Source organism: Canis lupus, chromosome X, assembly GCF_011100685.1.
Source record: "Canis lupus familiaris isolate Mischka breed German Shepherd chromosome X, alternate assembly UU_Cfam_GSD_1.0, whole genome shotgun sequence".
In the NCBI taxonomy this organism is placed as follows: Eukaryota; Metazoa; Chordata; class Mammalia; order Carnivora; family Canidae; genus Canis; species Canis lupus.
The window spans coordinates 67265566-67409744 of record NC_049260.1 but is presented as its reverse complement, the minus strand read 5'-3'; the positions used below and the strand labels follow the sequence as shown (position 1 = coordinate 67409744).

The window sequence follows — 144179 nt, the reverse complement described above, 5'->3', positions numbered from 1 at the left end:
CTTAACTTATAAAGGAAAACCCATAAGGCTGCTCAGAGATTTCTCAACAGTAACTTGGAAAGACAGAAGGGAAGGGCATGATACATTCAAAGTGCTGAAAGGAAAAATATGCAACCAAGAATACTCTATCCAGCAACACTATCATTCAGAATAGAAGGTGATATAAAAAGTTTCCCAGACAAACAAAAACTAAACGAGTTCATGACCACTAAAACAGCCCTACAAAAAATATTAAAGGATACTCTTTGGGTAGAAAAGAGACAACTAAATTGACAAAGACAAAAAAGGATCAAAGAAAGTCTCCAGAAAAAATGACAAAATAAGTTATAAAATGGCGATAAATACATATCCATCAGTAATTACTTTTAATGTAAATGAACTAAATGCTCCAATCAAAAAATACAGGGTGTCAGAATAGACAAAAAAAAAAACAACACCGGGATCCCTGGGTGGCGCAGCGGTTTGGCGCCTGCCTTTGGCCCAGGGCACGATCCTGGAGACCCAGGATCGAATCCCATGTCGGGCTCCCGGTGCATGGAGCCTGCTTCTCCCTCTGCCTGTGTCTCTGCCTCTCTCTCTCTCTCTCTCTCTGTGTGACTATCATAAATAAATTAAAAAAAAAACCCATCTATATTCTGCTGAGGAGACTCATTTCAGACCTAAAGACACCTGCAGATAGAAAGTGAGGAGATCAAGAAATTTTTATCCTGCAAATGAATGTCAAAAGAAAGCCAGAGTAGCAATACATACATGAGACAAACTAGACTTTATTTTTTTAAGATTTTTATTTATTTGTTTGACAGAGAGAGAGGAAGAAGCAGGATCCCTGCTTAGCAAGGAGCCTGATGTAGGGCTTGATCCCAGGACTCTGGCATCATGACCTAAGCTGAAGGCAGGCCCTTAACCAACTGAGCTACCCAGGTACCCCCAAACTAGACTTTATTTTTATTTTTATTTTTTTTTAATATTTTATTTATTATTTATTTAAGTCACAGACAGAGAGAGAGAGAGGCAGAGACACAGGCAGAGAGAGAAGCAGGCTCCATGCACCAGGAGCCCGATGTGGGATTCGATCCCGGGTCTCCAGGATCGTGCCCTGGGCCAAAGGCAGGCGCCAAACCGCTGCGCCACCCAGGGATCCCCAAACTAGACTTTAAAACAAAGAATGTAACAAGAAATAAAGAAGGGCACTATATCATAACAAAGGGAACCATCAAACAAAGAGATTTAAAATTGTAAATATTTATGCCCACAATATGGGAATATCCAATTATATAAAACAATAACAAACATTAGGGAACTAATTGAGGATAACACAATAATAGTAGGAGAGTTTAACACCCCAGTTACATCAATGGACACATCATCTAAACAAAAAAATAAAAAAGGAAACAATGGCTTTGAATGATATACTGAACCAGATGGACCTAACAGATACATTCAGAACACTCCATCCTAAAACAGCAGAATACACATTCTTTTCAAGTGCACATAGGACATTCTCCAGAATATATCAAATGTGAGGTCACAAATTAGGCCTCAACAAATAGAAAAAGACTGAATACAAGGTGCCTGGGTGGCTCAGCAGTTAAGCATCTGCGTTCGGCTCAGGGCATGATCCTGGAATTCCAGGATCAGGTCCCACGTCAAGCTCCCCACGGGGAGTCAGATTCTCCCTCTGCCTATGTTTCTGCCTCTTTCTGTGTGTCTCTTATGAATAAATAAATAAATCTTTAAAAAAAGAAAAAGACTGAATACATACCATGCAACTTTTCTAACCACAATGTGAATGGCTCAACCAGGAAATCAAAGAAGAAATTAAAAAATACATGGACACAACTTAAAATAAAAACACAATACCCTGCTCCGCAGTGTCGGGTATATTTGGACCCATGCTGGAGCTTGTAAATAAACCCTCGTGTGAAAAAAAAAAAAAAAAAAAAAAAAAAAAAAAAAAAAAAAAAAAAAACCACAATGGCCCCAAATCTTTGAGATATTACAAAAAAGGGTCCTATAAGGGAAGTACAGAGAAATAAAGGCGTACCTCAAGATGCAATAAAAATCTCAAATGAATATCCTCATATTATATCCAAAGGGACTATAAAAAGAAACACAAAAGCAATGGAAGGAAATAAAAAAGCCCAAAGCAGAAATAAGGGAAATAGAAACTAAAAACAAAACAAAACAAAACAATAGAACACGTCAAAGAAACATGAAGCTGGTATGATAAAAAATTAATAAAATTGATAAATTTCTCACTAGAATTATCAAAAAGAAAATAGAAAGGAACTAAATAAATAAAATCACAATTAGGAGGAGAAATAACAACCAAAACCACAAAAATGAAATTATAAGGAACTATTATGAAAAACCATATGCCAGCAAATTGGACAACATGGAACAAATGGATAAATTCCTAGAAACATATAAACTACCAAAATTGAAACAAGAAGAAATAGGAAGTTTGAATAGACTGATAACCAGCAAATAAATTGAGCCAATAATAAAAAAACTCCCAACAAACAAAAGTCACAGGCCAGATGGCTTAAAGGAGAATTCTACCAATCATTTAAATAAGTTAATAATTATTCTCCTGAAAATGATCCAAAAAATAGAAATGTAGGTAAAACTTCCAAATTCATTCTATGATGTCAGAATTACCCTGATACTAAAACCAGATAAAGTCTCTATCAAAAAAGAGGACTACAAGCCAATATCCCTGATGAACATGGATGAAAATATTCTCAACAAAATATCATCAAACTTAAGCCAACAACAAATTAAAATAATCATTCACCATGATGAAGTGGGATGAATTTCTGGGGTCCAAGAGTAGTTAAATATTTGCAAATCAATCAATGTGACACATCACATTAATGAAAGAAAAGATAAGAATTTATTGATTCTTTCAATAAATACAGAAAAAGCATTTGACAAAGTACAACATCCATTCATGATAAAAACCCTCACACAAAATAGGAATAGAGGGAACATACCTCAACATCATAAAGGCCATCTATGAAAAACCCACAGCTAATCTTATCCCCAATGGTGAAAATACAAGAGTTTTACTTATAGGGTCAGGAACAAAACATGGATGTCCATTCTCACCACTGTTGTTAAACATAGTACTAGAAGTCCTAGCCACAGCAATCAGACAATAAAAAATAAATACCATCCGAATCTCCAGGGAAAAAGTAAAACATTCACTATTTGCAGATCACATGATATCCTATATAGAAAACACAAAAGACTCCTCAAGAAACTGCTAAAAATGATGAATAAATTCAGTAAAATCATGGGATATGATTTTACATATCAAAATGCAGAAATCATTTGCATTTCTATACACCAATAACAAAATAGCAGAATGAAAATTAAGGAATCAATTTATAATAGCACAAAAAAACAATAAGATACCTAGGAATAAACCTAACTAAATAGATGAAAGAACTGAACTCTGACAACTATAAAACATTAATGAGATAAATTGAAGATGAAACCAAGAAATAGGAAAATATTCCATGATCATGGATTGAAAGAACCAATATTGTTAAAATATCTATACTATGCAAAGCAATCTACACGTGTAATGCAATCCCTATCCAAATACCACCATGTTTTTCACAGAGCTACTTCACAAACGATCTTAAAATTTAAATGGAACTATAAAATACCCCAAATCAGCCACAGCAGCCTTAAAAAAGAAAAGTGAAGTTGGAAGCACTGCATTTCCAATCTTCAAGTTACATTAAAAAGCTGTAATGAGGCGGGAGCGGGAGAGCAGCGGCCAGAGCGCCGGCTGGGCTGGGGAGACGCGCTGGCGGCACGGCGGGCTCCGCGCTGCAGCGCCGCACAACCGAGACCTGCTTTACTGCTTGCGCGGGCCTGACTTTCCCATGACGGAGTTGTCCGCGGAGGAGAAGACCTGTTCCGGGTGAGCCCAGGCCGCCCCAGAAATGCGATGGCCGAGGAGCGGGTACCAAGGACCAGGCTGAGAGGTTGGGTTTCGAGCCAAGACCCTGGATTCTCCTAGTTAACATTAAAGAGCTCTGAGGGTGTACCCGTGAAAATGGCGTGATCTGCATTGGCCTCCCACAATTTGAAGGCATGGCAGTTAAGGAACACACATGGACTCGTGGCACATGGAAATGTGTGCACAGAAAAAGGAAATCTATGATTTTCTAAAAGTAGGAAGGCATTCTTCCTCACCAAAATGGATACATTCTGCTCAGTTATCAAGTTTGAAAATCTCCAAGAACTAAAGAGACTGTGTCACTGGGGTCCCATCATAGCCCTCGGTGTTATAGCAGTATGTTCCACAATGGCCATGATTGACTCTGTGTTGTGGTATTGGCCTTTACATACAACTGGAGGAAGCGTGAATTTCATTATGTTGATAAACTGGACTGTCATGATTCTTTATAACTACTTCAATGCCATGTTTATTGGTCCTGGCTTTGTCCCTTTGGGGTGGAAACCGGAAAATTCTCAGGATAGAGAGGATGTACCTCTCTGGAGGATGTACCTCCAGTATTGTAAAGTCTGCCAAGCATACAAGGCACCACGGTCACATCACTGCATAAAGTGTAACAGATGTGTGATGAAGATGGACCATCACTGTCCTTGGATCAGCAACTCTTGTGGTTACCAAAATCATGCTTCCTTCACACTGTTTCTCCTTTTAGCACCACTGGGTTGTATTCATTCTGCCTTCATTTTTGTTATGACTATGTATACACAGCTTCATAATCGGCTCTCCTTTGGGTGGAACACGGTAAAGATTGATATGAGTGCATCCCGGAGAGATCCCCTTCCAATTATTCCCTTTGGATTAGCAGCATTTGCGGCCACCTTGTTTGCCTTGGGATTAGCTTTAGGAACAACCATAGCTGTTGGGATGTTGTTTTTTATCCAGATGAAAATAATTCTCAGAAACAATATAAGCTTAAATTTTATTACCTGTCTTTTAATATTGCAAATTTTTGTCAAATCAAATAAAGATCAATGGATGTTCTATATAAAAAAAAAAGCTGTAATGATTAAAACTGTATGATATTGGCACAAGAATAGACACATATTTCAATGCAATAGAATAGAAAATCCAGAAATAAACCCATGACTTTATGATCAATTAATCTTTAACAAAGAAATAAAGAATGTCCAATGAGAAAACAGTCTCTTCAACAAATGGTGTTGGGATAACTGGACAACAATATGCAAAAGAATGAAACTAGATCACTTTGTTACATGATACACAAAAATAAATTCAAAATGGATGAAAGATCTAAATGCAAGAACAAAAGCATAAAAATCCAAGAGGAAAACATTGGTCATAACTGCTTTCACATAGGCCATAGAAACATTTTTCTAGAAATGTCTCTGAAGGCAAGTGAAACAAAAGCATAATAATCTATTGAGAGTTCATCAAAATAGCAAGATTCTGCACTGTGAAGGAAAAAAAATCAGCTGAACTCTGAGGCAGTCTATAAATAGGAGAATATATTTGCAAATGACATATCTGATAAAAGGTTATTATCCAAAATATATAAAGAACTTATAAAACTCAACACCCTAAAAATAAATTATCCAGCTAATAAATGGGCAGAAGACATGAATAGACATTGTTCTAAAAAAAGATATCCAGATGTCCAAGAGAAATAAAAAACAATGCTCAAATTCACTTATGATCAAGGAAATAGAAGTCAAAACTATAATGAAAGGGAGGGGCAATATGGCGGAAGAGTAGGGGTCCTAAACTCACCTGGCACCACAAACTTACCTAGATAACTTTCAAAACATCCTGAACACCTATGAATTCAACCTGATATTTAAAGAGAGAACAGCTGGAATGCTACAGAGAGAAAAGTTTTCACTTCTAACAAGGGAGAAAGATGAAAAATTTTAAAAAGAATAAAGAATAAAGTGGGCTAGAGGAACCATGACTAACAGTGCTAAAGCAGAGCATCAAAAGCCTACAGGGCAGTAAAGCCCAGCCCTGGAGAAGTGGGAACTTTAAATATCCATGCCAGAATTTTCTCTGTTGGAAAAGTGCTTAGCAGGGAAATTGGACAGAATCAAAGGAGGGGCAATGAAGCCTCAAGATTCTTGGAGTCACTATAAGAGAAGGGGCACCCAGGGGAAGGTTCACCTCAAACCTGAGTCCGATATTGGTCTGGTATCCAAATGCCCCAGCCCTGTGGAGAAGCCAGTCAGTTAGGCGGGCCAGCTCCAGAGCTGCCTTTACCCTAGAGCCCAGCAAAGGATGGAGGTGGCTATACTTCATTCCCTTGAGGAAAAGTGGTCCCCAGGAGCGAGGGTCCAGTGGCACTGGGCCCCGGATACCAGGGCACCCAAGCAGACAAAGCCGGTGATCCTTCATTCCCTCTGGGACAGGTGGAAGTGGGGAGTGCACAGGAAAGTAAGAACTCTCCTGCCACTGGGTGCCCTGCAAGCTGTACAGATCAGTGTACACGCTCCTGGCCCAAGGAGCATCTAGGACAGTGTGGACTGGGAGACTGTGGTTAGTAACTCATGGGGAGCTCCACTCCAGAGCTAGAAATCTGGCAGCCACCATTGTTGTTTTTCCTCTTTGTTTCACCTTGTGCCTGGAAGAGGCGGGGCCTCTAGAGAACAAAGGCCTCATAGGATAAACAACTCATACTGAGCCTAGCACCCAGCAAGGGGCAGAGCAGCTCCACCCAGGCACAAACACCTGAGAATCAGCAGAGCAGACCCCTCCCCCATAAAAACTGCTGGAAGTCCAAGGGAAAAGCAAGATTAATGCACAAGCAGCACTGGAAAGCTCCAGGAATGAGGGAAAATAGGATATAGAACTAGAGGGTACTTTTTTTCCCCATTAAGATTCAATTTTATATCAGACTAAAAATTTCCAATATTTTTTGTCTTTTTCGACCTTAATTACTATATTTTACCAATTCTTCATTTTTAAGTTGTTTCCTTTTTTACTTCCATATTTCTACAAATACAAGTCTTAGATATAGTTTTCACTTCTGGATTCCTTTCAATGTATTCAATTGAATTTTGGTAGATATACGAGATATGGCTTTTTTTGTTTTTTTTATGCCTTGTTTTGGTTTATAATGGTGGAAGTTAGTACATTATAGAACAGGACCAACATACATCCAGAAACAAGTAGAATACCATGAATACCATGATGGTTCATTCTGTGAGATTATATTCTCTCTTCCTTCCCATTCTGCCCACTCTTTTACTTGTTTATATTTTTGTGGTCAATGTTGAGGCTTTATATAAGTATTGCTGGTGTACTTAAAGTTGGGATTCATCATCTTCTAATATACACAACAAAATACACTCAGAATCAAGAGGATCACCCTCTAGGACCCCTCAGGTAGACTACATTATCTCTCCACTACCAATTCTTCATCAAAACCATCCACTGCCCCTTTTTTTCCCTTTTCATTACTTTTTCTTCTTTTATCTTCTTCTTTGTTTTGGGTTTTTGGCTTTGTATTTTTATTACTTTGCTTTAAAATTTATTTTTCACTTTAGTGGTCCTTTTGTTTTATTTTGTTCTGTTCTTTTTCCCTTATTTTCTGGTCTCTGACCTCTTCAGAATCATCTAGGATGTATTTTACTCAGGTAGTGGTTGATATTTTTGTCTCAGCGCACTTACAAAGCCACTCTCCACTGGAGAAAATACTAGAAGGAAGAATTCACGCAAAAGAAAGAACCAGAGACAGTAATCTCTGCCACAGATTTACTGAATTTGGATTTTAAAATGATGTCAGAAATTCAGTTCAGAAGTACAATTATAAAGCTACTGGTGGCTCTGGGAAAAAGTGTAAAGGACTCTAGAGACTACAGTACTGCAAAATTTAGATTTAATCAGGCCATAATTAAAAATAGATTAAATGAGATGCAATCCAAACTGGATATTCCAACTGCTAGGATTAATGAGGTGAAAGAGACAGTGAGTGACATAGAAGACAAATTGATAGTAAGGAAGGCAGCTGGAGAAAAAAAGAGAAAAACAATTAAGAGCCCATGGAGAAAATCAAGGCAATCCTTGATTTCCTTGGAAAGTAAGAATATACGACTAATTGTGATTCCAGAAGAGGCTAAGAGAAAGAGAGGACCACAATGTACATTTGAACAAATCATAGCTGAAAACTACCCAAATCTGGGGAAGGAAAAAGTACTCAGATCCAAGAGATAGAGAGGACCCCTCCAAAAATCAAGAAAAACCATTCAACACCTCAACATTTAATAGTGAAACTTGCAAATTTCAAAGATAAAGAGAAAATTCTTAAAGCAGCATGAGACAGAGATTCTTAACTTATATGGGGAAAAATATAAGATTAACAGCTGACTGCTCCACAGAGACCTGTCAGGCCAGATAGGGTTGGCATGATATATACAGGATACTAAATGAGAAAAAACATGCAGCCAACAATACTTTATCCAGCAAAGCAGTCATTCAGAATAGAAGGAGAGATAAAGAGCTTCCAAGACAGACAGAAACTGAAAGAATATGTGACCTTAACTGGCTCTGCAGGAAATATTAAGGGGGAACCATTAAAAGAAAGAAGAATCCTAAAGAAAGAATCCATAAAATCAGGGACTGAATAGTTAATATGATGACACTAAATTCATATCTTTCAATAGTAACTCTGAACATGAATGGGCTAAATGATCCGGTCAAAAGATGGTGGTTATTGGACTGGATAAAAAAGCAAGAGCCATCTATACACTTTCTACAAGAGACTCATTTTAGACCTAAGGACACCTCCAACCTGAAAATGAAGGGTTAGAGAACAATTTACCATTTAAATGGTCCTCAAAAGAAGAGCTGGGGTAGCTATCCGCATATTAGATAAATTAAGTTTATCCCAAAGACTGTAGTAAGAAATGGAGAGGGACACTATATCATACTTTAAGGGTCTATCCAACAACAAGACCTAAGAATCATGAATATTTATGCCCCTAATGTGGGAGCCACCAAGGAAATCAATCAATTAATAACAAAAGTAAAGAGATACTTAGACAATAATACACTAATACTGGGAGACTTCATCAGGCACTCTCAGTGAATGACAGATATTCTAAGCTTCTAGAACATCACCAAAGAAACAAAAGGCCTTAAGTGATACACTGCACCAGATGGATTTCACAGATATATACAGAACTTTCCATCTGAATGCAATTGAATACACATTCTTCTCAAGTGCACATGGACTTTCTAGAAAATAGAAAACATACTGGGTCAAAAGTCAGGTCTCAACCAATACCAAATGATTGGGATTGTCCCCTACATATTTTCAGATCACAGTGCTTTGAAACTGGAACTCAATCACAAGAAGAAATTTGGAAGAAACTCAAACACGTGGATGTTACAAAGATCCTAGTAAAAGATGTATGCTTTCATCAGGAAATTAGAGAAGAATTAAAAAGATTCATGGATATATATATATATATATATATATATATATATATACATATATATAATTGGAGTTCTATAGTATAACACCCAGTGCTCATTCCATCAAGTGCCCGCCTCAGTGCCTGTAACCCAGTCACCCAACCTTGAAAACTAATAAAAATGAAGATACAGCCATTCAAAATCTTTGGGATACAGCAAAAGCAGTCCTAAGAGGGAAATACATCCCAATACAAGCCTCCCTAAAAAAAAATGGAAAAAGCTCAAATACACAAGCTAACCTCGCACCTAAAGTAATTGGAGAAAGAAAAGCAAGTAAAGCCTACACCAAGCAGAAGAAGACAGATAATAAAGATTAGAGTAGAACTCACTGAAATAGAGCCCAGAAGAACTGTAGAACAGATCAACAAAACCAGGAGTTAGTTCTTTGAAAGAATTAATAAGATAGATAAACCATTAGCCAGCCTTATTAAAAACAAAAGAGAAAAGACCCTAATTAATAAAATCATAAATGAAAGAGGAGAGATAACAACCAATACCAAGGACATACAAACGATTTTAAAAACATATTATGAGCAGGTATATATCAACAAATTAGGCAATCTAGAGGAAATGGATTCATTTCTGGAAACCCACAAATTACCAAAACTGGTACAGGAAGAAATAGAAATCCTGAACAGGCCAATAACCAGGGAGGAAATGGAAGCAGTCATCAAAAACTTCCCAAAACTCAAAAGTTCAGGGCCAGATGGCTTCCCATGGGAATTCTATCAAACGTTTAAAGAATAATATGTATTCTACTAAAGCTGTTTCGGAGCAGAGAAAGGGAGGGAATACTTCCTAGCTTATTTTATAAGGCTAGAATTACCTTGATTCCCAAACCAAAGACCCCACCAAAGAAAATTATAGACCACTATCCCTGAAGAACATGGATACAAAACTTCTCACCAAGATATTAACCAATACTATCTAACAGTCCATTAAGAGAATTTTTCACCGTGGCCAAGTGGGCTTTATCCCCAGGATGCAAAGGTGGTTCAACACTCATAAAGCAATCAACTTGATAGATCACATCAACAACACCAAAATAAGAACCATATGATCCTCTTAATAGATGTAGAGAAAGCACTTGGCAGAATACAGCATCCATTCCTGATTAAAACTCTTCAAAGTGCAGAAGATAGAGGGAACATTACTCAATATAATAAAAGGCATTTATGAAAAGCCCACAGCCAACATCATTCTCAATGGGGAAAAAGTTTGAGCCTTTCACCTAAAATCATGAACACGACAGGGATGTCCATTCTCACCACTGGTATTCAGCTTAGTACTAGAAGTCCTAGCCTCAGCAATCAGACAACAAAAAGAAATAAAAGGCATTCAAATTGGCAAAGAAGTCAAACACTTCCTCTTTGCAGATGACATTAAACTGGATATAGAAAACACAAAAGACTCTACCCCAAGATTGCTAGAACTCATACAGCAATTCAGCAATGTGGCAAGATACAAAATCAATGCCCAGAAATCAGTGGCATTTCTATACACTAACAATGAGACTGAAGAGAGAGAAATTAAGGAATCAATCCCATTTACAATTACACCCAAAAGCATAAGATACCTAGAAATAAACCTAACAAAAGAGGTAAAGGATCTATAGACTAAAAAGTACATAACACTTCTGAAAGAATTTGAGGAAGATGAAAAGAGATGGAAAAAACATTCCATGCTCATGGATTGGAAGAATAAATATTGTGAAATGTCTATGCTACCCAGGGAAATTTACATGTTCAATGCAATCCCCATCAAAATGCCATGGACTTGGATCTCTTGGTGGCTCAGCGGTTTGGTGCCCGCTTTCAGCCCAGAGTCTGATCCTGGAGACCCAAGATCGAGTCCCACATCAGGCTTCCCGCATGGAGCCTGCTTCTCCTTTTGCGGGTGTCTCTGCCTCTCTCTCTCTCTCTCTCTCTCTCTCTCTCTGTCTGTCTCTCATGAATAAAATCTTTTAAAAAAATGCCATGGACTTTCTTCACAGTTTTTAACAAATAATCTTAAAGTTGTATAGAATTATAAAAGACTCCAAATAGCCAGAGGAATATTGAAAAAGAAAACCAATGCTGGGGGCATCACAATGCTTGCTTTCAAGATGTATTACAAAGCTGTGATCATCAAGACAGTGTGGTACTGGCACAAAATCAGACACATAGATTAATGGAACAGAATATAGAACCCATAAATTGGCCCTCAACTCTATGGTCAACTAACATTCGACAAAGGAGGAAAGAATATACACTGGAAAAAGGACAGTCTCTTCAATAAATGGTGTTGGGAAAATTGGACAGCCACAAGCAGAAGGATGAAGCTAGGCAATTTTCATACACCACACACAAAGATAAACTCAAAATAGTTGAAACATCTAAATGTGAGACAAGAATCCATTAAAATCCTAGAAGAGGACACAGGCAACAATCTTTTTGAACTTGGCCACAGCACTTCTTGCAAGATATGTCTGTGTAGGTAAGGGAAACAAAAGCAAAAATGAATTATTTGGACGTAATCAAGATAAAATTCTTCTGCACAGCAAAAGAAACAGTCAACACAACTAAAAGACAAATTACAGAATGGGAGAAGATATTTGCAAATGACATATCAGATATAGGGCTAGTATTCAATATCTACAAAGAGCTTATTAAACTAAATACCCAAGAAACAAAAAAATCCAATCATGAAATGGGCAAAAGACATGAACAGAAACTTCACCAAAGAAGACATACACATGGCCAACACCATATTAGAAAATGCTCCGCATCACTTGCCATCAGGGAAATACAAATCAAAAACAGTGAGATGTCACTTCACACCAGTGAGAATGGCCAAAACTAACAAGACAGGAAACAACAAATGTTGGAGAGGTTGTGGAGAAGGGGGAACCTTCTTGAACTGTTGGTGGGAATGCAAACTGGTACAGCCACTCTGGAAAACTGTGTGGAAGTTCCTCAAGAATTTAAAAATAGAGCTACCCTACAACCCAGCAATTACACTACTGGGTGTTTACCCCAAAGATACAGATGCAGTGAAATTCCGGGACCCCTGCACCCCAATGTTCATAAAAGCATTGCCTGCAATAGCCAAACTGTGGAAGGAGCCACGATGTCCTTCGACAGATGAATGGATAAAGAAGATATTTAAAAAAAATATATATATATATATACACACACACACACACACAATGGAATATTACTCAGCCATCAGAATGGATGAATACCCACCATTTGCTTTGGTGTGGATGGAACTGAATGGTATTATGCTGAGTGAAATAAGCCAATCAGAGAAGGACAATCATCATATGGTTTCACTCATACATGGAATATAAGAAGTAGTAAAAGGGATTATAAGGGAAATGAGGGGAACTGAGTGGGACAAAATAGAGAAGGAGACAAACCATGAGAGACAACTAACTCTGCGAAACAAACAAAGGGTTGCAGAAAGGGAGGTTAGTGGGGTGATGGGATAACTGGGTCATGGGCACTGAGGAGGGCCCTTGGTGGGATGAGCACTGGGTGTTATATGTTGGCAAATTGAACTTAAATAAAAACAAATGAAAAAATAAGATTCAACAATGAGATATAACCTCATACCTGTAAGAATGGTCAAAATCAACAACAGAGGAAACAACCGGTGCCAAGGAGGATTGGGAGAAAGGGGAACCTTCTTTCACTGTTGATGGGAATGCAAACTTGCAGCCATTCTGGAAAATAGTATGAAAATTCTTCAAAAAGTTAAAAATGTATCTATACTATGGCCCAGCAATTGCACTATCGGGTATCTACCAAGGGTTAAAACGTACTGATTAGAAGGAACACATGCATCCTAATAATAGCATAATTATCAATAATAGCCAAATTATAGAAAGAGTCCAAATATGCCATCTCCTCTTTATTCATTCATCTATATATATAATGGAATGTTAATCAACCATAAAAATAAACAAAATTTTGCTATTTGCAATGACCTGGATAGAAGTACAGTATTATGCTAAGCGATAAAAGTCAATCAGAGAAAGGCAAATACCATATGAAAAATATCATATGATTTCATTTGTATATAGGATTTAAGGAACAAAACAAGCAAAAGTGAAAAAGAGAGGTGAAGAGAGAGGGAGACAGAGACAGAGACAGAGAAAGGCAATCCAAGAAACAAACTCTTAAGCATATATAGCAAACTGATGGTTACCAGAAGGAAGGTAGGCAGGGAGATATGTTAAAAAGGTGGTGAGGATTAAGGGGTGCACTTGTGATGGGTGTTTTATGGAAGGGTTGAATCACTATATTGTAAGCCTAAAACTAGTATTTCAGTGAATGTTAACTAATTGGAATTTAAACTGTAACATAAGAAAACATGGAAAAAATAAAGATACTCACTGGACTTCAGTAAAGGGTGGAGGACATCAGTGAGACCCTTGACAAAGAGATAAAAAATAACATATCAGAGATGGAGAACTCAATAAATGAAATTAAAATACAATAGGAGGAATAAATAATATGTGACAGGAAGCAGAGGAACATATTAATGATCTCGAAGTTAAAGTAATAGAAAATAATGAAGCCAAGCATGTGAGAGACAAATACTGCATGATGAGAATAATCTTTGACAATTGGTTCCTCCATCAAGCATAGCAATATTCATATTATAGGGATCCCAGAAGGAGGAGAGAGAAAGGTGGGTGGGAAATGTATTTGAAGAAAAAATAACTGAAGATTTCCCAAATCTGAGGAGGAAAACAGATCCAGGTCAGGGGGCAGGGAGATCATTTTAAAGATTGTAAGAGAAAAGAAGACAGTTACATACAAAAGAAACCCCATAATTATTTCAGCTGTTTCAGCAGAAGCTTTGCAAGTCAGAAGTGAGTTGCATGACATATTTGAAATGCTTAAATGAAAAACCTGCAGCCAAGAATACTCTATCTAATAAGGGTATCATTCAAAATTGAGGGATAGATAAAGAGTTTCTCAGATTAACAAACTTAAAAAGAACTCATGGTCACTAAACCAGCCCCACAAGAAATGTTAAGTGAGACTCTGCGAGTGGAAAACAAAAAATAATGAATAAGAGTAAGAATAATTGGAAGAACAAAATAAAATGATGTAAATGATACCAAATATCTGAACCACGAAAGGGATAAGACTAAAGAGTGAGTTAAAAAATAAGCAACCATGTACTTAATATAGACTTCTATATGCAGAAGATGTCATATGTAAGCCAATTGGTTACCACAAATAAAAAAAAAAACAGTAATACATCTTTCACAGGTAGTGCCAAGAGATGGGAATCTCTCAAGACAACTGGCACAAGCATCATAATACTGGGGGCAATAGAAAGCCCTACCACAAAAAGCGGATGTATAAGCAAGGATGCACCCCCTTGTCAACACTAAAATTTGCCCCTGCCACATTCATGCAGTCCACATTTGGGGAGACAACAAGAAGAACCAACCTTTGAGTCTGGATGAGGGGGAACTTCGTCTGGGGCTCTGACTGTTGTAAGTATAAAACAAAGATCATTGATGTTGTCTACAATGCATCCAACAAGGGACTCGTCCACACCCAAGACCCTGGTGAAGAACTGTGTCATGCTCATTGACAAAGCACTGTACCCACAATGGTATGAGTCCCAGTATGCACCGCCCCTAGGCCACAAAAAGGGGGCAAAGCTGATGCCAAAGGAGGAAGATATTTTAAACAAAAAAATCAAAAGGAATATAATGAAAGGAGGAAAATGCCAAAATCAGTAGTGTTCTGGAGAAGCAGTGCCAAAAAGGCAAGCTTCTTGCATGCATCACTTCAAGAATAGACCAGTGTGGCTGAGCAGATGGCTATGTTCTAGAAGGCAAGGAGGTAGAGTTAGAGTTCTATCTGAGGAAAAGAAAAGCTCAGAAAGGCAAACAAATCTTCCTAGCTCATATCTTTGGTCATGTAACAAAGGTATTTTTGTTCAAAGCAAAAGCAGTTATAGGTATACAAAAAATATAAAGAATAATAAACTAATATATATCACTTAAAAAACCCCAGTAAACCATGAGAGACAGAGAAGAAAGAAAAACAGAAAAACTACAAAAATGAAAACAAATCAAATAACAAAATGACAATAAATACATACCTGTGGGGGCACCTCGTTGGCTCAGTCAGTTAAGTGACCGACCAACTCATGATTTCAGTTCAGATCATGATCTCAGGGTTGTAAATTCAAACCCTGTGTCAGGCTCTGTGCTCAGGGTGGAATCTGATTGTCCCTCTCTATCTGCTCCTTCTCCTACTCACTCTCTCTCTCTCTCATTCATAAATAAATAAACAAAATCATAAAAAAAACTTTGAAAGTAAATAAACTAAAAGCTCCAATCAAAAGAAATAAGGTGACAGAATAGATTTTAAAAAACAAACTTATCTATTTTCTGCCTACAAGAGATGCATTTTAGACTAAAGATACCTACAGATTGAAAGTGAGGGGATGGAGAAATACTTATCATACAAGTGGATGTCAAAAGCAAGCCACAGTAGCAATACTTATATCACATACTCCAAAACAAAGTCTGTAATAAGAGACAAAGAGAGACACTACATATTAATACGAGAGACAATCTAACAAGAAGATACAACAATTTTAAATATTTATGCACCCAAAACGTGAGTACTCAAATACGAAAAACAATAACAAACATAAAGGAACTAATCAATGCTAATACAATTGTAGGAGCCTTTCAATCCCACTTACATTGGTGAATAGAACATATAAACAACAACAAAAAAGAAATAGTGGGTTTGAATGACACATTGGATCAGATGAATTTAACAGATATATGCAGATCATTCAATCCTAAAACAGCAGAACACACATTCTTTACAAGTGCACATGGAACATTCTCCAGAATATATCACACACTAGGTAACAAATTAGGCCTCAATGAGTACAAAACAACTAAGATTATACCATGTATATTTTTGACCACAACACTATGAAATTTGAAGTCAATCACAAGAAAAAAAATTGGTGAATACCACAAATACATGGAAGTTAAACGACATGCTACTAAACAATGAATGGGTCAAACATGAAATCAAGTAAAAAAATTAAAAATGCATGGAAACAAATGAAAATGGAAACACTACATTCTAGTATCTTTGATATGCAGCAAACACTGTCCTACGAGGGAAGTATATAGTAGCACAAGCCTATCTTAAGAAGTAATAAGAATCTCAAAACAACCTGACCCTACACCTAAAGGAAGTAGGAAAGGAACAACAAATTAAGACTAAAGTCAGTAGGAGGAAGTATATAATAAAGATTAGAAGAGAAATAAATGTCATAGAAAGGAAAAAAACAATAACAACAAAGAGAGAATAGATCAATGAAATCAGGAGCTGGCTCTTTGAAAGTATCTACAAAGTTGATAAATCTCTAGCCAGACTTACCAAAAAGAAAAAAAGAGAGAGAAAGGAATTAAATAAACAAAACAAATGAGCAAGAATAACCACCAACATCACAGAAATACAAACAAGTATAAGAGAATATTATGACATGCTATATGCCAACAAATTGGACAAACAAGAAGAAAGGGATAAATTCCTAGGATCATATATATTACCAAAACTGAAACAGGGAAAAAATAGAAAACTTGAACAGACCAATAACCAGCAAAGAAATTGAGTCAGTAATGAAAAAGCCCTCCACAAACAAAGGTCCAGACCAGATGGTTTCACAGGCAAATTGCACCAAATATTTAAGGAAGAGTTAACACCTGTTCTTCTCAAAATATTCCAAAAAAATAGAAAAGGAAGGAAAAATTTCAAATTCATTCTGTGAGGCAAGAATCATTCTGATACCAAAACTAGATAAAGACAACACAAAAAAGGAGAACTACAGGCCAATATCCCTGATGAATGTAGATGCAAAAATCCTCAACAAAATGCTAGCAAACTGAAATAAAAAATACGTTTAAAATATCATTCACCATCCCAGTTGAATCATTCCATTCAAGTAGGATTTACTCCAAGGATGCGAGGGTGTGCAATATTCATAAATCATTCAATGTGATAACCACAACAATAAAACAAATGATACAAACCATATGATCATCAGAATCAATATAGAGAAAACATTTGACAAAGTACAATATCCATTTATGATAAAAAGCCTCAACAAAGTGAACTTCCCTCTAAACCTTTATACTTCAACATAATAAAGACCCATATATGAAAGCCCATAATTATCATACTAAATGTTGTTAACTTTTCTCCCAAGGTCAGGAACAAGTCAAAGGCGTCTCACCACATTTATTCATAATTCTGGAAGTCACAGTAATCAACAACAAAAAGAAATAAAAGGCATCCAAATTGGTAAAAAAAAAAAAAAGTAAAATTGTCCCTATTTGCAGATGCCATAATACTATATATAGAAAACCGTAAAGACTCCAACAAAAAGCTACTAGCTACTAGAATTGATAAACGAATCCATAAAAATTGTAGGATACAAAATTAATGCATGGAATTCTGTTACATATCTACACACCAATAATGAGGTACTGGAAACAGAAATTAAGAAAACTGTCCTATTTACAGTTGCACCAAAAACAATAAGATACTTAGGAATAGATCTAACCAAAGAGGCCAAAGATTTGCACTCTTAAATATATAAATGATGATGAAAGAAAGTGAAGATGATACAAAGAAATGGAAAGACATTCCACGCTCATGGATTGGTAGAAAAATATTGTTAAAATATTTATACTATCCAAAGCAATCTACACATTTAACGCAATCCCTATCAAAATACCACTATCATTTTTCACAGAGCTAGAACAAACAATCCTAAAATTTATGTGGAACCACAAAAGACCCTTAAAAGCCAAAGCAACTTTGGTAAAAAAAAAAAAAAAAAAAAAAGGCAAAGCTGTAGGTATCACAATTCCATGCTTCAAGTTATATTACAAAGCTACAAAGCTGCCGTGATCAAGACAGTATGGTATAGGCACAAAAACAGACATATAGATCAATGGAACAGAAGAGAAAACCCAGAAATAAGCCCACAATTATATTGTTAATTAGTCTGATAAAGCAGGAAAGAATATCCAATGGGAAAAAGACAACCTCTTCAACAAATGGTGTTGGGAAAACTAGTTAGCTACATACAAAAGAATGAAACTAGACTACTTTCTATCTCCATAGACAAAAATAAATTTAAAATGGATTAAAGACCTAAATGTGAGACCTGAAACCATAGAAATCCTAGAAAAGAGCAGAGGCAGTGAGTTTCCTGACATTGGCCATGGCAGTATTTTTCTAGATATGTCTCTTGAGGCAAAAGAAAAAAGCAAAAATAAACTATTGGAATTACAACAAAATAAAAAGCTTCTGCACAGCAAAAGAAACAACCAATAAAACTAAAAGGCAACCCATGGAATTGGAGAAGATATTTGCAAGTGGTGCATCCAATGAAGGATTAGTATTCAAAATATATAAAGTGTTTATAAAACTCAACACCAAAAAATGAATAATTCAATTAAAAAATGGGCAGAATACATAAAGAGACATTTCTCCAACGAAGACACCCAGATGGCCAACAGACACATGAAAAGATGCTCAATATCTCTCATCATCAGAAAAATGCAAATCAAAACTACAGTGAGATATCACCTCACACCTGTTAGAATTGCTAAAATTAACAACACAAGAAACAAAAGGTGTTGGTGGATGTAGAGAAAAAGGAACCATTGTGCATTGTTATTGGGAATGGAAACTGGTATATCCATTGTGGAAAATTATATAGAGGTTCCACACAAAGTTAAAATTAGAACTACCCTATGATCTACTAATCACACTACTGAATATTTGCCCAAAAAATATAAAAACACTAATTTACAGGTATTGTCCACCCTTATGTTTATAGCAGCATTTTTACAATAGCCAAATTATGGAAACAGTCCACATTTCCATTTACTGATGAATGGATAAGAAAAAGTGGTGTATATGAACATTTTTAAAATATTTATGTATTTTAGGGAGAAAGAGAGATGAGGAGGAGAAGAGTGAGATGGAGAGAGAGAATCTTATGCAGACTCCCCACAGCATAGAGTCCAACATGGGGCTTGATCTCATGAAACTGAAATCATGACCTGAACAGAAATCAAGAGTTGGATGCTTAACTGACCCAGCCATCCAGGCATCCCTACACAATTTAATATTACTCAGCAATAAAAAAATAATCAAATCTTGCCATTTGCAAAGACATGGATGGAGATAGGCAGTATAATAAGTGAAATAAGTCCATCAGAGAAAGAAAAATATCATACAATTTTACTTATATGTAGAATTTAAGAAACAAAAAAAATGAACAGAAGGAAAAAGAGAGTCAAACCAAGAAGCCAACTCTTAGGCATAGAGAAGAAGCTAATGGTTAACAGAGGGGAAGTGGGTGGAGGATGAGTAAAATAGGTGATGTGGATTGAGGACTGTTGTGATGAGCACTGGTTGCATATGAAATTGTTGAATCACTGTATTGTATATCTGAAACTAAAAATAACACTGTATTTTAACTATAGTGGAATTAAAAAAAAACACCAAAGTATTCAATTTAGAGCAAGCTACTGGTGTAATCCTCTTATTTATTTATAGTTTAATCTGTTATTTTTCCTTCTTTTTTTATCCTTTATCTTATATGTGTTTTTATTTCAGTATTTTATTCAATTAAATGGAAAACCATCAATGTTGTTTTCTCTATGTGAATAAACAGGAACTCTTCAGTGACAATTCCAAGTTGACAGGACCCTACAATTTGTACAGAAATTTTTTGGCCAAGTCTCTGCCCATACTTTCTAAAATGATTGTCATTTTTCTAAGAAATTTTGACTCTGTATTATTTTTCCATAGGAAACTTATCCAGTAAATAAGAGACCAAGGCTTTCAAAGGGTGAATGTCAAAAGTAAATTAGACCTCTGGACATGAACTCAAAGGAAAATCAAATGAAATATTTCTTCTATGAATTTGTAATTGCATACCAGGAAGCAAAGAATAAGATAAACATTTTTCTGTTTGTTTTTCACTTTCACGGAAACTCCATTCTTATATGCTTTTAGATGGTCACATTTTGCTGACATTTACAAACATTTCATGTTGATCTTACATGGGTCACATCAATCACCTATAGTTTCAATGACACTTTGTTAAATAAACTGTCATGAAAGATTTATAGAGAATTTGATAAAAGTAAAGAAGATGTAGTTTAGCTTTTAAAGATGCATTACCCCTTTTCTGAGGTGTAATATCACATCTAAAACACCATTACGGTTTTCTAGCAATAAAAAGAAAAAAGAAAACTTTCTCTCACAATTTCACTTGCATAACATTCTTCTTCCAAACACTGGATGTGGAAGTGGGAAGGAGAACCTCACCTCCAATTTAATACTCCTTAGATGTAATGGTTGTGTATTGATCCCATGTTAAGAAACATGTGTAAGTTAACAATATTTGGAATTTATTCACTAAAGAACAATTAAATAAATGAGTCCTTGATCCATTTCATGAAAATAAGTGCTTCCCTCAAACACTTGAATAATTGTATTCTGAATTGGAATGTATATAGATGACAAAAATGGCGCAATTAATTCCTCACACATTATTAAGGTATTCAAGTGGAGGAGGGTTACTAAAAAGCTATGCCAGAATTCAGTTTTTAAAATAAGCATAATTACAATTCAAAACCATTTAATTCAATTTTATGTTAGCAGTTACCTTAGACATTTGGGTTGTTTTGTTTGTTTACTTTTTTCATGAAATTAAAAATCCGTGTTCATTAGACCTAGATTTGTAAGGTATCACTAAAACTCTAGCAATTTGTGCAAGGCATGAAATAATATGTTATACCATTGTGTTTGCAATTATATATCTCATTGTGATAGGAGAACAGGTAATAAAAATTTTAACATAACAGATCTCTTTTTTTTTCATTTTACATGTGAATTTGTTGGAATGTGCTAATTTAGAATATAATTCCAAATTGTGGCATTGTTCTAGTCCCCCTTGTAAGTTTCCTTGTTTAATTCTCTACTTACTGACAGATCTGGGTTATTTCCCTTGTTATCAGTTCTCAGGAAAAATTTAAAACTTTTTAGATCACTGAGTTTTGTTGCCTGTAAAAAAAGGGTACAGTCTGGTAATGAATAATTAATAATTTTAAAATCTTAGACCTTTATGTTTAAAAGAGAAACCTATATATGCTTAAACCTCAAAACTTAAGTGCTTAGTACAGTATCTTGCATGTTAAGTGCATATGATTTATGCAGCATTAATGTATGCATTGGTTATGTTTTTAAAGGTGAGATTTGACCTGTTATATAATCAAATATGTGCTTTAAAAAATAAGCTCAACTTTAACAGAATTCAACATTACAAATGGTTAGAGTACACAAACCTTTCTTCAAGTTTCTTGAGTTTCTTTAAGAATCTCAAAACAGTACTCCTATCATGATTTATTCCAATGATAGGAGGCTGAGGTTTTTAGTTTTTTATTCTAGTTAAACAGTGAGTACTGAGGAAATCAATAATATAATACACAGACAGCTTCTTATTATACGTCTATTAAAAATTCAAGATCCCGTAATGGTATTTTCATTTTATCAAGGCGAATTTGAGTAAAGAATTTAACTTTAGAAATAGAAATGCTAAGCACTCGACTTGATAGCACCAGGTCTGCACACTTACTAACACATCAGAGCTGTTTTTATTACAAAACTATTGCCATTCTAATCATTACATCGATCTGGTAAATTGAAATTGGGAGCCTCTGATCCACTAAGTGAAACTAAACATCTCAGAAAGCAGAGATGACAAAGAATAACCAGGACATTTAAATTATTTTTAGTATTTACAAGTTAAGTTTGCCAAGCTAAAGGTCAGAAAAATATATTTGCATCCTACATTGTTACACAAACTTAGAGGTTAGTAAAATACATTTAAATCCTCATGAATTCCAATAAGCAAACACATAAAGCCTACAGCATGGTGCCAGGTACATAGTGAGTGCTCCAAGAATTGTTTTAAATGACTAAAAGAATTTTCTCAGAATGCATTTTAAAGTAACAAAGTTCTTGCAAAACTGCAATTAACTCTTTAAAAATTCTTTGAGTAGCATCTAGATGCCTTCTAGTAGTATTTAATATTTCAATACAGCTTCTATAAATATTTTTTCTGATCTACAACATAAGCTTCATATGAAAACAAGTTTTGCATGGGTAAACATGTTATAAAATAATTGAAGAACAAAATAGCATGTTATTTTCATGTTTGAGGTGAAAAAATTAATTTTGGGATGCTTTCATGATTTGAAATCAATTGCTTATTTAAAAACATCCCTCTTAAGGAAGGCACTTGTGATGAGCACTGTGTGTTGTATATAAGTGGAAAATCACTAAATTCTATGCCTGAAATTAATATAACACTGTATATTAACTAACTGGAATTTAAATAAAAACTTGAAAAAATAAAATAAAAACATACCTCTTATTGCTTTTATTTTAAAATATTTTCTATTGTTAAAATGCCAATACTACCAAAAGAATCTGCAGATTTAATGCAATCTCTATCAAAATGCCAACAACATTTTTCACAGAACTAGAACAAATAATACTCAAAAGAGCCAGAGCAATCTTGAAAAAGAAAAATAAAGCTGAAGGTATTACAACTCCAGATTTCAAGATATATTAAAAAGCTGTGCTATTCAAAATTGTATGGTACTAGCACAAAAATAGACACACAGATCAATGGAACAGAATAGAGAGCTCAGAAATACACCCATGATTATATGGTCAATTAATATTAGACAAAGGAGACAAGAATATGCAATTGGAAAAAGCGTCTTCAACAAAAGATGTTGGGAGAACTGGATAGCTACATGCCAAAGAATTAAACTGGATTACTTTCTTTTACCATACCCAAAAATAAGCTCAAAATGGATTAAGGACACAAATGGGAGAACTGAAACTATCAAAATACTAAAAGACAGCTCAGACAGTAATTTTTCTGACATCAGTTGTAGCAACATCTTTGTAGAAATGTCTCCTCAGGCAAGAAAAAAAAAAGCAAAAATCAACTATTGGAATCACATCAAAATAAAAACATTCCCCACAGCAAAGGAAACAATAAAAAAACTAAAACACAATCTACTAAATGGGAGAAAATATTTGCAAGCTGCATATCTGATAAATAGTGTCCCAAATATATAAGGAACTTAAACAATTCAACTCCAAAGAAAACAAATAACTCAATTTAAAAATGGGCAGGGGACTCCTGGGTGTCTCAGCAGTTTAGTACCTGCCTTCAGCCCAGGGCGTGATCCTGGAGACCTGGGATGGAGTCTCACATCAGGCTCCCAGCAAGGAGCCTGCTTCTCCCTCTGCCTGTGTCTCTGCCTCTCTCTTTCTCTGTGTCTCTCATGAATAAATAAATAAAATCTTTAAAAATATAAATAAATAAACCAACAACCAAATAAATAAAGCTTAGTTTTAAAAAAATTAAAAAGGGGCAGAAGACACAGACATTTTTCCAAAAAAGACATCAAAATGGCTAACAGACACATGAAAAGATATTCAACATCACTCATCATGAGGCACATGGAAATCAAAACCATAATGAGATATTATTTCATACTTGTCAGAATGGCTAAAATGAAAAACACAAGAAGCAAATGTTGACACGGATGTGGAGAAAAAGGAACCTTCTTGCAATATTGGGATTGCAAACTGGTGCAGCTATTGTGGAAAACAATTCACAGGTTCATCAAAAATTAAAAATAGAATTACAATATGATCCAGTAATTCCACTACTAGGCATTTATTTACCCAAAGAATATGAAAACACTAATTTGAAAAGATATATGCACCCTTATGTCTATTGCAGTATTATTTATTTATAATAGCCAACTTTTGGAAGCATCCCAAGTGTCCATCAGTAGATTAATGGATAAAGAATATCTAATTATATATAGAAAATGGAATATTACTCAGTCATAAAAAAGAATGAAATCTTGCTGTTTGTAACAACATGAATGAATGTAAAGGGTAAAATGCTAAATGAAATAGGCCACTCAGAGAAAGAAAAATACTATATAATTTCAATCATATGTGGGATTTAGGTAACAACCAATAAAAAAGAGACAAACAAAAAAATAGACTCTTAACTATAGAGAACAAATTGATGGTTACCAGAGGAAATACAGGTGAAATAAGTGAAGGGGATTAAAAGTACACTTATCTTGAAGAGCACTGAGTAATGTATAGAATTGTTCAATTACTACAGTAACTGATTATAATTTATTATTATACACCTGAAACTGATAGAACACTGTACACCTGAAGCTGATATAAACTGATAGAAAATATATACACCTGAAACTGATATAACACTGTATATAACTATACTAGAATTAAAATTATATATTAATATATAACATATATAAATACATATATAATAAAGAACTACAATTCCTATCATGATTTTCAAATTGAAGAATCTTTTTTGACTTTGAGCTTTCCCCAGTGTTTAGTTTTTTATGAAAACTTAATTATGTAAAATATGATGCAAAACTATAAAAGATCTTTAAAAGTAAACAGAGGAGATTGGATGTTTCAGTCATAAGCTTAGACTCTGAGACAGTGAAAAGAGCAATGTGTAAGAAAGAGAATTTTAAAAAGCAAAAAATTTTTCTTTCATATAATTTGCCAATCAAATATCCCAGAACAATCAACTAAATAATTACTAAATGAAGAGAGGTGTTTTATTGAAACTCAACCACTGTGTTCTTTCATATTTCATAGATGTATTGTTAAGTATTGCCAGGGACAATCCACTTTTGGACCTGCCACCCCCTGAACAAATACCAACAGATACAAAATTTCACCCTTCTTTCACCAGATGAGGCCTTAAAATGTTAGTTTCAGAACTTTTGCACCTTTTCTCTCTTCCCATAAAATTCCTGCCCAATATGTATGTTGCATGCTTATTCATTTTATTCAGGCTCAAATGCCTCTTTCTCAAAATAGCCTTTCCTGACAATATTAATTGAAAGAACATCCCAAAGTCATTTTCATTTTGTTTCTCTCCTTCATTTTTCCTCATAACATTTATATCATATGACTTGCAATTTATTTGTTTAATTGTTGATTATCTGCCTCAACTATAATGGAGGTGTCATTTTGTTTTGTTTATTACTGCATTTCTGTGTCTAGAACAAAACCTAGCAAATGTGACCAATAAATATTTTCAATTAATAAATAAATAAACTTGAATGTAATTAATAAATAAATAAACAAATTTAGGAGCCTGTATTTAGATACACATTACATATATATTACCCAACTGTATAAGTTAAATTGATTGATGAGATTCTTGCATATGACTGACCTTGCCCCTGGATGCCTAGCTGCTCTCAACCAGTCATAAACATAGTTAATACCTGTAAAAGGCCATGCCTCATGATCCTTTCTCTCTGGATCATAGTTAACACATATAAAAGGCCATGTAGTATTCTGGCTCTTACCATTGTTGTTATTCACAGAACTGCTATTTGTCTTCATGAATTAGAATTCCTTGAGTACCACACTCTGTTAATTTATTCATTTCATTCTCCCCTCCTTTTGCCACCAGCTTAAGGTTGCATTCTAACTAAATTATTGAGATAATTCTTGAATCCTCACCTTCATATTCTATTGCTAGGTAGGGAAGGGGACATCTCTATTATAACTACATTATCTATGCCTAGCCATATCGTATACAAACTGCAGATAATAAAAAATAAAAAAAAATATTGCTAGAATTCAGATTTAAAAACACTTTCCCTCTAGAAAAGCAGATAATAGGGTTAAGTTTAACTTCTCAGAAACCATTCAAGCAAGAAGGGGGTGTTTTGAGAGAGAAAAAAAACACCAATGTAGAATTCTATATTCTTTAAAATTATCCTTCAAAGGTGAAGATAAAATGGACTTTCTCAGAGAGAGAAAGAGAGAGAATCTGTTGCCAGTAGATCTGCCTTACCAAAAAAAAAAAAAAAAAAGTCAAAGTAAGTTATTCAGTGAGAAGGAAAAATAAATAGGTCAGAAATTCAGTCTACATAAAGCATGAAAATTAGAGAAGGAATAAAAGAAGTTAAAATAAAAACCTTAAATTTTCTTATTCTTAACAGATGATTGTTCAAAAGAATAATAGCATATTCAACGGTTATGGCTTATATATAAGTGAAATGAATGATAGCACTGATACAAGTTACAAGAGGGAGGAATCAGAAATATTTTATTATAAGGCAGTTGCAATGATTGAGGAGTAGTATAATGTTATTTGAAAGTAGATTCAGGTTCGTTTTATATGCATATTATATACATTAGGGCAACTACATAAAAGGTTTTAAAAAGAATTATAATTAATATGCTAAGAAATAAGAGAAAATGGAATGATATAAAATGCTCATTTAAAACCAGAGAGGAAAAATAAATAAATAAAAATACAATAAAATAAAACCAGAGAGGGCAGGGTCACATGAGTGGCTCCATGGTTGGGTGTCTGCCTGCAGCTCAGGGCGTGATCTTGGGTCCAGGGATCAAGTCCCGCATCCGGCTCCCTGCTGGGAGCCTGCTTCTCCTTCTGCCTATGTCTCTGCCTCTTTCTATGTGTCTCTTATGAATAAATAAATAAATAAATATCTTTTAAAAAATTAAAAATAAAACCAGAAAGAGCAGAAGAAGGGTAGAAGACAAAAATAGGAAAAAATAACAAGGACAACAAACAGAAAAGAGTAACAAATATGGTAGATAGCAATCCAACTATATAAATTATCATTTTTAATGTCAGTAGTCTAAAATATACCAATAAAAGATAGAGATTATCAGAATGGATCAAAAAACAAGATCCAAATAGATGTCTACAAGAAAGCCACTTTAAATATAAAGATGTGTAGATTAAAAGTAAATGAATGGAGAAATATATACCATGATAACACTAATCAAAAGAAAGCTGTATTAGCTATATTACCTTCAGACAGAGCAGACATTGGAGCAAGGAAATTATTTGGGTTAAATAGGGTCATTACATAATGATAAATGAGTCAATTATCCAAGAATACACAGCAATCCTTAATGAGTATGTTCTAAACAACAGAGTATCAAAATATGCAAGGCAAAAACTGATAGAATTGCAAGGAGAAATAAAGGAATCCACTATTATAGTCATAAGCTTCAACAGATCCAGCAGGCAGAAAATCACTAAGGACATAGTTGAACTCAATAGTATCATCAATCAACTGGATATAATTGGCATGCATAGACTGCTTCAACAAAAAAAAAAAGCAGGATATGCATTTTTTTCTCAAGCTCACATGTAACATTCACCAAGACAGATCACATCCGGAACCACAAAATACACCTCAGCAAATTTAAAATAAGAGAAATTGTACAATGTCAGCTCTCAGACCATAATGCATTTAAAGTAGAAATAAAAAACAAAAATAGCTGGAAAATCCCAAATACTTGAAGATTAAACATTACACTTCCAAAAAACAAATGTAGCAACAAAAATCTCCCTAAAAACTTTTAAAATATTTTAAAAATATTTCAAACTAAGTGAAAATGAAAATACAACTTATTCAAAATTGTGAGATGCTGTGAATGAAGTATTCGGAGGGAAATGTAGAGCACTGGATGCATATATTTTAAAACAGTAAATATCTGAAATCAGTAATTTGAGCCTCTATTTTTTGACTAGAAAAAGAAGAGCAAATTAAATCTGAAGTAAGCAGGAAATAAGAAATAATAAGTGAAATTGAAATCAATGAAACTGAAACAGGAAATCAATAGAAAAAAATTTTAAAGGTTGATTCTTTGGAAAACTCAATCAAATCAGTAAGACTCTAGCCATGCAAACTATGAAAAAATAGAAAAGACACAAATGTTACTAATATCACAAAGTAAAGAGGGACATCACTACAGAACTCATGGTTATTATAGGATAACAATAGAATATTGTGAACAATTTTATGACCACAATTTGGTAACCTTTATGAAATGGGCCAATTTTTCTTTATTGGAGTTCAATTTGTCAACATATAGCATAACACCCAGTACTCATCCCGCCAAGTGGAAATGGGCAAATTCTTTTAAAAAACACAGTTGAAGAGAGGTAAGATGATGGAGTAGTCAGGAAGACCCTATGCTTGCCTCATCCTTTGAACACAGCAAGATAAATATCAAATCATTCTGACCACCCAGGAAATCAATGTGAGGACTAAGAGAAGAAACTGCACAACCAAAGGGAGAAAAACGGCCACATTGTAGAAGGTAAGAGATGCAGAGACATGATTTGGAGCAGAAAAGAATGGTATATGTTTCAGAGGGGAGGGAGCACTGATCACAGAAAGGGGAGAAAAAACCCAGTACTCACCAAGTCTATTGACCATAGAGTGCAGCAAAGCTTCAGCTTTAGTGGAAATTGGATCTGGCCACTTTTAACAAGCATTCCCAAGTGTACCTAGTTAAAATTCACCAAGTACTGGCCAAGGTCTAAACACTCTCCACTGCAGGCAAGTAGAAATGCTGCAGAGGTCTGACCTGAGGGAAAAAGCAGCCAAAACACAGCAGCAGAATGCACACAGCATATGCCAAAAACACTTCTTGAAGCACCAGGCCCTTCTTAACATAGCCATTCCTCTCAGGAGCAGGAAACATAATGGACTTTCAGACCACTGAGAAGAAAACTGAAAACTAAAAAAAGTGCCACAATCAGAAATTCATCCCAAAAGAAAGAATACTAGGTCATGGTTGGTGATCTAATCAAAACAGGTATAAAGAATATGCCTGATGTGGAATTTAAAGCAGCAATCATAAGGATACTATATGGGCATGACAAAGGCATAGATGACACAAAAGAGACCCTGACAACAGAGATAAAAAAAAAAACCTGAAAACTAGACAGGCTAGTTTAGACAGACTAGAAATAGAAAAATGCTATAACTGAGATACAAAACTGATGGGATGTACTTAACACAAAGATGGAAAACTAAGAGGAATTAATAAGTGATCTAGAAGACAAAATTATGGAAAATAATGAAGCTGAAAAGAAGAGGGAAAGAAAAATATTGGATCACGAATGTGGACTTACAGAACACATGACCTCATAAAGTGTAATTACATTCATATCATAGCAATTTCAGAAGAAGAGAGGAGAAAAGGGCCAGAAGGTTTATTTGAACAAATTATAGCTGAAAACTTCACTAATCTGTGGAAGGAAACAGATATCCACATCCAGAAGGCACAGAGAACTACCAAAATCAACAAAAGCAGGCTAATACCAACACATAACAGTACAATTTGCAAAATACAGAGATAAGGAAAAAAAATCCTAAAAGTAAGCAAGGGGAAGGAAATCCCTAACTTTCGAAAGAAGACAAATAAGGTTAGCAGCAGACCTATCCACAGAAACATGGCAGTCCAGAAGAAAGTAGCATAATATATACAACGTGCTCAATGGGAAAAATACGTAGCCCAGAATACTTTATCCAGCAAGGCTGTAATTCAAAATAAAAGGAGAGAGAAAGAGTTTCCCATACCAAAAAAACAAAAACAACAACAACAACAAAAAAAACTGAAGGAGTTCATGACCACTAAACTAGTCCTGCAAGAAAAATTAAAAGGGACAGTTTGGGAAAGAAAGATCAGAAATGACAAAGACTAGAAAGGAACAGAGAAAATCTCCAGAAATTACTTTACAGATAACATAATATCACTAAATTCATATCTATAAATAATTATTCTGAATGTAAATGAATTAAAAACTCCAATCAGAAGATACAGGATATCAGAATGGATGAAAAAACCAAGACTGATTTATATGCTGCATACAAGAGAATCATTTCAAACCTAAAGACACCTGCATATGGAAAGTGAGGAGATGAAGAAATATCTATCATGCAAATGGACACCAAAAGAAAGCTGGAGTAGCCATACTTATATCAGACAAACTAGATTTTAAACCAAAGACTGTAACAAGACATGAAGAAGGGCACTATATAATAATAAAGGGGTCTATCCAACAAGAAGATCTAATAATTATGCCCCCAACTTGAGAGCACTGAAATATATAAAACAATAACAAAAATAAACTCATTGATAATAATACAATAATATTAAGGGACTTTAACACTCACAGCAATGGAGAGATTAAGCAGAAAATCAACAAAGAAACAATGGCTTTGAATGCACACTGGACCAGCTGGACTAACAGTTATATTCAGAAAATTTCATCCTAAAGCACCAGAATATGTATTGGTTTTGAGTGCACATGGAACCTTCTCCAGATTAGATTGCATACTAGGTGACAAATCAGTTCTCAACAAATGCAAAAAGATTGCCATCATACCATGCATATTTTCTGACCACAATGCTATGAAACTTGAGGTATACCACAAGAAAAAAAATTGGAAAGACCAAAAATACATGGAGGGAAAATAACATTCTACTATGGAGTGAATGGGTTAACCAGGAAATTAAAGAAGAAATTAAAAAATGCATGGAAGCAAATAAAAGTGAAAACATGAGAGTCCAAAACCTTTGGGATGCAGCAAAAATGGTTGTAAGAGGGAAGTATATAAAAATACAAGCCTACCTTGAGAAACAAGAAAAGCCTCAAATTCATGACCTAACCTACACCTAAAGGAGCTAGAAAAGGAGCAACAAATTAAGCCTAAAGCTGGCAGAGAAGGAAAATAATAAAGAATAGAGCATAAATAAATGATATAGGGGGAAAAAACAGTAGAACAGATCAATGAAACTAGAAGTTGGTTCTTTAAAACAATAAGACTGACCAACCTCTAGCCAGACTTATCAAAAAGAAAAGAGAAAGGACTCAAATAAATAAAATCACAAATAAGAGAGAAGAGATCACAGCCAACACTAAAGAAATACAGTTATGAAAGATAATTATGAAAAATTAAATGCCAACAAATTAGGCAATCTAGATGTAATGAATACATTCCTAGAAACATATAAACTACCAAAAATGAAACAGGAAGAAATAGTAAATATGAACAGACCCATATCCAGCAAAGAAATTGAATAAAAAATCATCCAAGAAATAAAGTCCAGGGCCAGATGGCTATCTAAGAAATTCTACCAGACATTTAAAGAAGAGTAAATACCTATTCCTCTCCAATTGTTCCAAAAAATAGAAATGGAAGGAAAAATTTGAAACTCATTCTACAAGGCCAGTATTACCCTTGCTCCAAAACTAGACAAACATCCCACTAAAAAAGAGGTACAGGACAATATCACTGATGAAAATGAATGCAAAAATTATCAACAAGATACTAGCAAATTGAATCTAACAATACATTAAAAGAATAATTCACCACAATCAAGTGGAATTTATTCCTGGGCTGGAAAAACCCACAGTAAATATAATCTTCATCATGGAAAAAGTGAGAGCTTTTCCTCTTGAGTCAGAAACAAGACAGGGATGTCCACTCTCATCACTATTATTTAACATAATATTAGAAATCCTAGCCTCAGCAATCAGACAACAAAAAGAAGTAAAAGGCATCCAAATCATCAAGGAAGAAATCGGACTTTCACTATTTGTAGACAAGATACTCTATGTAGAAAACCTTAAAAACTCCACCAAAAAATTGCTAGAACTGACACATGAATTCAGTAAAGTTGTAGGATACAAAATCAACATACAGAAATCTGCTGCATTTCTGTACACCAATAACAAAGCAGAAGAAACAGAAATCAAAGAATCCATTGCATTTACAATTCTACCAAAAACTATAAAATACCTAGAAATAAACCTAACCAAAGTGGTGAAACATCTGTACTCTGAAAACTATAGAAGAGTTATGAAGGAAATTGAAGAAGACAGCAAAGAAATGGGAAGACATTCTATGCACATGCTTGGAATAACAAATACCATTAAAATGTCTATACTACCAAAAGCAATGTACTCATTGAATTCAATCTCAATCAAAATACCACCAGCATTTTTCATAGAGGTAGAACAAATACTTCTAAAAGTTGTATGGGACCAAAGGACCCTGAACAGCCAAAGCAACTCTGAAAAAGAAAAGTAAATCTGGAGGAATCATAATTCTGGACTCCAAGCTATACTACAAAGCTTTAATGATCAAGACAGTATGGTCCTGGCAGAAAAACAGAAAAAAAGATCAATGGAACAGAAGAGAAAATCCAGAAATGGACTCACAACTATATGGTCAACTAATTTTCAACAAAGCAGGAAAGAATATCTAATGGATAAAAGTCTCTTCAACAAATGGTGTTGGGAAATCTGCACAGCAACATGCAGAAAAATGAACTGGATCACACTCTTACACCATGAACAAAAATAAATTCAAAATGGGTGAAATAACCTGTATGTCAGACAGCAAACTGTCAAGATCCTAGAGGAGAACACAGGCAGTAACCTCTTTGACCTTGGCCATAGTAACTTCTTACTAGACCTGTCTCCAGAGGCAAGAGAAACCAAAGCAAAACTGAACTGTTGGGACTTCATCAAGATAAAAACTTCGGCACAGTGATGGAAAAGATCAACAAAACTAAAAGGCAGCCTACAGGATAGGAGAAGGTATTTTAAATGACATATCTGATAAAAGGTTAGAATCCATCGAAAGATGAATGGATAAAGTAGATGTGGTCTATGTATACAATGGAATATTACTCAGCCATTAGAGGTGACAAATACCCACCATTTGCTTCAACGTGGATGGAACTGGAGGGTATTATGCTGAGTGAAGTAAGTCAATAGGAGAAGGACACTTTATGGTCTCATTCATTTGGGGAATATAAAAAATAGTGAAAGGGAATAGAGGGAAAGGAGAAAAAATTAGTGGGAAATATCAGAAAGGGAGACAGAACATGAGAGGCTCCTAACTCTGGGAAACGAACTAGGGGTGGTAGAAGGGGAGGTGGGTGGGGGGTGGGGGTGACTGGGTGACAGGCACTGAGGGGCCACTTGATGGGATGAGCACTGGGTGTTATTCTATATGTTGGCAATTTGAACACCAATAAAAAATAAATTTATAAATAAAATAAAAAAAATAAAAATAAATTATTCAGAAAAAAAAAGTTAGAATCCAAAATCTATAAAGAACTTATCAAACTAGGGATGCCTGGGTGCCTCAGTGGTTAAGCGTCTGCCTTAGGATCAGAGCATGATCTTAGGGTCCTGGGATTGAGTCCTGCAGCAGGCTCCCTCTGCCTATGTCTCTGCCTGTCTCTTTGTGTTTGTCATGAATAAATAAATGAAATCTTTAAAAAAAAAAAAAACTTATCAGACTCAAGGCACCTGGGTAGCTCAGGTCTAGCCCAGGGTCAGGCTGGGATTGAGCCCTGTCTCAGTCCCCCCAGGCAGTGAGGGTCAGGGGGTGTTCTTGTCCCTCTCCATTTGCCCCTCCTTCTGCTCGTCCTGCCATTCTCAAATAAAAATAAATAAATAAATAAAATCTTTTTTAAAAAATTTAAAAATAACAAACTCAACAACAACAACAACAACAAAAAACCATGAACAAACGAAAAAACAAATAATGCAGTTAAGAAACGCACCCAAGAAGATGGGGTGCCTGGGTAACACAATCACTTAAGTGTCTCTTGTTTTTGCTGTGATCTCAGGATCATGAGATCAAGCCCTGTGTTGGACTCTGCACTTAGCATGGAATCTCCTTAAAAATCCCTCTCCTCCCTCTACCCCTATCCCTAGCTCTCACTCTCTCTCTCATTCTCTTTCTAATAAATAAATATTTTTAAAAAGGCAGAAGACAAAAATGGACATTTTTCTGAATAAGACATCCAGATGGTTAACAGACACATAAAAAGATGCTTAACGTCACTCATCATAAAGGAGATACAGTGGCACCTGCATGGTTTAGTTGGTTAAGTGGCTGCCTTCGGCTTGGGTCATGGTCACAGGGCCCTAGCATCAAGCCTCACATCAGGCTCCCTGCTCAGCGGGGAGCCTGCTTCTCCCTCTCCCTCTGCCTGCTACTCCCCCTGCTTGTGTTTGCTGTCAAATAAATAAATAAAATCTTTAAAAAATAAAATAAAGGAAATACAAATCAAAACCACAATGAGATACCACCTGACACCTATCAGAGTGGCAAAAATTAACTACACAGGAAATAACAGATATCGTCCAGGATGCAGAGAAAGGGGTATCCTCCTACATTCTTGGTGGAAATGCAAAATGGTGCAGCCGCTCTGGAAAACAGTATGGAGGTTTCTCAAAAAAGTTGAAAATAGAATACCCTACAATGCAGCAATTGCACTACTATCCTTTGTATCCAAAGGATACAAATTTGTGATTCAAAGGGGCACATACACCCCAATATTTATAGCAGCAATGTCCACAATAGCCAAAATATGGAAAGAGCCCAGATGTCCATTGACAGATAAATGGATAAAGAACAGATGGTATATATATATATTAAGTGAAATAAGTCAAAGAAAGACAAATATCATGATTTCACTTCTACGTGGAATTTAAGGAACAAAACAGATGAACATAGGGGAAGGGAAAAAAAGAGGGAGGCAAACCATAAAAAAGACTTTTAATGATAGAGAACAAACTGAGGTTTAATGGAGGGGGGGTGGACAGGAGGATGGGCTAAATGAGTGATAGGTATTAAGGAGGGCATTGTTGTGAAGACTGCTGGGTGCTATATGTAAGTGGTGAATCACTAAATTCTATTCCTGAAAGAATATTACACTATATATTAAATAGCTAGAATTTAGATAAAAACTTGAAACATTAAAAAATAAAAAAATAATATTAAAACAGAAATAATTTTTTTATTTTTTTAAACACAAATAATAAATATATTAAAAACATATCTGCCAATGCTCTTATAAGAAGAAATAGGCAATTTGAAAATATATTTCTATTAAAGAAATTGATCAGTAATTACTAAACTTTGAAAAAATACAGTACCAGGCCTGAGATGGGTTTACTAGTGGATCCTACCAAACCATTAAGGAAGAAGTTAAATCAATTCTCTAGTATACTTTCAGAAGATAGAAGCAAAGGAAATACTTCCTAACTCATTTGAAGAGGCTAGCCTACTAGACAAAAATTTTACAAGAAAACTACAGACTAAATCTCTCATGATACATCAACAAAATATTAGCAAATTAAACTCAACAATGTACAATAAGAATTTTACACCAAGACCAAGTGTGTTTTATACCAAGTATGGTTCAACTTTTGAAAATCAATTAATGTACTCCATCAAATGAAGTTAAAGAAGAGAACTACATGTGTTGCATCTGTATTTATGTTATTCCTCTAATAAAAAAAATTACTCAGAGGAAAATGCAACTGGTCTCAGTTCCATTTTGCCACAGGAATTTAGCCTTGAACAGGATGAAAACCAGAGTTAACTGCTTTTGAGAAAAAGTTGAACGCTACAGAAGGGTTGCACTTTTATCTTTAATTTAAAATAGTAGTTGATAAAAGTTTCCTTATGAATATGACATCTGAATTTTTAATGTTACCTTAACAGAAATATTACAGTTATGTTACATAGTCCAGTGGGAAATGGAAAATTCAAAGGACTGTTCACATTTCATAATACCCTGTGAACTAATTAAGTGTTGATTAGTGAACTATAGATCTCCCTTAGAGCAATTACAGAAGATATCATATCAAGTTATTCTGAAATATATTTACTAGTGTATCAAATTCATTTAAAAATCAAACAATATTCATAAATTATTATGGAATAATAACATTCATAAATGCAAAATGCCACAAATTTAGTGGAGACAGATTTCATTTCTTTGGAACACTAATCCCTTATTAACAAGGCATAACTCAGTGCCATCTTGTACATTCAGAGTTTCATTTATTTGTAGAAAGTGTAGCTAAGCCATTTTAAGAATGAGTTCATAATCTTGTTCTGCCATATCTGGCCAGTTTTCTGTAAGTAGAGTATACAAACTGACATTCTATTCAACGTAAACTCATTTATGTACACTGAGATAGGGTCATAGGCCTTTAGAAATAATATAAATTCAACCTTCTATTTTGGATTAGTTTTTTACCAGGTTTTTGAGAACTTAATATTGAACAGATAATAATATAGAGCCATCTTTTGTTCTTTCCTATCACAGTAAGTACCTGATAATATGCCACCATTGAGAAATTAAATGAAGGGTTAACTTCCTAGCCTGATTTTACAGAACAGTTTAACTTTCTAGCTATGTAATTCCAAAAAAGACATAAAAAGTGAACTTAAATTATGCATTTGTTACCACAATTGCACCTTGAATGATTCTTCCAGCCAAATCATCTATCAAAGCTACCAATAGCTTGAAAAATGGGGTTTCATCTCCTTTTATTTTTCTACCTATGTTCTAGTGAAAGTTCTAAGTCCCTAGAACACTACTTGGTATACAGAGGCATATGAAAAAATAAAATAGGAAAGGAAAACTAAAACTACTCTGGATAAATCTAAAACATCCAACAAATTTATTAAAGAAATGAAAATGTTATATATGAGCTTTACATATTTAACCATGTGGGCCTAAGCAGACAAGGTTTGTTTAGATACCTCTATAGGAAATAGCAACCTGTAATCTCATGGATTAGGGCTGAAATTATTTCTTCAACCAATTTTATGTATTTAACTGACACGTACATATACTCTTCCTGTGTACAAGGCATTGTCCTAAGGTCTTTACAGATAATAACTCATTTAGTTATTAAGACATCCTTAGAGGCAGGTCCTATTATTACCATCATCCTTGTTTTAAAGATTTAGAAACTAACAGACAGGGAGCCTCGGTGGCTCAGCGATTGAGTGTCTGCCTTTGGCTCAGGTCGTGATCCCGGAGTCCTGGGATCCAGTCCCACATCGGGTTCCTTGCATGGAGCCTGCTTCTTCCTCTGCCTATGTCTCTGCCTCTCTGTGTCTCTCATGAATATATAAATAAAATAAAATAAAATAAAATAAAATAAAATAAAATAAAATAAAATAAAATAAAATAAAATAAAGAAATTAAAAGACACACAGCTTGTCCAATTTGTCCATTTGCTATCACGATAGCAAATGATGAATCTAGAGTTAGTCTCCCCAGTCTGACTCCAGAGCCCATGTGTTCAACCACACACTATACTTCTTTTAAGAATAATCTTATTGATATTTTCTAGCTCTCCAATGACATAATTGTATCCTGTAGTCTTAACAGTTTTATTTTTATAATGTGATTCAAAATCGACAAGCACTTTTTTTTTCAGAGATTTCATTTATTTATTATTAATGAGAGACAGAGAGAGAGAGAGAGGCAGAGACAGGCAGAGAGAGAAGCAGGCTCCATGCAGGGAGCCCCACGTGGGACTTGATCCCTGGCCTCCAGGATCACGCCCCGGGCTGAAGGCGGCGCTAAACCGCTGAGCCACCAGGGCTGCCCTGTACTGACATTTCTTGAAGAGAATATGCATGATATCAACTTCAGTGGCTATTATGTCATCTTAAATTTTAAAGTATTATTTGGGACTTTATACAGCATGTTTACATTACATTTAAGCTATTGTCTTTTTGATTTTTAAATTATATAATATGGAAACTAAATAATAAACGAAATAAACTAAATAATAGAACTATTTCAACTTTCTTGCAACGTTTGCATCTTCTGAATTTAACAGTCTTACTGTAGTTTTGAAATAAATAGTATTCTAACTTTTAATAATGTACAAACTTCTGTTTAGGTGAATTGGGATTTGAAGAACACTCTAAATCTTTTCATTGCTTAACCTGAAAAGCTTTCAACATCCATTTCTGAAATTAAAGAAATACTGACACCACCTCAATCTTTTGCTTTCTAAAGTAAAATTCCAACCATTATCTTTCCTGGAAATAGAACAAGCATGTACATAAAAATTTCCCTTATATTGCCAATTAGGCCATTTGATTCAGATTTTTCTAGCCTTGGTTGTTTTTAATTTCCATTTTCTGAACCAAGTTTTAAAATATTTAATGGTTTTTTCTTCTTACAGATTATATATTTAAGACTTTTTTATTTCTATTTGAAGGATGCCTGGGTGGCTCAGTGGTTGAGCATCTGCTTTCAGCTTGAGGTGTGATCCTGGAGTCCTGGGATCAAGTCCCATGTCAGGCTCCCTGCATGGAGCCTGCTTATTCCCCTGTGTCTCTGCCTCTCTCTCTCTGTGTGTGTCTTTCATGAATAAATGAATAAAATCATTTTAGAAAAGATATACATTTATATTTGAAAGATTTATCATTATTTCATGACAACCATAGTTAGAATAACACTTCTTTTTATAAGAAAATTCTTCTTAGTGATCTAAAATCAACTTTAGTTTCAGGAAAGAAAAGTCTGATGTTTAGAACATTTCCAAGTAACAAGCCAGCTATAGTCTCTGAATCTGTGGAAATATTTATAAGACACTGCAGAAAGGCTGTTCCTACCAGTTATAGTCCCAAAATGGACTTTTTCCCACAATCCATCGCATATTGAAACCAAATTTATTTCATAGAAATAAATCACTGATAAGAAAAAGTAGCAAAACTCTTTCTCCAGAGTAGAAGAACTAATCCTCAACAATTTTCCATTGATTGAAACCTTACATCCTGAATTTATAGAAGATTTTACTCAATATCCAACATTATTTCCAGAAAAAAAACATCTAAACACTACATCTCTCCCTCAATGTAAAACAGTACTTTGTAAGCCAATTAAGAGGTATGATTCATGTATAAGATACAACCAACCCTAAACTTCAGTCCACAGCATAGCCTGTCTTTAAAGATAAAGAACAGATTCATTAAATTAAGAGTACATTGCTTTTGCAAGTTATTAAGTGTAACAAAAAGCTCCTATCATCTGGATTGAATTCTTTTGAATAATATAAGTGGAGTTTAAGAAGTTCTTTATAGATCTTGGAAACTAGCCCTTTATCTGATATGTCATTTGCAAATATCTTCTCCCATTCTGTAGGTTGTCTTTGAGTTTTGTTGACTGTATCCTTTGCTGTGCAAAAGCTTCTTATCTTGATGAAGTCCCAATAGTTCATTTTTGCTTTTGTTTCTTTTGCCTTCGTGGATGTATCTTGCAAGAAGTTACTATGGCCGAGTTCAAAAAGGGTGTTGCCTGTGTTCTTCTCTAGGATTTTGATGGAATCTTGTCTCACATTTAGATCTTTCATCCATTTTGAGTTTATCTTTGTGTATGGTGAAAGAGAGTGGTCTAGTTTCATTCTTCTGCATGTGGTTGTCCAATTTTCCCAGCACCATTTATTGAAGAGACTGTCTTTCTTCCAATGGATAGTCTTTCCTCCTTTATCGAATATTAGTTGCCCATAAAGTTCAGGGTCCACTTCTGGATTCTCTATTCTGTTCCACTGATCTATGTGTCTGTTTTTGTGCCAGTACCACACTGTCTTGATGACCACAGCTTTGTAGTACAACCTGAAATCTGGCATTCTGATGCCCCCAGATATGGTTTTCTTTTTTAAAATTCCCCTGGCTATTCGGGGTCTTTTCTGATTCCACACAAATCTTAAAATAATTTGTTCTACCTCTCTGAAGAAAGTCCATGGTATTTTGATAGGGATTGCATTAAACGTGTATATTGCCCTGGGTAACATTGACATTTTCACAATATTAATTCTGCCAATCCATGAGCATGGAATATTTTTCCATCTCTTTGTGTCTTCCTCAATTTCTTTCAGAAGTGTTCTATAGTTTTGAGGGTATAGATCCTTTACATCTTTGGTGAGGTTTATTCCTAGGTATCTTATGCTTTTGGGTGCAATTGTAAATGGGATTGACTCCTTAATTTCTCTTTCTTCAGTCTCATTGTTAGTGTATAGAAATGCCACTGACTTCTGGGCATTGATTTTGTATCCTGCCACGCTACCGAATTGCTGTATGAGTTCTAGCAATCTTGGGGTGGAGACTTTTGGGTTTTCTATGTAGAGTATCATGTCATCGGCGAAGAGGGAGAGTTTGCCTTCTTCTTTGCCAATTTGAATGCCTTTAATGTCTTTTTGTTGTCTGATTGCTGAGGCTAGGACTTCCAGTACTATGTTGAACAGCAGTGGTGAGAGTGGACATCCCTGTCTTGTTCCTGATCTTAGGGGAAAGGCTCCTAGTGCTTCCCCATTGAGAATGATATTTGCTGTGGGCTTTTCATAGATGGCTTTTAAGATGTCGAGGAAAGTTCCCTCTATCCCTACACTCTGAAGAGTTTTGATCAGGAATGGATGCTGTATTTTGTCAAATGCTTTCTCTGCATCCAATGAGAGGATCATATGGTTCTTGGTTTTTCTCTTGCTGATATGATGAATCACATTGATTGTTTTATGGGTGTTGAACCAGCCTTGTGTCCCAGGGATAAATCCTACTTGGTCATGGTGAATAATTTTCTTAATGTACTGTTGGATCCTATTGGCCAGTATCTTGTTGAGAATTTTTGCATCCATGTTCATCAGGGATATTGGTCTGTAATTCTCCTTTTTGGCGGGGTCTTTGTCTGGCTTTGGAATTAAGGTGATGCTGGCTTCATAGAACGAATTTGGAAGTACTCCATCTCTTTCTATCTTTCCAAACAGCTTTAGGAGAATAGGTATGGTTTCTTCTTTAAACGTTTGATAAAATTCCCCTGGGAAGCCATCTGGCCCTGGACTCTTGTGTCTTGGGAGGTTTTTGATGACTGCTTCAATTTCCTCCCTGGTTATTGGCCTGTTCAGGTTTTCTATTTCTTCCTGTTCCAGTTTTGGTAGTTTGTGGCTTTCCAGGAATGCGTCCATTTCTTCTAGATTGCCTAATTTATTGGCGTATAGCTGTTCATAATATGTTTTTAAAATCGTTTGTATTTCCTTGGTGTTGGTAGTGATCTCTCCTTTCTCATTCATGATTTTATTAATTTGAGTCTTGTCTCCTTTCTTTTTAATAAGGCTGGCTAATGGTTTATCTATCTTATTAATTCTTTCAAAGAACCAACTCCTGGTTCTGTTGATCTGTTCCACAGTTCTTCTGGTCTCAATTTCGTTGAGTTCTGCTCGAATCTTTATTAACTCCCTTCTTCTCTTGGGTGTAGGATCTATTTGCTGTTTTTTCTCCAGCTCCTTTATGTGTAAGGTTAGCTTTTGTATTTGAGTTCTTTCCAGTTTTTGAATGGATGCTTGTATTGCGATGTATTTCCCCCTTAGGACTGCTTTTGCTGCATCCCAAAGATTTTAAACGGTTGTATCTTCATTCTCATTAGTTTCCATGAATCTTTTTAATTCTTCCTTAATTTCCTGGTTGACCCTTTTATCTTTTAGCAGGATGGTCCTTAACCTCCACGTGTTTGAGGTCCTTCCAAACTTCTTGTTGTGATTTAGTTCTAATTTCAAGGCATTATGGTCCGAGAATATGCAGGGGACAATCCCAATCTTTTGGTATCGGTTCAGACCCGATTTGTGACCCAATATGTGGTCTATTCTGGAGAAAGTTCCATGTGCGCTTGAGAAGAATGTGTATTCAGTTGAGTTTGGATGTAAAGTTCTGTAGATATCTGTGAAATCCATCTGGTCCAGTGTATCATTTAAAGCTCTCGTTTCTTTGGAGATGTTGTGCTTAGAAGACCTATCGAGTATAGAAAGAGCTAGATTGAAGTCACCAAGTATAAGTGTATTATTATCTAAGTATTTCTTCACTTTGGTTAATAATTGATTTATATATTTGGCAGCTCCCACATTCGGAGCATATATATTGAGGATTGTTAAGTCATCTTGTTGAATAGATCCTTTAAGTATGATATAGTGTCCCTCTTCATCTCTCACTACAGTCTTTGGGGTAAATTTTAGTTTATCTGATATAAGGATGGCTACCCCTGCTTTCTTTTGAGGACCATTCGAATGGTAAATGGTTCTCCAACCTTTTATTTTCAGGCTGTAGGTGTCCTTCTGTCTAAAATGAATCTCTTGTAGACAGCAAATAGATGGGTTCTGCTTTTTTATCCAGTCTGAAACCCTGCGCCTTTTGATGGGGTCATTAAGCCCGTTCACATTCAGAGTTACTATTGAGAGATATGAGTTTAGTGTCATCATGATATCTATTCACTCTTTGTTTTTGTGGACTGTTCCACTGAACTTCTTCTTAAAGGGGAATTTTAAGAGTCCCCCTTAAAATTTCTTGCAGAGCTGGTTTGGAGGTCACATATTCTTTTAGTTGCTGCCTGTCTTGGAAGCTCTTTATCTCTCCTTCCATTTTGAATGAGAGCCTTGCTGGATAAAGTATTCTTGGTTGCATGTTCTTCTCATTTAGGACCCTGAATATATCCTGCCAGCCCTTTCTGGCCTGCCAGGTCTCTGTGGAGAGGTCTGCTATGAACATTGTGGTGCAGGTGCCCCTTCAGAGCACTACATTTATTTTCCTATATCCAGATGCAATCAAATAAACTCTCAAAATTAATTGTACCTTTTTCTGCTCCCAAAAAGAATTGATCTATCTTCATACATAAAATACATTTATCCCTCCCAAGTATGTAATGTAAATATTTTACTCATTTGCATATTTCCTCAACTTTTTTATCCCACCACATATCCTTTAGGTGTTGATGCACATCAGACTTGTCTTCAATTTAAAAATCCTTCAGGAAGACATCATTGTATTCAGGTCATCTACACAACCTCTAGCTAATATGGATAGATGGCAAATATATGACTACTGGATGGTATTTGATATGATAAAGATGATTAAACAGTATGACATTATTTCTGAAGGTTGCATGAACTCTTTGAGGCCGGTAGGGCAGCATAATAAATAACTACTCAAGTGTAATAATGATTGGCTGATGATTTGAAAGAAGTTATTTGCAATTTAACATTTGACTCATCATGAATATAGACTGGTTATTTCGAACAGTGGGTTAGGCCAAAGAAAAGGTTTTGATTACTGAGTGGGCCAGCAATTACAGACTGTCTCCTAATGCCAGACAGCTTTCTGGTAAGGCACACCATTGCAAGGGAAAAAAAGGAAAGGGAGTAGATGAGATAACATAGACTGAATAAATAAAGGAAAATAATTTTTTAAAAACATTAAAAGCATGATTCAAAAGGGTGATTTTAACGTATGAGGGACAATTAATTATAAGGTAACCTTTCCCCATAACTATCACAAAAGTTTTCAAATATGGCAATGACATTCTATCAACCTCTTTTAGAAGATTAAGGAAAACTATAGCCAAAGAAGGTAAATAATGGAATCAGAATAAAAAACAAACCAAGGGGAAATAGTCTTTTAAAAGTATCCTGTCAATTGATTCAGGAAAAGACAAAGAAAAATATCAAATAGAAACTCGGATCTGTAACATTTTTCCCCATAGAATATTTACTTGACTCATTTCACAATGCATACTATGTATGTCAGTTCTCTTTTGTTCTGCACGAACTTACCAAAAGTCTCTTAATTATAAAGATGTCATATTATTAAATACTAACAGTGAACTATATTTATACAGTAAGAGTTTTTTCCTCTAATTTCCATTTCAGTTCCTACATGCATTTTATTGGCATAAATATAACTTTTTCAGCTTTATTCTGGCCCATTGCCTCAACCTTCCCCAGGAGGTTTACTTCATTTTGTGTTTTCCATTAAACTATTAAGTTATTTACATAGCTATAATCTCAATGGTGTAATAATTTAATTATTATAAATGTTATCCTATATGACTAAATGGGTCTTGTTTTCAATGTAATCAGCTGGAATAAGCAAAGCATAAGCAATTCTTCCACATGTCTAAGAATTTTCCCCCTCCAGCTAAAAGCTAAGTAGCATTCCAAAACTACAATTATTTTTATAACATAAGTTGATTTGACAAAAGAAAGTGATGCCAATACATTCATACTGCAAAATATTTTTAAAAATTAATTTTAAAATCAGTTATATAAATTAATATCTATGAAAAAATTTCCACTAACCCTCATTTTCTTTTTTTTTAAATTTTTTTTAACCCTCATTTTCAAATAATAAATTTCTGTGTTGGGAATTTGGATTTATCTTTAAAGAAGTTAGCAAGGCAAATAAAATTCTTTTACCAGGTCCTGACTCAAAAACTTTTAACCTGTTTTTCTTTCTAAACAAACAGAATTGGTCTTCATTTCTCAGACACATCCTATGCTTTCTTATCACTTCACTTTTGTGCAATTCCCTCCACCTAGAATTTCCTTAATCTTAATCTCCATCCATTCAAATCAATCACCCTTCAAGGTAATGCTCAATACTATGTTTTAAATCTTCCCTCAGCCATTGATAGCCCTGGCATCCTTGATCTGTCACTCTAAAAGGACTCTACTGAGCACCACCTAATTCCTGGGCCTGGTTTAAAAATCCATGAAAATGAACAAGGAGTAGTGGAAGGGGAAGTGGGCGGGAGGTTCGGGTGACTAGGTGATGGGCACTGAGGGGAGCACTTGGCGGGATGAGCACTGGGTGTTATGCTATATGTTGGCAAATTGAACTCCAATAAAAAAAATGTGAAAAATAGATCCATGAGATAACACGTGTTAAACTACTTACTAAATTATGAAGCACTATATAATTGTAAACTACTGCTGTAAGCACTCTAAAAATACTTTCTGGATACATGAATGAAAACATCTGCTTATAACAATGAAATATTTCCTTAATAATCCTCAAGTTCTACGAAGAGATGCCATAAAGTTTATATTCATTACATTATATTCATTACATATTACAATTTACTTACATTGGAAATCTGGGTGCAAGTGTATATTATGAAGTATTGTGTGCTTTGGTACATAATAAATTATGAGAAAGAGAGTCTAGAAAAGAAACAGACATTTTATGCTTATATAAGTGGATGAAAATTAGCTTCCACCATCAGTTCCTAAAAATTCCTACATCATCTATAATTATTTATATTTTTCCTTGGGTTTGATTCATTATATAAGTCATTTGGAAAAAACTTAAGGGCAGCATACAATATACTAAACCTCTTTTTTATATATTGAACTTCTTTAAAACTGTTCAAGATGTTCTATGGTTAAAAACAATAAAATATGATCAAAATTATTGAAATATAAGAGACAATTCATAGGTTCAAGACTTCTATTAATGAAGCAAATGACTTTAAACATTTACAATTTCTTATGTTCTTCCAATTTTACATAAATGTAAATGAGGAATATTATTATTAACTTCTGATATTAAGCAATATACTTTAAGTACATGTGAATACGATTGAGGGTTAGAAGGCAAATTTTCTGTAATGCAATTATAGCATAAAATAAGTGGCTAGAAAAAGGCAAGTTCTGTTTTTTGTTTATGTAAATGTGTTCTATTATGAAAAGAAAATGCTTGGGCAAAAATACATGTACAGTACTTGTGATTTTATTAGGCAAGGCAAAAACTCTACGAAATATTTTAAGGAAGCTTTCTCTAAAGTTGCTAATTTATAATTCCATAAGGAAAATAAAGTGTGCATGTCTGTGTCTATCACAAAAATTGGGGCACCTGAGTGGCTCAGTCGGTTAAGCAGCTGACTCTTGATTTAGACTTAGCTCATGATATCAGGGTTGTGGGATTGAGCTCTGTGTTGGGCTCCATGGTCAGTGTGGGGCCTGCTTGTCCCTCTCCCCCTGCTCCTCTCTCTGCTTATGCACACATACACTCTCTCTCAAATAAAATAAATAAAATATTTTTAAAATTTTATTAAAATAGGTATATGTAATCTGACAGAAAGAAATTTTATAGATTTTTTTACTTATTTATTTATTCATAGAGACAGAGAGAGAGAGAAGAGGCAGAGACACAGGGAGAGGGAGAAGCAGGCTCCATGTAGGGAGCCCGACTGGGACTCAATTCCGGTCTCCAGAATCACACCCCGGGCTGCAGGCGGCGCTAAACCGCTGCGCCACCGGTGCTGCCAGGGGTGGGGGGGGGGATTAATACAAAAATAAAAATTTATTAACAGTCTGCTTCCCATTTATGCATGACAAGACAATAAAGTCATCAGTGATGTTTACTTCTGGTCAAAGGAAAAATATCTTATTCAGACACCTAGAGCATAATAAAATATAGACACAGAAATTGCAGTTGCTTATTTAACTAGCATACGGTACAGGTATGTATAGTACAGGTACTATACAATTACTGGTATGCCTTCCTCTCATTGAGATAAATATGATTGACTAGCCACTTTGCTTTATTCCTTAATTGGTTTTGTTCTCTAACAGGAACTGAAGCCAATGGTAAAACTATATAACTAAGGATGCTCAGTACAAGTGAGAATGCCATTTCAGCACTGATATATGTCAGGTCCCATTTAATCTCCACACAAGTACCCTTCAAGACACATACTATTTTCATTTTGCAGCTGAGGACTCTGAGCTCAGAGAGTTTAGACAACCTGCCCCAAGGCACAATAGCTAGAAGAAATAGTGCAGGGATTTGAACCACAATTTATTTGATGTCAAAGTCTGTGCCCTTTGTACAGACCATGCTACCTTCTGAAGCTGATTATTGCCTGTATGCTTTTATGGCTGGCTCCCCACAATCCAAGAATCAGAAGATTACCTAAAGCAACTATGTACTTAGTGATGTTACCATCTCACATAATTTTCTGAGACCATTCGCAACACCTACGCTTTTGTGAAATTCCCATTCCACATTACACAATGGCATTGCTGCCCTCTTAAACAATTAAGTAAATATAGAGCTCGTCATACCCATCTTCCAAATAAACAGTTATTTCTGCATTTTTGCCACTATTATAACCACAAATGCAATTTGAAGGGAGTCAAGTTTCTGTCAAGTAATATAAAGCTCATTTATAATAGATGCACACACACCCTTCAGACAGTCTCTTTTATTTTTAAAAATATCACATGCAGCAAGAAACACATAAAACATATATATATATTTGATATATATAATAAATATATAAATGAATAAAGAAATATAAATAAATATGCATATAATAAATCCAATTAAGGCTTTGAAGATGCCTTAAATGAAGATGCCTTAAAATCATAGAATAATTTACTTGAATCCATTCACTATTAAAGTCAATTGTCTGAGCTATAGTCCTCCCACGCTACCTAATCAATCTACCCAATCTCAAGAACTTAAACTGACCACTCATTTTTTTAAATAAGTTCAAAGACACATTTATCTTCATCTCTCTATGGAATTTCATTTCTGGTACAAAAAAGTTTTCTGTACATACAATCTTGATAAATTCTTAAACCTATGTCCTTTGCTCTTCCACATTTTGCTTGATTTTTCTCTATTTCCCAGTTATACTCCTATTTTGGTCCATTTGCTTCTCAATAAGGGCCAGCAAACATGTTTGACTACAAAGAATATAAGCAAAAAGAGATGGAGAATCTTAAAAGAGGAATAAAACTAATGAGCTTATTTCCTTCCTTCTCCTCAGAAACCTGGTAGTTTATAGAGGCAATAGCATCCTCTTATATTCAAAACATTTTGGTAGAGTTTCTCGGTGCATCAGATAACTCTTCTAATCAACTGCTAAAATTTCCACCTGGTAGAGAATATACTGTAAATTTTCCTTGCTAGAAAATCTAACTAGAGCCAATGTACAATGGCAGCCACACATTTTCTCCAGATGAAGTTTTGTATTAAGTACAAATGACTGGTGACATCTTATTTTTTATAAATTTGAGGGAAATCTTCTTAAAAGTATTTTCATATGACAGAAAGTTGAATGTCAGTGCCAGGAATGAAGGGGAGGGGATACAGTGAATGACGAAGGAATTTAAGAATTTAAGAAAGTCAAACTCAAAAGCAGGATGACCCCCTGAACTAAAAAAAAAAAAAAAAAAAAAAATTCATGATGGCCTATTGTCTAAAATTATGATGTTATTAAAATATAATAAAAATGCAATGGGAAACCATAATTTGCTTTTTCTTATCACAGGAAAAATCAAAGAAAAAATAATTTAGAATTACACCAAATAAAAACAATTATAAACTGATTTGCTTCCAATAGGGTTCTGTTTTCCAGTGACACATGCACACCAGAGAGAACAATGAGGAAACTATATAAACTTGACTAAGTATTTCTAACCAGCTTCTCCATAAATGAGCTCCAAGTTGAAAAAAATAAGATAAAAATCCCCTCTATGATAATCTCAATCTACTTTGCTTCATCTTTTCCATCAATGCTAGTCTATTTAACAAGACACATGTGCTCAATACATATTGGCAATGAATCTAAACAAGAAGGAGAACATTGTTTTCTTATAGACTAACACTTGATACACTTACTGAAACTATATAGCTCATAAAACTATTCTCATGTCCTAAGCACTTAAACCATAAGCTGTATGATTAATATAAACAGACCCAGCAAGTGTGGCAGAAAGACAGACTGAACTATCAATTAAAGGTTCTCAGAAGCAGGACACAACAAGGACACTGTTGGTCAGAATAGTAAAGATTTTGTCAGGGAAAGTAGGGTAAATTAAGATATTCTTCACAAAAGGAAAAGGTGAAAGAAATAAGTATAATTAGGATTTGCATCCCAGTTCCAAATTCATTTGGTTTAGGATTTCAGGCAATATATTTCAAATTGATATCAGGAATTAATTTAATATCAAATGACTGATATCAGGTCAATAGGAGGAAATCCATCAAACAAGAAAACCTAACTGTTTGGAAACTGTACTAGAAGATCATTTTTCTAATTCCCAGACACAATAGGATGAAACTGATTTAGTTTCCCACATTTTCCTGGAGGCTTGTGTAATTCCCACTATATCCACAGAGTATAAAACTATTAGGAAACAAGTAGTCAGTTCCAACTAGGAACAGCTATTGTTTTCCAATTAAAATTCACAAGACCAAAATATTAATTTATTAGGCAACAATGTCTAATTTAGGCAACCAAAGCAACATTTTCTAGCAAAGCATTATTTTTAAAAGGAGGCTATCATGATTATTTGGCATAAATAATTTAATGTGACAAAACCGTTTATTGTTGCTATGCAAACAACTTCATCCCATATTGAGAAATCACTATTTAATATGAATCCAAGTATAAAGGATTGTTCCTTACTAAAAATTGAAATTCGTTGACAGCTTCCCAAATATTACATTTAGTAAAGTACTGCTGTTCAAGACAGTGGGAAGATTATCTTTTGCTATCAAAGAAGCAAGTTAATAAAGTGACAATAACAAAGTGATGTATCTGTCAAAGTTTATAGATAAGAATGTCACGCTATAGGTTATCAACCTACAGCATTGACACTATTCATATATCATAACTCCCCACAAACTCTGTCAGCACTGTTTATTATCAGTCAGGGGTTAAATAATGACCACATACTAAGAATGCCTTTGGGGAACTACCTGTTTACTTCAGAGCAAGTTTTCAGTTGTTTTTGTTCAGTTTTTTGTTTGGACAGATGGTTTTTGTCACATTGAAACAAGCTTTAGATCACCTATATGAAAAATATCATTTTACTCCTTTTCCTATATTTTCTATATTACTCTTAACATAGCCAAATGAAGTGCCACTTTGTCCAGTTACTACTCTAAGTGCTTCAGTATCAGTGGTCATGTAATTATGAATAGATTTTTAATCAGCTACATCACATTATAACCATATAACCTGAGATGGATGATAAAATATATAATACTCTGTAAAAATAATCAAAAACTATTCAACCATATATGAATAACTTAATGAATCCCCAGCAAGGAAAAATGATTTTCAGTTCCCTCTATTCAATAGGTAATTAGCCAAATATTCCTCTCCCTTACTAATCCCCAAAATTAAACAACTCCCCTGGAGCATCTTGGAAGAAAAAATGAAGGTAGGCTCTGGAAGGACCTGTAAAGACTTATTATTTATTTCTACTTAATTTAATATCACCTTCTGGCTTAGTTCAACCATTTCTTTTGCTCAATTCACATTTATTTTAATGATTCATTTATTATTTTGGTTATTTATTAGGCATCTAATAATATGCACAATATTGGATCTTAGGTATCAGAACAAGTTTTTTGAGGCTTGTCCATCAGAAGTTTACACTACAGCGAGGAAAACAAAAGATACATGGTGTATGTGACTAATTGCAGTTCAAAGGGTGTCTTGTGTCCAGATCTTATTAGGAATAGCTAGAAAGTGCACATCCCGGGAGAGCTCCTATCAGATATATTCTTTCTCTTCCACTTCAATTACACTATTTAGCAAGTTTCAAGATTCTCACACAAATGGAGCTGGTTCACTTGTGAGGTTATCATAACTAATTTTTAATTGAAGCATCTATCACAATCTCAGTGAAATGATTTAATATGCTAATTTTAGTGTAAAATATGTCTATATAAGAATGATACTCTTAGAGAATTTGTTTCCTCATCTGAAAAAAAGAGAAAAATAATATCTATTATTGACTTTTCACGTGCATGGCCTGAGAAATAAATGGATTGGGAGTATCAGGAAAGTGTATAAAATAAAAATGCAAGTTAAAGAAGCATCATTGTCAATTGCTCAACTAGTAATCAAGAACTGTGTAAATAGGTGGATGAGGGGCAAGATGGCGGAAGAGCAGGGTCCCCAAATCACCTGTCCCCACCAAATTACCCAGATAAGCTTCAAATCATCCTGAAAATCTACGAATTCCACCTGAGATTTAAAGAGAGAACAGCTGGAATGCTACAGTGAAAACAGTTCACGCTTCTATCAAGGTAGGAAGATGGGGAAAAAAGAAACAAAAGGCCTCCAAGGGGGAGGGGCCCCGTGAGGAGCCGGGCTAAGGCCGGGGCGAGCGCCCCCAGGAGAGGAGAGCCCCATCCCAGAGAAGCAGGAGCTGCACCGACCTTCCCGGGCGGAAAGGCGCTGGCAGGGAGTTAGAGCAGGACCCCAGGAGGGCGGGGATGCCCTCGGGCTCCCTGGGACACTAACAGACACCTGCATACGGGTGAGAGTGCACCGAGCTCCCTGAATGGCTGCAGCGCGCGCACTCATTGACCTGGGAGCAGCTCAGAGGAGCCTGGGCGGCGGCTCCGCAGAGAGGGCTGTGCCGCAGAGAGTGCGAATCCAACAGCGCAGGCCCCGGAGCACAGGGCGCGGGGGACACAGCCCAGGATCCGGCCTCCCCGCGGGACAGGCAGAGGCCGGGAGGGCCCAGGACAGCAAGGACGCTCCTGCCCCCGAGCTGAGATCAGCGGCCCCGCCCCGGGGGCATCCAGGCCCTGCAGACGGAGAGCTCCGGAGTTCCTGCGGGAGCTGAATCCAGGGCTCCAGAGCTGGCCGCGGCCACTGTGGTTGTTCCTCCAGGGGCCCCAAGTGCTAACACCTGAAAATCAGCACAACAGGCCCCTCCCCGGGAAGACCAGCTACACGGACAAGTTCCAGGGGGAAGTCAAGGGACTTAAAGTATACAGAATCAGAAGATACTCCCCCGTGTTTTTTTTGTTTTTGTTTTTGTTTTGTTTTTTGTTTGTGTTTTTTTTTTTTTTTTTTTTTTTTGCTTTTTGATTTCTGTTTGCTTCCCCCACCTTTTTTTTCTTTCTTTCTTTTTCTTTCTCTTTTTCTTCTTTTTCTTCTTTTTCTCTTTTTCTCTTTTCTTTCCTTCTTTTACTCTCTTTTTCTTGTATTCCCAATACAACTTGTTTTTGGCCACTCTGCACTGAGCAAAATGACTAGAAGGAAAACCTCACCTCAAAAGAAAGAATCAGAAACAGTAGACTCTCCTGCAGAGTTACAAAATCTGGATTACAATTCAACGTCAGAAAGCCAATTCAGAAGCACTATTATAAAGCTACTGGTGGCTCTAGAAAAAAGCATAAAGGACTCAAGAGACTTCATGACTGCAGAATTTACATCTAATCAGGCAGAAATTAAAAATCAATTGAATGAGATGCAATCCAAACTAGAAGTCCTAATGATGAGGCTTAACAAGGTGGAAGAACGAGTGAGTGACATAGAAGACAAGTTGATGGCAAAGAGGGAAACTGAGGAAAAAAGAGACAGACAATTAAAAGACCATGAAAATAGATTAAGGGAAATAAACGACAGCCTGAGGAAGAAAAACCTACGTTTAATTGGGGTTCCCGAGGGTGCTGAAAGGGACAAAGGACCAGAATATGTATTTGAACAAATCATAGCTGAAAACTTTCCTAATCTGGGAAGGGAAACAGGCATTCAGATCCAGGAAATAGAGAGATCCCCCACTAAAATCAATAAAAACCGTTCAACACCTTGACATTTAATAGTGAAGCTTGCAAATTCCAAAGATCAAGAGAAGATCCTTAAAGCAGCAAGAGACAAGAAATCCCTGATTTTATGGGCAGGAGTATTAGGGTAACAGCAGACCTCTCCACAGAGACCTGGCAGGCCAGAAAGGGCTGGCAGGATATATTCAGGGTCCTAAATGAGAAGAACATGCAACCAAGAATACTTTATCCAGGAAGGCTCTCATTCAAAATGGAAGGGGAGATAAAGAGCTTCCAACACAGGCAAGAACTGAAAGAATATGTGACCTCCAAACCAGCTCTGCAAGAAATTTTAAGAGGGACTCTTAAAATTCCCCTTTAAGAAGAAGTTCAGTGGAACAATCCACAAAAGCAAGGACTGAATAGATACCATGATGACACTAAATTCATATCTTTCAATAGTAACTCTGACTGTGAACTGGCTTAATGACCCCATCAAAAGATGCAGGGTTTCAGACTGGATAAAAAAGCAGGACCCATCTATTTGCTGTCTACAAGAGACTCATTTTAGACAGAAGGACACCTACAGCCTGAAAATAAAAGGTTGGAGAACCATTTACCATTCAAATGGTCCTCAAAAGAAAGCAGGGGTAGCCATCCTTATATCAGATAAACTAAAATTTACCCTGAAGACTGTAGTGAGAGCTGAAGAGGGACACTATATCATACTTCAAGGATCTATCCAACGAGAGGACTTAACAATCCTCAATATATATGCCCCGAATGTGGGAGCTGCCAAATATACCAATCAATTAATAACCAAAGTTAAGATATACTTAGATAATAATACACTTATACTTGGTGACTTCAATCTAGCGCTTTCTACACTCGATAGGTTTTCTAAACACAACATCTGCAAAGAAACGAGAGCTTTAAATGATACACTGGACCAGATGGATTTCACAGATATCTACAGAACATTACATCCAAACTCAACTGAATACACATTCTTTTCAAGTGTACATGGAACTTTCTCCAGAATAGACCACATACTGGGTCACAAATTGGGTCTGAACCGATACCAAAAGATTGCAATCGTCCCCTGCATATTCTCAGACCATAATGCCTTGAAATTAGAACTAAATCACAACAAGATGTTTGGAAGGACTTCAAACACGTGGAGGTTAAGGACCATCCTGCTAAAAATGAAAGGGTCAGCCAGGAAAAAACTCTTACCCATTCATTATCAATTGAATATAATTCAACATTCAACAAAAGCTCAATGCCATTTTCTTATCCATCAAGTTACAAAGGATTATTGGGCATAATTATCTCTCCTGCCTCAAAACTCTCATCTGTACTAATCATGTCAGATTGGTAATCTCAAACAAAGGATTGAAATTTATAGATTTTATGTTATAATAACAAGAAAAGTCACCCCTCGGGGATCCTGGGTGGCTCAGTCAATTAAACTTCTCACTCTTGGTATTAGCTCAAGTCATGATCTCATGGGTGATGGGATACAGCCCCACACGAACCTCTGTGCTCAGTGGAGAGTCTGCTTAAGATTCTTTCTGTCTCTGGGCTCCTCCCCCCAATTCTCACTTGCCTCTCTCACTCTCTCTCAAATAAATAAATTTTAAAAAAAAGAAAATTATTCACCATGACCAAGTAGGATTTATCCCTGGGACACAAGGCTGGTTCAACACTCGTAAAACAATCAATGTGATTCATCATATCAGCAAGAGAAAAACCAAGAACTATATGATCCTCTCATTAGATGCAGAGAAAGCATTTGACAAAATACAGCATCCATTCCTGATCAAAACTCTTCAGAGTGTAGGGATAGAGGGAACATTCCCCAACATCTTAAAAGCCATCTACGAAAAGCCCACAGCAAATATCATTCTCAATGGGGAAGCACTGGGAGCCTTTCCCCAAAGATCAGGAACAAGACAGGGATGTCCACTCTCACCACTGCTATTCAACATAGTACTAGAAATCCTAGCCTCATCAATCAGACAACAAAAAGACATTAAAGGCATTCAAATTGGCAAAGAAGAAGGCAAACTCTCCCTCTTCGCCAATGACATGATACTCTACATAGAAAACCCAAAAGCCTCCGCCCCAAGATTGCTAGAACTCATACAGCAATTTCGCAGCGTGGCAGGATACAAAATCAATGCCCAGAAATCAATGGCATTTCTATACACTAACAATGAGACTGAAGAAAGAGAAATTAAGGAGTCAATCCCATTTACAATTACACCCAAAAGCATAAGATACCTAGGAATAAACCTAACCAAAGAGGTAAAGGATCTATACCCTAAAAACTATGGAACTCTTCTGAAAGAAATTGAGGAAGACACAAAGAGATGGAAATATATTCCATGCTCATGGATTGGCAGAATTAATATTGTGAAAATGTCAATGCTATCCAGGGCAATTTACACATTTAATGCAATCCCCTTTCTTCAGACAGAACAAATTATTTTAAGATTTGTGTGGAATCAGAAAAGACCCCGAATAACCAGGGGAGTTTTAAAAAAGAAAACCATATCTGGGGGCATCACAATGCCAGATTTCAGGTTGTACTACAAAGCTGTGGTCATCAAGACAGTGTAGTACTGGCACAAAAATGACACATAGATCAATGGAACAGAATAGAGAACCCAGAAGTGGACCCTGAACTTTATGGCCAACTAATATTCGATAAAGGAGGAAAAACTATGCATTGGAAGAAAGACAGTCTCTTCAATAAATGGTGCTAGGAAATTGGACAGCCATGTGCAGAAGAATGAATCTGGACCATTGTCTCTCACCGCACACAAAGATAAACTCAAAATGGATGAAAGATCTAAATATGAGGCAAGAATCCATCAAAATCCTAGAGGAGACACAGGCAACACCCTTTTTGAACTTGGCCATAGCAACTTCTTGCAAGATACATCCACGAAGGCAAAAGAAACAAAAGCAAAAATGAACCATTGGGACTTCATCAAGATAAAAAGCTCCTGCACAGCAAAAGAAACAGTCAAAAAACTAAAAGACAACCTACATAATGGGAGAAGATATTTACAAATGACATATCAGATAAAGGGCTAGTCTCCAAGATCTATAAAGAACTTATTACACTCAACACCCAAGAAACAAACAATCCAATCATGAAATGGGCAAAACACATGAACAGAAATTTCACCAAAGAAGACATACACATGGCCAATAACCACTTGAGAAAATGCTCTGCATCACTGGCCATCAGGGAAATACAAATCAAAACCACAATGAGATACCACCTCACACCACAGAGAATGGCCATAATTAAGAAGACAGGAAACAACAATGTTGGAGAGGATGTGGAGAAAGGGAACCCTCTTGCACTGTTGGTGGGAATCAAACTGGTACAGGGACTCTGGAAAACTGTATGGAGGTTCCTCAAAGAGTTAAAAATAGATCTACCCTACAACCCAGCAGTTGCACTACTGAGGATTTACCCCAAAGATATAGATGTAGTGAAAAGCTGAGACACCTGCACCCCAATGTTTATAGCAGCAATATCCACAATAGCCTAACTGTGGAAGGAGCCTAGGTGTCTGCATCAAAAGATGAATGGATGCATAAGATGTGGTATATGTATAGAATGGAATATTACTCAGCCATTAGAAATGACAAATACCCACCATTTGCTTCAATGTGGATGGAACTGGAGGGTATTATGCTGAGTGAAGTAAGTCAATCAGAGAAGGAAAATCATTATATGGTTTCACTCAAAAGGGGAATATAAAACATAGTGAATGGAATTATAGGGGAAAGGAGAGAAAATGAGTGGGAAAAATTAGACAGGGTGACAGAACCTGAGAGATTCCTAACTCTGGGAAACGAACAAGGGGTAGTGGAATGGGAAGTGGGTGGAGGGATGGGGGTGACTGAGTGACGGGCACTGGGGGAGCACTTGTCTGGATGAGCACTGGGTGTTATCCTATAGGTTGCCTAATCGAATTCCAATAAAAAAATATACAAAAATAAAAAATAAAAATAACAACTAATTATCATAACCTAATATTTATTTAGCATTTTCTTTATGTTAAGGAAGAGTAAGTAAGTCACATATCTACTCTCAAGGAACTTACAATGTAAATACATATACTGTTATACAACTGGGCAGTGTGCAAGAAATGGCAAAAAAAGTGACTAAACTAAAATGGTATTGGAGTTTATAGGAGGAAGGTGATTGTCTTTCCCTGAAATCATCATAAAAGGCTTCATGGAAAACATAGTAGATATATGCTTTCATTTCAAAAGGCAGAGGTCAGGTACAGAAAGGAGACTCAAAGCAATGGAAATAATAATAATAATAATAATAATAATAATAATAGCTGAATTTATTAAGTGTTAACTATATGTTGAACATTGGGATGTTTATCATGCATTAACTAATTTAATCCTCACCACCACTCATTCAGGTAAGTACTCCTCCTTTCTCCATTTTACAGATAAACTGAGGTTAAATGATCACAGAACTAATTAATTCAGCCAGACTGAAGTCTATTTCCAGATGCTAATAGGCATTACTAAGTCAATGGAAATAGGTTCTTATGTTCTGAGTTGAGATTAAGCTTTCTTCCTATGTCATTTCTGTCCCTATTCCCTCAGTCTACATGGTTTGTAAAAAATCATCTTCTGTCACAATCCACATGAAATAATTTACCTATCCATGCGAATTTTTCCTTTGCAGTCACCCTCAAATATACTTCTTCCTCTTCATTCCCATAGCCATAATAATCACTGAGATCCTTACCATCTTTTTTACCTTAATATCCAAACCCTCCTGCAGTCTATGTACTTCTTCAACAAGCATTTATTGCATCTCCAATAACATGCTGAGCAATAAGGATACAAAGATAAATAAAACATGCTTCCTATACTCAAGGAGTCTAGGTGATAGGCATATATAGAAGAGTAAGGAGGTGTAATAGAATGAAGGTCAGAGGTATGGGGAAAAGGGTAACAGGGTGTGTTCCAGGTAGAAAGAATAGCATTTATGAAAATCTGAAAGTGAGAAAGAAAATAGAATGTTCAAGGGGACCAAAGTGATTGAATTGATAGTAAGGGAACAAGTAGCAGAGATAAGATTAAAAAGTATGCAGGGGTTAGATCATAGGGGCAGGGGTAGCATGTCTCATTTCTCAACCTCAACACTATTGATGTCCTAGGCTGGGTAATTCCTTGTATTGGGGGAATTTCCCTGTGCATTATAGGATTTAGCAGCATTCCTGACTACTACCCACTAGATGCCAATAGTACTGCCACCACGACCCCCACAATATAACAACTGAAAATGTGTTCAAACATTGTTAAATGTCCTATGGGAGCAAAATCCTCTCCAGTTGAGAACCACTGATATAAAGCCTTGAGAGTCATATTTAGGATATTTGGATTTTATTCTAAGATCAAGAGGAGTAGTGGTGTGCCACAGTGTAGAGAAGGAATCAATTCTCATGATCACTTAAGAATGGAGAGAGAGATAAAAATAAGGTGACTATTCAATACCTAAGTGTTATTATTTCCAGTATTATCACTGCAGTGTAAGTGGGACAGAGCTCTACATATGCTGTAGTTATTTATATCTGTGTGTCTTTGTCATGTAGGCTTTCAAACCCGAGAATAACATGTTTTTGACAATTCAAATTTGCAAATTCATTTAAGGTTTGAGTTGGAATATTCTTACCTCCTGACTTGTCCTCTATGAAGTCATTTCAAAATTTTTACCTTATCATAAATAGCTTTAATTTTGATCCCTGAAGTCTATATATAATACTAAATCACACTTTTTTTCTTTTCTCTCAAGTTTTTATTTAAATTTAAGTTAGTTAACATATAGTGTAGTATTGGTTTCAGGAGTTAGTGATTGATCACTTACACACTTTCTTAGTTTAGTACTTTGGGTTTATTCTCAGTTGATTCATAATTAGTTTTCAGTCAACTGAATCACAAGCTCCTAGAAATTAAAGACAATGTGTTCTCCATTTTATATATATTCCAGATCATTGAGCAAAATCTTGAACCAAAAGCAGGTGTCATTATATCAAGAATTCTGTTCTATAAATAAATAAGTAAATAAGTAAATAAATAAATATAATATTCTCCTATGTGATTTCTCTACCATCTAGAAGAAGATTCAGAATCAAAATTATTAGCTAGTTTTTTATATTAACAAAGATAAATCATTATGACATTGAATGGTAGACTCTATTTTCTTAACTTTTACTTGAGATCAAAATTATAATCTCTGAGCATAGTCAGAGTTAATTAAGGGTTTTATATCCATTCAACTGCCTTATAGAAAATGTATCAATAAAAATTATTACTGCATAAATACCAGAAATCCTTCTTTATACAATTGGCTTATCCTGCAAATGAATATTATGGACTTTTATCCTCAAAAGACTAAAGTTTGATAAGAAATAAGTGCTGGAAAATTCCTTACATCCATATTTTTAAAAAACCTCATATATAAAAGCTAGGTTAATTTTGATGTTCAAGCTTATGTTATATTCATGTCAGTTAAGTTGGATACTTTCAGTGTTTTATACTCAGTACATCCAATTTTTGATATTTCTACAACTTCTTATAATTCATGGACCAATTTCACCAGAAAGGACCTCAAAATGATCATCTGATTTAACCTTTTTTTTATAAATCAAGTAGAGGGTTGAATAATCCAGTATACTTTCTAGAGTCCAAATATAAAATTTTTTCCTTTTTATAAATTAACAATAAAACCAAGGCAGGAAGTTCTTTGTATTTCCAATATTTTAATCTACAACAGAAAAAGTGATAGATGATCTCCTATAAGTAATACTAACATGTTACTTACTCCTCAGCCTACAAGACACATGAAAGTCATTCTATAATATCCAATTACATGTTTATTCCACCTTTATAAAGACCTCAACATTAAAATCAAGTTTTAAAAATCATCTTTCTTCTGAGGTTAAAGCTAGTCAATGTACACTACACTCCCTTTCTCCTTCTACCACCTTTCTATATAACGGTATTATCAGAAACTATAATTTTAAAGAACCTAACAGCTTGCACTCAAAAGAACCATTACCAATTTTCTTTGAAAGCTTAAGTGACAGAAACAAATCTGTCCATTTTCAGCTATTGAACATATTTACTAGTTTAACACAGGTTTTTTACCAAAGATTTTGCCAGGTTTCATTTTGCCAGATGATTTGAAAACCACTACAGTGCTTTTACCCTGCATCAAATAAGATCTAATGGATTATGGTATGAGTAGACTTTCTTGTATGTCATATTGGAAACTTTTCATAGACACCCACAAGCTCCTAATATAAAAGTAACCAAGGGGTGCCAATGATGAAAGACTTTGTTGCCATGGTGTCATCTCATAAATCATCAATTATTGTCTGTTATTATGAATGTGACAGCCACATACTGTCATAAAAGGATTTGCATTCTGATCTAGTTTGAAATGTTTTTCCAGACATCATTTGCTTTGTAAAAGAAATTTTATGACAACCATAGAGCACTTAAGCTTGTTATGAAGTGTTCAAGCATTTTTTTTTTTGGACTTTGTGAGTTTGGCATTTTGGCATACCAACATCTTTTGAATTCTTGAGTTGTTTTCCTTAAAGCTCATAAATATATTTCTAAACATGGATACATAGCATAATAGACTAAATCCAACAGAAGCAGTGCAATTCTTTGGTTGCTATGACAACGTAAACTGATCAACTTCCTGTCACTGATTTAAAAGAGGCACTCTCCTGTGGCCATAAATACTAATTACAAACGTAAGTCATTTGCTAACATGTTCAGCTTACAGATTAAAGCAGTTCATGCCCAATTTATCATTTAACATGTCCACATTTCTAGTGTGGTACAGAATGAATAATAACTTCACTTGTTTATGAAATTTTCAACTTAATTTCATTAATTATTTTTGCAGTTGCTGTAACTTAACTTTGCTACTACAAGTTCAGTAAACTCAATGGATTTTCAAAGAGCAAAGAAAGATTTCTAAATGTAATTTCTGAATTAAAGTTGAAATATTTGCTTAAAACTCCTTCCTGTAAATGCATATTTTAAAGAAGGTGGTTATATTTTAAGTAAGAAAGTTGCAAAATTTTTAAGAATACATGAAAGAGTGTCTTGTCCCAAAATCTATTCATTTCAATTAAATGAAGAGCTAATATATTTGGTTAAAACCTGTAATAAATAATTTTATGAAGGTACCAGTTGATACTCTGAATAATAAATTTCACTTTTAAAAAAAAAGTAGTAGGTTCAGGAAAAATATTTAAAATATTTTTTTAAATATTAAAAGTAATATTAAAAATATTACCCTTCAGGCAATACAGTTATAGTAGTACTATATAATCTTCTTTTGAGAGAGAAAGAGTGCACAGGTGCATGCATGAGTGGTGGGCAAGGGGCAGAGATAGAGGGAAAGAAAAAAATCCCAAGCAAGTTCCACACTCAGCACAGAGCCCCAGACAAGGCTTAATCTCACAATCAACCCTGAGATCATGACTTGAGACAAAATCAAGTGTCAGATGCTTAACCAAATGAGCCGTCCAGGCACCCCCATAGTGCTATATAATCTAATATTAAGTACCCTATTCTCCACTCAAACACATATATTAAACAAGCCGTAAATTAAAATTTATGTTTCACCTTCTGAGAGGGAAGGAAACATGGTGAAGGAGAGAATGTCTAACCACCTCGGAATGTAAATAAGAGCAATGCTACAAATAGTTAAAGTGTCTTTGGAGAATTTCTACTTCTGACCAATACCTGTGAAAATTTAGGATACCAATATCCTATATAGTTTGTTTAAAAGTAAAACACTTCTATCTTCTAGCACCCATGAATTTCATGACAAAGCTTTGCTATATGTATCATCATAAGAAAGACCTCTAAAGTAATCTATATTCTCACTAATTCACAAACCTAGAATTTGATTTAAATATTTTTACAATTTCCAGAGCTAAATAAATTCTTTCTAAACTTCAAATAATCACTTAGCATTTCTAGAAAGGCTGACAATTTTTCAAAATCAAATATAATATTCATGCTCCAATTGATTCTCTGAAAAGAGAAGCTGATACCTAAAAAGTTTACTTCCAGGAATACCTAAAAAATGCATTGTTTTGTGAGGGATTAGGCAAAATGAATGATGTGAGATCCCTGTTCCTATCTGGGCAGTACTATCTTCACCAAAATATATTTCTTAATAGGGCCTGCCTTGCCACCCTCATCACAGCTCTACCCAATAACTACTACTAATCAATACAAATTATACACCCAAAGAAAGTAAAAAGTTATTAGGTGGTCTCCTGTGGTTGCAAAAGGAGTGACAAAACACTTCCAATTGCTCATAAACCCAGCAGCTGTATCCTCAAACTCTAGGGCTCCAAAGGCCTTCTGACAGCCTGTGCTCACAGGTGCTTCTCTTCTAGCACCAGCTCAGGGACTCTGCAGCAGGAATTTCACATCACCATAGTGTTGAGGTGAAAGCTCCAGTGCCCTTATTTAAAAAAATCTGGTCAGCTTGAAGTAATGAAAACTAATCTGAATGCAGCCAGTCATTGGCTGTGAGCACATGCTCAGCAAAACAAAGGCTGCATCACAATTTTTTGCATATATATAGGCACTTCAACTGTATGTTTCTGCCTGACAGACTGACAAAGTTTGAAAGAATGTTTATGATATTTTATAAATTGTTTCTTGAAATTAGGAGCCCCTAAATTGGAGTTTAACTTAGTTCTGAAAAACAAAGCAGTGATTTTTTGAAGCTGGAGAACTGGACAAATACAAACTAAGGAAAACACAATATGTTTTTATTGCAACCAAAAGTAAAATATGTATATACTATTTTTAAATGGGCTGCCTCATTTAATGTCCCAAATCCTTTCATGTAATGTTCAGTAGGTGCTTTACTACCAAATGTAAATCATGATCAAAAAAATAAAAACCACTTTATTCTTAATATGTTAGATATATCAATATGTGATTTAAGGAGTATTTGTAAAACCCTTACAGCATAAAGAATATAAAATCACTATTTTTGTTATTTAGGCTAATTTCATTTTAAAGCAACATAACTATACATATCTGCCAACCAAATGTATTACAGTAATATATTATTTGGCTATTACTAGCCATTAAACATGAAAATGTCTGGGGTGCCTGCATGGCTCAGTCAGTTAAGCATTCAACTCTTGGTTTCAGCTCAGGACATGATCTCAGGGTCCTGAGATAGAGCCCTGTGTCGTGCTCTGAGCTCAGTATGGAGTCAGCTTGTTCCTCTCCCTCTCTTCCTCCCCCTGCTCTCCCACTTTCTCCCTCTCTCTCTCTCTAGAATAAGTAAACAAAATCTTCTTAATTAATTAATTAAATGAAAATGTCCAAATCATTTGATTTTCATCAAATACAAATCAAATAATAATTATATTTTAATATTTAAATAAAAATAGTTTGTAGGGAGAATATTTTATAATGACATATCAGTTCAAAATGCCTTAAATTCTCCTACATGCAACAAATTAAAGCATGGCTGCTGTTATTAACAGCCTTCAGTATTTTATTTTTTTAACAGCTTTTACATATTTTTTAAAAATCTGAAACACTATATATCAGATGATCTAGCATTTTGTATTGTGGATTATGAATAATATGTCATTTACACAAACCAATTGATTGAGTTACATATTTTTTACATCTCAATTTTCTAATGGATTTATTTAAAAACAATGTTTTATGGCTAAATCATTTTATACTTGCCCCCTTTTGAACATTTGTATTAGTTAAAAAACAAATTCTGGATGATAATTTAAAGTAACAAACAGATCTTTGGAGTCCTAATATGCTGAGCCAAAAACTCTTTCAGCAAATGTATTCTTTGTATTGAAAACTTAGTGTTATCAAAAACACTCAGCAGGACTAGTCTTCAGGGCACTTCATATGTATCTATCTGCAGGACTTGCCATGGGACATAATTCCTTCAAGGACTACAAACCAAAGAATGGCCATTTTGGCGTAATAGTCCCATTTCTTAACATCATTTAGTAGCATTCATCAAGATGTATTACAAACCCTACCAATTTAGGAATAATGCATTGTTTTTTTAAATGCATTCATACTGGTTCTTAGAATCAACTCTGTTTTAGCAACTAGTTAGTTACACTGACAAATTTAAGATTAACGCTATACAATTTTAGAAAATGTCACCAGTATCTTTGTAAAATAATGATATGTTCCCCGTTGCATAATAATAGGTGGTTATCAGCCTTTCCTCTTTATCCTGTCTCAGTCATTTAGTTAAATCTACCCTGTACCCTCCAGAGAAATTCATGGTCTGTCACCCTACCCACTGGTGCCTAGATTTATGGATATTTTAGCAGTCCCTTCATTTTCCCATCACTAGGCAACTCTTCCAAGTTAAAAAAAAAAAGTAGACTTCACCTGAACATTCAGACAAGTATCCTACTACAAAGCCCATTTTCCTTCTATAATTCCACTTTCCTTTCATTTATATTAAAGAAACACACAGCCTGAGACCTAATGTATTTGTGCCTTCACGTTATTAAATGTAACATGCAGAACATTACACATTATTATTCCACACATGGCCAAGGAATTTTAGTATTCACAGGATTATGGTAATTAAGTCTTCCTTCACTTTGGGTGATGTGACACTTGCTTGACTATAATGTCAATCCACTTAAAGTCTGTGTAAACAACATTATCTTAGTCACTCTGCATTACATTTCCAAGAGTGAGCAAAATTACAAGGTCAGAGTGGACAAGAATGTAGGTAATCCCAAGGAAACTTCATGTAAATGACTTGCTCAAGGTTCACGCTGGGCTGTCAACAATAGCAAAAAGGAGTATTTACCATACTATATTATAGTATTATTATCTATACCATCCATGGCAAAACACATGGGTATTTTGGAGACAGAGGTAAAGATGAAAATGTCCATTATTTTGATGTTTTGTAGATAAAAGATACAGGTTGTTTGCCAAGGCTTTGTTTAGGCTAACAAAAGTGTAGTGCTCTGTTAAAAAAAAAACGAATATTACATAGAACAACTGAAAATTATTTTATAAATAAAGATCCAGGGCAGCCCAGGTGGCTCAGCGGTTTAGTGCCACCTTCAGCCCAGGGTGTGATCCTGGAGACCCAGGATCGAGTCCCACATCAGGCTCCCTGCATGGAACCTGCTTCTCCCTCTGCCTGTGTCTCTGCCTCTCTCTCTCTCTCTCTCTCTCTCTCTCTCTCTCTCTCTCTGTGTGTGTGTGTTTCTTATGAATAAATAAATAAAATCTTTTAAAAAATCCATTAACATCTCAAATATAAAGAACACTTTTTAGAAATACAAATGATAAAGGCGGAGGTAGGTGGGAAGATGGCGGAGGAGTAGGGTCTCCAAATCACCTGTCTCCACCAAACTACCTAGAAAACCTTCAAATTATCCTGAAAATCTATGAATTCGGCCTGAGATTTAAAGAGAGACCAGCTGGAATGCAACAGTGAGAAGAGTTCGCGCTTCTATCAAGGTAGGAAGACGGGGAAAAAGAAATAAAGGAACAAAGGCCTCCAAGGGGGAGGGGCCCACGAGGAGCCGGGCTGAGGCCGGGGCGAGTGTCCCCAGGACAGGAGAGCCCCGTCCCGGAGGAGCAGGAGCTGCACCGACCTTCCCGGGGGGAAAGGGGCTCGCGGGGAGGTGGAGCAGGACCCAGGAGGGCGAGGATGCCCTCGGGCTCCCGGGGACAGTAACAGCAACTGCGCGCCCAGGAGAGTGCGCCGAGCTCCCTAAGGGCTGCAGCGCGCACGGCGGGACCCAGCGGGACCCGGAGCAGCTCGGGGGGCTCGGGGGCGGCTCCGCGGAGGGGGCTGCGCGGCCCCGGGAGCAGCTCGGAGGGGCTCGGGCAGAGGAAGAGGCTCCGTGCGGAGGGGGCTGCGCGGTTCCAGGAGCAGCTCGGAGGGGCTCAGGCGGCAGCTCCGCGGAAGGGGGCTGTGCGGCCCGGGAGCGCGAATCCACCAGCGCAGGCTCCGGAGCACAGGGCGCCGGGACACAGCCCAGGATCCCGCCTCCCCCGGGACAGGCAGAGGCCGGGAGGGCCCAGGACAGCGAGGACGCTCCTGCCCCAGCTGAGCACATCAGCGGCCCCGCCCGGAGCCTCCAGGCCCTGCAGACGGGAGTTCCTGCCGGAGCTGAATCCAGGTTTCCAGAGCTGCCCCGCCACTGGGGCTGTTCCTCCTGCGGCCTCACGGGGCAAACAACCCCCACTGAGCCCTGCACCAGGCAGGGGCACAGCAGCTCCCCCAACTGCTAACACCTGAAAATCAGCACAACAGGCCCCTCCCCCAGAACACCAGCTAGACGGACAACTTCCAGGAGAAGCCAAGGGACTTAAAGTACGCAGAATCAGAAGATACTCCCCGGTGGTTCTTTTTTTGTTTGTTTTTGTTTTTGTTTTGTTTTGCTTTTTGATTTGTTTCCTTCCCCCACCCACTTTTTTTCTCCTTTCTTTTTCTTTCTCTTTTTCTTTCTTTTTTTTTTCGTTTTTTCTTTTTCTTCCCTTTTTTTTTTCTCTTTCTCTTTTCTTTCCTTCTTTCTCTCCTCTCTTTTTCTCTTTTTCCCAATACAACTTGCTTTTGGCCACTCTGCACTGAGCAAAATGACTAGAAGGAAAACCTCACCTCAAAAGAAAGAATCAGAAACAGTCCTCTCTCCCACAGAGTTACAAAATCTGGATTACAATTCAATGTCAGAAAGCCAATTCAGAAGCACTATTATACAGCTACTGGTGGCTCTAGAAAAAAGTATAAAGGACTCAAGAGACTTCATGACTGCAGAATTTAGAGCTAATCAGGCAGAAATTAAAAATCAATTGAATGAGATGCAATCCAAACTAGAAGTCCTAACGACGAGGGTTAACGAGGTGGAAGAACGAGTGAGTGACCTAGAAGACAAGTTGATAGCAAAGAGGGAAACTGAGGAAAAAAGAGACAAACAATTAAAAGACCATGAAGATAGATTAAGGGAAATAAACGACAGCCTGAGGAAGAAAAACCTACGTTTAATTGGGGTTCCTGAGGGCGCCGAAAGGGACAGAGGGCCAGAATATGTATTTGAACAAATTCTAGCTGAAAACTTTCCTAATCTGGGAAGGGAAACAGGCATTCAGATCCAGGAAATAGAGAGATCCCCCCCTAAAATCAATAAAAACCGTTCAACACCTCGACATTTAATTGTGAAGCTTGCAAATTCCAAAGATAAAGAGAAGATCCTTAAAGCAGCAAGAGACAAGAAATCCCTGACTTTTATGGGGAGGAGTATTAGGGTAACAGCAGACCTCTCCACAGAGACCTGGCAGGCCAGAAAGGGCTGGCAGGATATATTCAGGGTCCTAAATGAGAAGAACATGCAACCAAGAATACTTTATCCAGCAAGGCTCTCATTCAAAATGGAAGGAGAGATAAAGAGCTTCCAAGACAGGCAGCAACTAAAAGAATATGTGACCTCCAAACCAGCTCTGCAAGAAATTTTAAGGGGGACTCTTAAAATTCCCCTTTAAGAAGAAGTTCAGTGGAACATTCCACAAAAACAAAGACTGAATAGATATCATGATGACACTAAACTCATATCTCTCAATAGTAACTCTGAATGTGAACGGGCTTAATGACCCCATCAAAAGGCGCAGGGTTTCAGACTGGATAAAAAAACAGGACCCATCTATTTGCTGTCTACAAGAGACTCATTTTAGACAGAAGGACACCTACAGCCTGAAAATAAAAGGTTGGAGAACCATTTACCATTCGAATGGTCCTCAAAAGAAAGCAGGGGTAGCCATCCTTATATCAGATAAACTAAAATTTACCCCAAAGACTGTAGTGAGAGATGAAGAGGGACACTATATCATACTTAAAGGATCTATTCAACAAGAGGACCTAACAATCCTCAATATATATGCTCCGAATGTGGGAGCTGCCAAATATATAAATCAATTATTAACCAAAGTGAAGAAATACTTAGATAATAATACACTTATACTTGGTGACTTCAATCTAGCTCTTTCTATACTCGATAGGTCTTCTAAGCAAAACATCTCCAAAGAAACGAGAGCTTTAAATGATACACTGGACCAGATGGATTTCACAGATATCTACAGAACTTTACATCCAAACTCAACTGAATACACATTCTTCTCAAGCGCACATGGAACTTTCTCCAGAATAGACCACATATTGGGTCACAAATCGGGTCTGAACCGATACCAAAAGATTGGGATTGTCCCCTGCATATTCTCGGACCATAATGCCTTGAAATTAGAACTAAATCACAACAAGAAGTTTGGAAGGACCTCAAACACATGGAGGTTAAGGACCATCCTGCTAAAAGATAAAAGGGTCAACCAGGAAATTAAGGAAGAATTAAAAAGATTCATGGAAACTAATGAGAATGAAGATACAACTGTTCAAAATCTTTGGGATGCAGCAAAAGCAGTCCTAAGGGGGAAATACATCGCAATACAAGCATCCATTCAAAAACTGGAGAGAACTCAAATACAAAAGCTAACCTTACACATAAAGGAGCTAGAGAAAAAACAGCAAATAGATCCTACACCCAAGAGAAGAAGGGAGTTAATAAAGATTCGAGCAGAACTCAACGAAATCGAGACCAGAAGAACTGTGGAACAGATCAACAGAACCAGGAGTTGGTTCTTTGAAAGAATTAATAAGATAGATAAACCATTAGCCAGCCTTATTAAAAAGAAGAGAGAGAAGACTCAAATTAATAAAATCATGAATGAGAAAGGAGAGATCACTACCAACACCAAGGAAATACAAACGATTTTAAAAACATATTATGAACAGCTATACGCCAATAAATTAGGCAATCTGGAAGAAATGGACGCATTCCTGGAAAGCCACAAACTACCAAAACTGGAACAGAAAGAAATAGAAAACCTGAACAGGCCAATAACTAGGGAGGAAATTGAAGCAGTCATCAAAAACCTCCCAAGACACAAGAGTCCAGGGCCAGATGGCTTCCCAGGAGAATTTTATCAAACGTTTAAAGAAGAAATCATACCTATTCTCCTAAAGCTGTTTGGAAAGATAGAAAGAGATGGAGTACTTCCAAATTCGTTCTATGAAGCCAGCATCACCTTAATTCCAAAGCCAGACAAAGACCCCGCCAAAAAGGAGAATTACAGACCAATATCCCTGATGAACATGGATGCAAAAATTCTCAACAAGATACTGGCCAATAGGATCCAACAATACATTAAGAAAATTATTCACCATGACCAAGTAGGATTTATCCCTGGGACACAAGGCTGGTTCAACACCCGTAAAACAATCAATGTGATTCATCATATCAGCAAGAGAAAAACCAAGAACCATATGATCCTCTCATTGGATGCAGAGAAAGCATTTGACAAAATACAGCATCCATTCCTGATCAAAACTCTTCAGAGTGTAGGGATAGAGGGAACATTCCTCGACATCTTAAAAGCCATCTATGAAAAGCCCACAGCAAATATCATTCTCAATGGGGAAGCACTGGGAGCCTTTCCCCTAAGATCAGGAACAAGACAGGGATGTCCACTCTCACCACTGCTATTCAACATAGTACTGGAAGTCCTAGCCTCAGCAATCAGACAACAAAAAGACATTAAAGGCATTCAAATTGGCAAAGAAGAAGTCAAACTCTCCCTCTTCGCCGATGACATGATACTCTACATAGAAAACCCAAAAGTCTCCACCCCAAGATTGCTAGAACTCATACAGCAATTCGGTAGCGTGGCAGGATACAAAATCAATGCCCAGAAGTCAGTGGCATTTCTATACACTAACAATGAGACTGAAGAAAGAGAAATTAAGGAGTCAATCCCATTTACAATTGCACCCAAAAGCATAAGATACCTAGGAATAAACCTCACCAAAGATGTAAAGGATCTATACCCTCAAAACTATAGAACACTTCTGAAAGAAATTGAGGAAGACACAAAGAGATGGAAAAATATTCCATGCTCATGGATTGGCAGAATTAATATTGTGAAAATGTCAATGTTACCCAGGGCAATATACACGTTCAATGCAATCCCTATCAAAATACCATGGACTTTCTTCAGAGAGTTAGAACAAATTATTTTAAGATTTGTGTGGAATCAGAAAAGACCCCGAATAGCCAGGGGAATTTTAAAAAAGAAAACCATATCTGGGGGCATCACAATGCCAGATTTCAGGTTGTACTACAAAGCTGTGGTCATCAAGACAGTGTGGTACTGGCACAAAAACAGACACATAGATCAGTGGAACAGAATAGAGAATCCAGAAGTGGACCCTGAACTTTATGGGCAACTAATATTCGATAAAGGAGGAAAGACTATCCATTGGAAGAAAGACAGTCTCTTCAATAAATGGTGCTGGGAAAATTGGACATCCACATGCAGAAGAATGAAACTAGACCACTCTCTTTCACCATACACAAAGATAAACTCAAAATGGATGAAAGATCTAAATGTGAGACAAGATTCCATCAAAATCCTAGAGAAGAACACAGGCAACACCCTTTTTGAACTCGGCCATAGTAACTTCTTGCAAGATACATCCACGAAGGCAAAAGAAACAAAAGCAAAAATGAACTATTGGGACTTCATCAAGATAAGAAGCTTTTGCACAGCAAAGGATACAGTCAACAAAACTCAAAGACAACCTACAGAATGGGAGAAGATATTTGCAAATGACATATCAGATAAAGGGCTAGTTTCCAAGATCTATAAAGAACTTATTAAACTCAACACCAAAGAAACAAACAATCCAATCATGAAATGGGCAAAAGACATGAACAGAAATCTCACAGAGGAAGACATAGACATGGCCAACATGCATATGAGAAAATGCTCTGCATCACTTGCCATCAGGGAAATACAAATCAAAACTACAATGAGATACCACCTCACACCAGTGAGAATGGGGAAAATTAACAAGGCAGGAAACAACAAATGTTGGAGAGGATGCGGAGAAAAGGGAACCCTCTTACACTGTTGGTGGGAATGTGAACTGGTGCAGCCACTCTGGAAAACTGTGTGGAGGTTCCTCAAACTGTTAAAAATATACCTGCCCTACGACCCAGCAATTGCACTGTTGGGGATTTACCCCAAAGATACAAATGCAATGAAAGGCCGGGACACCTGCACCCCGATGTTTCTAGCAGCAATGGCCACGATAGCCAAACTGTGGAAGGAGCCTCGGTGTCCAACGAAAGATGAATGGATAAAGAAGATGTGGTTTATGTATACAATGGAATATTACTCAGCTATTAGAAATGACAAATACCCACCATTTGCTTCAACGTGGATGGAACTGGAGGGTATTATGCTGAGTGAAGTAAGTCAGTCGGAGAAGGACAAACATTATATGTTCGCATTCATTTGGGGAATATAAATAATAGTGAAAGGGAAAATAAGGGAAGGGAGAAGAAATGTGTGGGAAATATCAGAAAGGGAGACAGAACGTAAAGACTGCTAACTCTGGGAAACGAACTAGGGGTGGTAGAAGGGGAGGAGGGCGGGGGGTGGGAGTGAATGGGTGACGGGCACTGGGTGTTATTCTGTATGTTAGTAAATTGAACACCAATAAAAAAAAAATAAAATAAAATAAAAAAAAAAAAAAAAAAAAAAATGATAAAGGCAATACAACAATGCTTATATTTCCTCCATTTCTGTTTTGTTTTGTTTTGTTTTTTAAAAAGATTTTATTTATTTATTTGGAAAGAGAGAGAGAGAGAGGGTACATGCACTTGAGTTCATGGACAGGGGGAGGGGCAGAGGAAGAAGCAGACTCCCCACTGAGCAGGGAGCCCAATGCGGGGCACAATCACAGGACCCTGAGATCAAGACCTGAGCTGAAGGCAGACACTTAACCAACTGAGCCACTCAGACACTCCTATTTTATTTTTTTTAATAAATACTCATCAGCCATGATATTTATTTTCTTAAAGTAATGATTTCTCAATAGACTAGTCTTGTCAGCTACTTAATGTGCTGTTCTGAAAATGCTCTGATTTATAAAACTAGCTTAAAAGCTTTGTGATATCTTGTGTTTTAAGTGATTTATTTAGTGCTTATTGAAAAAGTTAGATAACCTAATTAAATCTCCATATAGAATATTACTCAGCCATTAGAAACGACAAATACCCACCATTTGCTTCAACGTGGATGGGACTGGAGGGTATTATGCTGAGTGAAATAAGTCAATCGGAGAAGGACAAACATTATATGGTCTCATTCATTTGGGGAATATAAAAAATAGTGAAAGGGAATAAAGGGGAAAAGAGAAAAAATAAGTGGAAAATATCAGAAAGGGAGACAGAACATGAAAGACTCCTAACTCTGGGAAACGAACTAAAGGTGGTGGAAGGGGAGGTGGGCGGGGAGTGGGGGAGACTGGGTGATGGGCACTGAGGTGGGCACTTGACGGGATGAGCACTGGGTGTTATTCTGTATGTTGACAAATTGAACACCAATAAAAAATAAATTTATAAAAGGTAAAAGAGGAAAAAAGAAAAAAAAATCTCCATATAGGATAGGTAGGATCTAGGCAAAATTAATTTGGCACAGTTTCTTCTGAACTAGTAGAAGTAACATAGAAAGCCAAATAGTGGTTCTCAGAGCATGATTAAACTATAAAATGGGTAGCCAATTAGCAAAAATAGCCACGGAACTTCTTAAATAGGAGTCCCATAGTCAGTTCACAAATAGGCTAAAATGTGTAGAAACCCTCAGAATCAATTTATGGGGGATTCTCTAGGCTTATTGTCACATTTGAACAATGAGGTATACATATGTGAACTGTACTAATCTGGCAATCATCTGAACAAAGTGTATGAACCATAATTTTCTTGTAATGTCTTGTAAAAATACTGTAGAAATCAGTTCACTTCCCAGGAATGACATTATCAAAAATTTTTCCTAGGACTACTTATACAGAAGCCCATAAAAATGTCATCATTGCAAGAGATTAAATGATTTAGATTTTGTTTGCCAAAATTGCCACCTCCCATAAGTAGAAGCATCACTAAAAACATAACCATATTCATGTTTTCATAGATTTCTTTTAAAAAGTAATTGAAATAATAGGTATTCTGTGATAGAGATAGAATATACCTGTGTGTGTAAATGTACGAAGGCATCTGAGTGTGTTTGTGTAGCAGATTGGCAATTCTTGGAGTTTAAGTTAAATCAGTTTCAACTGACTTTTATACTTTAATCTTTCTTAAAATATTAGACAGGTTTCTTTTTTTTTTTAATTTTTTAAATTTATTTATGATAGGCACACACAGTGAGAGAGAGAGGCAGAGACACAGGCAGAGGGAGAAGCAGGCTCCACGCACCGAGAGCCCGACGTGGGATTCGATCCCGGGTCTCCAGGATCGCGCCCTGGGCCAAAGACAGGCGCCAAACCGCTGCGCCACCCAGGGATCCCTATTAGGTTTCTAACCAGATTTTCTTTTTAGTACACATGGAATCTAAGAAACCCCAAAAGCTATTTGTTAAACTCCAGGGTACAGATCTAGCTCATTCTAATAAAAAATCTCCCCAAACACAAAATCCAATTAGTTACCCTCCTTATCCAAAAAGAAATACAGAATAGTGGACTGAGTCCTCCCTCTACTTTAAGTAGCTATGTGCATCACCATAAAAGCACTATTGGAATCAAATCTTAAGTGAGTTGAAAATATTGAATACCCTATTCTCTGAATCTGCAACATATGTAAAAAGAACTTGAAAAAACACAAAGCCGTAATAAATTATAGTTGGACTTTCACTGCATTTCAGCACTTGTTATGTAATGATTCAGAATGGGAAACTTTGAAGATTAATTCAAGATGGTGTGTGGCTACTGTCTAGTCATAATGCTGAGATCTTGCTCCAATCTTCTGTCCCACAGCCCACCCCCACCTGTCCTTGAATTAAGAGAAACACAAAGATAAATAGGATAAATAAGATAAACCTATGATCTTAACTATGTCAGAGAGTGTTATAACACTTTTCACAAATTGATAAAATTCAATTTGTCTTTATGTTTTGTGCACAATAAGTAAATTATAGCTTCAGGGAAAAGGGAACATATGCATTATAGATAAAAAGTTATAATATGTCTCTAAGAGACTGCATGGTCCAACATCCTAATTTTACAGATGTGGCAACTGAGGTCCCAAGCCACAGTTATTTTCAGGGTTGTTTTAAGTCCATGGACTTCTGATTCTTTCCAGAGCTCCACCTGCTATACCACACTGTCATCAAATGAGGCTTTATGGGAAAGTGTTTGTAACCTGGAATATACAAATTTTAAGTAGTATTTTTATTCATATCTGAATTACATATGTTTTAAAATGAAGAATAATTACACAAATAGTTTCAGTAAGCATTGTTATGTGCCCTAAGTGATCAGAATCAGTGTTTCATCTCTGGATGTAATCATAAAAGAGAATAAATAAAAAGAATTATTTTTTCTTCAAAGGAATTATTTGTTAAAAATATCTACTACAGGGATCCCTGGGTGGCGCAGCGGTTTGGTGCCTGCCTTTGGCCCAGGGCGCGATTCTGGAGACCCAGGATCGAATCCCACATCAGGCTCCCGGTGCATGGAGCCTGCTTCTCCCTCTGCCTATGTCTCTGCCTCTCTCTCTCTCTCTCTCTGTGACTATCATAAATAAATAAAAATTAAAAAAAAATATCTACTACATTGGTAAGAATGTGGGGAAATAGGAGTTCTTGTATAACACTAGTGGGAGTGTAAATCAGAATAATTTTGGAGAGCAATTTAGCAATAACCATTAAAGATGTACATAGTCCACAACTCAATGATTTTACTTCTAGGTTTATACCCCAGAGAAATTTTCCCACAAGGGCACAAGAAATTATGATGTCCATTTACAGTACCATATGTAATAACAAAAAATTGAAAACAACCTAAACGTCCATCAATATAGTAAAGAATAATCAAACTGTGGTATAATCATACAATTAAATAGTAGAATGGACAATTAAAAATAAATGAACTAGATCAGCAAGAATCAACATAGATAAATCTCAAAAACATAATATAAAAACAATGATTACAAAAGGACAGTATCATACAAAAACATTTAGGTACATTTTAAAAACACAAAAACTAATAATGCATATTCTTTGTGCATAAACACACATATAATAAAAAACCAGAAATAATTCACACAAATTTTAAAACAGTAGTTAACTCTAATAAAAGGTGGAGGAGAAAGGAGATTAGTGGCAGTCATATCAATAATTCTTTACAGATACATTTTTTAACAAATGAGCTCTGAGTCAAATGTAGCAAAATGTAGACTTGGTTATTGGTCCACAAATGTCTCTCATTTATTTCTTGCTCTTTCTATTTGAGCTATTTTATAATTAAACTTGCTAATTTATTACACAAAGCAATGCTACCAAAATTGATTTCAGAATAAGAATGCCATTTTCCAGGAAGTCGGAAAAAAATATATATATATAATGAAATGAAGCGCTTAGTAATTAGTCTGATTCCAGTTGTCAGGCTATAAAATATATTGACCCAAAATATATGAGCTTTGTAATCATACTGCCTTGATTAAAATGCTGGCTCTGATATTTGTAGACTGTGTGGCCTCAGATAAGTCACTTAACCTTTTCTGTGCCTCAGTAACATCATCTGTAAAGCAAGGATCACAATAATGTCACTTAACTTGTAGGGTTGTTACAAAGATTAAATGAACTAAAATAACCTGGAACCTGGGATATCATGTCTGAAAAATGTTAGATATTATTATGTTCTGGAAAAAATAAGAGTAGCAGTTGTTCATCAAAATTTTTACAGAATTACCTTATTGATATGTCACATGGTTAAATGTACCAAATAATCACTCATTTCTTAAATTCTCTACCTCTGAGGAGTAACTAATTAACTAAGAATTTCCAGTTGTTAGAGTTTTTAGAGAACAGTTTTAATTAGTATATTTTAACATAGTTCATCCTATCACACAATAGATTACTTGTGGTAAAAACTGATGATCTAGAAAGGGGAGCACTGTCTACCAAATTTTATTTAGATAAACATCACCTATTTTGCACATTGTCATATATATTGACCAGTTGTCCAACAATTTCTCATCTTTCAAATATGTCTGTATTAAATCTGCAACTAGAATAATTTGTTGACCAATGAGGGCTTTTAAAAGTTAATTTAGAATTTGAGATTGTGTATTCTTTCTTTATTTTCCACTTTTCCCTTTTTTAAAGTCTCAGATAAGTTTCTCATCAGAAATGACTGTCAAGTGGCCATCCTAAGGACTTAATGGTGCAGATCATAAGGGCTATTAAAGCAGGTTTAGCAATGAAGTTTTAGTTTTCCTTCTTTTTCTTTATTTTTTTCTAGAAAGATTGGAATTTAATGGTTTCCTCTTTAGACAAATATGCTTTTGGACTGCCAGTGATGAAAGAGGCATACAAATGTTAAAAGCATTGTAGCACAATGGGATTATGTGCTAAGGTCCAGAGTATGACAAACAAGCAAAGTCTCAGACCAATCAAACAGTTAACTCAAACAGAAATTTCAGATGACTAGCTTTTGTTTTATCTTTGCCAATGCCAATCAAAAGTTCAAATGAAGTTTTGTCATTAACTACTTACATTTCTTTTATTTCTTATTTTAACCATTCATAAAAATAAAGGATTTTGCTAGAAGAAATTAGAAATTTGTTGAAAGGCAAGTCAAATTAAAGTTAAAAGAACACATATGGCACCATAAATTAGGTTTTAAATAGAAGCCTTAATTATGTTATGTGACAGAACCTATATTTAAATATTCTCTTTGGACATCGTAGTAATAATCTTTCATGCTGCATTGCACTGATAAATATGAAAGCAAAAATTTCATAGTTTTATCTTAACTTTCAAACCAAATTATGGGAAAAATATATTGGTTATTTCCATATAGTAAGTAAACATCATGAAGTGCATAACCACCATTTTGAGTACCAGCAGAATTATTTACAAGCATTCCACGTATTTTTAATTCACTTTACATAAATTTTCCATTATCAGATGTTTGGGTACATTAATAACATACTGTGAATGTTTTAAATTGCAATACCTAGAGGATTTACAATTTAAAGCAGAGGTAATAAACTGACAGCCCATGGGCTAGATCCAGGCCACAGATCATTTTGTTTAGCTTCCATAGTGTTTCTTTCTTTTTCTTTTCTTTTGTTTTTGTTTTGTTTTTGCTTTTATTGAGTTAGTTACCAACATTTAAGGATTAGGGAATTTCATATAAAAATCTGCATTCCCGGCTTCTTTTAAAAACTCAGAGCTTAACAACATTAGGCCTACATTCCCACATGGTAGCAATCAACTACACTGAGTAATAGCTGACACCTTTGGAAAGAATATATACTGTCTAGGCCACCATAGTTGCCACCACTCCCCATTGCTTATGGCCTTTCATTTACATTACCAGCATTGTATCAGTAGGCTTTAGAGTTTGTGACTCTTCTGTTTCTCTGTAGTTTATGTGAGTGAATCAGTGCATATACTTTTAAGAACAATTCATGGTTTTTCTCAGATTACAGCAAATGCAAAAATGAATTACATATATATACATATTTAATGTGTACTCTGATTAATCTAAAATTTATCTATACAGTTATAAACTACTGTTATAATTAATTAAATGAAGATAATATTACATTAATTTGCACGTCATTTTATTAGGAAAATTAAAATAAAATGAAAGTCAATTTCAATGTCTGAATTCAATTGCATTCCTTTAAAATAAAAACATTTACTTTCAGTATCCCAAATCTAATTTCAAAACTCAAACCGTTTAAAGTTTTTCAGTTAAAATCATTCATTAATGAAATCTAGTGGGTTCTAGTCTCCCTCAGCACTAAAATTACAGTCTAATAGAAAGTTTGGCACTTAAGGAGGCACATCCACTGCTTCAGGTCACTTGGGTACTATTTAGTGTGCATGATATTTAAAAGTAATATTTAGTATAGGAAATGTCCCAGATATTATAAACATCACCATGATGGTTTTCATTTTCTATGTCAAAAACCCAGAATAAATCACATAGTGTGGTCCCCATTGCCCCTAAAACGCCATGATATTTCTGTTGTAGAAAAATATGGATAAAACATATTTCACAGGTAGCCCTCAGGAAATTGGGGAAAATTCAGCAAAGGGTGATTTAACCTGAGAAGGGTATGTGGAAGAGAAGAAGGGACACTATTCCCAGCAATATCAAAATGCACTTTATTACCATGAGTTGCCCTCCTTTCCCCTTGCTGCTCTGAGTTACTGTCCATTATTTTCCCCATTGCAACCTGAAAGGTATAAAGCCTACAGTGATATGGTATGTCTGATTGCAATTCAAGTGAAATTGTCATAGATAACAAGTTTCAAGCATGAATCTTCTTAGACTTTTAAATTTTTAAAAATGTATTTTTAGAAAAAATAATTTCAAATATTTTAGAAGTACTAGCATGCTTGCAAAATAGATCCATGCCTGATACTTAGAGCAACTCCAAAAGATTAGACGGCCTATTTTTTTTCCTTTATTCCTACAGCACACTTAATAACCTGTGCTGCCCTGTAAAAGTGAATGTACCTTCTTAAGCATTCCAGAGTCATGTGGTGATTAAATTACCTTCTCGTTATTCTACACAGGTGTCATAGTTTTTGTGTCAGTGACCCTCACTCAACCCACATCAACTTTGTAGCCTTTCCCTAGCTTTTGTTTTAGTTACCAGGGAAGGAGTTGCTCCCTGTGGCTGGAAGTCATCTACCCACTGCATGATTATAGGATCCATTCCCAGTTAATAGATATGAATGATAACCATCAATAATGAAACTGTGGAGACTCAACTGGTACCCTCAAATGGATAGACAGGATCTAATTAGCTATTTGGATTTCATTTTTCTTATTATTAACTAAGGATTAAGAAAGATTTGACATTTGCTCTGAAAATTTTCAATGCCTCTACTTTCCTACCTTAATAAGTATAGTACAGGGAACAAAATTATTGAAGTTGGGCTGAATCTGTACAAGCTCATGAAATTTGTTTAAAGGCAAGTCAAATGTCAAGGACATTCCCAGGAAGTTGATTTTTAAAAAATAAATACATAAATACCTGTTAACAGCTTGTTTTCTTGTCATTTGCCTCTTCCTTCTAAAAGGAGAGTGTAGCAAAAAATAAATAAATAAAACAGGTTAATTGAAAGTTCTGGTTAGTTAGTTTCCAATTAATCAAGGCTTTATTATATTTCACAAAAAAAGTTTCTTCAATTCTTCAAATTTTAGATAGGTCACACACAATGAAACACCAGCAAGGAAGAGCACAAAGAATGTAAGAAAGCCTGAATAGTTATTAGATAGTGTTTTAAATATATAGACAATCCTATTATATTTCTGGTCTATTCCCCACTGAATAAAGAATAATGTGAAATGTCATGTGGCTTAGAGCTTTCCCATATATGAAAGCAAGAAAATAAGGTTATAGATTTCCACTGAAAAATATGGCCTCGGGTCGTAACAATTCCAAAAAAAAAAAAAAAGATTCAGCAATACTGTGTCTTCTTCCTTTCTCTCAAGAGCCTTCTTCCTATCCCAATGAAAATTACAATACTTTTAGGAGGAAAAAAAATCCCCTTCTAGGGTTTTTTCTATTTTTATTTGGCCAAAAGGATGATGAAAGTGACCCAATATCAACATTATGCCTTAATTTTTATAAACATAAAGTTGTTAATCAAACAGCTCACTATATACTTATTTCTGGATCTATAATGAAGTATCTTACACCCTTCCCAAAAGGGTTATACACACACATACATACACACACAGTCATACACACAATCACACAAAATAAATAAATACAAAAGAGATTAATTTAAAAACCTACAGAATTAGTTTAATTAATAAAACAAAAATTCTTTTCAGTAGTGTAGTATTATTTCTTAGTGTTTGTAAATTCTTCAAGAATTATAATAAATTATAAAACAAGATGCTGCTTCTGGGGAAGATGTAACAGGAGGAGAATCTTTGTCCCCTACTTGTCATCTCATCCCATGGTTACACCTAAATAATGTCCACATCAATGTAAATAAACCAGAAAATGACTGAAGACTGGCAGAACAGACTCTCCACAGACACACATTGGAATTGATAAAAGAGTGGAGAGCCACAGAGACCTGGCAGGCCAGAAAGGGCTGGCAGGATATATTCAGGGTCTTAAAAGAGAAAAACATGCAACCAAGAATACTTTATCCAGCAAGGCTCTCATTCAAAATGGAAGGAGAGATAAAGAGCTTCCAAGACAGGCAGGAACTGAAAGAATATGTGATCTCCAAACGAGCTCTACAAGAAATGTTAAGGGGAACTCTTAAAATTCCCCTTAAGAAGAAATCCAGTGGAACAATCCACAAAAACAAGGACTGAATAGATATCATGATGACACTAAACTTATATCTTTCAATAGTAACTCTGAACGTGAACGGGCTTAATGACCCCATCAAAAGGAGCAGGGTGTCAGACTGGATAAAAAAACAGGACCCATCTATTTGCTGTCTACAAGAGACTCATTTTAGACAAAAGGACACCTAAAGCCTGAAAATAAAAGGTTGGAGAACCATTTACCATTCAAATGGTCTTCAAAAGAAAGCAGGGATAGCAATCCTTATATCAGATAAACTAAAATTTACCCCGAAGACTGTAGTGAGAGCTGAAGAGGAACACTATATCAAACTTAAAGGATCTATCCAACAAGAGGACTTAACAATCCTCAATATATATGCCCCGAATGTGGGAGCTGCCAAATATATAAATCAATTAATAACCAAAGTGAAGACATACTTAGATAATAATACACTTATACTTGGTGACTTCAATCTAGCGCTTTCTACACTCGATAGGTCTTATAAACACAACATCTGCAAAGAAACGAGAGCTTTAAATGATACACTGGACCAGAAGGATTTCACAGATATCTACAGAACTTTACATCCAAACTCAACTGAATAACATTCTTCTCAAGTGCACATGGAACTTTCTCCAGAATAGACCACACAATGGGTCACAAATTGGGTCTGAACCAATACTCAAAGATTGGGATCATCTCCTGCGTATTCTCAGACCATAATGCCTTGAAATTAGAACTAAATCAAAACAAGAAGTTTGGAAGGACTTCAAACACGTGGAGGTTAAGGACCATCCTGCTAGAAAATGAAAGGGTCAACCAGGAAATTAAGGAAGAATTAAAAAGATTCATGGAAACTAATGAGAATGAAGATACAACCATTCAAAATCTTTGGGATGCAGCAAAAGCAGTCCTGAGGGGGAAACACATCGCAATACAAGCATCCATTCAAAAACTGGAAAGAACTCAAATACAAAAACTAACCTTACACCTAAAGGAGCTAGAGAAAAAACAGCAAATAGGTCGTACACCCAGCAGAAGAAGAGAGTTAATAAAGATTCAAGCAGAACTCAACGAAATCGAGACCAGAAGAACTGTGGAACAGATCAACAAAACCAGGAGTTGGTTCTTTGAAAGAATTAATAATATAGATAAAGCATTAGTCAGCCTTATTAAAAAGAAGAGAGAGAAGGCTCAAATTAATAAAATCATGAATGAGAAAGGAGAGATCACTACCAACACCAAGGAAATATGAACGATTTTAAAAACATATTATGAACAGCTATACGCCAATAAATTAGGGAATCGAGAAGAAATGGACGTATTTCTGGAAAGCCACAAACTACCAAAACTGGAACAGGAAGAAATAGAAAACCTGAACAGGCCAATAACCAGGGAGGAAATTGAAGCAGTCATCCAAAACCTCCAAGACACAAAAGTCCAGGGCCAGATGGCTTCCCTGGGGAATTCTATCAAACATTTAAAGAAGAAACCATATCTATTCTACTAAAGCAGTTTGGAAAGATAGAAAGAGATGGAGTACTTCCATATTCGTTCTATAAGGGCAGCATCCCCTTAATTCCAAAACGAGACAAAGATCCCACCAAAAAGGAGAATTACAGACCAACATCCCTGATGAACATGGATGCAAAAATTCTCAACAAGAGGGGGAGGAGCAAGATGGCGGAAGAGTAGGGTCTCCAAATCACCTGTCTCCACCAAACTACCTAGAAAACCTTCAAATTATCCTGAAAATCTATGAATTCGGCCTGAGATTTAAAGAGAGACCAGCTGGAATGCTACAGTGAGAAGAGTTCGCGCTTCTATCAAGGTAGGAAGACGGGGAAAAAGAAGTAAAGAAACAAAGGCCTCCAAGGGGGAGGGGCCCCGCGAGGAGCCGGGCTGAGGCCGGGGCGAGTGTCCCCAGGACAGGAGAGCCCCGTCCCGGAGGAGCAGGAGCTGCACCGACCTTCCCGGGTGGAAAGGGGCTCGCGGGGAGGTGGAGCAGGACCCAGGAGGGCGGGGATGCCCTCGGGCTCCCGGGGACAGTAACAGCAAATGCGCGCCCAGGAGAGTGCGCCGAGCTCCCTAAGGGCTGCAGCGCGCACGGCGGGACCCGGCGGGACCCGGAGCAGCTGAAGGGGCTCGGGCGGCGGCTCGGCGGAGGGGGCTGCGTGGCCCCGGGAGCAGCTCGGAGGGGCTCGGGCAGAGGAAGAGGCTCCGTGCGGAGGGGGCTGCGTGGTTCCAGGAGCAGCTCGGAGGGGCTTGGGCGGCAGCTCCGCGGAAGGGGGCTGTGCGGCCCGGGAGCGCGAATCCACCAGCGCAGGCTCCGGAGCACAGGGCGCCGGGACACAGCCCAGGATCCCGCCTCCCCCGGGACAGGCAGAGGCCGGGAGGGCCCAGGACAGCAAGGACGCTCCTGCCCCAGCTGAGCACATCAGCGGCCCCGCCCCGGAGCCTCCAGGCCCTGCAGACGGAGTTCCTGCCGGAGCTGAATCCAGGTTTCCAGAGCTGCCCCGCCACTGGGGCTGTTCCTCCTGCGGCCTCACGGGGTAAACAACCCCCACCGAGCCCTGCACCAGGCAGAGGCACAGCAGCTCCCCCAACTGCTAACACCTGAAAATCAGCACAACAGGCCCCTCCCCCAGAACACCAGCTAGACGGACAACTTCCAGGAGAAGCCAAGGGACTTAAAGTACACAGAATCAGAAGATACTCCCCGGTGGTTCTTTTTTTGTTTGTTTGTTTTTGTTTTTGTTTTTGTTTTTGTTTTGTTTTGCTTTTTGATTTGTTTCCTTCCCCCACCCCCTTTTTTTTCTCCTTTCTTTTTCTCTCTTTTTCTTCTTTTTTTTTTTTCGTTTTTTTTTTCTTTTACTTCCCTTTTTTTTTCTCTTTCTCTTTTCTTTCCTTCTTTCTCTCCTCTCTTTTTCTCTTTTTCCCAATACAACTTGCTTTTGGCCACTCTGCACTGAGCAAAATGACTAGAAGGAAAACCTCACCTCAAAAGAAAGAATCAGAAACAGTCCTCTCTCCCACAGAGTTACAAAATCTGGATTACAATTCAATGTCAGAAAGCCAATTCAGAAGCACTATTATACAGCTACTGGTGGCTCTAGAAAAAAGTATAAAGGACTCAAGAGACTTCATGACTGCAGAATTTAGAGCTAATCAGGCAGAAATTAAAAATCAATTGAATGAGATGCAATCCAAACTAGAAGTCCTAACGACGAGGGTTAACGAGGTGGAAGAACGAGTGAGTGACCTAGAAGACAAGTTGATAGCAAAGAGGGAAACTGAGGAAAAAAGAGACAAACAATTAAAAGACCATGAAGATAGATTAAGGGAAATAAACGACAGCCTGAGGAAGAAAAACCTACGTTTAATTGGGGTTCCCGAGGGCGCCGAACGGGACAGAGGGCCAGATTATGTATTTGAACAAATTCTAGCTGAAAACTTTCCTAATCTGGGAAGGGAAACAGGCATTCAGATCCAGGAAATAGAGAGATCCCCCCCTAAAATCAATAAAAACCGTTCAACACCTCGACATTTAATTGTGAAGCTTGCAAATTCCAAAGATAAAGAGAAGATCCTTAAAGCAGCAAGAGACAAGAAATCCCTGACTTTTATGGGGAGGAGTATTAGGGTAACAGCAGAACTCTCCACAGAGACCTGGCAGGCCAGAAAGGGCTGGCAGGATATATTCAGGGTCCTAAATGAGAAGAACATGCAACCAAGAATACTTTATCCAGGAAGGCTCTCATTCAAAATGGAAGGAGAGATAAAGAGCTTCCAAGACAGGCAGCAACTAAAAGAATATGTGACCTCCAAACCAGCTCTGCAAGAAATTTTAAGGGGGCCTCTTAAAATTCCCCTTTAAGAAGAAGTTCAGTGGAACAGTCCACAAAAACAAAGACTGAATAGATATCATGATGACACTAAACTCATATCTCTCAACAGTAACTCTGAATGTGAACGGGCTTAATGACCCCATCAAAAGGCGCAGGGTTTCAGACTGGATAAAAAAGCACGACCCATCTATTTGCTGTCTACAAGAGACTCATTTTAGACAGAAGGACACCTACAGCCTGAAAATAAAAGGTTGGAGAACCATTTACCATTCGAATGGTCCTCAAAAGAAAGCAGGGGTAGCCATCCTTATATCAGATAAACTAAAATTTACCCAAAAGACTGTAGTGAGAGATGAAGAGGGACACTATATCATACTTAAAGGATCTATTCAACAAGAGGACTTAACAATCCTCAATATATATGCTCCGAATGTGGGAGCTGCCAAATATATAAATCAATTATTAACCAAAGTGAAGAAATACTTAGATAATAATACACTTATACTTGGTGACTTCAATCTAGCTCTTTCTATACTCGATAGGTCTTCTAAGCAAAACATCTCCAAAGAAACGAGAGCTTTAAATGATACACTGGACCAGATGGATTTCACAGATATCTACAGAACTTTACATCCAAACTCAACTGAATACACATTCTTCTCAAGCGCACATGGAACTTTCTCCAGAATAGACCACATATTGGGTCACAAATCGGGTCTGAACCGATACCAAAAGATTCGGATTGTCCCCTGCATATTCTCGGACAATAATGCCTTGAAATTAGAACTAAATCACAACAAGAAGTTTGGAAGGACCTCAAACACATGGAGGTTAAGGATCATCCTGCTAAAAGATAAAAGGGTCAACCAGGAAATTAAGGAAGAATTAAAGAGATTCATGGAAACTAATGAGAATGAAGATACAACCGTTCAAAATCTTTGGGATGCAGCAAAAGCAGTCCTAAGGGGGAAATACATCGCAATACAAGCATCCATTCAAAAACTGGAAAGAACTCAAATACAAAAGCTAACCTTACACATAAAGGAGCTAGAGAAAAAACAGCAAATAGATCCTACACCCAAGAGAAGAAGGGAGTTAATAAAGATTCGAGCAGAACTCAACGAAATCGAGACCAGAAGAACTGTGGAACAGATCAACAGAACCAGGAGTTGGTTCTTTGAAAGAATTAATAAGATAGATAAACCATTAGCCAGCCTTATTAAAAAGAAGAGAGAGAAGGCTCAAATTAATAAAATCATGAATGAGAAAGGAGAGATCACTACCAACACCAAGGAAATACAAACGATTTTAAAAACATATTATGAACAGCTATACGCCAATAAATTAGGCAATCTAGAAGAAATGGACGCATTCCTGGAAAGCCACAAACTACCAAAACTGGAACAGGAAGAAATAGAAAACCTGAACAGGCCAATAACCAGGGAGGAAATTGAAGCAGTCATCAAAAACCTCCCAAGACACAAGAGTCCAGGGCCAGATGGCTTCCCAGGAGAATTTTATCAAACGTTTAAAGAAGAAATCATACCTATTCTCCTAAAGCTGTTTGGAAAGATAGAAAGAGATGGAGTACTTCCAAATTCGTTCTATGAAGCCAGCATCACCTTAATTCCAAAGCCAGACAAAGACCCCGCCAAAAAGGAGAATTACAGACCAATATCCCTGATGAACATGGATGCAAAAATTCTCAACAAGATACTGGCCAATAGGATCCAACAGTACATTAAGAAAATTATTCACCATGACCAAGTAGGATTTATCCCTGGAACACAAGGCTGGTTCAACACCCTTAAAACAATCAATGTGATTCATCATATCAGCAAGAGAAAAACCAAGAACCATAAGATCCTCTCATTGGATGCAGAGAAAGCATTTGACAAAATACAGCATCCATTCCTGATTAAAACTCTTCAGAGTGTAGGGATAGAGGGAACATTCCTCGACATCTTAAAAGCCATCTATGAAAAGCCCACAGCAAATATCATTCTCAATGGGGAAGCACTGGGAGCCTTTCCCCTAAGATCAGGAACAAGACAGGGATGTCCACTCTCACCACTGCTATTCAACATAGTACTGGAAGTCCTAGCCTCAGCAATCAGACAACAAAAAGACATTAAAGGCATTCAAATTGGCAAAGAAGAAGTCAAACTCTCTCTCTTTGCCGATGACATGATACTCTACATAGAAAACCCAAAAGTCTCCACCCCAAGATTGCTAGAACTCATACAGCAATTCGGTAGCGTGGCAGGATACAAAATCAATGCCCAGAAGTCAGTGGCATTTCTATACACTAACAATGAGACTGAAGAAAGAGAAATTAAGGAGTCAATCCCATTTACAATTGCACCCAAAAGCATAAGATACCTAGGAATAAACCTCACCAAAGATGTAAAGGATCTATACCCTCAAAACTATAGAACACTTCTGAAAGAAATTGAGGAAGACACAAAGAGATGGAAAAATATTCCATGCTCATGGATTGGCAGAATTAATATTGTGAAAATGTCAATGTTACCCAGGGCAATATACACGTTTAATGCAATCCCTATCAAAATACCATGGACTTTCTTCAGAGAGTTAGAACAAATTATTTTAAGATTTGTGTGGAATCAGAAAAGACCCCGAATAGCCAGGGGAATTTTAAAAAAGAAAACCATATCTGGGGGCATCACAATGCCAGATTTCAGGTTGTACTACAAAGCTGTGGTCATCAAGACAGTGTGGTACTGGCACAAAAACAGACACATAGATCAGTGGAACAGAATAGAGAATCCAGAAGTGGACCCTGAACTTTATGGGCAACTAATATTCGATAAAGGAGGAAAGACTATCCATTGGAAGAAAGACAGTCTCTTCAATAAATGGTGCTGGGAAAATTGGACATCCACATGCAGAAGAATGAAACTAGACCACTCTCTTTCACCATACACAAAGATAAACTCAAAATGGATGAAAGATCTAAATGTGAGACAAGATTCCATCAAAATCCTAGAGAAGAACACAGGCAACACCCTTTTTGAACTCGGCCATAGTAACTTCTTGCAAGATACATCCACAAAGGCAAAAGAAACAAAAGCAAAAATGAACTATTGTGACTTCATCAAGATAAGAAGCTTTTGCACAGCAAAGGATACAGTCAACAAAACTCAAAGACAACCTACAGAATGGGAGAAGATATTTGCAAATGACATATCAGATAAAGGGCTAGTTTCCAAGATCTATAAAGAACTTCTTAAACTCAACACCAAAGAAACAAACAATCCAATCATGAAATGGGCAAAAGACATGAACAGAAATCTCACAGAGGAAGACATAGACATGGCCAACATGCATATGAGAAAATGCTCTGCATCACTTGCCATCAGGGAAATACAAATCAAAACTACAATGAGATACCACCTCACACCAGTGAGAATGGGGAAAATTAACAAGGCAGGAAACAACAAATGTTGGAGAGGATGCGGAGAAAAGGGAAACCTCTTACACTGTTGGTGGGAATGTGAACTGGTGCAGCCACTCTGGAAAACTGTGTGGAGGTTCCTCAAACAGTTAAAAATATACCTGCCCTACGACCCAGCAATTGCACTGTTGGGGATTTACCCCAAAGATACAAATGCAATGAAACGCCGGGACACCTGCACCCCGATGTTTCTAGCAGCAATGGCCACTATAGCCAAACTGTGGAAGGAGCCTCGGTGTCCAACGAAAGTTGAATGGATAAAGAAGATGTGGTTTATGTATACAATGGAATATTACTCAGCTATTAGAAATGACAAATACCCACCATTTGCTTCAACGTGGATGGAACTGGAGGGTATTATGCTGAGTGAAGTAAGTCAGTCGGAGAAGGACAAACATTATATGTTCTCATTCATTTGGGGAATATAAATAATAGTGAAAGGGAAAATAAGGGAAGGGAGAAGAAATGTGTGGGAAATATCAGAAAGGGAGACAGAACGTAAAGACTGCTAACTCTGGGAAACGAACTAGGGGTGGTAGAAGGGGAGGAGGGCGGGGGGTGGGAGTGAATGGGTGACGGGCACTGGGTATTATTCTTTATGTTAGTAAATTGAACACCAATAAAAAAAAAATTCTCAACAAGATACTAGACAACAGGATCCAAAACTACATTAAGAAAATTATTCACCATGACCAAGTGGAATTTATTCCTGGGACGGAAGGCTGGTTCAACACTAGTAACCCAATCAATGTGATTCATCATATCAGCAACAGAAAAACCAAGAACCATATGATCCTCTGTTTAGATGCAGAGAAAGCATTTGACAAAATACAGCATCCATTCCGGATCAAAACTCTTCAGAGTGTAGGGATAGAGGGAACTTTCCTCAACATCTTAAAAGCCATCTACGAAAAGCCCACAGCAAATATCATTCTCAATGGGGAAGCACTGGGAGCCTTTCCCCTAAGATCAGGAACAAGACAGGGATGTCCACTCTCACCACTGCTATTCAACATAGTACTGGAAGTCCTAACCTCAGCAATCAGACAACAAAAAGACATTAAAGGCATTCAGATTGGCAAAGAAGTCAAACTCTCCCTCTTCGCTGATGACATGATACTCTACATAGAAAACCCAAAAGCCTCCACCCCAAGATTGCTAGAACTCATACAGCAATTTGGCAGTGTGGCAGGATACAAAATCAATGCCCAAAAGTCAGCGGCATTTCTATACACTAACAATGAGACTGAAGAAAGAGAAATTAAGGAGTCAATCCCATTTACAATTGCACCCAAAAGCATAAGATACCTAGGAATAAACCTAACCAAAGAGGTAAAGGATCTATACTATACTATACTATAGAACACTTCTGAAAGAAATTGAGGAAGACACCAAGAGATGGAAAAATATTCCTTGTTCATGGATTGGCAGAATTAATATTGTGAAAATGTCAATGCTATCCAGGGCAATTTACACATTTAATGCAATCCCTATCAAAATACCATGGACTTTCTTCAGAGAGTTAGAACAAATTATTTTAAGATTTGTGTGGAATCAGAAAAGACCCCGAATAGCCAGGGGAATTTTAAAAAAGAAAACCATAGCTGGGGGCATCACAATGCCAGATTTCAGGTTGTACTACAAAGCTGTGGTCATCAAGACAGTGTAGTACTGGCACAAAAACAGACACATAGATCAATGGTCAGAATGGAGAATCCAGAAGTGGACCCTCAACTTTATGGTCAAGTAATATTCGATAAAGGAGGAAAAACTATGCATTGGAAGAAAGACAGTCTCTTCAATAAATGATGCTGGGAAAATTGGACATCCACATGCAGAAGAATGAAACTAGACCACTCTCTTTCACCATACACAAAGATAATCTCAAAATGGATGAAAGATCTAAATGTGAGACAAGATTCCATCAAAATCCTAGAGGAGAACACAGGCAACACCCTTTTTGAACTCGGCCACAGTAACTTCTTGCAAGATACATCCACGAAGGCAAAAGAAACAAAAGCAAAAATGAATTATTGGAACTTCATCAAGATAAGAAGCTTTTGCACAGCAAAGGATACAGTCAACAAAACTCAAAGACAACCTACAGAATGGGAGAAGATATTTGCATATCACGTATCAGATAAAGGGCTAGTTTCCAAGATCTATAAAGAACTTATTAAACTCAACAGCAAAGAAACAAACAATCCAATCATGAAATGGGCAAAAGACATGAAGAGAAATCTCACAGAGGAAGACATAGACATGGCCAACATGCACATGAGAAAATGCTCTGCATCACTTGCCATCAGGGAAATACAAATCAAAACCACAATGAACTGCCACCTCACACCAGTGAGAATGGGGAAAATTAACAAGACAGGAAACCACAAATGTTGGAGAGGATGTGGAGAAAAGGGAACCCTCTTACACTGTTGGTGGGAATGTGAACTGGTGCAGCCACTCTGGAAAACTGTGTGGAGGTTCCTCAAAGAGGTAAAAATAGACCTGCCCTACGACCCAGCAATTGCACTTTGGGGATTTACCCCAAAGATACAGATGCAATGAAACGCCAGGACACCTGCACCCCGATGTTTATAGCAGCAATGTCCACAACCGCCAAACTTTTGAAGGAGCCTCGGTGTCCATTGAAAGATGAATGGATAAAGAAGATTTGGTTTATGCATACAATGGAATATTACTTAGCCATTAGAAATGAAAAATACCCACCATTTGCTTCAAGGTGGATGGAACTGGAGGGTATTATGCTGAGTGAAATAAGTCAATCGGAGGAGGACAAACATTATATGTTCTATTCATTTGGGGAATATAAATAATATTGAAAGGAAATAGAAGGGAAGGGAGAAAAAAATGGGTAGGAATTATCAGAAAGGAAGACAGAACATGAAGACTCCTAACTCTGGGAAACGAACTAGGGGTGGTTGAAGGGGAGGAGGGTGGGGAGTGGGGGTGAATGGGTATGGGCACTGAGGGGGGCACTTGACGGGAGGAGCACTGGGTGTTATTCTGTATGTTGGCAAATTGAACACCAATATAAAATAAATTTATTATTTAAAAAATAAAATAAAAAATAAAAAAAGAGTGTAGAGCCTCAGTGAGACCCTTAACAAAAAGAAAAAACATGAAAAAGAACGAATCAAAAATGAAGAAGTCAATAACTGATATTAAATATACACTAGAAGGAATAAAGTCCAGACTAAGGAAAGCAGAACCGACCAGTGACCTGGAGGATAGAGTTGAAGAAAGCAATCAAGCTGAATGTGAGAGAGCAAAAAATAATAATAATAAATGAAAGTAGATTTGGGGAACAAGTGACACCATGAAGCATAAAAACATTATTATTATAGGGACCCCATAAAGAGAAGAGAGAGAAAAGGGGGCAGGAAATGTATTTGTAGAAATAATAGCTGAAAATTTCCAGATCCAAGAGACACAGAGAATCCCCAATAAAATCAACCCAAGGATATCCACACCAAGATCCACACCAAGACACACTTACAAAAAAAAAGAAAAAGACACACTATAAAATGACAAAACACAGTGATAAGAGAGAAATTTAAAAGCAGAAAGAGAAAAGAAAACATTACATACACAGGAAACTCCATAAGGCTATAAGCTGGTTTTTCAGCAGAAATTGTTCAGGCTTAAAAGGAATGGCATGATATATTCATGTGCTGAAAGAAAACAAAACCTGCAGCCAAGAATACTGTATTCAGCAAGGCTATCATCAGAACAGAGGAAGAGACATAGAGTTTCTCAGACAAACAAAAGTTAAATGAATTCATCACTGCTAAACCAGCCTTACAAGAAATGTTAAAGAGGACTCTGAGTAGAAAGGAAACCTCAAGCAGGAGTAATAAAAGGAGGAAGCACAAAACTATTAAATTAATTATAGCTTTAAAAATCAGTCAAAGGATTCACAAAATAAAAGGATATAATGTATGACACCATATATCTGAAATGTTTGGGGAAGGAGTAAAAATGTAGAGCTTTTAGAATGGATTCAAACTTAAGCAACCATCAACTTAATATAGATTGTTATATGCATAAGATGCTATGCACAAGCCTAATGGTAACCACAAATCAAAAACTGATAATAGGCAAAAAATAATGAGAAAGGAAGCCAAGTATATCAAAAAAATGTCAGTAAATCATGAAAGAAGAGACAAAGAGAAGAGAAACTACAAAAATAGGTAACAAAATAGCAATAAATACATACCTATCCATAATGACTTTGAAAGTTAGTTGACTATATGCACCATCAAAAGACAGTTAAAAAATGGATAAAAAAGCAAAACCCATATATATACTTCCAACAGATTCATTTCAAACTTAAAGACACATGCAGTTTACAAGTGAAGGGATGGAAAAATATCAAGTGAATAAAAGTGGGGGGTAGTAATGCTTATATCAGACAGAATAGACTTTAAAACAAATACCTTAATGAGAAAAGAAGGACACTACATAATCATAAAAAGAAGAACCCAACAGAAAGATATAGCAATTATAGATATTTATAATCCAATATGGGAGCACCCAAATACATAAAGCAGCTGATAACAAGCATAAAGGGTGTAATTAATAATAATACAATACTAGGATATTTTAATGCCCCACTTACATCAATGGACAGATTATTCAAACAGAGAATCAACAAGGAAACAGTAGCTTTGAATGATACATTGGACCAGATGGATCTAACAGAGATATTCAGAAGGTTCCATCCCAAAATAACAGAATACATAATCTTTTCAAGTGCACATGGAACATTTTCCAGAATGTATCACATATTAGGCCACAAAACCATCTCAGCAAATTAAAAATGATCAAAGTCATATCAAGTGTCTTTTCCAATGACAATGTTATGGAACTAGAAATCAGTCACAAGAAAAAAACCTGGAAAGAACACAAATACATGGAGGTTAAATAGCATGCTACTAAACAATGAATGAGTCAACCAAGAAATAAAAGAAAAATTAAAAAGTACATAGAAAGATATAAAAATGAAAATACAATTATCAGAACAACTCCAGATGCAACAATAATGGTTCTAAGAGGGAAGTTTATAGCAATATAAGCCTACCACAAGAAGCAAGAAAAATCTCAAATAAACAATCTAATCTTAAACCTAAAGGAGCTAGAAAAAGAAGAACAACACCCCCAAAACAGTAGAAAGAAAGAAAATAAACAGTACAGCAAAATAAAAGAAATAGGAAACAAAGAAGTAGAACAGACCACCAAAACCAGGAGCTAGTTCTTTGAAAAGATCAACAAAATTGATAATCCTTTAGCTAGACTCATCAAAAACAACCACAAAAAAAGAAAGAAAAAAATGAAAAAAGAAGAGAGTACTCAAAATCAGAAATTAAAGACGAAAAATAATACCCAACACTACAGAGAAACAAAGGGTTAAGATAATAAAAAATTATATGCTGACAAATTGTACAGCCTAAAGGAAACAAATAAATTGCTAAAAGCATATGACCTTCCAAAACTGAATTAGGGAGAAATAGAAAATCTGAACAGGCAATTATTAGTAGTGAAATTGAATCAGTAATCAAAAAACTCTCAACAAATAAAAGTCCAGAACCAGATGGCTTCACTGTTAAATTCTACCAAACATATAAATAGGAGTTAGTACCTATTCTTCTTTAATTATTCCAAAAAATAGAAAAGAAAGCTTCCAAATTCATTCTATGAGACCACCATTATTCTAATACCAAAACCAGATAAAGAGAGCTATAGGCCAATATCCCCAATGAATATACATGCAAAATCCTGAGAAAAACGTTAGTAAACCAAGTCCAATAATACACTTAAAAAATCATATAACTCAATTGAGTGGTATTTGTTCCTGGGTTACAAAGATGGTTGAATAGTCACAAATCAATCAATGTGATATGTTACATCAATAAGAGAAAGGCTAAAAACCAATTTTTATTTGTTTTCCTTTATTTGTCAGCATTTCAATAGATGCAGAAAAAGTGTTTCACATCTATTAATGATGAAAAATATGCAACAAAATAGGTATAGAGGGAACATACCTCAATGTAATAAGGGTCTTATATGAAAAAGCCACAGCTAATCATCATACACAATGGTGAAAAATAAGAGTTTTTCACCTAAGGTCAGGAAAAAGACAATATGCCCACATTTGTATTCGACATAGTACTGGTAGTCCTAGCCACAAAAATCAGACAAAGAAAAATAAAAGGCATCCAAATCAGCAAGGAAAAAGTAGAACTTTCTCTATTTGCAGATAACATGATACTATATATAGAAAACCCTAAAGACTCCCTCAAAGAAACTACTAGAACTGATAAATGAGTTCAGTAAGGTTGCAAGATACAAAGTGAATATACAGAAATAGGTTGCATTTTTGTACACTAATAATGAAAGAAAGAGAAGTTAAGGAAATAATCCTATTTACATTTGTACCAAAAAGAATAAAATACCAAGGAATTAAACTTAACCAAGGAGGTGAAAGACCTGTATTCTGAAAATTATAAAACACTGATGAAAGAAATTGAAAATGACAGAAATGGAAATATATTCCATGAGCATGAATTGGGAGAACAGACATTATTAAAATGCTTATACTATTCAACCAAGCTATAGATTTAATGCACTCCCAAAATACCAACAACATTTTTCACAGAACTAGAACAATCCTAAAATTTGTATGGACCAAAAAAGACCCCGAATAGCAAAAGCAATTTGAAAAAGAACAATACTGGAAATATCACAATCTCAGATTTCAAGATATAGTACAAAGCTGTAGTAACCTAAATAATATGCACTGGCACAAAAATAGATACATACATCAACAGAATGGAATAGAGAGCTCAGAAATAAACCCAAAATTTCATGGCCAATTAATCTTTGACAAAGGAGGCAAATGTATGCAATGGAAAAAGCCAAATGGTGTTAGGAAAACAGGACAGCAATATGCAAAGAATGTAACTGAACCACTTTCTTATACCATACACAAAAATAAACTCAAAATGGATGCAAGACCTCAATGGGAGTTCTGAATCATAAAAATCCTAGAAGAGAGCACAGGCTATAAATTCCCTGACCCTGGCCATAGCAACATTTTTCTAGATACGTCTCTTGAGGCAAGGGAAATAAAAAAAAAAATAAACTATTGATACTACGTTGAAATAACAAGTTTCTGCACAGCAAAGAAACATTCAACAAAACTAAAAGGCAAACTACAAAATGAGAGAAGATATTTGCAAGTGAAAAATCTAATAAAGGGTTAGTATCCAAAATATATAAAGAATTCATAAAACTCAACACTCAAAAACAAATAATCCAAATTAAAAAATGGACAAAAGACATGAAACACATTTCTCCGAAGAAGGCATCCAGATGGCCAACAGACACATGAAAAGATGCTCAAAATCACTCATCATCAAGGAAATGCATATCAAAAACCATGATGAGATATCATCTAATATCTGTCAGAATGGCTAAAATCAACAACACGAGAAACAACAGGTGTTGGTGAGGATATGGAGAAATAAGAACACTTGTATTAGTAGGAATTAAAACTGCTACAGTCACTGTGGAAAAAGTATGGAGGTTTCTCAAAATATTAAAAATAGTATTACCCCAGATCCAGTAATTCCACTGCTTGGCATTTACCCAAAGAATACAAAAACACTAATTCAAAAAGGTATACACACCCCTATGTATACTGCAGCATTATTTACAATAGCCAAATTATTGAAGCAACACAAGTATCCATCAATAGAGGAATGGATAAACTATACAACAGTATAGTGCTCAATCATAAAAGAGAATAAAATCTTGCCATTTGAAACAATGTGGTTGGATCTAGAGGATATAATGCCAAGTGAAATAACTCAACCAGAGAAAGACAAATAACATATGATTTCATTCATATGTGGAATTTAAGAAACAAAAGAAATGAACAAAGAAAAAGAGAGAAAAAAAACCTAAACTATTAACTATAGAAAATGAACTGTTGGCTACCATAGGGGAGGTTGGTGGGGGGATGGGTGAAATTAGGTGAAGAGATTTAAGAGTACACTTATCCTGATGAGTCCTGAGTTATGTATAAAATGGTTGAATCACTATTGTACACCGAATCTAATAAACACTGTATGTTAAGTATACTCTAATTAAAATTAAGACTGAAAAAATAAGTACATTAAAAAAAACAACAACATTCTTTAAAAATCTATAAGGACTGTAATTTGGCTCTTTTGAGCTTTGGTGCACTTATTAGTAGTACAGAAACAGAAGCCTCACCATAATGGCCACTCCAAATATATATGGTTGGTTCATCACTCCTCTGTAATCTCTTGCAGTAGCATTTTTGTTAAATCTCCTTTCAGAAAGTCAGTCAGGGAAAGATAAATATCACATGATTTCACTCATATGTAGAATTTAAGAAACAGAACAAATGAACAAAAAAAGAGAGAAAAGGATAGACTCTTAACTAAGAGCAGATGGTTACCAGAGGGCAGGTGGGTGGAAGAATGGGTGAAATAGGTGAAGGGGATTAGGATTACATTTATGGTAATGGGCACTGAATATAGAATTGTTGAGTCACTATATTGTACACCTGAAACTAACACTGTATGTTATATTATTGGAAATTTTAAAAATTAAATTGAAAAAAGTATTTTTGTCATTTGCTTGTTTTGAAAGGTAATTGATTTTCTGCTTAAAACTTTGTAGAAAGATTTCTAAATAAATCACAAATGCAAATATGTATCTGGGGTTAGGAAAAACAGGTGGGAGTGAAGGAAGGCGAAACTCTGTTTCACCTATTCTTATGTTCTGTTGCCTGACTTTTAGAACTATTTGATTTTGCTTTATAGATCACTCACTCCAACTATTTTGAAACGATATTTATTTATTTATTTATTTATTTATTTATTTATTTATTTATTTATTTATTTTTGGAGAAAGAGAGAAAGGTTTGGGAGGTGGGGTGGAGGAGCAGTAAAGAGAATCTCAAGCAGGCTCTATGCTGGGTGTGGAGCCTGTCTCAGGGCTTGATCTCATGACCTGAGCTGAAATTAAGAGTTGGAAGCTTAACCAACTGAGCCATTAGGCATTCCAAAATGACACTTTCTTAACGTAAAATATACTCATGCATACCAAATCAATAATAATGTGCACTTTCTTAATTCAGTGGACCTCATATTACTGGATTAGAGCACTCATTTTTCCTTTTACCAGAGATTCCCTCACTTTTCTATTTGTAGAAAACTTTCTACACTCAATAGAACTGTTTTGGCTGTTACCATATACACATAATACACTAAGTTCAAAAACCATTTAAATCTTCTATGACCTGAGATTCATAGGTTATTTTTTATACTTTAAAATTAACAAATATTAAAACATTCTTGTTATAATTATCCAATAAATATATAATGCCCATGAATTTATGGTTCTTTTATTAAGAAATTAAAACTTCCTTAAAAATTAAGACTTTACTTGACTTTAAAAATTGTTTCATTTCTTGCCAAGTGTGAGAATGTCTTTTACAATACTGCTTAACATTAACTATGGCTCTAGGACTTAGGGATTACAAGTTAAATACATACACTTTATTTTTGACATTCAAAATAAAATGTGACTTCTATACTTCTGAATTTGCTCATTCTGTGTGTCCATTTACATTTCCTTATACTTTGCCAAGTAATCAACATAGGAAAATTTCATTGAACAAGCAGATGATGCTACAAATATTATCAGCTCAGTATAAAGCAGCTCTCATCTGAGTTTCATGGACTTGGCCTAGAATGCTTTGTATCCCCCTCTAATATCTCTTAGTCTCCTGAAATTACCTTTTTGCTGCCTCTCCTCACTTGTACGTCTGGCTGTAAAATTAAAATCATGCATAAAGGACCTAGGATTCACTAGAACTTATCTTTATTGCTGAAATATACATATGACCACATTCTTATGAAAATACTAACGAAATGGGGTTACACATGTTCGAGAACAATGGGCCAGACACTATACTCAATATACCAGTACAGCCAATAGAACTATTACCAACCAAGGTCCTACAACATACAAAGATAAGTAGTAAGGGTATCTACAAAGCTTACTAGCTCCAATCATCAACATTACTGGACAGCATCAGAACACCAAAGACTCTCCCTCCCTCACATATAGGTTATGACTAGAAGTTGATTCTGCATTGGCTGAGACTTAAGAGTTTAATGAATGTTTTAAATTTGTTGAGATCATTTTTATCCTGTACTACTGATAAATACATTTTCATACTTTGATTCTTCTAACTTGTAGTGTGTGGGTGCAAGGCAACAAAGTTAATGGCAATGATTGCTACCCATTACCCTTCCCTGATTGGAGTCAGTTTAGTAGAGATATGGAATTCATACTTTTGAAACCTAAACTCAGAGCACAGAATCACATTTGACAATTGAGAAACAGCATACAAAACACATGACAAGAGGCAACATAATATCACAAAGTGAGAAATCCAGTTAAGAACTCACAGAATCATCAGATTTGGGCAGCCTGGGTGGCTCAGCGGTTTAGCACCACCTTCAGCCCAGGGCGTGATCCTGGTGACCTGGGATCAAGTCCCGTGGCAAGCTCCCTACATGGAGCCTGCTTCTCCCTCTGCCTGTGTCTCTGCCTCTCTCTCTCTCTCTCTCTCTCTCTGTCTCTCTCTCTGTCTCTCATGAATAAATATATAAAATCTTTAGAAAAAAAGGACTCACAGAATCATTGGATTTAAGTTTTTTAGTCCTTTGAAGATAAATTGAAAATTCACTATCAAATATCACATAGTAAGTCCTACCTCTAATGAGGGTAACTAAATAAAGTGTTACATTCACTGATTATTCAAAATTACTTAAAACAGAGCATTTTACAGATATGGTCATCTCTTTGATATGATATACTCCAATGGATTTGAAACTGGACTCTAAAGAAAAGTAAAGTGCTGGTGGTTAGTAGAAGGAAAGATAAGAGGGAGCCATTTATTTCTATCCCTTCAATTAGTAGTGAAGCCAGTTCTTTTTTCTACATGATATACTGGGAGTCTGAACTGCTGTACTTTACTACCCACCACCATTTGACAGCTGAGAAAATTAACCCCTGAGATGTTCAACTTTTTTGGCCAACTATACATAGAAAATTAATGCCAGAAGTCCCTGACTCCTAATTCAAGATATTGTCCCTGAATTCATCACCCTGCTTCCTCTACTATATATCAGGGAACAACTTTTTGAACTCTCCCTCAAAGATGATCATATCTGTTTTATTCTCATGGGAACATAATAAAGTAGACAGATGTGCTACACATTTAGATAGTAAAAGAAATAAGACAAGATCGGTGTCTCCCTTGATCTCTAAGCAAGTGCTTTTTCTATACCACACTGCTTTTGAAGAAAAGGCTGCAAACGGGAAACCAAGGCTGCCAAATGTGTTGCATTTGGTCTGCCCAAAGCTATGAAAATCTGAGAATTTTATATAAAATCTGAATTTCCAATAGATTCTCTAAAAAAAAAAAAAGACTTTCCAAAAGATCTAGTCCCACATATTTACTGGCTTAACAAAATTAGATGAAGTAGAAAAGCAATGGTTACCCATAGACAGAGCGTGTACTCCTCTGTCCCCTACAGAATTATGGTCCCACGATGTCCTATAATCTTATATGTGGCCCTCTAAATTAATTTATATTATCTCCCTGGTTCCAGTAGGAATTTGAGTTTTATGGCCACTATTTTAAAGTTTGTGTATATAATTTACTTCAAATATTAGTCAATTTCCTCATAGAAACTATGAGATGTCTGGAAATTTCCATATATGTATACACTATTTAAAGTGCTAGATTATTTATCTACCTAAAAAGTCATATGCACTTTCTTTAATGAGGAAAGACAACCTTTAACTTTTGAAGTAGAACCATTTTACTAGTTTCCATAGGCAAAAAAAAAAAATACCTAAAGTGAGTCGTGTTAAATGAAAATATTCAATAAGAAACTGATTATACTCAGAGAAATCTTCTAATTCAATCAGAGTAGTAGCCATATCATATATTTAAAATCTAACAAATCAATAGCATGTTTCCTATGCTTCAATATGTGTATACCTTGTGAAATTATTGTATACCTTATATACAATTCTGTCAATTATAGTTCAATAAACTTAGAAAGAAATGTTTCTTATGCTTTGAAATAGGAGTCATCTGTTAATCTGGTATATACTGTCAAATTTTGGGAGCTACTAAATCAGGCTTTAACTATTCCTTACACATACAAGATCTTTTAGTCACGTAACTTCTTTTTCTGGCCCAATACAATAAATAAAATATTGACTGGGAATAAATGTAACAAATAAATAGGACATAAGTCAAACAATGCTCTGTCCCTCCCCAAAACTTCAGCTGTAGAGTACAAATGGCCAGCAAATATGTGTTGGTGAAACATCTTTAGGTTCTCTTTTGAGACATGATTGAATCATATTAGCTGTTGTATTTCCACTGTTGGAGCTATTAGGGAGCTTTTCTCACTCTCTTAGCTAATAACTTTATTCATCTTATATGTCAACTCTTGCTCCACAGCAGCAGATATAAAGCTATTTAATCTTTTTAGGAATTCCAATTTTTTTACAAGCATGTAGGTTAAAAAAATGGACTGAAAAAATATTTCAATATAAAAGTTTAAAAATAAAGGCCTGGATATTTAGGCTTAGTTAAGTTTCCAGAAGACATCCAAACAAACTCTGATTCACTTAATTCTCCAAAAACACATTCTTATGATTCAAAGCCCAAACAATTAGAACTGACCATTTTCCTCCATTCAGAAATTTATTTCTCCTAGTACTACTTGGGAATAACAAAACCCTTGGTCATATTAAATATCTGCTTCTTCTGAAAGACTTTGATGCATCATCTTGACTCTTTTAAAAGTCAGTGAGATGTAAAATCAGAGTCTAAAGAAACAAGAAAAAGAAAAAAATAATATGGGATGAGGTAAGAATAAAGATAAACAAGCCTATGGCACTTTTAGAATTTGTACAAAAGGGAGCTTCAGGATATACATTGTATTAACAAAGGCTGCCAATATAATTTAAGGAATGGAAGACTATGCCAATTGTATCTGACAGATGATCCTTTATACAAACAGAACTTTGTCAATCCAGTCTGTAGAGTCTCAGTAGATTCAATGATATTTCTCATATGTCCTACAATAATAAAGAATCTCAGAAATAGAATTATAGTTCAGAATATGTGTTTTTCATGGCAATGATCATAAAAAATGAGATTAACACGCTCTTCTCACAAAACAGTAATAATTATATTTTCTATGCACAATATATGTCCCATCAAGGAGACAAACTAAATATTTTTAGTGGTACTATAGATGCATTTCAAATAGGTTTTTCAATAATATATTTCCACTTACTCAACCTCAGTAAATATCAGTCACACAAATGAATTATTAGATAAACTACCTGAATAACTTATTGTATAAAACTATGAACATACCTCAGAATCTTCATACATTTTAAATCCCTTAATGTTTTGGCATCTTTGTCCATAATATTTCTGTTGGAAAATTTTTTCCTTATAATCTTGCTATCCATGTTTGTAGGTTTGACTAAAGACACAGAGTGACCCTTTGAATATTGTCCTTTGATCTGTATGGGGTTCTAGCTAGCCTTTTATAAGGGCTTTTTTAAACACTGAATACTAGTAATACATCATGTCATCTAGTTGATGATCATGTCTTATTATTGTATGTTCAGAATGACTCACAGAAAGCACTAAAGAAATGTTCCAGAAGCCAAAGAAAACATTTATTAAAACCTTTGAGGACTGGACACAATTACTTCTTTACCAGCTTCTAGTTAGCTTTAAGTTTGATGGTTTGATAATACACTTAGATGATAGTAAGCTGACCCACTATCTAAATAGTGTGCTGCCTATGTAGAGAACTTAGTAGTAGCCTCCAATTTTGAATTATTAAAAGGTGCTTCCTTAATAGTATTTATAACAATGTGTAAATATTTTATCTATTTACTTGTTTAAAGAGTTATTTATTTATTCATTCAGAGAGAGACAGAGACAGAGACAGAGACACAGGCGGAGGGAGAAGCGGGCTCCATGCAGGAAGCCCAACGCGGGACTCGATCCAGGGTCTCCAGGATCACGCCCTGGGCTGCAGGTGGCGCTAAACCACTGCGCCACCGGGGCTGCCCTATTTACTTGTTTTAGATCTATCTTCCCTAGGAACACACAATCTCCATATAACAATGGGTTTAAGGTTGTTGTCCACTGTTTCACTCCAAAACCTAAGGAAGATGGTGGCACAGAATGGGCACCCAGTAAATATTTGTCAAATAATTGATGATGAATGATGGCTATGTGAAGGGACAATTAACTCACTCAAATTTATCACTGTAGAGTATTCAAGTTTATTTTCATAAAACATATTCTAAGAAATAATTTCCACTATACAGCACAATTTTCATCACTGATGAGGATGCTTAATTATATAAGGATAGCCATGGTGCTTTAGAATCTGAATAAACCTTCACGGAGTACCTAAAGTTGATCAGAAACTTCATGAATCCAAACTCAGTTGATGGCATCAAGTATACTGAATTATTGATGGATAAAAAATATAGATTCATTTTAAAATTATTCCTAGAGAAAAATATTCTAAAATTTTATTTTAATTATAACTTAACTTAAAAAAAAAACATTTGGCTTGTTTCGTGAAGCTTAAATTGGATGTAAAATGCTGACAGTTCTGTGAGTAGAACTCAGCTAAGCCGTTTCTAAGAATATGAGTTCATTTGCCAATTAATCATTCTTGGTAATCCTATCTGGTTTGGTGTAGTACAGATGAAGACAATCAAGCAGGATTAAAAGCAAAGGAATCTTGGCCTAGATACACTCTCAACGTTTTACTAAATGGCAGGAGTGGGAATGAAGAGGGTTACTTACTTGAAGGTCTGTTAAATCCCTTACTTTTCATCCCCTGACTTAATCCCTAACAAGGACCACTCCACTGTCAAAAAATAAAATAATAAAATAAAATAAAATAAAATGCAAAGCATGTTCTTTTCCCATCAAGACACCAGAGGCAGTTACTTAAAATTACAAATGGTTACCTTTTGAAAAACTAGATCTAACTCATTTATGTGTCTAAAATCTTTTGTTCAACAATATCTTTCTTTTTTTATTTTTTATTTATGATAGTCACACACACACACACACACACACAGAGAGGCAGAGACACAGGCAGAGAGAGAAGCAGGCTCCATGCACCGGGAGCCCGACGTGGGATTCGATCCCGGGTCTCCAGGATCGCGCCCTGGGCCAAAGGCTGGCGCCAAACCGCTGCGCCACCCAGGGATCCCCAACAATATCTTTCTTATATTAAATAATAACATCTTACTGTTACATAGTTTTATAGTTAATGGAGTATTTATTCTTTATTAAGCAAAAAAATAAATAAAATAAAAAATAAAAATAAAAAATAAAAATATTAAGCAATGGAGTACAACTATTCTGTGTGTGAAGTGGGTTTGAAATATTGTCTCACTTTTATATATCTAAGACTGAAACTGAAGTGTTTTAAATCTCAGTCCATGCTCTTCCACTTTTTGTTGTTGACAATATTTATCTATCAGAATATGACTAAAATATGACTAAAATGTATCAAACTTTTTTCCTTGATCATCTTGTCACTTCATGATATGTGAAAAAACAGCTTCTTTTAAGAGTTAAAGGAAGCTCTTCAAACATGCTTATAATTGATATCTAACAGTTTGTTTGCTGATCCCATAGAGGCCACATTTATCTCTTTATCCTATGAAAAGCAGCTTCTTTTTCTTTTAAAGATTTTATTTACTTATTCACGAGACACACACACAGAGAGAGAGAGAGAGAGGCGGAGACACAGGTAGAGGAAGAAGCAGGCTCCCTGCAAGGAGTGCAACATGGGACTCGATCCCCGATCCCGGGATCACACCCTGAGCTGAAGGCAGACACCCAACCGCTGAACCACCCAGGCCCAAAAAGCAGCTTCTTATTTAAATATTCCACAAATATTTACTGATCATCAACTATGCACAAAAGCCTCTTTGCTATGGACTACGTAGAATACAAAGATTTTTCAAGCATGATTCCTAATATCAAGAATATTTCAGTCTAAAAAAGACTGATAAGTCATAGTTCCAAATTGTTACATTGAAAGTCTGTGAATGGTAAACCACCCAACTTCTTGGCATAGAGTAGGCACTCAAGAATATCTGATGAACAAATGTTGAATGCATGGGTGATATAAACTAAGTGCTATAAGAATTTAGATGAAAATATCCATTTTACCTGAAGTGGTCACTAAATCATTATAGAAGAGTGAAATTGATTTGAGTCTTGAAGATAGGTTTTGAAAAACAGAGACAGAAAGAGGGCAAAAACACTTCAGGAAATTGCAACTGACAGGATGTGCAGGATGAATTGTTACAAAAAAGTTTGGAGGTAAGACCAGATAGGAGTTTACTGCAATGTTCTCGGCATGAAATGACCAAGTAGATAGATATGAGAATCAAAAAGAAGGGTCATGTGCAAAAAGAAAAAAAAAAGTCTAAAGCTAACATTAATATGATTGGAAGCCTAAATTAACATGAAAATAGAGTATAAAATAGAGCAAAGGAGAACTCTGAGTTTATGACTTTGTTTCCATGAAAAGTTACTCTCAAACTTGCATGAAACCACGTTATAAATGATTTCAAATAACCACCTATTCTGGAAGCAATAGTGTTAACAGAAAGAACAATGAACAAGGCATAAGAATACCTCGGTATTAGTCTCAACTATGCAATTAACTACCTGTGTGCCCATGAACAAATGACTTTCCTGTTCTTACATCCGAGTATCCTAATTTGTAAAGCCAGGATTGGACAAATTGACCTCTGTGGCCCATCATAACTCAAATACCCCATGGTTCTCTGATTCCTAAGTTGCTGACTATCTTCCTAAAATATAAGTAGATTAAAATGAAATTCCTCTGAGAAATTAGTGGCAATTGCAACTTAGTTGCCACTCCTAATACATACTATTTTTCCTTTGATTTATAGTTATTGGAATGTCTGTTAGTGGTATTCAGCTAAGGGTATATCCTTTCTATGTTTCAGAAAAACACTGACTGAAGACATTTTATTTCATAGAGGAAATTAATAGAACATTATTCTACTTACATGCTACAGAAAGATGGACTTAGAACGCTGACGAGTACAGAGGTCTGTTTTGGCAAGTTTCATTTCTATTAAATTTTACACATCTCTTTTACAATAATCGGTGTTGTAATAAAAAACAAAGTCGACATTATCTATCTATATGTATATTGAAGTGAGTTTATTTTCAATTAAATCTTCTTCAACCTGTGCTCTTTAAAGGTTACAGAAATTCAGGATTCTATACTGTCTTCACGGCTCATACCTTGCAGCCCCAAGGTCAACCTAATTCCCCTTTTCAAATGCTACATCTTTTTTTTTAATATGGTAGCCAGAACTAAACACAATATTCTAAGTGAGGTTATAGGAATGCTGTAATCTCATTGTATATCCTTTAAATTTTTAGACCTTTCCTATAACCATGTGTGCAGGTAAAAATAAGCTGCCATTCATCAAGAAAGCCACTGTTATTTTCATTTCTCCTCTAGGCAGTTTTATCTTGGACTTCCTGATTGTAAATTCCTATAAATAAAGAGAATAAATTACCTAGTTTGATTAACATTTGCAAGATTAAAACACATCACTTCTACTGACTGCCGTCTACCATCTCATTTCATCCTCCTCAGATAAAAGTGAAAGGATATATGTACATTTTCATCTATTTATTGATATGTTCACATTACCTAACCCCATGAGTGTCTGTTGATTTTATCACTTAAAATTCAAACAATTAAAACCAAGAACCATAACTAATGGATATCTCCCTTTAGTGTCTAGCAAAAGATCATGCAGACAAAAACACCTAATTACAAAGTGGTTATAATGAACATTTAAAAGGACTGTGGAAAAAAAAAAAGGAAAAAAAATAAAAGGACTATGAAACTTTCTGGCCCCTACCTCTATTGTGAATAAGTTACTATACTCCTTTTTAATAGTAAACTCAAGTCAAATAATATGTTGATCATAACGTTATCTCTGATAGACTAATTTTTATCATTTTTAAAGTACATAACTGAATTATGGCTCATTCCTCTCTGCTCACATAGCACATTTTGCATGCTTTTGTTATATCAGTCATTAAGCTTGTCTCCCTCAGTAGGCTGTGAGAGCAACAAAATCTAACTACTAATCAGCTCCAACATTATAAAACACTATTAAAGTTTTTTTTTAAGTTTTTAAAGACACATGCTTCATAAAAAGCATTTCAGATGATGGTATTTGTTTCAAATGTGAATGTCAAGATAAAGCTCATTATTGTTCAGGTATTATATCAAATCTGTGATGCAATGAAATATTGCTTTTTTATCCATATCCATTTTTAATTGACAAGCAAAGAAAGACAAATATGAGGAAACCTATTTTATGTTCATTTCCGTTACTGCCAGGTGACTGGAGGGTTTAACAGGGGAAAGGAAAAGAAAATGGGATAAAATACTAGGAAGGGTGCTTAAGTACTGCTGTGGTTTTCTTTGTCTTTTTTCTAGATTTGTTTTTTCTGGGTGCTAACCTTTATGTAAAAAAATATTTATGATGTTATTAATAATAAATATCTACAGAAAGAGTTTTCTCCATTTAGTACAATCACTAGTGCAAAGGGAAAGCATATGATACTTTTTTAAAGATCTGGGAAAATCAATGCACATGGATATTCACCCCCACCCCCGCCTTCCTCCCCTTCCACATATTCACCAAATGAATGAGAACATATAATGTTTGTCCTTCTCCGATTGACTTATTTCACTCAGCATAATACCCTCCAGTTCCATCCACCTGAAAGCAAATGGTGGGTATTTGTCATTTCTAATGGCTGAGAAATATTCCATTGTATACATAAACCACATCTTCTTTATCTACTCATCTTTCGATGGACACCGAGGCTCCTTCCACAGTTTGGCTATTGTGGACATTGCTGCTACAAACATCGGGGTGCAGGTGTCCCGGCGTTTCACTGCATCTGTATCTTTGGGGTAAATCCCCAACAGTGCAATTGCTGGGTCTAGGGCAGGTATATTTTTAACTCTTTGAGGAACCTCCACACAGTTTTCCGGAGTGGCTGCACCAGTTCACATTCCCACCAACAGTGTAAGAGGGTTCCCTTTTCTCTGCATCCTCTCCAACATTTGTGGTTTCCTGTCTTGTTAATTTTCCCCATTCTCACTGGTGTGAGGTGGCAGTTCATTGTGGTTTTGATTTGTATTTCCCTGATGGCAAGTGATGCAGAGCATTTTCTCATGTGCATGTTGGCCATGTCTATGTCTTCCTCTGTGAGATTTCTCTTCAGGTCTTTTGCCAATTTCATGATTGAATTGTTTGTTTCTTTGCTGTTGAGTTTAATAAGTTCTTTATAGATCTTGGAAACTAGCCCTTTATCTGATAGGTCATTTGCAAATATCTTCTCCCATTCTGTAGGTTGTCTTTTAGTTTTGTTGACTGTATCCTTTGCTGTGCAAAAGCTTATCTTGATGAAATCCCAATAGTTTATTTTTGCTTTTGTTTCTTTTGCCTTCATGGATGTATCTTGCAAGAAGTTACTGTGGCTGAGTTCAAAAAGGGTGTTGCCTGTGTTCTCCTCTAGGATTTGGATGGAATCTTGTCTCACATTTAGATCTTTCATCCATTTTGATTTTATCTTTGTGTATGGTGAAAGAGAGTGGTCTAGTTTCATTCTTCTACATGTGGATGTCCAATTTTCCCAGCACCTTTTATTGAAGAGACTGTCTTTCTTCCAATGCATGGTCTTTCCTCCTTCATCGAATATTAGTTGCCCATAAAGTTCAGGGTCCACTTCTGGATTCTCTATTCTGTTCCACTGATCTATGTGTCTGTTTTTGTGCCAGTACCACACTGTCTTGATTACCACAGCTTTGTAGTACAACCTAAAATCTGGCATTGTGATGCCCCCAGATATGGTTTTCTTTTTTAAAATTCCCCTGGCTATTCGGGGTCTTTTCTGATTCCACACAAATCTTAAAATAATTTGTTCTAACTCGCTGAAGAAAGTCCATGGTATTTTGATAGGGATTGCGTGAAACGTGTAAATTGCCCTGGGTAACATTGACATTTTCATAATATTAATTCTGCCAATCCATGAGCATGGAATATTTTTCCATCTCTTTGTGTCTTCCTCAAATTCTTTCAGAAGTGTTCTCTAGTATTTAGGGTATAGATCCTTTACCTCTTTGGTTAGGTTTATTTCTAGGTATCTTATGCTTTTGGGTGCAATTGTAAATGGCTTTGACTCCTTAATTTCTCTTTCTTCAGTCTCATTGTTAGTGTATAGAAATGCCACTGATTTCTGGGGAGTGATTTTATATCCTGCCACACTGCCAAATTGCTGTATGAGTTTTAGCAATCTTGGGGTGGAGTCTCTTGGGTTTTCTATGTAGAGTATCATGTCATCGGCGAAGAGGGAGAGTTTGACTTCTTTGCCAATCTGAATGCCTTTAATATCTTTTTGTTGTCTGATTGCTGAGGCTAGGACTTCCAGTACTATGTTGAATAGTAGTGGTGAGAGTGGACATCCCTGTCTTGTTCCTGATCTTAGGGGAAAGGCTCCCAGTGCTTCCCCATTGAGAATTATATTTGCTGTGGGCTTTTCAAAGATGGCTTTTAAGATGTTGAGGAATGTTCCCTCTATCCCTACACTCTGAGGAGTTTTGATCCGGAATGGATGCTGTATTTTGTCAAATGGTTTCTCTGCATCTATTGAGAGGATCACATGGTTCTTGGTTTTTCTCTTGCTGATATGATGAATCACATTGATTGTTTTTACTATTGTTGAACCAGCCTTGTGTCCCGGGGATAAATACTACTTGGTCATGGTGAATAATTTTCTTAATGTACTTTTGGATCCTATTTGCTAGTATCTTGTTGAGAATTTTTACATCCATGTTCATCAGGGATATTGGTCTGTAATTCTCCTTTTTGGTGGGGTTTTTGACTCGTTTTGGAATTAAGGTGATACTGGCCTCATAGAACGAATTTGGAAGTACTCCATCTCTTTCTATCTTTCCAAACAGGTTTAGGAGAATAGGTATGGTTTCTTCTTTAAACGTTTGATAGAATTCCCCAGGGAAGCCATCTGGCCCTGAACTTTTGTGTCTTGGGAGGTTTTTGATGACTGCTTCAATTTCCTCCCTGGTTATTGGCCTGTTCAGGTTTTCTATTTCTTCCTGTTCCAGTTTTGGTAGTTGTGTCTTTCCAGGAATGCGTCCATTTCTTCTAGATTTCTTAATTTATTGGTGTATAGCTGTTCACAATAAGTTTTTAAAATTGTATTTCCTTGGTGTTGGTAGTGATCTCTCCTTTCTCATTCATGATTTTAATAATTTGAGTCTTCTCTCTTCTTTTTAATTAGGTTGGCTAATGCTTTACCTATCTTATTAATTCTTTCAAAGAACCAACTCCTGGTTTTGTTGATCTGTTCCACAGTTCTTCTGGTCTCAATTTCGTTGAGTTCTGCTCGAATCTTAATTAACTCTCTTCTTCTGCTGGGTGTAGGATATATTTGCTGTTTTTCTCTAGCTCCTTTAGGTGTAAGGTTAGCTTTTGTATTTGAGTTCTTTCCAGTTTTTGAATGGATGCTTGTATTGCGATGTATTTCCCCCTCTGCTTTTGCTGCATCCCAAAGATTTTGAATGGTTGAATCTTCATTCTCATTAGTTTCCATGGCCCTTTTTAATTCTTCCTTAATTTCCTGGTTGACCCTTTCATCTTTTGCAGGATGGTCCTTAACCTCCCCGTGTTTGAGGTCCTTCCAAACTTCTTGTTGTGATTTAGTTCTAATTTCAAGGCATTATGGTCTGAGAATATGCAGGGGACGATCCCAATCCTTTGGTATTGGTTCAGACCCGATTTGTGACCCAGTATGTGGTCTATTCTGGAGAAAGTTCCATGTGCATTTGAGAAGAATGTGTATTCAGTTGAGTTTGGATGTAAAGTTCTCTAGATATCTGTGAAATCCATCTGGTCCAGTGTATCATTTAAAGCTCTCGTTTCTTTGGAGATGTTGTGCTTAGAAGACCTATTGAGTGTAGAAAGCGCTAGATTGAAGTCACCAAGTATAAGTGTATTACTATCTAAGTATGTCTTCACTTTGGTTATTAATTGATTGATATATTTGGCAGCTCCCACATTCGGGGCATATATATTGAAGATTGTTAAGTCCTCTTGTTGGATAGATCCTTTAAGTATGATATAGTGTCCCTCTTCAGCTCTCACTACAGTCTTCAGGGTAAATTTTAGTTTATCTGATATAAGGATGGCTACCCCTGCTTTCTTTTGAGGACCGCTTGAATGGCAAATGGTTCTCCAACATTTTATTTTCAGGTTATATGTGTCCCTCTGTCTAAAATGAGTCTCTTGTAGACAGAAAATAGATGGGTCCTGCTTTTTTATCCAGTCTGACACCCTGCGCCTTTTGATGGGGTCATTAAGCCTGTTCACATTCAGAGTTACTATTGAAAGGTATGAGTTTAGTGTCATCATGATATCTATTCAGTCCTTGTTTTTGTGGATTGTTCCAAAAAACTTCTTCTTAAAGGGGAATTTTAAGAGTCCCCCTTAAAATTTCTTGCAGAGCTGGTTTGGAGGTCGCATATTCTTTCAGTTGCTGCCTGTCTTGGAAGCTCTTTATCTCTCCTTCCATTTTGAATGAGAGCCTTGCTGGATAAAGTATTCTTGGTTGCATGTTTTTCTTTTTTAAGACCCTGAATATATCCTGCCAGCTCTTTCTGGCCTGCCAGGTCTCTGTGGAGAGGTCTGCTGTTAACCTAATACTCCTCCCCATAAAAGTCAGGGATTTCTTGTCTCTTGCTGCTTTAAGGATCTTCTCTTTATCCTTGGAATTTGCAAGCTTAAGTATTAAATGTCGAGGTGTTGAATGGTTTTTATTGGTTTTAGGGGGGGATCTCTCTATCCTGGATCTGAATGCCTGTTTCCCTTCCCAGATTAGGAAAGTTTTCAGCTATGATTTGTTCAAATACATATTCTGGCCCTCTGGCCCTTTTGGCACCCTCAGGAACCCCAATTAAATGTAGATTTTTCTTCCTCAGGCTGTCGTTTATTTCCCTTAATCTATCTTCATGGCCTTTTATTTGTTTGTCTCTTTTTTCCTCAGTTTCCCTCTTTGCCATCAACTTGTCTTCTATGTCACTCACTTGTTATTCCACCTCGTTAACCCTCGTCGTTAGGACTTCTAGTTTGGGTTGCATCTCATTCAATTGATTTTTAATTTCTGCCTGATTAGATGTAAATTCTGCAGTCATGAAGTCTCTTGTGTCCTTTATGCTTTTTTCTAGAGCCACCAGTAGCTGTATAATAGTGCTTCTGAATTGGCTTTCTGACATTGAATTGTAATCCAGATTTTGTAACTCTATGGGAGAGAGGACTGTTTATGTTTCTTTCTTTTGAGGTGAGGTTTTCCTTCTAGTCATTTGCTCAGTGCAGAGTGGCGAAAAACAAGTTCTAGTAGGAAAAGGAGAAAAGGACAGAGAGAGAAGGAAAGAAAAGAGAAAAAGAAAAAATTAAAAAGGAAGAAAAAAGAAAAAAGAGAAGAAGAGAAAGAAAAAGAAAGGAAAAAAAGACTGGGAAGCAATCAGAAATCAGAGAGCAAAAAAAAAAAAAAAAAAAAAAACCCACGGGGGAGTATCTTCTGATTCTGTATACTTTAAGTCCCTTGACTTCCCCTGGAACTTGTCCCTCTAGTTGGTCTTCTGGGGGAGGGGCCTGTTGTGCTGATTTTCAGGTGTTAGCACTTGGGGGAGCTGCTCTGCCCCCCGCCTGGTGCAGGGCTCAGTGGGGGTTGTTTACCCCGTGAGGCCCCAGGAGGAACAGCCCCAGTGGTGGGGCCAGCTCTGGAGCCCTGGATTCAGCTCCGGCAGTAACTCTGGAGGTCTCCGTCTGCAGGGCCTGGAGGCTCCGGGGCGGGGCCGCTGATCTGCTCAGCTCGGAGCAGGAGCGTCCTTGCTCTCCTGGGCCCTCCCGGCCTCTGCCTGTCCCGGGGGGAGGCCAGATCCTGGGCTGTGTCCTCGGCGCCCAGGCGCCCAGTGTTCCCGGGCCTTCGCTCTTGGATTCGCGCTCCCGGCCGCATAGCCGCCTCTGCACGGAGCCACCGCCCAAGCCCCTCGGAGCTGCTCGGGGTCCCGCGGGGCACGTGGCAGCCCTTTAGGGAGCTCAGCGCACTCTGCTTGGGCGCAGTTGCTCTGTTAGTGTCCCAGGGAGCCCGAGGGCATCCTCGCCCCTCCTGGGGTCCTGCTCCAACTCCCTGGGAGCCCCTTTCCGCCCGGGAAGGTCGGTGCAGCTCCTGCTTCTCCGGACGGGGCTGTCCTGTCCTGGGGACACTCGCCCCGGCCTCAGCCCGGCTCCTCGCGGGGCCCCTCCTCCTTGGAGGCCTTTTGTTTCTTTCTTTCTTTTTCCCTGTCTTCCTACCTTGATAGAAGCATGAACTCTTCTCACTGTAGCATTCCAGCTGTTCTTCTTTAAATCTCAGGCCGAATTCGTAGATTTTCAGGATGATTTGAAGGTTATCTAGGTAATTTGGTGGGGACAGTTGACTTGGGGACCCTACTCTTCCGCCATCTTGCCCCTACTCCTAATTTCAGTATTGTTAACATGCAGTCCTATATTAGTTTCTTGTGTACAATATAATGACTCAACAATTCTATACATTACTCAGTGTTCATCAGAATAAGTGTACTCTTAAGTCCCTTCACTATTTCACCCATCACCCTATCCACTTCCCCTCTGGTAACTGTGAGTATGTTCTCTGTAGTTAAGAGTTTGTTTCTTGGTTCGTCTTGCTTGCCTTTTGTTCCCTTTATTCATTTGTCTTTCTTAAATTTCTACATATGAGTGAAATCATATAGTATTTGTTTTTCTTTTTCTTATTTTGCTTGGTATTATACTCTCTAGTTCTATCCATGACATTGCAAATGACAAAATTTTATTATTTTTGATGGCTGAATAATATTCCATTGCATATTAATATACCACATCTTCCTTATCTATTTATCTCTTAATGGACTCTTGCACTGCTCCCATAATTTGTAAATAATTGTAAAAAAATGCCACATTAAACATAGAAGTGCATGTATCCCTTTGAATTAGTGTTTTGTATTTCTTGGGTAAATACCTAGTAGTGAGATTACTGGATCTTAGGGTAATACCATTTTTAAGTTTTTGAGGAACCTCCATAATGTTTTCCACAGTGGTTACACCAGCTTGCACTCCCACCAGAAGTGTACAAGGATTCCTCTTTTCCACATACTCTCCAACATTTGTTGCTTCTTGTGTTGTTGATTTTAGTCATCCTGACAGGTTAAGGAGATAGCTTATTACAGTTTTGATTTGTATTTCCCTGATAAGGAGTGATGTTGAACATCTTTACATGTGTCTGTTAGCCACATGGATGTCTTCTTTGGATATATATCTGTTCATGCCTTATGCTCATTTTTAAAATGGATTATTAATTTTTGGGGTGTTGTTTTCTAAGTTCTTTATATATTTTAGATACCCTTTATCAGAAGTGCCCTTTGCAAATAAATATCTTCTCCCATTCCAGAGGTTGTCTTTTAGTTTTGTTGGTTGTTTCCTTTCCTGTGCAGAAGATTTTTATTTTTACGTAGTCTTAGTCATTTCTTTTTGCTTTTGTTTCCCTTGCCTCAGGATATGAAACTAGAAAAAGGTTGCCATGTCTAATGTCAGAGAAATTACTGCCTCTGGTCTCTTCTAGCATTTTTGTAGTTTCAGGACTCACATTTAGGTACTTAATCTGTTTTGAGTTTATTTTTATGTGTGTGGTGTAAGAAAGTGGTCTAGTTTCATTCTCTTGCATGTAGCCATCTAGTTTTCCCAGCATCATTCATTGAAGAAAATGTCTTTTTTCCCCTTGCATATTCTTTCCTTCTTTCTCCAAAGTTAATTGACCATGTAAAAGGGGGTTTATTTCTGGACTTTCCATCCTGTTCCATTTATCTATGTGTCTATTGTTGTGACAGTACCTACTGTTGTGATGACTACACCTTTGTAGTATAACTTAAAATCTGGAATTGTCATACTTCAGTTTTGTTTTGCTTTTTCAAGATTGTTATGGCCATTGAGGATCTTAACTGGTTCCATACACACTTTCAGATTATTTGTTCTTTCTTCTGTGAAAAACATTGTTGTTATTTTTATAGGGATTGCATTAACTGTGTAGATCTTGCTTTATATAGTACAGACATTTTAACAATATTTGTTCTTCCAATTCATGAGCACGGAATATCCTTTTCCCTTTAAGGAAAGATCTATTTATGTATTTGAAAGAGAGAGTGTGAGGGCAGCCCCGGTGGTGCAGCGGTTTAGCGCCGCCTGCAGCCTGGGGTGTGATCCTGGAGACCCGGGATCGAGTCCCACATCGGGCTTCCTGCGTGGAGCCTGCTTCTCTCTCTGCCTGTGTCTCTGCCTCTCTCTCGCTCTCTCTGAGTGAATAAATAAATAAATCTTTAAAAAAAAAAATGAAAGAGAGAGTGTGTGTAGAGTGGGGCAGAGAGAGAGAAACTTCAAGCAGATGCTCTACTGAGCACAGAGCCCTACACAGCGCTCAATCCCATGACCCATGAGATCATGAACTGAGCTGAAACCAAGAGTCAAACACAACTGACTGAGCCACACAGGCGCCCCTCCTTCTTGTTTGTGTCATCTTTAATATCTTTCATCAGTGTTTCAAGAGTATAGGTCTTTCACTTCCTTGGTCAAGTTTATTCTTATGTATTTTATTATCTTTGGTGTAATTGCAAATGAAATTGCTTTCTTAATTTCTCTTTCTGTTACTTCATTATTAGTATATAAAATTGCCACAGATTTCTGTACAGTGATTTTGTATCCTGGGACCTTACTTAAGTCATTTATCAGTAGTAGTAGGTTCATTGTTAAATTCTTTAGGGTTTTCTATATATAGTATCACGTTATCTGCAAATAATGAAAGTTCTACTTCTTCCTTGCTGATTTGGATGCCTTTTACTTATTTTTGTTGTCTGATTGCTGTGGGTAGAACTTCCAGTATATGTTAAATAACAGTGGTGAGATTAGACATCCTTATCTTGTTCCTGACCTTAGAGGAAACGCTCTTAATTTTTCAACATTGAATATGATCACTTTTACACCTTAGAATTTAGTCAGATTTTTAAAGTTTATTTCTTGCCTATCTTCATTTTTCTGTCAGTTTTGAACATATATTTATAATTTAATAATTTCCATTATTAAAATTAATGCCAAAAATGTTCTCTATCTCTGAATTTAAACCTCACATTATAACTAAAATCCTGAACTCTAAATTCTACATTCATCTTTCCTGGGCCATAATGACTTCTCTGTAAGACTCTTACTTGAATATTTAAGTTTAAAGGGTAACTAGCATTGTTCTAAAGAATAGCACTTCTTAAACACAATAAATATTTGCTGAGTGAAAAGCAAGAGTAACCTGAGGATTTTTCTGACATAATCTCAGTATGTTTTGTTATAGGTATAACCATTTGTAGGGAAGGAGATTTACTAAAATGGATCAGATGTTTATTTACTCTTTTGTAATTATTATAATTGTAACCATCAGGATAATATCTCATAAATTAATTTTCTTATTTTTTGAATTTAGAATGAGGTCTCTATTTTTTCTTAATTCTGCAAAATAAATCATTTTGTGTATGCCATATTTAACTCAATATCTAAAGGAGAAAAATGAATATAATTTATTCTATTAATCTTCTGTTCAATTGAATTTTCATTTTAAAATATTCATCATTCAAATGATATGTTAAGCACTGTGTTTAGAACATTTTACAATAAGGAGTTTATAAAATACATATATTTTCATAATACATAAATAGGCTTATACCTGATGAATAAAAAATTATAAGGCCTTAGTAGACCAATTAAGTTCATTGTATCTCAACACCTTATAAATAAAGCCCTTAAACACTGTACTTAATTATGAAATTATCTTGTTTTACAGAAAGAAAAAGTGCTAACACAAAGAAAAATAATCTTGCTATGATTATACACACTGAAACCACCATTAAATCTCTTGAAGGGGTGATCTTGTCATAAAATATCAAGAAAATGACTGGAGTTCTCGTTTTTAAAACATTGAAACAAAATAATGAAATTAAAATTTTCAACAACAAAAATTCATATGTAAATGGATAAATGTATCATTATTACAATAATTACCACTCAGATATTAATCACATTTTTAAAAATGAATATTAAGTAATATTGACAATTCGTCTGTGGGAACCTTAAACACTCCAATGAAGACAGCAATGAAAAAAAATAAACAATCGGTTCTACACAGAAAATAATAAAATTATGTATCATTTTTCAAATTATATATTGTTGGTGAAAAATGTTTAAAAAGCAGGTACACTTTCTTCTTTAAAAAATATTTTGTGATCCTGGAGTCCTGGGATCGAGTCCCACATCAAGCTCCCTGCATGGAGCCTGCTTCTCCCTCTGCCTCTCTTTCTGTGTGTGTGTGTGTGTGTGTGTGTGTGTGTGTGTGTCTCATGAATAAATAAATAAAACCTTTTAAAAAGATAATAAATAAATTTATTTATTTGGGGGGTAGGGGCTGAAGTAGAAGGAGAGAGAGAGTCTTAAGTAGACTCCATGCTGAGTGCAGAGCCCAACACAGGTTTAAATCCCAAGACCATGAGATCACAACCTAAGTCAAAACCAAAAGTCAAACACTCAACTGACTGTGCTACCCAGGCACCCCAAAAAGCAGGCATATTTTAAAAAGTCTTTCAAATTTTAGCAATTTGTCAGATGTGGCAGATAACAAAGCTGCTATTTCCGAAAGATTATTTGAAGTTTTACACGTGCTTCAAATTAATAATGTTGGTGTTAATGATGGGTTTTTCAAAGATCCTTCAGAACAGTAAAATGTATAACATAGCTCAAAATATGCTCATCAATAAAAATGCACATTTAGATCATCATGCAAAGACAAATATAAAGATTTTACAAAAATATTATTTAACTTGTAACTTTTGTTTATTTTAATGTCATTGGGATAAAAGTGTTTTTTGAATGAGTTATTTATTGGTCATATATCTGAGTTCAAATTTTTTGTTTGGGAAATTATTTTATACTGGCTTGTGAAATTTTTTCATTGCCAAAGAGCTAATGATTTAACCTTCTCAGTAAAGGATGGAAAATGTACTTGAATCAAAAAGGAATGTACATTAGCTGCAGACCTTTGGAAGAATGACACACAATCATATACATAAATAACACCACTGAACTATTAACAATAGCATGAGAGTAAGCATTTCGCTGATGCTATAAAATGTAAAGGTGTGCTTTTACCTTATAGGTTTTTCTTTAAAGATTTTATTTATTTATTTTAGCAAGAGAGGGAGAGTGAGGTGCAGAGGAGCAGAGGGAGAGGTAGAGAATTTAAGCAGTCTATGCTGAGTGTGGAGCTCAACTTGGGCTCAATTTCATGACCCTGAGATCATGATCTGAGCCAAAACTAAAAGTAGGACACTTAACCAATTGAGCCGCCCAGGTATCCCTCCTTATATGTTTTTCTTTTTTTTAAATACATTTATTTTTTATCGGTGCTTATATGTTTTTCAAACACAGAAAATTATGTTGATCTTATTTTCTTGGGAAAAAAAAAGAAAATAGTGTTTGTAAGAAGTATCCATTTTAATCCGTGTGTGTGTGTGTGTGTGTGTGTGTGTGCTTCACCCTTTGCTCCATCTATCATTCCTTCACTGTTTTATAGAAAGATATCAACAGAATGGAAGTGTGCAGCACAGGGGGAGCATCCTTGGGAAAGAGATCATTCTGCAGGGTGACAGTGATCATGATACTGAAACATCTGTTGAACATGATTACCCTACAAACGCTTATAGTGCCTAAAGGAACAGAAGACATACAGATATATAAAACACATTGGATGCCATTAATGGATGCCATATAAACAATGAAGACTTAATTAGAGGAAAACAATCTTAGAGAAACAACAAATCAAAAAATGAACAGATGAATCAAATGTATTCACTAGACAGGCAGAAATAATCATTCTGGTCTATTAAAATCAGACTTTAACACTTTATTACCTTCCTCTTAGTTTCAAAGTGACCATACAAGTTTATGCTTTCTTTCTCTGGTCTAATGATATTATAAATCCTTGTGTTCTAAAATAATACAAAATGTCACAAATTACAGACAGTGGATATTTTTAATGTATATTATAAAAAATAGCTCAGATCATAGGTGACATTTCCACAAGAAACTAGTATTGCAATATATTCTATCTTCACTTTTCCTTTGGCTTTGCAATTATTTATTTTTTATTTTAAGTACAACTTAATCCCCTGTGTGGTGCTTGAACTCATGACTGCAAGATAATGAGTTACATTTTCTACTGACTGAGCCAGCCAGGTGCCCCTGAATTTATTTTTCTAAGTTGGTAATAGCATTTATATTCAGCATCAGAATCAACATAAATTAATCTTAATTATAATAAAATTAATTACCTGTAGGGAACTAAAGGTATGCTTTTTAGTTAAACATATGCAAGACAAAATATAATGGTCCTACTTTTCTCCCTTTTACTGATGGAACATTCTTGACTGACATATAACATCCATTAACATGTCTCACTTCCCACTGACTATGAAACCTGGCTCTGTGACACTAGCTCATCATTTTTAAATCTGATATAAATGTTTTAAAAGTGAAAACTTCAATGATATTCTGTAGGCCTAGCCTCTTATTGAAAGAGCTCAAGTTTCCATCCAACCTCCATTAATCAGATTGTTACTAGCATATGTCAGATATAGGCCAGTGAAAACTGGACTTATATAAAATGCATTAAATTTCAATTTTAACAGAACTTTTAAAGAATCCCGTTACCAGTCATTTGCATAACTGGGACTATATATGTTTTCTTTTTATGATCAAGAATAATCAAAGATAAGCTTAGAGGAAGAAAGAGCTCCTAAGAGGAATTCTTTACATTTTATTTATTTATTCATGAGAGACACAGATAGAGAGGCAGAGACATAAGGCAGATGCTCAACCACTGAGCCACCCAGATGCCCCCAGAGATTCAAATAGAAGATACCTCTCAGGAACTTTACTCATTTTTTTCTGCCATGTGGCTGGGTACTCTTTCTGACTGAGATTCATGATGAGTCTGTTCAGCAGCATTTGCAGGTAGCCAAATGATAAGAGGGTAGAAAGAAGGGGATTATCAGTTAGCAGCAGGGTAGGAGGAGCCTTGCCATAACTCCAAAATTGCTACCCAGATCTGGGGTGTGTGTGTGTGTGTGTGTGTGTGTAGGCTCAGAGAGTTAATTTGGAAAACAAATTTCTGTCTCAATTAAATCTACTCTGACTGGTACTGTGAATAAACTCATTTAACAAATGGAAAAAGTGATTAGAAGAAACACACATACTCAGAGAACTCTAGCAAGTAGTAAACATCTTATAAGTGAAAGTTTTCTATCTCTTAACAAGTTGACTGAAAGAATTATTTCTAATTATACACTTTATATATAGGAATATTGGTGTTAAGCCAATATTAAACAGACTATATTCAAACTAGACAAAATCCTGCAGGGGAAAAGCAGGAGAGTGGAGTTGGAAGGAAAAGTGATAGGGAGGATAAGGAAATATAAAATAGAGTGTGTGAAGGGGAAAGCAATCCATAAATCTAGTGTCCTTACTACCTATGATTCCTCCCACCCCACCCACACATACCCTCTACCTGGAAAACTGATCATCCTTAAAAACCCAGGTCAAGCGTTACCTCCTCTGTCCCTACAGGACTGACCTAAACTCATTGTTCTGGACTGAAAGACAGAAGATTGCTATCAATACTTTTGCCTGATGAGTATGCAGGAAAAAAAATCCCTTGGAAATTCATAAGCAGGATCTCTACTGGTATCATTTAATCAGTTCATTCCATTTAATCAAGAATACATAGGTCTGCCAATTCAACTTCATTCACTGGTTTACTGGCAAAAACAAGAATGAGCTTAAAAACAAGGATGTAATACTAAAGCATTACTTTAAGGCTATGCTTGGAAAAGCCATGAAAAAGCTTGGTAAAAATGGTATTGTTCTGTTGGAATTTATTTAAATAAATGAAGAATGTCACATAATAAATTTTCACTAAAAAATAAGAACATTTCTTTTTGTGCCTGATCCTATAAGTTAAACTGGCTTCTACAAGAGAAGCACTTACCTATATGCTTTCTTATAGAGAACTCAGGTTGCTTCCCATGTGTAAAATATTGAGTGCCCAGACAGTTTAAAGCTCTAAAAGGAAGCACTTTTTAAAAAATTACTTCTTAAAAATAAAACACAGAACCAAGTGCCAAATGATGTGTAATACTGTTTGTACATAAAAATGATAAATTCAGAGGTTTCATAAATACAGATTTATCAAACATAAATACAATTTAATATAACTAAGAAAAGGCACTGAGAAAAATCAACTCAGAGGACCACCATTCAGCTGAGCTTCCATGGTTCATTAGCTCTTGGTTACATTTATTAAAATGATTGTGCAGTATGAGATACAAAAGAATCATAATAAAAAGATTCACAGATAAAAACAAAGATTACTGTAAAAAAAAAAGCAGCTTCCCACTCAAATATAACACCTTAACCTGAATGAGATTAATTTGATGTGTAAGAATATTTAACCAAATATCTTGAAAAGTCAACTTGTTCTTTTTCATTTTAAAAATTAACAGGGAGCAGAATTCAAAGCTGAATAGAATAGAGCTGTGTTTATAATAATAAAGATGTTAAAGATAGGAATGCTTTTTTGGAAAAGTCTAAATTCTCAGATTCACAGGAGCTAATATAAGTAACGCTCACCTTATTAAGAAAATGTTACTTCCACCTAAAAAATCTAAAATATGCTATAATTCCCCTCATAACAAAATTAGCAAATATGAATTTTGCAGCCATTATGCACAAATGATTTTATAAAAAAATTAAATGTACTTATATGAGTATAGAAGTGGCATAAAAAATGAAATATCCTTTTTTACTCTTGTAAAACTGTAATTCTACTGGTAGTTCCAAGGTACACTGAAAACAAAGGGTTTTCAAACAAAGGGTAGAGGGTTTTATAAACAATGGTTTTCAAAGGAACATTTTAAGCAATGAAAAATCATTGGACTGTTTAGGTCTAATGAGAACTCTAAAGAAGAGTTCAAACTGAGGTTGCATATATTTTATATCTGAATTAAACTCCAGTGATACCATTCATACCACTGTTTGATGTCTCATGCTTATTACCCAACAAATGCACTTCTAATACTCAAGGTTAAAAACCTAACATCCTGAGTCAATATCACAGTGTGGATCTATCATGCTAAGTAAAGAAAAATAAGAAATAGCATTACTCATAAGCTTAATGGCAAAGCATGTTAATTTTATCAACATTCCAAGATAATAAATGTCTGAGTAGGTTTACTCCCAGATCATCTATACATGAGATAGAAAAAGACAGATGATCACCCTCTGACATGTAAACAGTGCTTCTACATTAGATGCCATGAGCATGATTCTCTTTGGAAATATATCTGCATTCATTATAATGGATGGTCTTATGAGTGTATCTACCTGAAGTGCCTTCCTGAATGTATGTTCAGAAACTGTATTTATAAAAATTAGACTTCAAATGGCTAAAGTATCAATTCCTTGTATTTGGAAGCAAAAGTTAAGGGGGGGGGGAATAAGATCTTAAACAGAAAGCTTAAATTGTAAGTATTAAGGAGCTTTTCCCTGTACATAAACTGGTGGGGATGATGGGAAGCATGCAATAATCAAAGTGTTTGATTTATAGAATGAAACCTGTCTGGGTGTTTAAATCCAAAATGTTGATATTTCAACTGCAATGGGTTCATTTATATTTCTTTGAAAGATGATTGTGAGTCTTTAGTTATTATACCAATCATATTTAGCAGATGGTCAAAGAAAAGTACTATTTATTTATTTATTTATTCATATAGAATAAACCCAACATATAGAATAACACTCAGTGCTCATCCCATCAAGTGCCCCCCTTAGTGCCCATCACCCAGTCACCCCCACCCCCCACCACCTCCCTTTCCACCACCCCTAGTTCATTTCTCAGAGTTAGGAGTCACTCATGTTCTGTCTCCCTTTCTGATATTTCCCACTCATTTTTTCTCCTTTCCCCTTTATTCCCTTTCACTATTTTTTATATTCTCCAAATGAATGAGACCATATAATGTTTGTCCTTCTACGATTGACTTATCTCACTCAGCATAATACCCTCCAGTTCCATCCACGTCGAAGCAAATGGTGGGTATTTGTCGTTTCTAATGGCTGAGTAATATTCCATTGTATACATAGTCCACATCTTCTTTATCCATTCATCTTTCGATGGACACCAAAGCTCCTTCCACAGTTTGGCTACTGTGGACATTGCTGCTATAAACATCAGGGTGCTGGTGTCCCGGCATTTCACTGCCTCTGTATCTTTGGGGTAAATCCCCAGCAGTGCAATTGCTGGGTCATAGGGCAGCTCTATTTTTACCTCTTTGAGGAACCTCCACACAGTTTTCCAGAGTGGCTGCACCAGTTCACATTCCCACCAAGAGGGTTCCCCTTTCTCCACATCCTCTCCAACATTTGTGGTTTCCTGTCTTATTAATTTGGCCATTCTCCTTGGTGTGAGGTGGTATCTCATTCTGGTTTTGATTTGTATTTTCCTGAAGGCAAGTGATGTGGAGCATTTTCTCATATGCTTGTTGGCCATGTCTATGTCTTCTTTGGTGAAATTTCTGTTCACGTGTTTTGTCCATTTCATGATTGGATTGTTTTTTTCTTGGGTGTTGAGTTTAATAAGTTCTTTATAGATCGTGGATACTAGCCCTTTATCTGATAGGTCATTTGCAAATATCTTCTCCCATTTTGTAGTCTGTCTTTTAGTTTTGTTGACTATTTCTTTTGCTGTGCAGAATCTTTTCATCCATCTTCACAGATGACATGACACTTTATATAGAAAATCCAAAAGACTCCACCCCAAGATTGCTAGAACTCATACAGCAATTCAGCAATGTGGCAGGATACAATATCAATGCAAAGAAATCAGTGTCATTTCTATACACTAACAATGAGACTGAATAAAGAGAAATTAAGGAATCAATCCCATTCACAATTGCACCCAAAACCATAAGATACCTTGGAATAAACCTATCAAAAGAGGTAAAGGATCTATACCCTAAAAAGTACAGAACACTTCTGAAAGAGGAAGACGTAAAGAGATGAAAAAACATCCCATGCTCATGGATTGGAAGAATAAATATTGTGAAAATATCTATGCTACACGTTCAATGCAATCCTTATCAAATACCATCGACTTTCTTCACAGAGTTGGAACAAGTCATCTTAAGATTTTTACGGAATTAGAAAAGACCCCAAATAGCCAGAGGAATACTGAAAAAGAAAACCAATTCTGGGGGCATCACAATGCTGGATTTCAAGCTGTATTACAAGGTTGTGATCATCCAGACAGGATGGTACTGGCGCAAAAACAGACACATATATCAATGAAACAGAATAGAAAACCCAAAAGTGGACCCTCAACAATATGGTCAACTAATATTCGACAAAGCAGGAAAGACTATCCACTGAAAAAAGGACAGTCTCTTCAATAAATAGTGTTGGGAAAATTGGACAACCACATGCAGAAAGAATGAAACTGAACCATTCTCTTACACCATTCACAAAGATAAATTCATAATCATTGAAAGATCTGAATGCGAGGCAAGAATCCATCAAAATCCTAGAGGAGAACACAGACAACAGGTTTTTTTTTTTTAATTTGGCCACAGCAAGTTAGTGTTTTATTTCTTATAGTATGGGATGCCTGGGTGGCTCAGTGGTTGAGTATCTGCCTTCAGCTCAGGGTGTGATTCTGGGGTCTGGGGATCAAGTCTTGCATCTGGCTCCCTGCAAGGAGCCTGCTTCTCCCTCTGCCTGTGTCTCTGCCTCTCTCTCTGTGTGTGTCTCTCATGAGTAAATAAATAATAAAAAAAAATTGCTGAGTATGATGATGTTTCTGAGGCCCCAATAATTCAGTGACCCAAATAAAGTTGCATTTATGTTAACTAGACTATGCTAGGTAAGGCAGGCAAAAAAAAATGGACCAATATTATCACAAAGATTTTCAAGGATTGACGACACAAATATGTGATTAACTTCAATTAGCTGGAACCTCCTTACCTGATCTTTCTAGTCAGTCAAGATTTTTAATGTAAACAAGTCCACATTCCACTAAAGAATTCCTATTTGGAACAAAAAGAGTTTGATGATCTAAAATCAGTTGTATACTCCATCTTCCAGGACCTTGAGAATATGGCAGAGTAGGAGGACCCTTAGCTCACCTCATGGAACGTTTAAAATAGATATTATCTACATCCAAGTCAATAAACCAGAAAGCGATCTGAAGACTGGCAGAAAAAAAAAATTCCACAACTAAATATAAAGAAGAAACTGCATTTTAAAGGTAAAGAAAGTCAGAAAAGTGGAGAGGCTGCCCACAGAAGGGAGGGAGCTGGTGTGTGGCAAGGGCAGAGAACCTCCACACTAGATATCCCACATGGGGAAGAATAATCCCCATAATGTTTGGCTTTAAAAACCAGAAGGATTAAATTCCATGAGTTTGTAAAACCACTGAGGCTTGAAGACTGGAGCTTTAATAGTCAGCTAACTAAGCACTAGATGAGCCAGCAGAGCCAATGAGGAGAGAGAGTGATAGCTGGAAGGCTGCCTTTAAGAGATGGTGGCCTGTGTGGAGAGGTACTTAAAAACAGCAGTTTACACAATGTCAAGGGCAAACCAGAGACAGATATCTTCCTTCATAATGATTTTAGAGCATTTTGAGGGACTTTTCTGAAAATGAGAAAGCTCGCAGGCACCATTTACCTCCCTTGTCCCCCAACATAAACACAGAGCCACCTAAAGGAGTAAGGGCTGCACGGATACTTGTACTCTTGTCCACAGCTCAGGGTACATTTTGTTAAAGATGTGTGACTGTCCTACCCAGCAACCAGGTGCACAGCTGCCACAACACACCACACCCAGCTACATGCCCCCAGCCACCATCACACATGGGGCCCAGTCACACCCAGCCATTGTCACATGCCACACCCAGCCTCATTACCCTGGCCACCCTGCCATAAACCCCAGCTGCTACAGTGATTAGGGGATCCAGCATATCACTGGAAGCCCAACAATAATTTTGCTAAGACTGCCACACAACTCTCAAATTGCACAGAAGACAGACCTCAGAATTGACTTGCCTGGGTCTCATTGACACCACAAAAAGGAAGCACAGCCAACAGGCAGAGAGTAACTGCTGATGAATGCACTGAAAGGAAAAGTGCATCAGACACAACACCAGGGCATAAGCAACACATATAGGATAATCTCCTGAATTGCTAGGTTCTGGTGAACAGGGGACACTAAATTGCAGGGCACTCCAGGACCTCCTCTTCATAAAATCACTACTTTCAAAAGCAGAAGACACACCTGACTTTCTTAACACAGAAACAGACACAGAAAGGCAGAAAAAAAAGAAGAGATAGAGAAATTTATCCCAAATGAAAGAACAAGACAAGGCCACATTAGAAACCAAAGCAAAAAAGATATAAGTAATGTGCCTGATAGAAAATTTAAATCACTGATCATAATAATAAACACTGGACTTGAGTAAGTAATAGAACACAGAGAGAGACTCCTAACAAAGAAATAAGGAATAACATAGTAAAAATAAAGGACTCAATAAACAAAGGGAGAAAAACACCTGAGACACCTGGGTGGCTCAGTGGTTGAGCATCTGCCTTTGGCTCTCAGGGTCCTAGGATGGAGTCCTGCATCAGGATCACCACAGGGAATCTGCTCTACCCTCTGCCTATGTCTCTGCCTCTCTCTCTCTCTGTCTTTCATGAATAAATAAATAAAATCTTTTTTTTTAAAGAAAAACACTTGATGGAAAGAACAACAAGATGGAAGAAACAAAGGAATTAAGACAGAATAATGGAAGATGGAAAATGAAAGAAAAGGAAGAAAGAAAGGAGAGAAAAAATTACACAGGATGGGAATAATTTAGGGAATTCATTGACTCCAGGAAATAAAATAGCATTCATATTATAGGAGTCCCAGAAGAAAAAAGAGAGAAAAAGAGGAACCAAATTATTTGAAGAAATAATAGCTGAAAACTTTCCAAATTTGACGAAAGAAATAAATACCAAGATTCAGGAGGCACGGAACTCACATCAAAATTTTTAAAAAGCAGACCCAAAACAAGGCATATATTAATTAAATTGGCAAAATACAGGGATAAAGAAAATAATCTGAAAACAACAAGACAAAAGAAGTCAGTAGCTTACAAGGGAAAATCCATTAGTCTAGCTGGAAATTTTTCAACAGAAATGTTGCAAGCCATAAGGGAGTGACACGATACATTCGAAGTGCTGAATGGGAAAAATCTGAATCCAAGAATACTCTATCCAGCAAGGCTATCATTCAGAATAGAAGGAAAGATAAGGAGTTTCCCATATAAGGAAAAACTAAAGGAGTTTGTGATCACTAAACTAGTAAGAAATATTAAATGGGTCACTTTGAAGACAAAAATGAGACAAAAAGTGACAGTATAAAATTAGGAAACAAGGAAACAGTGAAAATAGACATTTGTGTAAAAAAAGTCAAGGAACTCATCCAAAAAAGTATATAAAATATAAAAATATATACTAAAACATGAGGAGGATAGGAGAAAAGAATGGGTTCAAACTTAAATAACCATCACCTTAATATAGACTTCTATATGCAGTGAAGGTTATATACAAAACTAATGGTAACCATATAATAAAAAAGAAAGCATTAGAAAGCATGTAAAAAATGAAAAGAAAGAAATCCAAATATGTCACTTAAAAATCAGCACAACATGAAAAAGAGAAAGACAAGAAAGGATCAAAGAAAATCTTCAGAAACAACCACAAAACAAGTAATAAAATAGCAATAATACACATCTATCAATTTCTTTGAAAGTAAATGGACAAATTGCTCCAATCTAAAGACATAGGGTGACACAATGGATAAAAAAATAAGGCCCACTTATATCGTTTCTAGAACAGACTCATTTTAGATGTAAAGACATATCCAGGTTGAAACTAAGGGAATGGAGAAATATCTACCATACAATGGATGTCAAAAGAAAGCCAGAATAGCAATACTTACTTCAGATGAAATGGACTTTAAAGCAAAGACTGTAATAAGAGACAAAGAAGGACACTATATAATAAAAAAAGGAAACAATTCAACAAGAAGACAAAGTAATTGTAAATAACAATGCACCCAATATAGAAGCACCTAGATACATAAAACAATTCATAACATACATAAAGAAACTAATCCACTATTATGCAATAATAGTAGGAGGCTTTAACACCCCACTTATATCAATGGACTGATCATCTGAACATAAAATCAACAAGGAAACAGTGAACAGAAAAACAGCAAGGAAAATCAACAAGGAAACAATAAATGACACACTGGACAAGATGGACTTAGATATATTCAGAACATTTCATCCTAAAACAACAGAATATACATTCCTTTTAATTGCGCACACAATATTCTCCAGAATAGATAACATATTAGGACATTAAACCAGCCTCAACAAATTCAAGACACCAAAAGCACCCATTCATCTTTTCTGACCACAATACCTGAAACTAGAAATCAACCATAAGAAAAAGTACCACAAATACTCAGAGTTTAAATAACATGCTGCCTCGGTGTCCATCGAAAGATGAATGGATAAAGATGTGGTTTATGTATACAATGGAATATTACTCAGCCATTAGAAATGACAAATACCCACCATTTGCTTCAACGTGGATGGAACTGGAGGGTATTATGCTGAGTGAAATAACTCAATCGGAGAAGGACAAACATTATATGTTCTCATTCGTTTGGGGAATATAAATAATAGTGAAAGGGAATAGAGGGAAGGGAGAAGAAATGGGTAGGAAATATCAGAAAGGGAGACAGAACATGAAGACTCCTAACTCTGGGAAACGAACTAGGGTTGGTGGAAGGGGAGGAGGGCGGGGGGTGGGGGTGACTGAGTGTCGGGCACTGAGGGGGACACTTGACGGGATGAGCACTGGGTGTTATTTTGTATTTTGGCAAATTGAGCACCAATAAAAAATAAATTTATTATTAAAAATAAATAATAAATAAATAAATAAATAAATAAATAAATAACATGCTGCTAAACAATGAATGACTCAAACAGGAAACCAGATAACAAATTTTTAAAAATACATAGAAATAAATAAAATTGAAAACACAATAGCCCCAAACCTCTCTGATACAGCAAAACCTGTTCTAAGGGTAAGGTTATAGCAATATATAGGCCTATCTCAGGAACAAAACAAAACAAAAAAAAGAAATAAACAACTTAAACTTACACCTAAAGGAGTGAGAAAAAGAGAAACAAAACCTAAAACCAGCAGCAGGATGAAAATTATAAAGATCTGAGCAGAAATAAATGATACAGTAACTTAAAAAACAATAGAATAGATCAATGAAACCAGGAGATGATTCTCTGAAAAAAGATCAATAAAATTGATCAAACTCTAGCCAGACTTATCAAAAAAAAAGGATAAAGGACTCAAATAAAATCACAAATGAGAGAGGAGAAATAACACCACAGAAATACAAACAAGTATAAAAGATTATGAAAAACTATATGCCAACAAATCAGAAACTTGGGAATGGAAGAAATGGATGAATTCCTAGAAAAATTTAAAAAATACTAAATTGAAAAAGGAAGAAAGAGAAAATTCTAACAGACTGACCACCAGCAATGAAGTTAAATCAGTAATCAAAAAACTCCCAACAGAAAAAGTCTAGGACCAGATAGCTTCACAGACGAATATCAAACATTTAAAGAAGAGTTAATACTTATTCTTCTTAAGCTATTCCAAAATATAGAGAAGGAAGGAAAATCTGCAAATTCATTTCATGAGGCCAACGTTATCATTATACCAAAACCAGATTAAAAGAGAACCAAAGGACAATAGACCTGATAAACATGGATGCAAAAATTCTCAACAAAATACTAGGAAGCCAAATCCAACAATACATTATAAGAATTATTCACCATGATCAAGTGGGACTTATTCCTAGGTTGTAAGTATGGTTCAATATTTGCAAATCAATCAATGCGAAATACCACATTAATAAAAGAAAGGATAAGAACCATATGATCCTCTCAATAGACACAGAAAAATTATCTGATAAAATACATCCATTCATGATAAAAGTCCTCAGCAAAGTGGGTTTAGAGAAAACATATGTCAACATAATAAAAGCCATATTTGAAAACCCACAGCTAACAACCTCCTCAATGGGGAAAAACTGAGAGCTTTTCCCATGAGGTCTGGAACAAGAAACGGATGTCCACTTTCACCACTTGTATTCAACATGGTACTGGAAGTTTCAGCCACAGCAATAAGACAACAAAGAGAAATAAAAGGAATCCAAGTTGGTAAGGAAGAACTAAAACTTTCACTATTTGCAGATGACATGACACTACCTAGGGAAGACCCAAAAGACTATACCCAAAACCAGCTGGAACTGATCAATGGATTCAGTGGTATGTATAAATACTGTGGAATATTATTTAGCCATAAAAACAATGGAATCTTGCCATTTACAACATGGATGAAGTGAGTGAGTATAATGCTAAAGGAAATAAGTCAGCAAGAGAGAAATACCATATTATTTCAATCATATGTGGAATTTAAGAAACAAAACAAATAAGCAAAGTGAAAAAAGAGAGAGAGTGACAAACCAAAAGCACATTCTTGGTTGTACAGAAGAAACTGATGGTTATCAGAGGTACAGTTGGTGAGGGGACTGGTTAAACAGGTGATGGAGATTAAGGAGTGCACTTGTGATGAGCACAGGGTGATGTATGAAAGTATTGAATTATTTTGTTGTACACCTGAAACTGATATAACATTCTATGTTAACTACCTGGAATTTAAAAAAATAAAACAAAATCAATTGTATACCCTGACAAATCAATTCTTGTGAGGGAGGAGCTACTTCATTGTATCATTGTATCTCTTTCTTAAAATAAGGATTAATAATAAGAAGTTTCTCACCTGAACCAAATGATCTGCTTAACACAATGACAGGTGCCTGCTCTGGGATGTTCTATTTTTCTTGCTCTTATCTGAGTCACCAATGACCACTATTCTAGTTGTTCTCTGACAAAACATATAATTCTCTATTTTCCAAGAAAATTACTTCCAATCCGCTTTCAAACACTAGTCCAAAATAAAACCATCCCAAGAGTGTTCCTGAACATAGGAATCTCACACCAACTACAATGCTATAGCTATATTGTAAACACTCAGATCAACATTAACTGTGGTTTGCAATAAATGAGTCCTCATGAATTCTAACGTAGCTCCAAATCTCACTGACTGTTGACAGGTTGTCATCAAATAAAAATCCCTTAACATGATCCAAAATAATGTTATAGTTCTCTATTGTCCTTGAAGACAGCCTCCTCTTTGTTTTTGTTTTTGTTTTGTTTTTTCCGTAAACAGTATGCTCACACAGACTCACACAGCCTTCTACTCCACCACAAACAAATCCAAAGCTCACTAATACTCATATACAGCAAGGTCAGAATTTTTTTAAGTAAGAAAAAAAATTATTTGATTAATGCTGAGAGCTGTAGCACATTTAGACAGGGTCATGGCCCCAGGCATCCATTTAATCAAATTTCTCTGCTGCCTGTCCCAGTGGAGCCATAACAACAAGAAACTTTCTCAATGAAAAAAGGGTGGGAGAAAGAGGGGAAAGCATACTTCATATCTTACATTGTTTACCCAATGTTAAGTAATTATTTCACTCATCTGCCACCACTACCATGGACTGACAAGTTACTTCTTGGAGACTGAAAAGTCTATTCAGCTGTAAATAGCTCGTTTTGTTTTTTTTTTTCCTTCATAATGAAGCTAACTGCTTAGTTTAGAAACTTCTTTGTGAATACTAAAGTAAGTATACTTTATCCATGCTAATGGTTTCACTAATTATATTTATTATATGGATGTAGTCAATTTCTCGTTATGAATATCACTGTTTCTCAACTATGCTGGAGCAATATTTTCTGTATAATTTCTCCAGCCCGATCACCCCACTTCAATACTTAAAGATGAATAACCCTCCCCATCCACACATACATAATAAACCTCTTTTTCCAATGAATTTTTATTGCTTGAGTGGCCAAACAAATTATTCCCAGGAGTTTTCAATAACACTTGATCTTTAATACAGCTCTTCTCCAGAGCAAATAGCAGAAAATGTGGCAGGCAGATAATAAAGAATTACAGTTTTCTTTTATTTAATAGCTCTATCAGTCAGAGTAGTAGAGATGAATAAAATAGTAACCTAACCACCCAGTCCTTCATAATTTATGTCCTAAAAAGCAAGAAGAAAAATAGAGGCAAGAAAAAATGTTTATATCTAACTGCAGTTCAAAATTAAAGGCAAATGATTTGAAATTTAAGTATGAGCAGAATCCCCTAAAAGCCAAATGGAAACAGACTACAAAACATACTGTTTAGCCACTAAGGAGAAAGCTGGGAAATGTTTTCCCACAATCAGGCAGAAATAAACATATTCATACCACTTTGCTCATGCTTGGAGATAAAGAGAAACAAGTTCAAAGATTTTTCTGATTAAAAACAAAGCTGGAAGGGAATTAATTTAATAAATTTCCTAGAATTTTTATTTGAAAACTCAATTTTAAGTACTTTCTCCTTATTTAATCTCCAATTTTCACTTGCTGGTTAATGGTCATCTACAGAAATAAAATCCAAGTGAATATTTATCCCAATGATATCCTCGTGGTATCATATTAGATTATTATAATCTCACAAGTACAATACATACTTCTTTTCCAAGAAGCTTAATCCACAGGGTAAACTGGACCAAGATATATACCCTTTTAGTCCTGTAAAACATCCATTACCAAAAGGAAAAGAGTACCTTATTTTATGCATAAAGACAGATTAAAACTACAAAGTTGACATAGCTAGGTATGAATGCAATTATTTTTGTGTTTTTGTGTATGGTTACAGTAAATATTTCCAATGAGGAAGAAAAAAATAAGAAAACCAGCTAAAGTCATGAAGGAGGAAGAAAAGAAACCAAGTATTGTAAGAATGGGAAAAGGCAGTAAAACGGGAAAATATACAAATGTAGAAAAGAAAGTAAAAAATACTGAAATACTGATTTAATGTGATTTTGAAAAGAAAGATTTGTTCCAGTCACCCTTATAGTCATAAAGGTAAATGAAATAATAAAGGAAAACTGAGAATAACCTTCATACACCAGAAAAAAACACTGGGATGAGTCTCAAAAACTAGGTTCCAATGGCTATTGCCAAATATCTGAGCTACCAAAGGCAAGTCACTTCATTTTTTTAAGATTTTGTTTCTTCATCTATAAAATGGAAGGTTGAACTAAATGACCTCTGATGTCCCTTCCATCCCTTAAATAGTGAAAATTCTAAGATAACTGAAACCACTGAAAAACTTTAATGTTTCCATTACCGATTTTTTTCCTATCTTTTTTCTTACACTCATGATAGCTTCATTCTATGACAAGAGCAGAGGAAAAATAATCCATTCTTAACAACTTCATTATTTTGTATCGTCACTTAGTAAAGAACGTTGATTCATCAAGAAATACTAATCAGTAAGAAATTAATAGGAATCTCAATCTAATTTTTCTTTTTCTCTCAAATTGTAGGGTGACAGAATGGTTTGAGAATGATATATGTCTTGGAGGAAAGGAAAGCCACAGGTGAGGAAATCACAAAAAAATATGCAAATAATTAGAGAGTATTTATATTTAACATTTCCTTTCTCTTCAAGTTTCACAATCCATTTTTAAAATACCCAATATTTCATGGTGACAACTGGAGGAATATTGGGCAGATGTCTAGAGTGAAGGGGAAATACAAAGATTACCAGGTCTCTTACCTAGTTTGATTCTAATAAGAGAGCCCTTATTTTAAAAAGGCAATTGTGTTATTTTATCCCTCAGGATGTTTACTTATTCAAGTTCCAACATATTTCATTTTCACCCACTTACACAAATTTGAGTGACTATGATGGTGCCTGGCACATAGCACACTCTTAAAAAATATCTGTTAAACATATGAATGGATGAATGGTTCAGTAGATGGATATATGGATGGATTCATCATTATTTATATCTTTTATTGACTCCTTGACTACTCACAAAAGATAGTGCCATTGGAATTTTTCTGAACATGTCTAACCTGAAATTTATTCTTTTGTTATCTAGAAAAAAAAGGTCCCTTAAGAAATAAAATTTTTAGGGGCACATAGAAGGCTCAGTCAGTTAAGTGTCTGCTTTCAACTCTGGTCATGGTCCCTGGGTCCTGAGATCAGTCCTACATCAGGCTCCCCTCTCCACAGGGAGCCTGCTTCTCTCTCTGCCTCTGCCATTCTCTCTCTGTCTCTCATGAATAAATGAATACAATCTTTTAAAAAAAGAATTTTTTTAAATGTAAACAAGGGCCAAAGACTGTACAACTTTCAGGGAGTGCCATTCACATTGTATTTTTTGTGAATAATGATCCTAAATAAGTTCAAGGGAGTAGCCCGACAAGGTAGGAAATTTAAATTCCTCAGAAATAGTCATTCACACATTAACACTCAATAGATGTTTTACATGCATTATTTAATGAAATCCTCCAACTCTAAGGACTATATCCACATCTATTCCAAAGCTTCCACTTTTTTTCTTATAGAGAGACCTGTAATAGTCTCTCTCTATAAGGTAAACTCTGCTCACCTTGTTTTAATTAAAGAATTTAACACAACAACGTTCTCATTCTTTAAACCTAGGATTTACCTGACCAGCTCAAATTAATGACACTTCTTCTAGAGTTGGAAATGCCATATGAAAGATTTTACTTCTCATGCCCAGTTGCAAATAGCAAAATACTGAAAAGTAGTAATTGGCCTCATTAAAATGGCACCAAGTTTATTCTATAATATCCTTACTATACCAAATGGCAATAAGGAAAGTTTAATGAAAATAATAAAAATCAACATTTATGAAAAGATGATTTCATTAAAAATACATTCAAAATTATTGTTCATGTGACTAAAAATTCAATCTTCAATGAAAGCTAAGCCTCCAATATTAAATCACAATTCAGTAAAAGCATTTCCAAGAACAATCAGATAATACATTATGGGTACAATTTTGAGTCATTTAACGTGATATAAAAATAGTATTGAAATAATCTAGTTAATAAATGTCCCTCTCTTTCTAACTCTTGCTCTCTCTCTTCATTTCACTCATTTCTATTGAGATTTTGGTGGAAGATATGGAGTACACAATTGAGCTATCTGGTGAATGCCTAGAATGCAGACAGCTAGACATGAAAACCATATTCTTTACACACGAGATATTCACAAAGCAATACTGTCATGATATGAGCTTTAATATACCATCAGTCCTCTACCACATTTTTTTAAGTCACCATTGAATCATATTAGGCAGGCAGACTCTCCTTTGCTGTTCTGCCCACTGTTCAGTTGCTGTGTATTCAATAAACTATCTCTTGTATTCTTCCTTGTGTGAATTCTTTCACTGGCCCTGTGTTGGCCTCCACCCAATTGAGTTGTCCCCTTATTTGGTGGTCTGTATGGGACCTTCTGTTGGCCCAGGACTCTCCTCAGATTCACCATGAATTTATTGGGACTTTCCTTTAGTGGACTGATTCTAGTACTCCTGTGGAACTGACAATGTCGACTGAGGTTACTCTTAGTGAGGATCCAAAGCCCCAGGGGAACTCTTGCCCTTCAGAGGAATCTTTTCTTCCCTCTCCTTTCTCTTTTCAGCCCGTCAGTGGCCTATCCCTAATACTCTTCAGACAACTGAAGATTTTTGGCCACAGTGGCTCCCTATTGCGGTCTGAAGGCAAACAGTTTGGACTGCCTGTGCCTGTGGGGGTAAAGGACACCTTTCTTCTCCTCTCTCACTCTGTGTCCTCTGAGGTTTCCATTCTAAATGTTTTTTTGGGGAACTGCCCCCCCCCTTCCTTTGTTCACAGGATCCAGCAGCCATCTTCATCTACAGGAGAAATATGTTCCGATGGTCTGAGTGGTGAGTCCTCCCCCTCCTTTTTCTGACCCAGTTTGGCCAACCAGTGTCCAGCTTTCCTTGTTGCAGGGGATGTCTCAGTGGGGATTACTATTATCATTTGCCAGCACTCTCTCCTTGGTAGGATGCCCCAATAGAATCAACCATTGTGTATAAGGTCTAGTCTTTTAAGGTCAGTGGCACACCCTGACTGAAATTGTGACCACGAGTCAGAGCTCCATTCCCTTTGGGGGGACACCCCTTTGGGAATTGGCAGTTGTTTTTTCCCCACTATGGGACAACCCCCTTCTATTCTTTTGGACTCACCCTTGGGCAGTATTCTTGAAAACTGAACAAACTTTACTTCCAAGGCCTGAGGGGGCAAAGTGTCATATTTTTATGAAATGTTTCCTGGCCTCAGTACAAACTCTAAGATCAGGAGGTATGGCCCCTCCATGGAACCTTTTTTTATAATACTATTTTCCAGTTTGAACTCTTTTACTGGAACTCCTCCAAATGGTCAGGAGTCTATGTGTGCAAGCCTTCATGGCATTATTCCAAAAATCCCGACCTCCAAAAAACTGTAGGATGTGTCTTGCTTGGTTTCATGACCCATCTGACCCTGTGGATAACTATCCAAACTGAAACTGAAGTTTTGCTAAGTTGAATGAAAAATTGGGTCAAATTCACTGAGTATCTAAGTCGATTCCAAATAAAATAAAATACTGAAGCATTGATTAATATCAAGTGGAAATTTTATCTGCTTTTGACGTCTTATGCAGAGAAATTAAAGGTACTTAGGTCTGTTGGAAAACATGCTTTGTGCCTTATTTAAAAATTGTACTACGAAAACTGTATGTTCCTAAAAGTTATGAAATATATTCATAAATTTACCAATCTAAAGAATTCTAATAGAATAGAATTCTATTAGTAACAATTGGTTGCTACTTAGTTTTCACTGGGGAATAAGGTTTCTAAGAGTTAAAATTCTACTAAATGTAATTAAGACTGATAGAAATGATAAGGAATGCAACTCTATGTAGGAAAGTAGGATGGCTGGGAGTTCAAGCTTTCTGACAGTTCCTAACATTACCAAAAAAGGGAAAATTCCATATGTCCCCATACTGCCTCACTCCACCTTATAACTGTGGCCCCTCACCACTGTCTCATTGCAAGCAAGTCTCTTGTTTGCTGCCCTGCCCACTGCTCCCTTGCAGTGTACTCAATGTCTATCCCTTTTTTAAAAATTGAATAATATTAAAAACTAAAAATAAATATAAATAAGTAAAAACTAAAACACAAAACATCAAGTTGACACCTTAAATATATGCAATTCCTGTTTTTCAACTGTACCTCAATAAAGATTAAAAATAAAACAGAAAGGATAAAATACCTAAATGTGAGAGTTGAAGCCATAAAAATACTAGAAGAGAGCACAGGCAGTAATTTCTTTGACACTGGGCATAGCAACATTTCTCTAGATATGTCTACCAAGGAAAGGGAAATAAGAGCAAAAATAAACTATTGAGACTAAATCAAAATAAAAGCTTATGCGCACAAAGGAAATAGCAAACAAAACTGAAAGACAACCTACCCAGTGGGAGAAGATATTTCCAAATAACATGCACATAAAGGGTTAGCCTCCAAAATATATAAAAAACTAATACAACTCCACACCCAAAAAATAATCCAACTAAAAAAATGGGCAGAATATTACAGTGCCTGGGTGGCTCAGTCATTTTAGCATCTGTCTCTTGATTTCAGTTTAGGTCATGATCTCAGGGTCATTAGATCAAGTCCCACATCAAGGCTCTGCACTAGGCATGGAGCCTGCTTAAGATTATCTTTCTCTCTCTCCCTCTACCCCTCCCTCTCTCTCTAAACAGAAAAAAGAAAACAAGCAAAAGACATGAACAAAATTTCTCTAAAGAAGACATATGGGTAGTTGGAAAGAGACCACAGACATTGAAGGAACCTCATTCAGGACCTTTCCCTCACCCAGTCTCTCTGGCAAAGTAGTGCTGAAGGTGAGGATGAGCTACTTTGTGGATTCTGCAGCCAGTGGCCCTGCCCCTTATTCAGCAGTGCGGCCTGCTGTGGTGAGGCAGGGGCCTATCAACTCCTATGAAGATCCTCAAATGGCCGGCCTGTGGTTTCCAGTCCAATTATCACCAGCAAAGAGCTTACTACCCCTTCTGGGATAAGATAGCAACTCAGGAAGTTCCCACAGGTCTGGAACACTGTGGCCCAGATATGGAATGTGCTGATGTACCACTGTTAACTCCAAGCAGCAAAGAAATGATGTCTCAAGCATTGAAAGCTACTTTCAGTGGTTTCTCTAAAGAACAACAAAGACTGGGAATTCCAAAAGACCCCCGGCAGTGACAGAAACCCATGTTCAGGACTGGATGATGTGGGCTGTGAATGAGTTCAGCCTGAAAGGTATGGACTTCCAGAAGTTCTGTGTGAATGGGGCAGCCCTCTGCGCACTAGGAAAAGACTGCTTTCTCGAGCTGGCCCCAGACTTCGTTGGGGATATCTTTTGGGAACATCTTGAGATCCTACAGAAAGAGAATGTGATACCATACCAAGTGAATGGAGTCAACCCTACCTATCCAGAATCCCGCTATACCTCAGATTACTTCATTAGTTATGGTATGGAGCATGCTCAGTGCATTCCTTCCTCTGAGTTCTCAGAGCCTAGCTTCATCACAGAGTCCAACCAGACACTCCATCCCATTAGCTCGGAGGAACTCCTCTCCCTCACGTATGAGAATGACTACTCCTCGGTCATTCTCTGGGACCCTCTGCAGACAGACACCTTGCAGACTGACTACTTTGCCATCAAACAAGAAGTTGTAACCCCAGACAACATGTGCATGGGGAGGACCAGTTGTGATAAGCTCGGGGCCCAGGACTCTTTTGAGAGCGTGGAGAGCTACGACAGTTGTGACTGCCTCACCCAGTCCCGGAGCAGCCATTCATCTTTTAGTAGCCTGCAGCACATCCCCTCCTATGAAAGCGTCGACTCAGAGGACTATCCAGCTGCCCTGCCCAACCACAAGCCCAAGGGCACCTTCAAGGACTATGTGCGTGACCATGCTGACCTCAACAAGGGCAAACCTATCATTCCTGCTGCTGCCCTGGCTGGCTACACAGGCAGTGGACCAATCCAGCTATGGCAGTTTCTTCTGGAATTACTCACTGATAAATCCTGTCAGTCTTTTATCAGCTGGGTAGGAGATGGCTGGGAGTTCAAGCTTTCTGACCCAGAAGAGGTGGCCAGGAGATGGGGAAAAAGGAAAAACAAACCTAAGATGAATTATGAGAAACTGAGCTGTGGCCTATGCTACTATTATGACAAAAACATCATCCAAGAAACAGCGAGTAAGCGCTATGTGTACCGCTTTGTGTGTGACCTGCAGAACCTCCTGGGCTACACGCCCGAGGAACTCCACACCATGCTGGACATCAAGCCCGATGCTGATGAGTGATGGACACCACAGGGCTCGGGGAAACTCTGCTGAGACATTTCGAAGAACAAACATGTCAGTCGGACTCTTAATTTTTCATTGTTATTCTATTTTTAATTTTCCAGAACTCATTTTTTTTTTTTTTACATTCAGGGGTGGGAGCTAAATGAGCTGCAGCTATAATCAATTGTGTGCAGTTGGAAAAAAGAAAGCCAGGACTTGTGGCATGGGTGGGACAAGAAATTCTTGAGCAAATTTTCAGGAGAGAGAGAAGGGTCTTAGAAGCTTGAAGGATCTGGCTTAAGGGAGGAGGAAATGAACGTGTATCATTATTTCTAAAAATCATCCATGAAAAAAATGTGTCTTGAGTTATGGATCTATTAGCAAAAGAAATTGAGACATCAGGAGTCATGAGTCAGGCAATTAACTTGCTTTTGTTTTTAGTTCTGGGAGGGCAAAAAAAAAGAGGGAGGTGGGATAAAACATTTGTTTGGGGGATGCACTAAAAACCAAGGACTATTTGGTTTTGGTCGACTTTTGAAACAAAGATGGACTTCAATGGAGAGAGGCCCAAACTGTTTTTGTGCTAAAATCTATTTTATTAAATTTTGTGTCAGTATTTTTTTTTCTTAAAAATCATCTTAAGCTCTAAGGTGGTCTCAGTATTGAGATATCATGCAAGTTTGTTTTTATTTGCCGGCTGAGAATTCTGTCACAGTGCAAGGAAACTCTTTATATAGACCTCACTGGAAATGCAAAGTGCTGTCACTGAGATCGGGATTCCCAAATTCATGTGACTTCTATATGAAGGGGAAAAATATCATGCTGATTTGGGTACAAGGGACCTGTGCATGTGAATTTCATCTGTGTTTTAAAAAAGGATCACGCCCCTCTACTTACCTGCCATTATTGGATTCTCGGGGTTTGGACTTAACATTGAACTGAGAAGCATTAAGTCTTTGAACTGAATGTATTTTGCAGCCCTGGTTTTGGATCACAGTCAATGTAGGAGCACTGTTGAAGTCATAGAAAGGAGATTGAAAGAGGAAGAATGACTTGTTTCTTTGTTGGTTCTATACCTGTAACATATATGACATGGAATAAACGCTATGTGCATGGGCATCACCCCTCAGGTCTTAGGAAGTAAGTCCTGAATGCATGTCTTTCCAGACCAACACTCTACACTTTCTCCTTTATGTCTCATTTTCCCAGCATCCCACGTTTATTACATCCCCCCCCCCCACTACCCTGTTACCCAGTAGAGAGAAATGTACAGCTTTCCGACCCATGAGTAAAAGAGCAATGCGGTCATGGCATGACTTGAAGAGTGTCTGACAAAGCCATTTAGACATCCTGGGTTTTAGGGACAGTGGAAATTAAGGTTGCATAGAAGTAAAATGTGGCCTGGCTGTCTTTGAGAAGAGAAGTGCATGGCTTTCCTTGAAAAGTTGAAGCTAGTGGAGTCAGGTGTCAGGTGAGGCTGTGTATGCAGAGTGAAGCATAAGACACTGTAAGGGCCTGTGCTTGGATCTGTTTTCCTGGCACAGGGTAAGTGAAGGTGAATGATTGCAGAAGAGGTGAACAACAAAGGAAACAAAATAAAAGGAGCTTGAGTGAAGAGAATGAGGTGGTCCATGAGATCCGAATAGATTTCTACTTCCTCCCAAAGTTCAACAACAAGCTGAATAGACTGGGGCAGTGTTGAAGGGTGGTCTGCAAATGTTTGGATTCCCCGGGGCCCCGGGGGTGGGGGGAGGGTAGGAACCAACATCTGACCAGTGAGGAAGAGTGCCTAATACACTCAAGCCCTCTGCCCCAAATAGATGCCTGATTAAAAAGGATGCTGACAGAGGGACAGCTCTCATCGACTTCAGTGGGAAAGGGAAAGAGACATTGAAGGTGGGCTTCTCAGGGCTAGCCCTGCTGGGGCTCAGGCTGAGAGACTGGAAGTACTACCTACCTGCTAGCATATCTTCGAGAAAGAGGATCGTTGACCCCCGGGTCCTCTTGCAGACCCTGACTTACCAGGAACTTAGCTCTGTGATTCATGAGTTTGCTCATACTGATATATCGGAGAGTCCACTTGGGAAGCAAAGGCAGACTTGGCTTCCAGATGCAGATAGATGCCTTAATGAAGCTCTCGAAATATTTTAGGAGCTGCTCAGGGAGTGTTAGGCAGAACCGTTGGACTACATTGTTTTCTCTTAGATTATGTGATCTTTGTTGGGCACTGGCAAAGACATGAGTGTGTGTGTGCATATGTGCTTGCAGACGTGCAAAACTGCCGCTAAAATAATACCTGGGTTTTTCGGTTAAGTCTTTCCACGTTTCAGTAGGGGGCAAGAGTAGAACCAAGGCAGAGCATCGGCCATTGCTTGCTGTCCGCAACCTGGCATAACACAACTTTCTCAGTGCACCAGCCTTTCCTTTGGAATTTATGCTGAGAATTCCCCTTGTGTGAGTGTGTCGAAGTCCTACAGTAGCTCCGTAGCAGATAAGAGATAAGGAAGTGCCTCCTTGTGCTCTTCATCCCGCTTGTTTGCTAAGAGGCCTCTCTCCTCTAGGTCTGCCATTTTCAGTATTTGCAGCTAGTGCGCTAATGAAGACAGCTTTGTCCATCTGGCCAGGTGCTTTTTTTCTCCCTCTGTCCAGAGGCCAGAGACCATCCCAGGAAGAGTGGCGGGTGGTTTATACACTGGAAATGTAGCAGAATTGTTGCATTTATGCTTTTTAAAAGCACGTTAACTTGTTTAAGGAGGAAGGATGGTGGGTGGAAGGATGGGTGGGTAGGAAGGATGGGTGAATCTGGTTTAGTGATGAAACCCTTATTTTCCTGGAGAAGCCTTAACCCATGTTGGTTTTGGTGATCGGGTTCAGGGTCACTTTTGTTTCCCTCTCCATGCAGGGGAGGGACTTGCCTACACAGAGCCCCGGTTTTGTGGCTTTGGGGATTGGAGGTGGCATTCAAAGATCAGATGTGCTTTTCCTCACTTTGGGGATGAACACTCTGGGTTTTAGAGCATTAACCTGCCTAATCTTCATGGTGAAAATCACACCTTCTCTGTTCTAGTCATGTTGTGCATGCTGCTTTCTGTTGGGGTCTATATAAATGTATTGAACTCATATCTACATTCCAAAGAAGTTTCAAGGAACCATAAATATATGTATACATATACATATACATATATATATATATATATATAAATGAAATTATCTCTATCAGGAATACTGCCTCAGTTACTGAACTTTTTTTAAGCTGAGAAGTATAGGGGTGAAAAAGATATTATACTGTGACTATTTTCCAACTTGTATTTTCATGTAATTTATATTTTTAAAAAGCTGAACATTTAAAGGCAAGATAAAAAAAGGAAAAGCAGGTGCTTTTTAAAAATCAGAACTGAGATAGCTTAGAGATGTAGCGATGTAAGTGTCTATGTGTTTTTTTTAATGCAAAAAAAATTCTTATGAAGGAGTTTTTTGTTTGTTTATTTTTGTAGCTGATGCTGGCACATCATTTTTCTGGAGAGTTTTTTATATACTGTAGCCTGATTTCATATTGTATTTTAAGCTGTGTGAGATTAAAGACAAAGAAATTCATTAAAAAAAAGACATGGATGGCCAACAAACACATGAAAAGATGCTCATTATCAGTCATCATCATGGAAATCCAAATCAAAACTACAATGAGATATCACCTCACACCTGTCAGAATAGCTAACACTAAGAAATATAAGAAACAAGTGTTGGTGAGGATGTGGAGAAAAAGGAACCCTCTTGCACTGTTAGTGAGAATGCAAACTTGTGCAATCACTGTGGAAAACAGTATGGAGGTATCTCAAAAAGTTAAAAATACCACTACTAGGTATTTACCCCAAAAATAAAAAAACACTAATTCAAAGGGATATATGCATCCCTATGTTTATTGCAGCATTATTTACATTAGCCAAATTATGGAAAGAGATCCCAAATGTCTATTGACTGATGAATGGATAATAAATATGTGATAGATATAGATATATTATTCAGCCATACAAAGAATGAAATCTTGTCATTTGCAACAACATGGATGGAGCTAGACAGTATAATGCTAAGTGAAATAGGTCAGTCAGAGAAAGATCAATACCATATAATTTCATTCATATGTGTAATTTAATAAACTAAACAAATGTGTAAAAGAAAAACACAGAGAGAGAAACCAAGAAACAGACTTTAACTATAGAGAACAAACAAACCAATGGGGAGTTGAGTGAGAGCACTGGGTGAAATAGGTGCACTTAAAAGATGCACTTTTATGCACTTATGCACTTATGCACATCAAAAGTGCACTTATGATGAGTACTGAGTAATGTACAGAATTGTGGAATCATTATATTGTATATCTTAAACTAATATAACACTGTATGTTAACTATACTGGAGTTAAAATTTAAAACTTAATTTAAAAAAGAGAAAGGATATAGATATAAAATGACTAAAAGACCTATATATTAAATTATTTAATTCTAACAATAATTCTAGGAGGTAAGGGTCATAACTTCCAGTTTACAAATGATGAAAGTGAGATTCGAAAAGGTTAAATTGCTTCCCAAATTTCACAGGTAGTAGTAGTGAGAGAGCCTTACTGAAATCTAGACAATATTTTCTCCAGAACCCATATTTACAGCCACTAAGTTGTTTATAATTGAAGCACGAGGAAGAAACTGTCAAGGGAGCACAACTTATCCCCAGTGCCATTCTTTATGTAGTTACATCTACTTAGAATATGTTCCATTCCAAAATGTCTGCTTATTAAATATCTGAAGCTTCCTGTGTAATGCCATATTGAACTATAAATCAATGTTTTAAAAAATTAAAATAAGCAAAATTACCTCTTACATTTTAGCTTATTTAGAACTAGACCATCTATAAGCTTTTTAAATAGATGAAATTCATGCAAGATTCATTCAAGTCAGATTCTTAAAGAAAAATAAATACAGTATAGTCACATAATCACATATATATGTGCTTAGATATAGTTGTAGATAGATACTTTTGTTAAATGAATGAAAGAGATGTTGATAAGATTTGTAGAATCATAAAATCTCAGGATAGAAGGAAACATTAAAAGTCAGTGTATAGGGATCCCTGGGTGGCGCAGCGGTTTGGCGCCTGCCTTTGGCCCAGGGCGCAATCCTGGAGACCCGGGATCGAATCCCACATCAGGCTCCCGGTGCATGGAGCCTGCTTCTCCCTCTGCCTGTGTCTCTGCCTCTCTCTCTCTCTGTGTGACTATCATAAATAAATAAAAATTAAAAAAAAAGTCAGTGTATATGTATATGAAATCATAATGTTGTGCACCTTAGGAAAACATCACATTGTACAATCTAAATTTGTGCAAACTTGATTTATCAATCATATCTCAACAAAGCTGGGGGGAGAGGAAATCATCTAGTCTATTTCACTGCCCAATTGAGACTTAAATCCTCTCTTAAGCATCCCATCAAGTGGTCATCCAACTTCTGTTTGAACATCTTCACTGATATATGCTTAAGTCAGCCTATTCCATCTTTTGACAGCTTAAACTAATAAATTGTATTTCACCTTTGGATGAAAACTTTAAATTCATACTCTATAATCAACCTAACAAGTGGTACACATTGAAACAAAGTTCACTGGGCAAGGAGTGGATACCAAATGATTAGTCTGCTCTTGAAGCTCTCAACC

At 36.3% G+C, this 144179-nt stretch overlaps 3 protein-coding genes and 1 pseudogene across 3 annotated transcripts in view; 3 read left to right on the top strand and 1 right to left on the bottom strand.

Annotated features, from left to right (window-relative positions):
* LOC119868306 (dachshund homolog 1-like) overlaps positions 1-4112 on the bottom strand; it is a 220868-nt gene extending 216756 nt beyond the window's left edge. The window contains exon 1 of the mRNA XM_038588810.1: positions 3751-4112. Coding sequence (XP_038444738.1) covers positions 3751-4112 — 362 coding nt within the window. The remainder of the gene's footprint in view (positions 1-3750) is intronic.
* LOC106558377 (palmitoyltransferase ZDHHC6-like) lies at positions 3873-5056 on the top strand. Its single transcript, XM_038588809.1, has one exon. It carries the CDS (start codon positions 4217-4219, stop codon positions 5054-5056), a length of 840 nt encoding a protein of 279 aa, XP_038444737.1. The 5' UTR covers positions 3873-4216.
* Positions 5057-14743: 9687 nt separating this feature from the next.
* On the top strand, positions 14744-15450 carry LOC111094942 (annotated as a pseudogene).
* Positions 15451-60287: 44837 nt separating this feature from the next.
* LOC111094784 (protein C-ets-1-like) lies at positions 60288-139564 on the top strand. Its single transcript, XM_038587822.1, is given in 7 exon segments — positions 60288-60487; positions 104708-104812; positions 132632-132685; positions 134976-135028; positions 136891-137148; positions 137150-137384; positions 137387-139564. Coding segments are annotated over 3 exon segments (1554 nt in total). The 5' UTR covers positions 60288-60487; positions 104708-104812; positions 132632-132685; positions 134976-135028; positions 136891-136941; the 3' UTR covers positions 138499-139564.
* The last annotated feature ends 4615 nt before the right edge of the window (positions 139565-144179 follow it).

Excerpts from the sequence above, each read along its gene's own strand:
- LOC106558377 (XM_038588809.1), top strand. The coding sequence starts at position 4,217 with ATGGATACATTCTGCTCAGTTATCAAGTTTGAAAATCTCCAAGAACTA.